Raw genomic sequence first — 144179 nt, forward strand, 5'->3', positions numbered from 1 at the left:
GATTTTGATTCAAAAATGTAAAATGATGTATATTTTTATTTTAGCTACCAAGCAATGTACAGTGTAATTGTGAAAACACTAGGCTAGTATGTGCGACTTTGATACCTATATGATTATTATGCATTGATGTAGGATGTCTTAGCATTTGGGATATTGATGCACACATTGAAACTAACATCATAGAATCTGGGATGCTTATCAATGTTATGAGAGGTCTAAAGTCTTACTCCTCTTATGATAGGGTATCCTTAGCCTAAAGCTTGGCTGACAAGTGTATTAGGTGCACTTTATGATTAACATTTGTAATGTCTCAAGCCTTTACTAGGTGTTCAAGATATCATTATATATTATTTGGTATTTGTCATTTAGGATAACATCGCAATTTGAGAATGGGCATTGGGTATGGAATTATTTTAGATGGGGATTTAGGATGCTTGAAAAATATCCAAATAGTACCATGAACATGTTAAGAATGGAATATATGAGTTATTTATATTGTTGTTGTGTGCATGGTGTCAGGAGGTCATCTAAAGTAGCAGGGCAGTGGGGAACTAATGGGTCTAGGGATGTTGCATGAGTGAGAGGCATTTTGGTCTTTTGTTATGTTGATCATCACTATGTTATTTTTTTTTTATTGAGATTGTTATTATGCACTATTTATCATTTATTTGGTTTTAGACACATTGGTACTCAGGTTTGACTTATGATGTTGGGATTTGAATTATTTATTATATTGATACATGTTTGATTTTATAAGTTGCACATTTTTGTGTGATATATGGGTTGATTATAATCATACTTAAATATTCATTGTCTATGACTGAAAATTTTTTTAAGTTAATATGTCTCTTTACATTCATATTCTGGGTAAGGGTATGTACATGGAGATAAGTGTTACAGAACAACTAGAGATAACATAGTCGCCCCCTTAATCAACGTCCTTGCTTTGTACATTTCTTAAAGAAAATAAAGGTTTTTCAGTTTTATAGTACCTTTAAAAGTATTAAATATGGTTGAAAATTATCAATTTTTTATTTTCTAGTAATTATTATCAAACTTAAGACATCTTATACTTTGATAAGAATATTTTTTTTCAATGTTATTATATAATTTACTTACAAGTCACACAAATTAGTATTGTAACTGATCAAGTAGAAAATCCAATGACTTAAAATGTCTTAGTGTTATGACAATAGCAATTAAATAAAGGTGTTTACATAGGGTAAAAGGAGAAAAAAGAAAAAAGAATATGTTTTAAGTCCTATATTGGTTTGAAAAAATAAGCAACAAAAAAATGATGCTTTTAAAATGCAGATCAAACAAATGAACAATTTAATACCTTTCTTAGCCTTTTGGCTAAGATCAAATGTAGTATTTGTTCCTATAAGTTTAACACCTTATATGTGGATCATTGATCTATGTGATATTAAATTAATTTTTCTAGGGGGAGGACAAATAAGAGTAGCCTGCTAATGAATTACTCAAATGTAACCTATGCGATGCACTGATTCAAGGTCCCATTTGAAACCTACCAAGCTGATGTGGACTAAACTAAAAAAGGGAAGAAGAGAAAGATAGAGCAAATCTAGATAAGAAAATTCTATAATAAAAAGAGAAAATAGAAGATATGAAAAAACAATAAGAAAGGAAAATGTGATTGTTATTTTTTGTTTTTTCCTAAGCAGCACCAAGCAAATGTATTATGTAGTTGGCAAGTTTAACCAACTCTAATTACTAAATGACATAATTTACTTTTATAGACATTTAAAACGCTGCGTCTTAGTTTCTTTATTTTGTTCCGTAATAATGCCTTTCCCTTAAGATTCCTTGTCCTCAAGGAAGAATCTTGGTATGTAAACTTCTGTAATTTCCTAAGTAGCTTCTGTTGCATCCTTAACTGGCAGTTGCTTCAACCATTTTTGATGAGATCTAGTGTGGTTTCCCATAATTGTCCAAGCATCATCTCTTCCAAGTCTTTGAACAACTGAATTTTGTATAAAACATTTGATGGAAAGAGACTCGAGTGCTTTTGTAGTTACACATCATCATAGTAATAATGTACTTTTTTCCCTTTCTCAATATTGTAAAAAGGTGGTACACCAACATTAATACATCATTTCTTAATCGTCTTCAAAGCCATCTCACAAACCCTCTCACAAATGTAGTGGCTTACTTCAACCATCTTAACAATGATAACAATGTCACTATAGGGCCTATAAGCTTCAATAACCAAACCAAAAGCTATAGTGTTGAATATTAAAACTATAGCTATTGATATATCATACCTGGTAGCAAAGCTAAAATGAACAAAAATGTTGAATGCAAGGGCAAATTTGGAATAACTATGGATTTGTATCCTAAAGCAAAGCCAACGAGAACATTGGTGGCAGTTTCTTTCCATACACACAAGAAGAGTTACCCATTTCCCATGACCTTCTAAACTCCAACACTGTTGCTAGTGAAGAAAAACAACAAATCAATCCAAGAGACAATTGCAAATATAGTAGCCATGACAAGTGGAGATGATAAGATATAACTTCAATTTTGTTTCAGTTTCCTTAATAGCCTTGATTCAAGACCACTCAATGGTAACATTAGTGGTGAACAAACATACAATAATACTTGCTGAACTAATAAGCAAAGGATAGAGTATAAAAGTGGAACCATGGTTGATCCCAAAAAATGATATATAAGTAATACAAAAGCAACACTGGCTAATTCATCATATCCGTCAAAAGAATAAAAAACTACACCAACAATGTTCAGAAGGTTGTCACCAACACTATTTGCTATGATAGTTAGGTTGTTGGGGTCAACTTTTGGAAAGTTTATGTTAGCATTTCTAACAATGTCAATACCAATATCGACATCCCTCATGTAGATAGCACCACCAACCTTCCTAAAGAGAGCCATGGAAGATCCACCAAGACCATAAATAGTAATAGCCTCAAAAAGGCCTTCCCACTCACCACTATAAAACAACTTGAGAAGATTGATAGTAATGAATAACACCAAAATACTATTGGTTGCTAGCATGAAACCTATTATTGTATAAGACCTAAATTCAGCAATAAAAGCCATTCCTACACTTTTTCTTGGTTCTAAGATTGTCCATGCATTGACATTAGTAGTCAATTTCATCTCAAGGAAACTAGAAAGCAAAGAGGTTCTAGCTCTAAGCAAAAATGACATAGTGCTGAAATGTGCAGTAAACACATACTTGTCCAAGCTCCTAAACTTTGCATATATATTAATCAATGCATTAGACACTCTCACCTAACATTTAAACCTATTCATCTTGATAGATGCATGAATATTTATTCCCAAATTGAGCAAACTAGACTTAACAACATTCCTCAAGATTTTTTGTTTAAACAATTCAAACACCAAATTTATTTCTCTAGCTTTCATATACTTAATTGACATTTCATCAAACAATTTTCGAGTTCCACCTAATTATTGTATTTGATAATTCTTAAGCAGTTGTTTCCCACAACTTTGATCTTATATAAATCTTATAACCTAATCACTGATAAAACACAAATGAGGCCTCACGCCCTTTCCTATGTTTCTTGCTCATTGAGATAGAGTTTCTAAGTCATGCACTAACACTAAACAAATTGTATCAGGAAAAAGTGTATTGCCAATTCCACCTTTAGAAAGAACCCGAAGAGCAAGACCATTTTGTTGCTCCAAGACTGCCTTTATCAACTTATCAATCTCCATTATGTGATGCTTATTCTCTTTCACCACATTAGCTGAGGACACACTGATTTGTCCAGCCATCTTTGTAAGTTCTTGCCAAGTAATTTTCACTTTCTTTTTCTATTTCTTTACCTTCACCTTCACTGAGCTACCTCGCATATTTCGCTGCTTTAATGAGTCACCACCATTATGCACCACATACTCATTCTCTTGGATTGATACATGTTTTGCATATGTCTCCAATTCATCATACACAACTAAATCTTCCACCAAAACTGACATTGAAATAGGAACAACAAAACCATGTATTGGTACCTGAAAATAACCATAATTAGTTGCCACGTGGCCCACAACCATTTCCATAAGCGTTTTCATCTCTAGCAGTTGAAACCTATCTTCCAAAATTTCTGTAATAGTTTCCTCTTCAATTAGCTCAATTTTACGTTAAAAAATTTCAACAACTTTTTCTGCTTCTAACTCTGCCTTTGTTAGGTTAAATTTCTGTTCAAAAATTTCAATACATGGAAAACTCAAACCTTTAATCAAGTTTTTGGTCTTGTCAAATGACTCAATTAGCAACCTATGAGGACGTGTCTCTACTTTTGCATTGCTTTTGATAGATACTATAACATTTCCTACTCAAACTCTGGTTTTTTTCTTCAGCCATGGTAGAAGATCATCACTCTGATACTGATTGATGTGGACTGAATTGAAAAGAAGAAAAAGACAAAGCAAATCCAGAGAAGAAAATTCCAAAATAAAGAGAGAAAATAGAAATTATGAGAAAGCAATAAGGAAAATGTGATTGTTACTTTTTGTTTTTTTCCTAAGCAGCACGAAGCAAATGTGTTATATAGTTGGCAAGTTTAACCAACTCTAATTACTAAAAAACGTTGTTTACTTATATAGGCATTCAAAACAGCAATTCAAAACACTGCATCTTAGTTTCTTTGTTTTGGTCCCCAACACAAACCAAAGAGTTGAACATTTTGAGCATCCTAATCTGCTCAATTTCAAGGCAACTAAGAAAAGTATGCAAATAGTTTTCTTTTGGTAATGAACAAATGCAGAGTAAAACAATAAAACGATAATACGTCATTTGGTATGGGTATTAGGTACCTAATTGAATACTCAAAATGTGTGGTCACTGCCACTATCCAACTCTTTAGTAAGAAAAAAATCTTGCATGAAATTTTAGAAGTAAACTATATTTTTGAATCATTTCTCATTGCTTGTCAATAGAGACTTGAGATTCCTAACTCATTCCATAATATCAGCAATGACATTGTAACATCAGAAACTGGTTCATCCCAAGCTATTACAATAATAGTTGTATTGCTCTAATTTAGGCCCTAATATATGCTCTAATTTAGTAATTATAATTACCTCTATTGTAGGCTCTAATTTTGGTGGTTGTAATTAACACTAATCGACGCTTTAATTTAATGATTGTAATTAGCTCTAACTTAGGCTTTAAATTAGTGATTGATTTTTTTTAAGTGTATAAATTTCTTTAGGCTATAAATCCTAGGTTGCATATTGACGCTAAAACACAATACAAAATATACAATTTCTTTCTTATTCAATTTCTGTTATCAAAATTATCACTAGCAATGATGTTATCAAAGAAAAGCACAAATGCAAGGATTTTCAAAACAGCTTTTCACATATAAAGAATTTCAATTAATTCCCGGTGAAGGATACAATAGCTTTAGTCAATTTTGCAACGACTTCTTCAACAGAGAAACCTCCAGTCCTTTAGGTACCAAAGGATTGTATCTTCATCATCTCGTATATTTTTAGCAACTGGAAGACCAACACAATCTTTTTCGAGGTTCTCTTTCACTTGGCAAAATGAGCCAAAAATTTCAGTAACATCAACCATACGGATTATTCAACCCAAGTGGATACTGCAGTAACAAGCAAGCAAGTCCATTATTGAGATAACATATTTGGGATAGCAAGTCATAACACAAAAATTATTATTATTTTTTTTTACAATTATTAGATTTAATGATTTTTTTTTACATTCCTCAATAAATTTTAAAATTCTAATTCTATTCGCTGATAAATTAAACTCACAAAACTGTATCTCATTCTTTCACTTTCACACTCAAATTCAATGGAGAAATTCACTATGAATCAGGCTCGACAAATGGATAGACGACTACCATCGCCTACCATGTCACGTTCTTTGCTGACCAACAAATGCGGCCAAAGGTCTGATGCTAGTCATAACTTGTTGGTTTTTAAAATTGTCTTAAATTTTTGACTTCCTAATAAAATTTTTAATTTGTATGCTTTTTATCACATTTTAGGTTTGAATTTCAACATTTAGATTAGTGGGTGTCGGTGTGGTCATTTGAATTTTAGGATGTGTTTATGTGATGGTTTTCTAATGATACATTGTTCTAAGTTAAAACATGATTTTCTTCTCTTTTATTTTATATTATACTTTCTAAGTTTTAAAAATAATAAAACTATATATACAATATATTATCATATTGTGATATGCTGTTATTTGTGTATGTAACACTACTTTTTTAAAAATCTGTTAGGTCATACCTGTATGATGAGGCACTATAGGATGGGTGATTGAGCATAGAGACACAAAGATGACATAAGGGCTTTCATTTTTAAAATGGTGTACTTGCAGGCATTACTCTTGATGTTATTTGTGTATCCTGTGCTATATTTGAATGTTCTTATTGATGTGATTCTAGCAACACGGAGTTTTTAGAATGTGTTGTTTCATTTCTAGGAACATGGAGATAACTGCACATTCACTTTAAACTCTTATCTATCATAGTTAATCCTTTGTTACATTTACTAATTTAGCTACGATTTTTATTCATAGATAACATCATGTGATTGATTTAATGAAATAGAAATTGAAACTATTGGGAATTGGAAGCAACTAAAAAATAATTACAAGTTTAAGACATTAGATTTGTGAAAAAATTTTGAGGGTATGGTGGACCAGTGATTGCGATGGCAAGATTGCTTATTACATTAGGAAGCAGAAAATTATCATTGTCTGTTGTTGATGAAAAATTTGGAGAGTGGTCCATTTTTTGATGGTAGAGTAATAACCTTTAACTACCCAACAAACCACGATTTTAAGAAAAACAAAAACATTTGGTTGTTTAGGAATTACTTTGAATGTGATGGGTCAAGCAACAACCCGAAAAACCAGATCATGCTAATCAAACCCAATTATCATACCGTGCTTGAGTTAATTGTATTTTCCAATAATTCCTCTCTTCTCTCTCTTTGTGTTTTTCTTATTTCTTTCTTTTTAATTTTATGTATTTAACACAAATTTTCTCTTCAAATAATATATTCTTTGATACTAAACGTTGTGAGGAGTTTAGTGAATGCACAGAATTAAAAAGAAAGAAAGAAAGAAAAAAAAAGAAAAGCCAATGTTGTGAGGAATGTACATATGGAGTTTTATTTTTGAGTAATATATATATTCATTTTGAGTACTCAAATATATACATATTTAGATGTGTTATCACATGATTGAGTATTATTTTATCTTTAATTTAAAATTATCTAATCACATAATAACATATATAAGTATATATATTTGTGTATCCAAAATTAATATATATGGTTTTATTGTTTATTCTTTTTATGTTTGGTTTTTTAATGGTTTTTAATTCTATGTATTTAACAAGTATAATAAGTTTGAATGTTTCTGGCCAAAATTTTTTATTAGTTGACAAACCAAATAAAGTAACTTATGTTTGATTTATCAGCTAATATTAAAAAAAAACATATGTTGTGAAGAATTAAAAACACAAATTTTCCTTTTGTATTTTTTATTCTATACATTTAATAAGTATAACAAGTTTGAATATTTTTATAATAATCTTTTATTAATTGAGAAACCAAATAAAGTAATATTAATTTTAAAAGATAAATTATCAAGATAATAAAATATTATTCTCAACCCAATGCGCTCTAGCCTAGAGTTGGATTCGAATCGAATCCGTCGAACTCTAGCTCGATTGAAACAAACTCGAAATGAGTCAGACTTAAACAAGCTCGAGCTCGAGCTTGCTCGTCAAAGTTTGAGTTAAAAATTTTGATACAAAACAACATCGTTTTGATTAATATGTATTAAAACGACGTCTTTTTAATAATGAATTAATTAAAAGTTTGAACTTGAAACGAGTCGAACCAAACTTAAGTTGAGTTCGAGCTCAAACGTAATGAGCTCGACGAACTTAAACTCGAGTTTAAGCTCTATTATATGTAAGTCGAGTCAAACTTTACCTCAAGTGAGCTCGAGTTTTACTCGGTTTGAATCTAACCCTAGCTTTAGGGGGCTTGTTTTTGTCCCAAATAAGAATTTTTTATTGTACCCTTTGGCACGTGTATTTGGTATCAATTTGTGGAAGAGATATGGAAGGGCCATATTTTAAAGGTAATTATGAAATATTTTTCATATATACTTATGTCATGATATGATTTTACTTCTATTTATATATATTTTTGGCTAATTGATTTGTGTGTTTCCGGGATTTTACTGGCGCGCATGTTCTCGCCTCTTTTCCATAAAGTGCACAAACTCGCTTTATGATTTGAAAAGGTTTTCTCTCTTAAAATGTCATAGTTGCATCAGATTTTTATATATGTTGGTTGTAATTTTATTTAATTTTATTATTTAATATATTTATTTTTTATCTAAAAAATAAAAAGAAGAGATTTTTTCATGAAAATGAAATGAAGAATCTTTATTATTCCTGTAACATCATAAATATTATATATTAACCACCTTAATTATTGTAGTAAACATGACAATTCACAATTTTATTCACAAAAAAGTCATTAAAGATGGTGATTTCGAAAATATGATGTTAATCACAGTGAGGTTTTTATTGGTACCTATGTAGAGTTAGTATTAAACATTTTAACACGTAAACATTAGTAGTATATAATCAAATTTGTCATATTGGTTATTATAATTCTCTCTAGTTTTCACAATTAATGTACTTTTAATTTATTTCACTTTTTTATAATTGATGTGCATCCAAAGTTACTAATTACAAAAAATAAAGTAAAATAATAAATAAAATTGAAAGAGAAAAATATTATAAAAGGACATATCGGTTGAAGTAGATTCGTCTTTTTGATCAATCAAAACCCTTTTCCAAATCGTACACTTTGAAATCATACGATTTTTTGGACGTAGAAGATGATATCTATACAGATGAATAATTTATTAAAATTTAGTTTGCAATGTTAAGAAAATAGAGTACACTTTGAAATTAGTTTAGAAATTTAAGTATAGTGGTATATTGGTTAATAGGATAAAAGTTTGAGACATCTTAGACATTTTAATATTTTTAGATTTTTGGCAAAATAACGATAATTGAATTATAATTATTCACAATATAATAAATTATTATTATAATCATAACTCATAATTATTACCTAAATATCATAAATTGTGCTAAACGAATACATAAAACTAAGAAACTAATTAAAATTGATACCATAACTTAAATCTACCTATTGGTGCCATCAAATTGTATTTGTATTATATTAACTCGAGTTTTATGCTAGAAATCTTCAACTTTAATCTAATCGTAATTAAAATTATATCGAAATTTTTTAACCTTAACTTAATATTATAATTTTCTAGTTCATCTGATTGTATTTTTGTTATTTTAATTTTTTCATTAAATTACTTCAACTTATTATTAATAAAATATATAATATAACATTTTGTTTTATGGACCAATACTCTAAAAATTTATATACTAAAATTTTTAAAACACGTTAATAATCTGATTAACCAAATAAATTATTACTACATAATAATACAATTACAAATCTAAATAAAAAAAATATATAAGTAATTACAATTAAAAAAAGATATAATTATATGTAATTTATAAAGATTTCAAATTATTACTATAAAGATACAATATATAATTATAATATAAGTAAAACCTTTAAACAACACATCTATAATCAGCTAATAAAATCAAATTTTTATTCTTTAATAATAAAATAAAATATTTAAATAAAAATAAACAATAATATGAGCAATTATAATTATATAAAAATACAATTATATTTAATATATTATTAAAGTAATATTTCTTTAAAACATTCGTATCGACTTAGATTGTGTTAAGTTACTTTAGTGTGAACTCTAATACTACCTAATTTAATTTTGAGTCATGTTGGATAGATCCAAAATAAATTTCATGTCAAAAAAGTTAACCCTAACCAGATATTTTTCGTGTTATATAGTGTCGGGTTAACAAGTAGTGTTGAAAATTGTCAACTCTACCCAAACTTACAAATATGCATTACAACAACCTATTTGGTTCTTGAGAAGATTGGAAAAAACATGGAACCTCCCCAAATGTAAATTTTGTAAATGTAATTTCTTTTATGAAAAATTACATGATAAAACAAAGCATAGATGTGATGAAAACAAAAAAGACAAGAAATCAAGGTTAAGCAAAAAGAAGTACCTTATATTATTCATTTCGGTTAGAAATAGAATTCTATATCGAGATTTTGTAGTTTTGATAAAGTTTGGTTGTGCAGATAGGTGCACCCCTCAGAAGGAGTCTCGTGAAGAGTTTGATCTAAGTCATTATATTGCAAGAATACAATTAAGTAGGATTTTAAGTTTGAAGAAATAACTATTTATGGCTTTTTTTTTTTGTATATATTGATCATGAATGAATTTACATCCAATATATATGTACAAAACACAATCATTTATAATCGGTAATTTTCTAATCCATCTTGTCACAATAGGAAGAGATTGTGTGATTATAGGAAGGAAGAAATATCTGAAATATTTATACAATCAATCTCAATCCTTAATATATCAGGAATATCCACACAGTCAATCTTGATCTTTAACACTCCCCCTCAAGTTGGTGTATAGATGTCCCACATGCCTAACTTGTCTAAAAATCTAAAAAATAATTTGTTGTACATTGTTTTAGAAGGAATAACAGTCACTTGATTTTTTTATCTAATCTTAGGTAGCTCTAACATTTCCTATCGAGTATCTCCTTTATAAAGAATTTGTCTACCTTTATATGCTTAGTATGATCATGTTATACTAGGTTATGTGCAATGTCACATACAACTTTACTGTCACAATACAATTGAATTGGATGCCCAAATGAATAACCCAAATCTTGGAAGAGGAGTCGTAGCCATAATGTTTCACAAAGTCCAAGTGTCATACCCTTAAACTTAGCTTCAGTACTAGATCGAGCAATATGTTTCTTACTTCTCCATGTAAACAAATTACTGTCCACAAAAGTAAAGTAACCTGAAGTGGATCGTCTATCATCAATTGAGCCAACCTAGTCAGCATTTGTATATACCTTAATGTTTTGAAAATTTGTATTCTTGGTGGACAAAATTTTCTTTTCAAAAGCAAACTTTAGATATCTCAAAATGCACATGACTTGATTCATAAGTTGCTTCTTAGGATTATGTATATGCTGATTATCAACATTCAATGAATGAGCTAGATCTGGTCTCGTGTGTGATAGTTACCTCGATCTTTCCATAAGTTTTTGATATCTTCCTTTATTAGTAAGAACTTAAGTAGGTTCAATTTTTAACTTCAAACCTTCTTTTACTAATGTTTTAATCGGTTGACGTCCTTACATCCATGTTTCTTCTAAGAGATCTAAGACATACTTTTTTAGGATAGATAAATTTCTTCATTTGATCGAGAAACTTTAATGTCAAGAAAATACTTTTTTTTTAGAGGGTCTAGATCTTTCATTTCGAATTCTTTAGATAAATGTCTCTATAAGATCTCTTTTTCTTCTGGATCACCCTCTGTGACCACCAAATCATCCACATATATAATGAGTGTAGTGATTTTACCATTTAATTTATTTAAGGATATAGTATAATCTGAGTTACTTTGATGGTAACCAAAGTCTATCATTGACCTTGTGAACCTTGTAAACTAAGCTTTAGGAGATTGTTTCAACCCATAAAATGATTTCTTTAATTTGCATGCCTTTTACTATGTTTTGATAGTACTATGCATCTTGGTGGGAGATCCATGAAGGCTTTCTTAAATAATTCTCCATATAGAAAAGCATTCTTCTTATCAAATTGTTGAAATGACCAATCCAAGTTTGCATCCAATGATAACAATACTCAAATAGTGTTGATGTTTACAACGGGTGCAAATATCTCTGTATAGTCGATCCCATAAGTTTAGGTGTACTTTTTTGCCACCAACCTTACTTTGAAGCATTCAATTGTAACATCTACTTTGTACTTTATGATATAAATCCATTGACACTTTACTGGCTATTTTCTTCTCGAGTGGGTAATCAACTAGTTTCTATGTGTTGTTTTTTGGTAAGGATCTCATCTCCTTGTTAATCGTCGTTTTCCATCTAGGATCAGGTAACGTTGAGTGCACACTGTTAGGAATAGCTAAAATATATTATTGATTTACAAATGGCTTATTTGATTCTGAAAAATGATGATATGACATAAAATTACTTATAGGATATTTAGCTTTACTAAAAGATCAATTCCATATGTGAGTTTAGAAATACCTTTATTATGACATTGTGGTAATAGTCTTCTAGATGGTTCAAGAAATGGATAAGAGACATCCTTTATTAACAATTGGCTTGGTGTATCTATGGATTCTAACTGCAAGAACTCAACATTTGTTAGAGGTGCATTTATGTCTTCTACTTCTAAATGATTATTACCCTTTTAGTTATCTAAAGTTATAACATTCTCATCCAAGACACTCACTTCTTGCCCAGTCAATGCATTTACATCTTGATTAATAGACTTTGAAAATCACTTATTAGAGGTGCATTTATATCTTCTGCTTCTGAATAATTATTACCCATTTGGCTATCTAAAGTTTACATCATTCTTATCCAAGACACTCTTCTATTGCCCTTTCAATGTACTTACATTTTGATGGATAAACTTTTAAAATCTCCTTTTACAAAGATGTGATGACTTTCATAATCTAGAGTATGAATTTCCCTAAGATACTTATACTAAAGTTTAAACTCAAACAAAAAACTCAAACAAAAAATACATTAAATCTTCATGAAATGTTACAACCATTGTGGTAAATATTCAGTGAGTTAGAGGATGATAACATTGATGACTTTTTATAGCACAACATACCCAAGAAAAACACATCGTGTTGCTCTAAGAGCTAACTTATTTTGTTGATGCTTGTAAAGGTGAACAAACACAACATAATAAAAAATACAAGGAGGTGGATTTGGAATAGATATAGCAACCATTGTATCACTAAGGTTTTGGAGTTGTGTGTGAAAGTCAAAGGAGTTGGTAGGTACATGATTAATTAAGAATGTTATAAAAGTAAGCGTTTCACTGCAGTATGATAAAGGAATATGAGCTTCAATTAATGATGGTCAAACAACTTTTAACAAATGTTGATTTTTTCTTTCAATCACTCCATTTTATTAAGGTGTATTAAAGCAAGTGGTTTGATGAACTATCTCATGTGTTACAAGGTATTATTGACAATCAAAACTTTGATATTCTTCACTATTAGCATTGCAAAGGGCCTGTATCTTTTTATTGTATTGATTCTTAACCATTTTATGAAATTTTTGAAAAAACAAATACATTTCTCCTTTAGTTTTCATTAAATATAATCATGTCATTCTAGTATAATCATCAACAAAAGTAACAAACCATTTGGATCCTTATAAGGTTGACATTTTTGAAAGACCCAAACATTAGGATAAATAATCATAAATAGGTAAGAACTTTTATTGAAACTTAAAGGAAAAAATTACAGTGACTTTCTGAAGTTCACATATATCATAACGAAAAAGAGAAACATCATATTTGAAAGACATACTCTTAAATAGCTTTTTTAAATAAACAAATGAGACGTGTCCTAGACAACGATGCCATAACCACATCTTAGACATTGTTTTCTCTCCCTCATGTTTACTGTGAGTTGACTAATTTCAGGCAATCATGGCTTTAAGTGTCAAAACTTTCAACTTACCCTTTAAGAGTAACTCTGCAAACCGCTTCATGACAAACCAATACATAACATTCTTCTAGATCTAGAGATGTTTCTTTGTGAAGAATCTCCCTATAATTTTTTTCAAATTCACCATCTAATCCAACCAGAAATACGTGCCTCAATTATTCAATGAATATCCGATATGCTACCATATCATCTAAGCCTTTCATGAGAACTTTATCGTGATGGTATAACTTATGAAAAACTTCAGTCAATTTTTCATAATATTTGGAGAGAGATTTTCCATTTTGTTTAGCAACAAAAGCCTTTTGATTTAATACAAAAACTTGTAACACATCATTCCCATTGTAGAAAGCTTTTAACAAAGCATCCAAATTTCACATGTTGTAGGTAATCATAAGTAACACTTCATGATTTCTGGACTCATTGACATTAATAGGCTTTTTTTTAACTTTTTGATTTATAACATACCATTTTTCATAGCCATCTTTATCATCAACAGGTGGTTTTACTTTGTCGTGGGTATAGTAAAGTTTTTGTCACTCAATAATATGCATCTTTATCAACTATGATCATATGCCAAAATTTGATTTAGTAAGAATAATTCCTACATTAAAAACATTGTCAAATTGAATAATAATCGGAATCGATTTTTTTCAAGACATCCCTATAATGGTTTTGGATTCGAGCTCTACGAAAACTCTTGGTAGATGCTCTTTGATGACTCCCAAGATATTGCCAGGCTCTGATACCAACTTAAAGTTTGAAGAAATATTTGTTTATGATTTTTTTATATATATTGATCATGAATGAATTTACATTCAATATATAGAATCATGTATTTAAATTACAATTGATGATTTCCTAATCCATCTCATCATAGTAGGAAGAAGTCGTGTGATAATAAGAAGGAAAAAAATATCAAAAATATTGACACAATCAATCTTAATCTTCAAAATATATTAGGAATATCTGTTGGGGTTAGTGCCTTAAAGCCAATCCCCATAATGAGACAAGTTCATTGATAAAGGTTATAGTTGTAATTTCCTATGACATTCTTTGTCTATAAAACATATTAATATATGCTCAGACAAATATCCTAAGAATGGTCAAACTATGACAAGGGATTAGTGCTCGACATCTGATCGTGAAAACTTTATGTGTACATTAAGTGGTTGTTCTTAAAAAGTTTGTAACTCTAATATTACCATGATCAAGGACACGAGTAATAGTAATAGAGTTATCATAGTGTTGAATGACCTTATTGAAAGATGATAATTTTCATGTGTCAAAGTTGATTGTTGAAAACTTGGTGCAACATATGAGTGTACGTTGTAAATATGTTTACTAGATTGACTCGTCAAAAGGATTCTATATGGATGGTTGCTCTGGTGTTTATATAATATACCCTCTTAGTAAACAATGGTACATGTGATTCTTAGATTTGAAGTCATTGGACCATCTTGTGCAAAAATCGGTATAGTTTGATGTTAGTCTAATATACTCTAGTTAGAGGATTGCCAAAAAGATGGTTATTGGCCATATTGAGATATGTACGAAAGCTATGGTAGATTAACAAAAGATTTATTACTCTTGAACACATGAGCTAATATCTAAGTTAGGCCCCTTAACAGATGATAACAACTAATTAAATTTATAATCATAGTAAGATTGAGTTGATGTCTGATATGATATTTCTATAATCATTAATGGAAATCAGTATATCTAACTCGAGGATCCCTGAGGGATACACTTTATCTATACCTCACCTTGAAGAGATATCGGATGATGAAATGATTGAATTGTACAAGTAACCGTATCACTAATAGGTTAAGAAGTCATAAATTGACACACCACTAATTGGGTGACTATGAAGTCTTGTTAGAGGTTGCTCTTGGTTTGTCTTTAGATAGATATCAGGTTGGAAGCCTTGATATGAATCTAACACTATTGAATTAATGGAGAGCTTATGGGTCACAAAAAAAAAAGAGTTGATTAAACATTGAAGACATAGGATTTTTCAAGTTGATTTTAAGTTGGATCTAATTTGGATTTTGGATTGAGGATTTTGAGTCTTAGAAAGGTCTTTAGACCTAAAAATATATTTTATGATACTTAGAGATTAAAACAAGATAATCTTGAATGGGTAAGGTCGTATTTAAGAAAGTGTAGGATTGGATTGGATTTATCCAATTTGATAAATCCAAGCCCAATACACAATTACATGTGGGCCTAATGTAACATCCGAATTCAGGTGTGTCAATAAACTCCACTTCCAAAATTACCCCTAGAGTTGATTTTATAACTTGTTGTGTAAAGAAATTGCAAAAGAATTAGAGAAAACTACTAAATGAGCAATATTTTTCAAAGGGGGTAAAATGGTCATTTTATAAAGATTCAAGGGATAAAGTGGGAATTAAAATTGAAGGGCACACTTGAAATTATATGGTGGTGCTAAGGGTTTTTGGTAATTGGCTAAGGATAAAATAGTAATTTATGGAAAAGGTTAAGGGCAAAATGGTCCAATAGGCTTATAAACTTATTTCTATTCATTTTCTCTCCCATTTTGCCGAGAACCTCCATTGTTTGAGCTAAAAACTTCCCTTAACCAAAATTCGTCCAAAAACCTAGCTAAACCACCTAATTTCCAGAGGCCCCAGTTACAAAAAGTGTAGATCTGTCAATTCTGGTCAGTTCTAAGGTAAGAAGTTTAATTTTTAAGATATGTGAAATTTGGGAGTTTGATGAATGATTATATTTTTGGTTGATTAAGGTTGCCAAGAAGAAGAAAAGAAAGTGAATAAGCTTAAATCACCTATTTGGCAAAGAAAAGGTAAGAATTTCATACTTTACATACTTGAAGTAAATTTGAGTTAGGTTATTTAAATAACCTTTACTTATATCAGTATGTGAGGTATTAGAATTAAGGTGATTTATGCTTAAAAGGATAAAGGAATTCATTAGGATTCATGATGTAATTTTTGGTCATAAGGGTAAAAAGGTAATTTTGGCCATAAGGATAAAAATGTCATTTTATGTGATATAGGTTAATTTTGCTTAATTATGTGCATAAAATGTGTGAAATAACCCTTATATTAAGCCTATATTGTATAATTGAAATTAATTTGAGGCATGATATATACATAAATGCATGAGAAAATAATATGATATTTGAGAAGGAATGAAAAGAATAAGGGAAAATAACAAATGCGCATATTTCATATTATGGTTATATATGCATACATGAGGAATCATAACATATGCATGATTTAGAAAAAATAAAGAAAGAGGAAAAATATTTTCTAAGTCATGCATGTTTTTACAATGACTCATATGATACAGAAAAACAGAAAACATACTAAAAATCCTTACACGCCAGCTGTACTGTGTGGACAGCAAATAAAATAATCGGTTGTACTGTGTGGACAACCAGCTGTACTGTGTGGACAGCAAAGAAAAAATATCAGCTGTACTGTGTGGACAGCAAAGAAAAAAAAAAACAAAATATGCGTGTAAGAGAGAATTATATTTTGTATGCTGACGGCAAGTACTATCATATGTAGTCTAAATCGATTAATGAGAATGAGAGAGAAACAAATTAGTAAATATTTTATGAAAGTCATTTGCATTAGAATTATGCATACAAGCCTGTGTGGCTGATAAAGAGTTGAGAAAGATGTACGATCAGAAAATAAAAATGTCATGGCACTCATACATGCATAAATCATAATGAGTGAATCATATCTGTATAGTAAGGAAATGAATAAATGTGTAAAAGAAAAGAATTATGATATGTGTTAAATGCGTGTTCTGTGTCAATTATTTTGTTGTAAATAGTTCAGACACGCTGAGTATGGAAAAGTTTATAAAAGATTAATACTGGTATGAAATACTTTAAGTGTTTAGTATGATTTTCTTACTGAGCCATAGTCGCTCACTCCGTTTAATTTAATATTTTACAGGGAAAGAAATGCAGTAAAGGTTCCCGGGGAGCACTAATGAGACATGAAGCTAAGGGAGGAAGGCACCATAATTTTGTGATTTAAATGTTATGATGTATATGTAATATATATATATACGACTAGATTTGAAAATTGATTATAAAGTTTTTGTGGGTGATAATTTTTATAATTGTTATTATTATTATGTATTTATTTTTACTAATTGTGATTAAGTTGATAAAAATCCAGTCGATTGGTAGGACTGGTTTGTGTGAATTATAAATTGGGAGTGTTACAGGGCATAATGAAAAAGAGAAAAATATTCCCCGGGCCCTCTAAAATAGGGGAACTCTTGCCATTTTTCTGTAACACACCCAATGGTTAGGAGATGTTACATTTTTGGTATCAGAGCGCGATTTTGGGCGCTTAAAGGAAGATATAATATAATGTGTGGTACTATAATACAATATATCTATGGTTTTGCATTCTAATATTGCACAGGTGCCCCTCATGTCTCATAGATCAGCTCCCGAGAATCGACTGCAGTAAGTTATTTTCTTTACCTGTATTCAAATAATAGAATATTATGTAATTACACTTATGCAGTTATTAGATGAGTACCACAAGATGAGGACGAGGACGGGGTCATGGAAAGAGTATTCAAAGAGAGACGGGAGAACCGTCTAACCCTGCCCCGTCAGTTGGTTCAGGATTTGGGCTAGCAGAAATAAGAGATATAGTCCGTCAGGTGTTGACTGAGAGTCAAGATGGACCCACACCTGAAAATATAGCCAGAGATGCCATCCGAGATGAGATTAGAAGTGAGATTCATGAGGAAGTCATAGAAGAAATCAGAAATGAAATGAGGAATGAAGGAAGAGGAGAAATTAGAGCTCAAAGGCGACTTGAGCCTATTTATTCCTTACCTAATCAACATACCCCTCCTGAATTTAAAGGTACTAAAGATCCTTTAGTGGCTGATGAATGGATCAAGCAAGTGGAAAGTACTATGGATTTATTTTCTATGACTGATAGAGAAAAAGTTCGGTATGCCAGTTTCTTGATGAGGGGAGAGGCCCGCGTATGGTGGGACCTAGTTAAAGAAACCAGAAATGTGGATCTAATGACCTGGAAAGACTTTAGAAGGGTATTTGAGGCCCAATACAGAACAGCTGATGTGGTAGCAGTCAAAGTTCAAGAGTTCATTTCTTTACAGCAAGGAGAGGGTTCAGTAAAGGATTACTCTACCCGTTTTGATGTCTTAGCCAGTTTTGCTCCAGGTATGGTAAGTACACCTAGTCTCCGGTTGGACAGATTTCTTCAAGGCCTTAGACCGGAGATAGCCTTGCATGTGTTAGCTAGACCACAACCTTCTCAAACTTATGAAGAGGCATTGGAGAGAGCATTGAGGTTGGAGGTATATGTTAATAAGCTACCCAGGAATGCACCTTCTATGTCAACACCTCTATCATTGACAGTACCCCAAACAGTGATGCCAAGTCAGTCAGCTTTACCTGCTTCATTGACTATTTCAGCACCTGCTACAGCATCAGGAGGTAGTTCAATTGGCTTCAGTTTCAGAAATAATAGGGGAAAAAGAAAATTCCAGTCAAAAGCAAGTAGAAAAGGCTGGAAGAGTGACAAGAAGCCTAGAAAAGAAAATATTCCCCAATGTCAGATTTGTGCGAGACGTCATAGTGGGGAATGTTGGTACCAGCAGAAACAGGTGGTTTGTTATAGATGCCGACAGCCAGGGCATATAGCAAAGGATTGCCAAAGTACCGAAGTGCCAGTTCAGATACAACCACAACAAAGCCTAATTCCGCCAGTGCAACCAGGGAGAGGTACTAATGTACGGGTTTATACAGCTACCCATAGTCAGGCGGAGGCTAGTCCATCTGCAGTTACTGGTCAGCTCTTTTTCCACTCTGTTTCTTTATATACATTGATTGATTCAGGAGCTACACACTCCTTTATTGCACCAGGGGTTATTGAAAGGGTAGGTCTAGTGCCTGTTAGATCTACCCATTCCATTAGAATTGAGATGTCAGATGGGGGGAGTGTGATTACAGATAAAATGCTAAAAGATCAGAAAGTAGTGATACATGGGAGAGAGTTAAAGGTGGACTTGATTGTCTTTGATATGCCCGATTTTGATGTTATTTTAGGCATGGATTTCTTAGAAAGATATGGAGTTGAGATTGACTGTAGAAAGAAAAAGGCTCGATTCCAACTTGATAATGGGGATTACTTTAATTTCGGAGAGGGCCATCAGCCTAGTATGATAATCAGTAATGTAAAAGCACAAAAATTATTAAAAAAGGGGTGTACGGGATATTTAGCTCATGTGGTGCATGAGCATGATGTTCAAAGATTGGGTGTTCAGGATGTCCCAATAGTACAAGATTTCCCAGATGTCTTTCTTGATGAGCTACCAGGTTTACCTCCAGAGAGAGAGTTGGAGTTTAGCATCGAGTTAGAACCTGGCTCAGCCCCAATTTCAAAAGCCCCTTACCGAATGGCTCCAGCTGAATTACAAGAATTAAAGAAACAGTTGCAAGAACTTTTAGATAAGGGTTTTATTAGACCTAGCCACTCTCCTTGGGGAGCACCCATACTATTTGTCAAAAAGAAAGATGGGTCGCTTCGTATGTGCATTGATTACAGGGAGTTGAATAAACTGACGGTGAAGAATAAATACCCGTTGCCTCGAATTGATGATTTATTTGATCAATTGAAAGGAGCTTCTGTGTTCTCCAAAATTGACTTGAGGTCGGGTTATCACCAGGTGAGGATTACAGAGCAAGATATTCCAAAGACAGCTTTTCGGACTCGCTACGGGCACTACGAGTTTGTGGTAATGCCCTTTGGATTGACTAATCCTCCAGCAATCTTTATGGATTTAATGAATCGAGTATTTCATGATTGCCTTGACAAATTCCTAGTGGTATTTATTGATGATATCTTGATATACTCCAGATCAGAAGAAGAACATGTCGAACACTTGAGATTTGTGCTACAAAGATTGAGAGAAAAGAAATTGTATGCCAAATTTTCTAAGTGTGAATTCTGGTTGGATCGAGTAGTATTTTTGGGACACGTGGTTACTAAGGAAGGTATAACTGCAGACCCTAGTAAAGTGGAAACAATACTTGAATGGGTGAGGCCAAAGACTGTGAAAGAGATTAGAAGCTTTTTAGGGCTAGCCGGCTATTACAGAAGATTTGTACAAGGTTTTGCTCGGTTGGCCAAACCACTTACAACTCTTACTAGACAAGGAACTCCTTTTATATGGACTGATGCTTGTGAAAAGAGTTTCCAAGAGCTAAAAACACGGTTGACTACAGCTCCTATTTTAGTATTGCCAGAGGAAGGTGTAGATTATGATATTTATTGTGATGCCTCGCATAATGGCTTGGGAGCCGTGCTGATGCAAAGGGGTAAGGTGATAGCGTATGCCTCTCGGCAGTTAAAAGATTATGAAACACGCTACCCTACCCATGATTTAGAGTTAGCAGCAGTGGTTTTTGCTTTAAAAATTTGGAGGCATTATTTATATGGAGTTAAATGTAATATCTACACCGACCATAAAAGTCTAAAATATTTCTTCACTCAGAAAGACTTGAATATGAGACAAAGAAGATGGTTGGAGCTAGTCAAAGATTATGAATGTGATATTAAATATCAACCGGGTAAAGCAAATGTGGTAGCCGATGCCTTGAGTAGAAAGATTGACATAGCTCACCTCACCATTCAGATAGAGTTACAGAAAGAGTTTCAGAGGGAACAGATTGAGGTGATAAGAAGTCAAGTGGCCAGATTGGAAATTCAACCTAATCTCTTCAATGAAATAAAAGAGAAGCAAGTAGAAGATTTGTGGTGCCAGAAAATAAGTCAACAGATATGTGAAGGAAAAGCAACTGAGTTTCAAATGATAGATGGAGTGCTCAAGTTCAGAAACAGGGTATACATTCCCCAAGATCTGGAATTGAGAAAGAAAATCCTAAGTGAAGCACATGATACACTTTACACTGCTCATCCTGGGGGAGTAAAGATGTATCAGGATTTAAAGAAAGCTTATTGGTGGATAGGTATGAAGAAAGATATTGGAGACTATGTAGCTAAGTGCTTGGTATGTCAACAGGTCAAGGCTGAGCATCAGAGACCTTCAGGTTTGCTTCACCCACTTAGTATTCCTGAATGGAAATGGGAAGATATTTCATTGGATTTCATCATTGGCCTACCTCGAGTACAAAAAGGTTATAATGCATTATGGGTGATTGTAGATAGATTGACTAAATCTGCCCATTTTATTCCAGTGAAAGATAGTTTTACTTCAGATCAATTGGCCCAAATTTATATACGGGAGATTGTGAGATTACATGGCGTACCCAAAACTATTGTGTCAGATAGAGACCCCAAATTTGTTTCAGCTTTTTGGGGTAGTTTACAAAGAGCATTGGGTACGAGGTTGGCATTTAGCACAACATATCATCCTCAAACAGATGGCCAAACAGAGAGGGTGAATCAAATACTAGAGGATATGTTGAGGGCCTGTTGTTTAGATTATAAAATGACCTGCCATGAAATGATTCCATTGATTGAATTTGCATATAATAATAGTTACCAGTCCACCATTAAAATGGCACCATATGAGGCTCTTTACGGAAGAAAGTGTAGATCTCCATTACATTGGGATGACATAGGAGAGCGAGATGATTTGAGTCAAGTTCTTGGGCCTGAGTTAACCCAAAGGATGGTGGAAGATATAAAGATTATCAAGACTAGATTGAAGCAAGCTCAGGACAGACAAAAGAACTATGCAGATTTGAAAAGGAAAGAAGTAGAGTTTCAACCGGGTGATAAAGTTTTTGTGAAAGTAGCCCCTTACAAGCATGTGATGAGATTTGGAAGAAAAGGGAAACTTGCTCCACGATTTATTGGCCCATTTGAAATTTTAGAAAGAGTGGGCAAGGTGGCTTATAGACTTGCACTTCCACCTAGTATGGATCGAGTTCATAATGTATTTCATATTTCTTTATTGAGAAAATACATTAGCAATCCTTCACATGTCTTAAAATCAGACGATGTGGAATTAAAAGAAGATTTAGCTTATGAGGAGCAACCGGTGCAGATACTAGACAGAAAAATAAAAGAGCTCCGAAATAAGACAATTCCATTAGTGAAAGTATTATGGAAGAATCATAAGGTGGAAGAAGCCACATGGGAGGTTGAGTAACAAATGAGAGAGAGATTTCCCAACTTATTTGTTTAAATTTCGAGGACGAAATTCTTTTAAGGGGGGAAGAAATGTAACATCCAAATTCAGGTGTGTCAATAAACTCCACTTCCAAAATTACCCCTAGAGTTGATTTTATAACTTGTTGTGTAAAGAAATTGCAAAAGAATTAGAGAAAACTACTAAATGAGCAATATTTTTCAAAAGGGGTAAAATGGTCATTTTATAAAGATTCAAGGGACAAAGTGGGAATTAAAATTGAAGGGCACACTTGAAATTATATGGTGGTGCTAAGGGTTTTTGGTAATTGGCTAAGGATAAAATAGTAATTTATGGAAAAGGTTAAGGGCAAAATGGTCCAATAGGCTTATAAACTTATTTCTATTCATTTTCTCTCCCATTTTGCCGAGAACCTCCATTGTTTGAGCTAAAAACTTCCCTTAACCAAAATTCGTCCAAAAACCTAGCTAAACCACCTAATTTCCAGAGGCCCCAGTTACAAAAAGTGTAGATCTATCAATTCTGGTCAGTTCTAAGGTAAGAAGTTTAATTTTTAAGATATGTGAAATTTGGGAGTTTGATGAATGATTATATTTTTGGTTGATTAAGGTTGCCAAGAAGAAGAAAAGAAGGTGAATAAGCTTAAATCACCTATTTGGCAAAGAAAAGGTAAGAATTTCATACTTTACATACTTGAAGTAAATTTGAGTTAGGTTATTTAAATAACCTTTACTTATATCAGTATGTGAGGTATTAGAATTAAGGTGATTTATGCTTAAAAGGATAAAGGAATTCATTAGGATTCATGATGTAATTTTTGGTCATAAGGGTAAAAAGGTAATTTTGGCCATAAGGATAAAAATGTCATTTTATGTGATATAGGTTAATTTTGCTTAATTATGTGCATAAAATGTGTGAAATAACCCTTATATTAAGCCTATATTGTATAATTGAAATTAATTTGAGGCATGATATATATATAAATGCATGAGAAAATAATATGATATTTGAGAAGGAATGAAAAGAATAAGGGAAAATAACAAATGCGCATATTTCATATTATTGTTATATATGCATACATGAGGAATCATAACATATGCATGATTTAGAAAAAATAAAGAAAGAGGAAAAATATTTTCTAAGTCATGCATGTTTTTACAATGACTCATATGATACAGGAAAGCAGAAAACATACTAAAAATCCTTACATGTCAGCTGTACTGTGTGGACAGCAAATAAAATAATCGGTTGTACTGTGTGGACAACCAGCTGTACTGTGTGGACAGCAAAGAAAAAATATCAGCTGTACTGTGTGGACAGCAAAGAAAAATATCAGTTGTACTGTGTGGACAGCAAAAGAAAAATATCAGCTGTACTGTGTGGACAACAAAGAAAAATATCAGCTGTACTGTGTGGACAGCAAAGAAAAAAAAAACAAAATATGCGTGTAAGAGAGAATTATATTTTGTATGGTGGCTGCAAGTACTATCATATGTAGTCTAAATCGATCAATGAGAATGAGAGAGAAACAAATTAGTAAATATTTTATGAAAGTCATTTACATTAGAATTATGCATACAAGCTTGTGTGGCTGATAAAGAGTTGAGAAAGATGTACGATCAGAAAATAAAAATGTCATGACACTCATACATGCATAAATCATAATGAGTGAATCATATCTGTATAGTAAGGAAATGAATAAATGTGTGAAAGAAAAGAATTATGATATGTGTTAAATGCGTGTTCTGTGTCAATTATTTTGTTGTAAATAGTTCAGACACGCTGAGTATGAAAAAGTTTATAAAAGATTAATACTGGTATGAAATACTTTAAGTGTTTAGTATGATTTTCTTACTGAGCCATAGTCGCTCACTCCGTTTAATTTAATATTTTACAGGTAAAGAAATGCAGTAAAGGTTCCCGGGGAGCACTAATGAGACATGAGGCTAAGGGAGGAAGGCACCATAATTTTGTGATTTAAATGTTATGATGTATATGTAATATATATATATATATACGACTAGATTTGAAAATTGATTATAAAGTTTCTGTGGGTGATAATTTTTATAATTGTTATTATTATTATGTATTTATTTTTACTAATTGTGATTAAGTTGATAAAAATCCAGTCGATTGGTAGGACTGGTTTGTGTGAATTATAAATTGGGAGTGTTACAGGGCATAATGAAAAAGAGAAAAATATTCCCCGGGCCCTCTAAAATAGGGGAACTCTTGTCATTTTTCTGTAACACACCCAATGGTTAGGAGATGTTACACCTAAGATCAAATAAAAATAAATTAAATTAAATAATAAATAAAATATTAATGTATATATATTAATATATGTTTACCCTTGAATTTCAAAGTCAAATTCATGGGTGGGTAGCAAGTCTGCATTCATGTATATATGCTTTATATGTTTTACTTTCTTAATGTATGCACATGTGAGTAGAAATACTTATAATTATATTCATAAAAAAGAAGCCTTAGTTGCTAAGGTAGAAAAAATGGTCAATGTACATTATTTGCAATTCCAGTTTCTCACATAAATAAAGTGAGACACACACCACATTTATATAAGTATTCTTTCTCATAGAAAGGTATGGTAGCACACATATTATTTATGTGTGAATAACCTAGCTGCATTAACAGGATTTTTTTTCCTAGCTATGACTATTCATCAACAAGTCACAAACTATCCTCATGATTCTAGTAGAATTTTTAGCATGGTTTCAGCATCCAATCTATTCGTGCTCTGTATAGATACCAAGATTCAGACTTAGACTTGGTTCTGGGAGCAACTTTATAATCTGTTTCAATCAATGAAAGTCAAAGAATTATCTCTATACAAGTATATTCTATAACATCTTATGAGTGTTAATAATATATTTGTGAATTAATTATCCTAAAAGGGCAATCCATATGGTTTTGTAGTATGTTTATTAATTAATTAACATTTTTAATCACTATTCTGCTACTCGAAGGCCTTAAATTCCCTACAGTGTTATCAGAGCCAACCTTGAGGAATTAATTTACAAAATTATATAAGTGAATTTATTCAATTCAATTGCATATTTTTAATTGTTGATATTAAATTTTTTTTATTATAAATTGTAATTGACTATAATAAAACTGTTGTTGCAATTTTATGGTTAATGCTATTATTTATTTAAAATTGTTGGCTGAATTTTTTGCTTGGTCAAAGAACGTAAATTTGTGTTAAATTTATTGAGTTTTAGTTTCTTGAATTTTTTGGTTGATATTGTTAAGATTTGTAGGTTATTAAAATTTTTGGTGGAATGTTGAATTGGTTTCATGTTGTTACGAGAAATCACCTTTGATATGCATTGTTGAGTTTTTCAAAGGTTGCTATTGGTGTGAGAATGGTTTATGTGCCATATTCCTTACCCTAGTGATGTGGCTTGTTGAAAATTAGGGAATTTTCTTGATTTCTTCTTCACAACAAAAATCTAGATAATTCATGCCTAGAAACCACCATGGATGATTGGCTCTAAATTGTGCATGGGGTGGCCAGGTGGCACCTTCCTGAGCACCACCTCGGTGCAGTGTTGTCGAGCATGATTGGACATCCCATGTCTAAGTCATGCTCTTGCACAAGTCCAGTCGTACCCTTTCTTGGCACCTCTTCGAAATTATGTAGTCGAGCACAACTGGACATCCCATATCCAAGTCGTGCCCTTGTATGATTTTCAAGCATGCTCGCAGCTTCTAGTTGTACATGTTTTTGGAATTTTGTTGAATTTTAGAATCATGATTGGAAACCTTACCTATATGCCTAACAATGTGAAAAAATCAATTTGGTCCTGTTTTGTTGAACTGAGGTTGAATTGAGACTTTCTTGACCTCTGGGGTTAAAATGAATTATGCAAAACTTGAGGGACTAAAATGTAAATTGACACTTGAGTAAAACAATTAAAATTAATTTATTTTAATTTTGATTATGATGTATGTATGTTTGCATATGCATAGTGTCTAGTATACAGTTTAAGAACTTTATGAATGCTTTTATTTTAATTTATTATTTTTAGGTTTGTAATAATTAAAATAGGATGTACATGTTATGCCTTTTCCAATTTTTTTTTTTTGTACTTCTCTTCCCACCTAACTCCACTTGAATGTAACTCAAGATTTCTGTTTTACCATTGTAAAATTAGAATAAGATTTAATTTTTTTCATTAATAGAAAAAATTGTAATTAGAAAACGAAGCCATGTACAATTGAAGATTGAAGATGAAGGAATTAGTGACAACCCAAAGAGCAAGACCTAGGTTGACTAGTCAACCCCTTATGGTTCAAGGGGATTAACATTAGTTAAAGCTGTATAATGACATGTTTAATTTACTTTATAGTATGCATGTTAGATTTTATTTTTCCAAGTAATCACTTCACATGCGAAATGACTAAAATTGGTGAGATAATAACAAATCTTTTAAATATATTTATTAAGTTGAAAATAACCAAATGCCTTCTAATGCGATGTCTCAAGGCAAGCCCCTGTTTGTTGGAACCTTGTTCGCCAAAGTAAAAGGTACACTTATACCAGATGGAAGATTCAGTGATTGTTCGTATTGGGTCTAATTTAACTAGTACACCTAGCTTGTTTGCTAAAGTGAAAGTGAAAGTGAAAGTATATTAGAGGTAGAGCTAAAGATGTGCAATTATTATTGCATAGTTGTTATGTAGTATTCACTCTACTGAAACCAATAATCACAATTGATATCTCATGATTGATTTATGTGTAATTGTTGATTTAAAGATTATGAATTTTTGTAATTGGTTTGATTGACCTATCTAATTAGTTAATTTGAACTTGTTCACCAAAGCGAATAAGAAGATTAATTCATTGCGATCTAGCCCCACTAGGAAGTCCACTAGGATATTCCAAGTTAAATGGAGAGGGTTATTAGCTTAAATAAAATAGTGGGAGTATTTATTTAACAAAAGACCATGTTAAATAAATATACAATTAAAACTTCTAAAGGATTTATTATTATGATTATTTCAAAAATTCTCAATCGTATAAATTAATTTGGACTAATAATTTGGCACAAAAGACTAAGTCATGATTGGAATTTTTATTCATTTGATTGTTGTTCAATGGTGATACTGGTTATGTCTTTTAGACAAAGATGACCATGTTAGCATTTTATTGTTTTTAATGGGAGTATTATTCAACTGTTGAATTTTGTCTAAATAATGAGAATTAATAGTTTGTGCCTAATAAAACAAATTTTGAATTTCATCTAATTCATTGGACATTCCAATGAATATGATTTGTACATCTTCGGAAATACAAATTTGAATATTTTGAAGAAATTCAAAGAATTCAAGAATGAAATAAAAAAAATTTGTTAACGTGTGTTTTCAATTACTTGGGTTAAACTAAGAAGGTGAATATATAAGATAGATGGTCTTACTTAATGTCTGAGGTATAGTAATAGTTTTAATACCCATTAAATATCTTAAGGTAAGACCTTAGAAATTGTAACCCACAGATGTATGGTTTGTCTATATGTATAACACACTTCATATGTGTTGTATGCATTGGATTGAAATCTAATGACTTATCTAACAATGGTAATGACACTAATGTTAACCAATTAACTTGAGTTAGTTGAACCATATGTTAAATAGATTATCTTGTGTGATATTTTATAGAAAACTTAACAATATTACCCTTCTAGTACTAGACATATTTTAAAATCTGTTTTGAAAGACTCTTTTAGACTTTATTCTCTAAAAGATCAAGTGGGAGGATAATAGAACTCAATCGAGTTTTAATTTACAAGAAAGATAGACATAAAGTAAATGATGTGCCAATAAAAATGGTTGAACACCACAATGAAGTATATACAATCGTGTAGGAAAAAAATAGGTGCGTTATAAGTTTATAAGAATTAAAATTCTTATAACTCTTGATAAATGCATTGGTCATTTATGATGTTAAAATTTGAAACCTATAAATGACACTAAAATTTAGATGCGCTCATAATTGTTATATACCATTAAAAGCTTGACAATTAGTTGTCAAAAACAACTCCAATGAATAAAACCTATAATGGTTGTGACTATAACACAACCACTGGTATTAACTTTGCAAAGGAATTGGTTAGGTGTGCAAGTTGATGAGCTCTATGTAAAAACTCACGTGAATGTTGAAATCTAGAAATATTCATATAAATAAAACCATAAAATCTTTTAGTTTTAATAAGATGAATATAAAATTTGTCTACAAAAGTAAGTGAAAATACAATGGCAATTCAGACATTGTATACCTATACGACGATAAACGTATCAGAATTAAATGTCATATTTACAGCTAACATAAGAATAAGATAATCGAGTAATCTTTCGTCACTTCTAAACATAGGAGAAGATATCTCATATGAAAATTCTGAATCATATCCATGACTACTTGAATCTATGGCACAATAGGATAAATTTGTAACCTAATTCATGTTAGTCATTGATATATATTAGTTCATTTCGAGGAACAACTGAGATAAAAACTTTTTCTATGTCTTAGCCTTGAGAGATATTAGTTAACGAAAGGATTGAATTGTATGTAACTATGATGTTGTAAAAGTTTAAGAGATGTCCACTGATATTTTATCATCTAGGTGGCCATGATGCTTTGTTAGAGACTAATCTTGGTCTGTGTCTAAATTCATCTTTAATTTAGACATTATCTGTTCAATAGAGAACTTATGAGTCACACGCATATAGGGGTTGGTTTAAACCTAGAGGCAAAGATTATGTGGTGATAATCTCGGTGTTTAGGGAATGTGAAAATTTAGTTGACCATATTTTGACTAAGTCAAACTTGGTGTGCATAGTGCTGGGTGGCACCATGCAAAATAATAAAAGCATGAAATGACTAGACAAACCTTATTTAGCTATGCAAGGCTTTAATTAAATAAAAATATGGCACAACTAGACAAAAATTTGCCTAGCCATGCAAGACTTTAATTAAATAAAAATATGGCACAACTAGACAAAAATTTGTCTAGCCATGCAAGGTTTGAGAACTTGTTAGGTGACCCACTTGTGTGCCACCTTGTGCAAGTTATGAAACATGTCGACTGTGGATGTTTACATGCTAACCATGCATACATGTTGAGAGTATCAGGTTTGGATGAAATCTTTGTTGTACTCGAACACTTGCACATATTTAAAGTATGTATTAGAATTAAAACAAAATAAGAAGAACACATGAACAACAAAAACCATAGCCATAGATTTTTTATTTTATCTTCTTTTTCCCATGAACATAGATAATCCAAAAAAGAAGCCCTAGTAGCCTTTTCCTTAGATTACCTCTTAAGTGTTCATCTCTGTATGGATACTAAGATAGTGCTCCTCGAGGTTTGGATAACATTTAGTCTTAAGCCACGTGAAAGTTTGGAGGAACCATCAATGCAGGTATAAACCTAAAACACCCTATAAGTGTTTTGCATGTTCATGAATATATATTTTAAAACAGGTATCTTGGTTAGGGTTTTGTGAGTTTTTTTTCAAATGTTTTTATTCTACTATGCTATCAGTTACTAACTACCTGAAAACCCAATTTAGGTGGTATACAAATAACAAGGATTGATACAAATGACAATTTGGGTAACTCATTGACAAAGCCTTTATTGCAGTAGAAACATGAGATAGGTAATTGAGCTCGAAATTAGATATATCACCGATTAACTATAGTGAAAGTGAGAGATTATTAGGATAGGTGTCTTAAAGCCAATTGAATTTGACATTTGTGGATGCAATTTTATATTTATTATTAATAAAATGATTTATTGTTATCCAATTCATATGTTTACTATTTATATAATTGTATGAATAACATGCCCTTAGAATGGTAGAACTATGACAAAGGGATTAGATGATTGATTATGAGAAACCTATGTACACATTAAATAGTCATTCTAAAAACGTTTATAATCTTGACATTGCAATGAATATGCGCATGTACAATGATGATAAAACTATCATAGTGTTGAGTGACCTTACCAAAAATGGTGATAGTTCTCATATGTCAAACTATTATAGATAGCTTGGTGTAACACATTAGTGCATTAGACTTACTCAAGCAAAAAATATCCATATGGATGATTACTCTAATGTCTATGGAATAAAACTTTTGAACACGGTAGGTGTATGTGATCTTTGACTTAAGGTTACCAAACTGTCTCGTGTAAGGGTCGGTATAGTTTGAAGTTATCTAACGTGTTATGATTATTGGGATAACTATAAAAATAGTAATTGACCATATTGTGAGATACATGAAGACTTTGGTTGATGGATAAAGGATTCATAAATCTTGAGCACAAGAGAAAATATCTCAGATGAGAATACCGAAAGACATTTATAACTACTTGAATCTATGACCACTGTGGGATGAAGTTGTAGCCTAATCCATATAAGTCATTGATGTATATCAGTTCATACTGAGAAATCATTAAGATAGACACATTTTTATGTCTAAGCCTTAAGAGATATTAGTTAATGAAAGGATTAAATTATGTGTAACTGCGATGGTGTAAAAGCTTAAGAGATGTCCGCTGACAGTCTGTCATCCGGATGACCATAAAACTTTGCTAGAGGCCAATCTTTTTCTATGCTTGAATTCACCTTGAATTTGAATACTACTAGCTTGATAGAGAGCTTATAGAGCACACACATAAAAAAGTTAAATCAAACTTAGAGGAGTAGATTGTTTGTTGACAATCATAGAGTTCAAGCTGAAAGCGAGACTGCGAATAGACTAGGTTTGCGCAATGGGTTAAAAATACCCAATTTGATCATGCCTTGACCAAGTGCTAATCGTGTACTTGGTGTGATGGCGTCGACCATGCAAATGCATGATTGCAACTAGTACAATGTAATAAATGGCCATGTCGGTGACTATATTTGTGTGCCAATTATTCAAGGAAAAACTATATCGATCAACACACATATGTATGCTAGCTATACAAATAAAGTCCTGTCAGCTAGCACACATTTGTGTGCCAGTTGTATAAGGTTTGGCCAAGTTGGCCAACACACATATGTGTGCTAACCTTGCAAGTGGCCTTAGGACATGTCAATTGTGCATTTTACATGCTAGTAGTGTATATGTGTTAAACGTGCAATGCATATTTGAATTTCTAGTTGTGCTCGGACATTTACACATATAAATAAGGCATAAATTTTTGCGTAAATAACATAACATACATAGATTGAAAATCTAGTTGCCATTCCCTCTATTTTCTCTCCTTCCCATGAACAATAAATCTAGGTGAGAGCCCTAGCAGCATATTTGTCTAGATTTCTTCTGTTACATTTGTGATCCATATGGATACCAAAGCGCCACATCATAAGGGTTGGATAACATACTTTTTCTAGCCACGTATAGGTTGAAGGAGCTATTAACGCAAGTATAATTCTAAAATACCCTATAGGTATTTTTGTATATTTATGAATATATGTTTTATTGCAGGTATCCTGATTAGGGTTTTTAAGGCTTGTTTGTTTATTTAAAAATTTAAATTCCATTGCGCTATTGGTTATTGGCGCCCTAAAAACCTTATACTTTGATTTAAGGTCTTTGCCCAACGTATCTAAATATGATCTTCGAAGGGTTATCTTCTGTTAGCACATTTTTTGTATTATTTGATCTTAACCTATTGATAAAGATCTCCATTTTACCTTTATCATTGTTGGCTACGCTAGGGACATGTCGGGTAAGTGCATTAAGTCTAGCGTGAAACTCCTTAACACAAGTATAATTCTAAAATACCCTATAAGTATTTTTGTATGTTCATGAATATATGTTTTAAAACGGGTATCCTGATTAAGGTTTTTAAGGCTTGTTTGTTTATTTAAAATTTTAAATTTCATTGCACTATCGGCTATTGGTACCCTAAAAACCTTACACTTTGATCTAAGGTTTCTATCTAACACATCTAAATATGATCTTAGAAGGGTTGTTTCCTATTAGCACATCTTTTGCATTGTTTGATCTCAACCTATTGATAAAGATCTTCATTTTACCCTTATCATTGTTGGCTATGCTAAGGACATGTCGGCTAAGTGTATTGAGTCTAGTGTAAAACTTCTTAACTATCATGTGCTCTTGTCTCAAGTTTAGGTACTCTTGTACCCGAACATATAGGATGTCAATTGCCATAAACCCTCTCTCAAAGGCATCTCTAAACTTATATCTATCCAGTGGGTGTCATATAGTGTTTGCCATCAAATCTTATTATTAGCTCTCAATAAATAACTAGCATATCATATCTTATCATAGTTTGTCATGTCAAAAAGTCTCGTAGCCTTCTTAACAGCCTCGACCAATCTTTGGTCGGAACTAATCTGGTTTTTCCACTATTATGATACTCTCAAGGTTTATATCTATTACTAAACTATACATAGGATGAAGTTGCCTTTTACTACCACCTACAATCATTATCCTTTGAACATCTTTGTCCTCTCTCTCATGTTAAGGTGATAAATTGACAACTAGTGGTTGTTGCATAACAATATAGAGAACTTGAACTAGATGATCTACACTTTCTGAAACCTCTTCGTTTGCCTAGAGAATCTTCTAAACAATTTGTTTGATCACAAAAATTGTCTATTTGAGGCACTACAACTGCACCAAAAATTTGTCCATATATTCTTACCCATTTACCTTTTAGATGTCTTTATCTTAAAACCACATATATAAACTTAAACAAATATACCAAAATTTAATTATAGCTCAAATAATATTTACAGCGGTTAGTGCGTGGAAGTAGTTAGTGTTGCATGAAGGGCTACTTAAACACTTATGCACATTTAAACATTTTTGGGTTTCCAAAATCATACTATATAATACAAAAAAATGTAACACCCTTTTTTAGATACATATTCATACCTAAAATATGCAGTTAAAGGAACTTGTTAAATTAAAATTTCACACATAGGATTTACAACGAAAAGATGCATTATAAATAATATCCAACAATCTCAAAAGTGCATTTATTAATTTGTAACATAAGGTACAAAAATCTAAAAAACCAAATTGTGATAATCATAGTGTATAAAGAAATATAAATAAATCCCAAAATACATAAACATTGTCTAATAGGTGAAATGACTTAAATACCCTACCCTCATACACTACCCCAAGCGAATTACCTAGCTCCTTTATTGTTGCCTCATTGCTCCACAATCTTGCTTGCAAAACCAAAAAAGGAGCACATAAGTGAAACACACTTAATAAGTAGGTGGCCTTATTACACCTAATAAATATACATATACATCACAATTAATCAAACCTCATGTGTCCTTTATTTAATCTCTTTGTGATATCACGAATATTTTTCTAATATCTCAGATGTCTATCCAGTTTATTTGGGTGCCCAGCACCCAATCTTTGATGATGGTATTATCTCAAATGACTAGTGCCAAATGATCTATATAGATGTCCTAGATGCTTGCTGAAAGAATAAGACATCCCAGATGTTAATAATAAGATGTACCCAATACATATATTGATCGGGCTTTAAACTATGGTTACCATATCACAAGAGGAATAAGACCTCGAGCCTTTCCTAAAATTGCAAAAGCATCCTAGATGTTGAGATGCCCAACATTGATACATAATCATCCAAAGGTATCAAGGTCACAAAGAATAGCTCTAATACTTTCATGACCATATTACACAACTCGGTGGCCTAAAATGGTATAATACATCAGTTACTGTTTCAACTCGAAACCAAATTTTGGTCGAGATCCTTGTCGTCATCCACATAATCGAGCATACCCAAATTACCTTTCATGCATAGTCTGATACATTTATCTGATATTCATCTCTTATTGCCCTTGTTAGGCTCTTATTATTTGTCTCCTCATAATTATTCCTATAGGGGAAAAATAGTCCTTTTTATAATCTCATACGAACATAACAACTCTGCACTAACATTTCTATCTTCATTCTTATTTTTCCCAATTATACACATGGGCATGTATTTATTCCTAAATTAACACTCCTATGGCTTCAACCTAACACAAGAACAATTATGCCCAAGTACACATGATTGTGTATCCCCTACATATGGGTGTGTAACGTAAATTTTCTAAAAATTTCCATCAAACTTCTCTACATTTTCTTATCTACCAAATGCCATGGATAACAGTTGAAACATACATATAACATTAATCATGCTTCTACTACCAAATATGCACAAGCAATAGTGCCAACATATCAAGTCTTATATAAAAAGATGTTTGGTTATGTCACAAATATACATAGCACATAAACCTTATTTCTAGTCCATTTTTCTTCCTCTAAAGTATAAAAAGTATAAATCATAGATATTCAATTTCTAACATATACCATTGCTAATGCAATCTATAAAATATTTTCAGCAAAACAATATCAATAATGATTCCATCTACACCAGAATACATATGAGCATAATTCAGTTAAGCAAAACATACTCCATAATCAAATGATTAAGTTACATCACCATTTCATCAATATCATACCAATAACATCTCAAATATAATCATCAACACTTATAACATTTCAATTTCATATCACAACAACAAAAATACAAGCCAATTATAGAGGAAATTGCCTACTTACCTTTTCTTAAGCGTCTAAATGCTTTTCACTTGGCTTTGATGGCTTCCCTTAATGATCCTTCATGCTTCTAGGCTCCAAAGGCATTCAAACTCTCTAAATTTGCTGGAAAAAAATGAAGAATTGTCTTAGCCAAATGTTTTTGCAATTCTTTTTATTTTCACTAAAAATCATGATACATGGTCGTGAATATCATTACCTATTAATGACAATTTTCAAAATCACTGTGAAATGAATCCTTATCTAATATTCAAATGTGTTGATCATACATAGGCATATACATAAATATACATGAGTGTGTATGTCTTTTATACTTAATTAATTTTCACGCATCGCATTAGAAAAAACTATTTTACTCTTGTCATCACATACATAGACATGTGGCTTGCTCACATGGTCGTGTAACTCCAAAATCACATACATAATATTGATCAGGCATAATTAATAACAAACAAGAGTCAAAACAAAAATGACCTTGGACATGCCTACAGGTAGTACGCTTACACCATTGTTAGACTATTGAACATCATTTTAATTGTGCTCTATTGTAAGCTAGTACCTTACTATGGTATAATATCCTTTTGAAAACATTCCCTACTATGGGCAATGTAAGAAGTTTTGTACTCATAGTGCCCCCCTATAATGACCCTAAGATGTCTAACATGCATGCATCTTAAGCCTTAGAACACTTTAGGCTCATCTTAGCTTTCATTTTAATCATATCTCATGCCCTATTAAAGTCTTATATCTTGAGCACATTAGGTATTATTGCATACTTGGGATCTCTATATTGTCTGTTGGGACAACCATTAAACCTCTACTTTAGTTCCCCTTTTCTTTCTTTATTTTGCCCTTTATAGATTGGCATACTATGTAAGATACATGGGTATGTATCTTCCTTGTACATAAGACATAACTAATCCTCTGAAGGGCATGTTGCTACTATACTAGACACACAGGGTTGTCAACTCTATAAATCATACATGACTTTCTTTCCTCATGTAAATAAAAGCAAACATGCACGGGCATGTGTGTCTCAAGTCACAGCCGTATGCCTTTTCATTATACTTAGACTTATTTTTCAAACTTAACTCATTTTGATTGCTTTACTTCTTAGGGGTATTTTAGTCATTTCACCCTATACATAGTTATGTAAAAGACATACATGGGTGAACTTTGTGTCTTAATTGATCGCTCAATGGTCAATGGCATTCAACGGTCATTGAAAAGTGAAAAAACTTAACCCAAATTCTAGGTTTCGTGTACACGATTGTGTGTCCTATACCACACAACTGTGTGTCAAATCCAAAACATAGAACATACACCTATTTCACATCCTAACTTATTCTCTACGAAAGTCTCACCTTTCCTAGCAATTTATCACATCACAATCATAATTTTATACATAAAAGATTGTCTAAAATTTGTGTATACTAGTCTATAACTCATACAACATATTTTGTTTAACCACAAAAATATATGACAGTAACATCAATTCATGATTTCTACCTCAAACATTCATCACCTTATTTTCATCATTCCTTCACACATCCATCATCATTATAGGGCTCTTAGAAGCTTATTAAAACTAATCACATTAGCAAGCCATGGTAACACACAATCATAACATATCAATAACGCAATATCAATTAAATTCATAGCAAAATCACATCCAATCATCAACATCATCATACTATAGATGATTTTTGGTAGAGGAGAACACCTCTCAGTCTACCATAACTCATAACTTAATCTACAGAGACAGATAAAGGAGTTCCTACTTATCTCTTTTCCAAATGCAATAAAAAATTGGAGATGATCACTACTTTCTTTCTTTTTACAATTGTCACCTCAACTCTCTTTAGAAAATGTCATTTGAAACTGCCATAAGGAAGTTTGATGATTAAACTTCAATTGTCTCTCCTTCTTTTTCCAAAATTTGATATTGGATAAAATCCCTAAAATATAGCCAATATGTTAAATATAACTTGTTTTTGTGTAATGCCATACACGGGTGTGTGCTTTACCATACAAGGTTGTGTCTCTCCATGTATAGTTTTATGTCACTTAAAAATCACACTTAAACGTTTGTTTCAAATAATATTAATTATCCATCAATTATAACAATGCAAAATAACTACTATGCCCTTAAGAATTACCTGTGAGTGTTACAGAATAATTGTCACTATAACAATCTTATGATTGTCATATTATAATGAAAATAATGTAAGAGTGTCATTTCCCATAATCTTGAGAATAAAAGTTTCATTGATATTGTTTATAGTTTGAATCTCTAGCGCCTTTGTCATTACAATAAAACTTCTCTTTCGTAACTTAAAAGGGGAAAAGTTTGACTTATGATGAAAGAGAAATATAACACAATGATCTTTTAGATAAGTTGGCTTTCAGTCTTAGATTTCTTGTTGTATCATTATGTAAAATCTTCTTAAGCCAACATAAAATACATCTTTGTATTCTTTCTAAAAGTCTTCTGATAATCTATTAGCATCACTTTATAATTGTTCCCAATGAATGTATTGTAAAATTGAACAAATAACATTACAATGGACTTAGGTTTTACTCAAACAACTAAACCACTTAAAAAAATGATTTTTCTTCCCTTTATTGTTTCTTTTTGCTAATTACACTAACATTTTCTAGTTGCATTCTACTAATATGCCTTATTATTATATTTTGGATAATTAGGTAATCGAATGCAAGTTCCCATATGATTCAGGCTCCTTAGTCAATTTGTGTTACGAATTTGAATCATTTTTAAGTTGAATAATGTTGTGGCATACCAACAATCATTTGGTTGAAGTGTGACCTTTGGAAGATATCAGAAGTGTCATCGTTTTGAAGGCAGGAAGACAAAAATCATAAGAAGCTGTTTGAATATTATTAGAATAAAGCAATTTCATCCATGTTGGCATGAAAAAGTTAGTGGTAATCTATATTTAATGTTTAAAAAGAAACTTTTGGGGAGAATGAAAAATTACGTGAATTTTGGTATTTTGAATCTTCTCATTTTCTGTGAAATTGTTTTGTTTTCTTTGTATTTCTTTTCTTCAAAGTTCTCTTTTCTTTTGTGAAATTCTTTCACCAAATTGCATCAATTGGTATCAGAGCATCAACCTTGCAATGGTGAAAGACACAAAAAATCAAGAGCTAAGGTAAGAGCTTTTGCAATTGATACAACAATTAGAGTTTTGACTATAAATGATATTCAAAGAGTTGATCAAAGATTCTATGAAGAAGATCAAGGGGTTGATCGGAGGGTTAAACATGCAGTAATGAGAGATTTATACCAAACAGAAAATAGTGGATCTAACAACTGAAGATGGCATTGCTGCTTCGTCAATAAAACTTTCCTGGGATGTATTAAAAAAATTAGAGTTTCCAAAGTTCAATAGAGAAGAATTTGACAGTTAGCTCCTTCAAGCCAAATATTTCTTTGAAGTAGATGGCATAACCAAAGAGAATTGGGTCAAGATAACAACCTTGAATTTGGAAGGCAAAGCTATACAATAGTATCAAGGCTTTATAAAGAAAAAAGAAACTTAACCTATATCAAGGGATGAGTACACGCAATTTATAAGGGCTAGATTTGGAGTCTATACCTTTAATGATCCTTTCTCAGACTTGAGAAATCTTAGGCAAGTAGGTTCTTTACAATCTTACCTAGATGCATTTCATGAGCTTTATCCGAGAGTTAAAATTTGAGAGGATCAAACTCTCAGCTTCTTCTTATCTGATTTAGATAATGTTCTCCAAATACTGGTAAAAATCTTTAAACCAAAACAATAGTGAAAGCCTACTCATTAGCCAAATTATAAGAAATTACCGTAGCTACCATGAAAGACCAACCTAGACCACCTGCCATAACTTTATACCTTGGACCTTTTTATAGAACTACCAATAACCCTCATTTAACTTCTACTCCCCCTACAAAAATCAACCTTCAAACATCCAACCACATAAGAATTTTACCAAAACCAAACTTACCTAGATTAACTAAACAATGTCCCTAGAAGCAGTAAAACCTTAACCAATAAGGAAATAGATAAAAAAAAGGCCAACGGCCTATGTTTTTGGTGCAACAAAAAGTATGCCTTTGAGCATAAATGTAAAATAAAAAAGTAGTTATATACACTGCAATTACAAGTAAATGCAAAAGATGATGATGTTAATTGACATTAAGACAAGGGATGAGGAAAAAACCCTAAGTCTTATGGAAATTTCTTTGAATACACTTAATGGATTGTTAGGACCTACGGTGATGAAGCTATAAAGAGTACATGATAGGATACCTATCTTTATATTGGTGGACTCTAGAAGTACCAATAATTTTTTGAGTGAGAAGACTGTATAAAGGATATAAGGGCAGAATTTCCAAGTGGATGCATATATATTACCATTAAAGAATTATGATTTGATACTAGGAACATAATGGCTGGTAACATTAGGGGATATTTTGTAGAATTTTGAGGATCTCCAAATTGTATTCACACAAGGAGAGAGACAAGTTGTTTTAGAGAGGGCTAAAGATAAAAGCTTGGCTATTATAAATAATACCAAACTAAGGAAATTATTGAGAAAGGATCATCAATTAGCATTAGTACAACTAGTGCTGCCTTTTGAAGGTATGAAATCATTGCAGGCTATTGAAGAGATACTAGGAAAAGAATAGAAGGAGGTAGAGATCCTCCTACAATAATTTACTGATGTATTTGCTGAATAGACTACATTACCACCATCAAGAATTCATGATCATAAAATTCTACTCAAGGAAGGTATTCAACCAGTTAACCTCAGACCTTACAGATATAACAACCTTCAAAAGGATATGTTAAGGGTATGGTAAATGAACTGTTAGAAACGAGCGTTATAAAGCCAAGTAGTAGTCCATACTCTAGTCTTATTGTACTTGTCAAGAAGAAATATAGCTCTTGTAGATTATGTATCAATTATAAGAGCCTAAACAAAATACTATAAAAAATAAGTACCCAATTCTGGTAACTAAGGAACTATTAGATGAGTTAGGAGAAACTACTGTCTTTTCTAAGATAGACTTCAAATCTAGATATTGGAAAATAAGAATGGACAAATCTACAATTGATAAGACAACTATCAAGACACACGAAGGTTATTATGAATTTGTGGTAATGCCCTTTAAGGTCACAAATGCTCCTTCCACCTTTCCAAACCTTATGAACTCCATTTTCAAGCATCAATTAAGGAAGTATGTGCTAGTTTTTTTTGATGATATCCTTATTTGTAGCAAGGTAGAGAAAAACATCTACAACATCTTTAATAAGTGTTACATCTAGTATAAGATAATCAACGTTTTGCTAAGAAAATTATATGTAACTTTGGGTGCACAAAAATAGCATACTTAAGCCATGTAATTTTAGCTGAAGAAATGATGACTAATCCTGAAAAGATTGAAGTTGTAAAGAGTTGGCCAGTCTTTAGAAGCATCAAATAGTTAAAAGGATTTTTAGGCTTGACTGGATATTATGAAAGATTTGTCAAAAATTATGGACAGATTGCAAGACACTTAATTGAACAGCCAAAGCAAAATTCCTTCCAATGGAATAGTGATGCTCATAAAGCTTTTGAAAAACTTAAAGTTTCCATGACATCTGCACAAGTCTTGGCCCTTCCAAATTTCTCCAAAGAATTCATAATAAAAACTTATGCAAGTAGGGAAGGCATAAAGGCTGTATTGATGTAATAAAGGCACCCAATTGCCAACATAAGCAAGTCCTTTTCTCCAAAGAATCAATTGTTATTAGTGTACGAAAAAGAGATGTTGGCTATATTATTTGCAATAAAAAAATGAGAGCCTTACCTAGTGAATCATCACTTCACTATAAAAACTGATCACCAAAGTCTAAAGCTTTTTTTAAAGTAAAGAATTATCACTCCCTCACAATAACCATGGGTTGCTAAACTCATGCAATATGACTATGATATAATCTATAAGAAGGGGAAAGAAAATGTAGCTACAAATGCTTTGTCTAAACAATAGAGAGCAAAGGTTAATTCCTTAGCTATCAGTATTTTGCCTTCTAAATTGTTACAAAAAGTGGAAGCATCTTAGGAACACAAGGAGTACTTGAAGACTATAATTGCAACAAAAAAATAAGACCCACATGCTTATGAAAGTTTTTCATGGCACTATGATAAATTAAGGAGAAGAAGCAAACCAGTGGTAGGTAAAGACATGAACTTATTGCTCTGTTTCATTGTTCGACTTTTGGAGGTCACTCAGGAGTAAGTGTGATAGCTAAGCGATTAACATTAATTATGTATTATGGAGGTTTTTAGAGGGACGTCAGAAATTTTATTAGAACTTGTTCGTCATAGGTTCAAGCCTAAAAACACAACTAATCCTAGATTACTACAACCTTTATTGGTGCCATTGGGAGTCTTTATCGATATTACCATGGATTTCATTAAAGGCTTGCCAAAATCTTAAGGAAAATCATGCATCTTTGTGATCATGGATTAGTTCACTAAATATGCTCATTTTATGGCTTTACAACACCTACTTACAGTGGTGAATGTTGCTCAAATTTTGCTAGACAATGTGTACAAACTACATGGCATGTCGAATACTATTACAAGCGATAGAGGAACAATTTTTATAAGTTAGTTTTGACAAGAGGTATTCAAACTACAAGGAGTCGGATTGCAGCTATCTACGACCTACCATTTACAGATGGATGACCAAACAGAGGTAGTTAATCGATGTCTGGAAAATTGTCTTAGATGCAGAGTAGGGGAATTACCACATACTTGGGCAAAATGACTGACTTTAGTAAAGTTTTGATATAACATTTCGTACCACTCCAACATATAAACAACTCCTTTCAAAGCATTATATGGCTACCCTCTACCGATTCATGTTCCATACTTCCTAAATGATACTAAAATTAAGTCAGTTGATGTGTTCCTACGCTCTAGAGATGAGACCAGCCAGTTGTTGAAATGACACCTTAGCAAAACACAAATGAGAATGAAAGTGTTAACATATAAACAAAGGTCAAAGAGGAAGTTTCAAGTTGGAGATTGGGTTTACCTTAAGCTGCACCCTTATAAACAGAGCACAATGGACTAAGGGAATGTGAAATTGCAAGCTTGATATTTTGGTTCCTTTTAGATCACAAACATCCACAATGTTTTTCATGTGTCACTATTGAAGCCTATGCATGCTCCAGTTCAAACATCGTTGTTCCTGCCTAAATTTAACTAGACTATTAGTAGAGTTCCATAAGTTGTCTTAGATCCTTGCATGGTCAAACAAAGGGATGTTGCTAAGCTCAAGTCTTGATATGCTAGAAGGACCTCCCAGAATCTGAAGCAACATGGGAGTTTGCAGATGACATAAGGACAAGGTTCCCAACCTTCTCCCTTGAGAACAAGGTAGTTGAAGAGGGGGTTCTTTTGTGAATTTGAATCATTTTTAAGTTGAACTTTGTCGTGGCACACTAACGGTCATTTGGTTGAAGCTCGGCCTTCAGACCAAATCAGGAGCATTTTCATTTTGGAGGCGGGAAATTATTCTGCTCTTTTCATATTTTCTTTCTTTAAAGTTTTCCTTTCTTTTGTGAAATTCTCCCACCAATTTGCATCAATATGATTGATTTAATGAAGAGAGAAGGAAAAGTGTTGCGGGTGTAGAGTGTCGTTTCTGTTGCTTGCTGCTCATAGGCTCATGAATCAAGACATGAAAATGATTTTGAAGTGATGACAACACTGACGATGATATATAAATTGGGAATAGGGTGAGATTTTAACAAAAGTACAATCTTCATTTCCTATCAGGCCCAAAAGATTCAAATGATTGACTTACATTAGCTAAGGAAACGATTTCAACGGTTCAGAATATTGTATCATAACCTTCAACATCTATCTTATCTCGATAGACTTATGACATCAATTTAAATTTCATTCACTTATATGACATTGGCCTGATTAGCTAGTTTTAATTTTAATTGTTTGGTGTTCTTGTATTATATGGTAAACACTTCAATTTTTAATTATTCATCCATCTAAATCTAACGGTTAAGTTGCATTGAGATTAATGGCAACTCAATTCTTATTTCACAATCAACACATGAAATTTGACTAGATTTTTGCTGATAACTTTTATGTTCCTTGTTGGCGCTGTTGCACCGTAAGTTAATATCTTACCTTAAGTAGGCTGATGTATGTAAGAAGTTTATATGATGGAACCATGTAAAATCTTTTCAATGAGTAACTGCATGTAACATACGTATATAACAACATTGATGAGATGCTAAACAATATTCTAGGAATTATTCTCACAGATGCAAGTGTTGAGCATGCTTTGTAAATGTTAATATAATCACTGAAGCTCTAGGAACAGGCTGGCTCGAGGATGGAGGCTGGCCTCTTTGAGAGTAATTCCCATTTGATCAACTCCATAAACTCTTCTGGGGAAGCTTGATACCAATTTGTAGTTCTCAACACCAGGTAGGCCTAGAGAATCAATGTATCTGTAGACTGACTGGATTTTATCAGTGGGCAAAAAGCTGTGTTCTCTTCGTTCACCACTTGGAAATCGTATCATTATCTGGACACATTCACATGTTAATGCATTTGAATGATTTAATCTGTATGCAGTTTCAGCTAAAAGAGATATGGTTGCAGATTATAAATTGTACCTGAGTAACCTGAGAATCCTTTCCCCCATTTGTAGTCTGCTTGTATTGAGTTTCTCTAATAGTACTTGGGCTTATTTTTGCTTTGCTGTTGTGTTTTTGCATAGGAGTGTCGCTTAACTTCACATAATTTGCTTTACTTGAAGCTACTTCAACTGGGTTCGGATCTTTTCCTCCAGAAGATAATTGCTTGAGTTTCTCTTTTTCCTGTGCAAAGGAAAAGTAAATTACAATAATGAATTGTAACTTGAAGCATTGATTATGATACAAGGCACAAACTTTGTCTATCTTTAGAGCTGCAAGATATGCCGCATCTTGTTCTTCTCTCAGTTGACGATCTGCTTTTATCTTTTCTTCTTCCTTGGCTCTCACTATTGCTCTTGCCTTTTCTTCCTCCGCTCTTGCGCCACCAAAAGCTGACCCTTGTTCCTCCATTGTTCTCTGCAGAATCTCCACTATCTCCGCTGGGGACATTGGTCCTTCCATCTGAAGATTGACAAATCCGAAATAAATCAACAAATTTATGGTTAACATATGATGAAAATATTGCTTCAATATATAGTCATCAATATGATTATTTAGACCAATTCACCTGTTGAAGCACTGCTATGTTATTGCCGGCAGCAGGAGCTACTACGGCACAGAAGGGGAAGCTGGCAACCCTCATTGTTGCAGCCATTTGTAAACCTTCTCCTCTATCAGCAAGGCGACCCCAGGAAATTAAGTTTGCATCAAGAAACTGAATTACAAACTCCGAACACAGTGTCTCCCTACAAAAGGAGGGGGTGAAAGGATGTTGTGGTGAGTGAAGATACATGAACATGAACTTATGTTCATCTTCAGCTATCTTCAAAGCCTCCATGAAATTACATGCATAAAAGAACGGATGTGTGGAGCCATATTGCTGTTCAAAACTGTTAAGAAAAGCGAATTCTTCCGGAACAATTGGTGGTTCTTGTGAAATTAGTTCCGGAAAATGAAAGTTCAATGGTTGGGGGTGATGCCTTCTTCCTCCTATTGATCCCATGACATTTATACCATGACCCATTACTCTTGAAAATCCTCCTAAAATGCTTCTGGGAAGGCCAACCATTCGTCGGACTATGCCATTGCAGGAAGCTTCCCCTGTGCCTCTTCCATTTTCTCTAATTGTTGAAGACATTTTTTTTTTTTTGTTCTTCTCTAGTTTAAGCACAAGATTAACAAAGAAAAGTCTTGACTACATATGCAGGATGCAGCTATTTGCATACAGGAGAATTAGTAAAGCCGAGAAAACAAAAAGTTATACTCTTGTCCACTAATCAATGAACTAATGAATCTGTTAAATTCTTTACTGACCTTTATTCAAAGTAAAGTCAAGAACTATTCGAGAATAGGAAGATGCTGGCTTTTTCTTTTTGGCTTTTACAAAGCTTAAAGAAGATGCTTCGCTTGTCAAAGAATCAACCGTCAAATAGAGATGCAGGAAATTGCAGATTATTCAGATTATTTGTGCAAACAAAAAGAAAATGTTAAAAGATAAACACTATGGCGAGTGGAGGATCGGATTCCTATTCCTATTCCTATTCCTACTACTTTTTTTCCTTTTTATCCTTCCAAGAATTTCGATCTATTATATTATGCTTATTCTATACCCTATATGTTACAGTAAATGTACCATATCTAGCATCTCAAAACATTTTTTTCTATCAAACTCACAAATTCAACATTTAAAAAGCAACTAATTATTAGTTAATGAGGAGTTATTTAATCAGTAAATAGTTACATCACCAATATATAGGTTGATTTAAGGTACCGATAAGAAACATTTCTATCCAAAGTGATGAGGAGAACAATAGCTGAAAGTTACCACAATTTTTATGATTTCTTTAGTATTAAATGATAGTTTCCCACCTTGAAACCACTTCTCATGACTTCAATAATTACAAATGAAGTACATTTATTTTCTTACCATATCTAAAGTGCACATTCATCATATAACAACACCTTTCAAGATTTGTGATATTGCACTTGTATAGAGGCTTGAAGCATTGAACAACCATTCATTGCTTTTAGTACTTGCATTATAATTTGGATATTATCCTCTAAAAATAGTCAATAGTATAACCGTGGATGTAGGTTTTTGATCATTGACCAAACAACGTTAAAAATATTGTTATGTCTCCAATTTTTTGCACAGAATCCAACCACTCTTTAGTGTACTTCTTGTTGGTGTTAATATCATCACCAACAATTTGACATTAAAAAGGAGACCCTAAAAAGGCCTTTCTATATTCCAGTAAGAAAACATTGGTCACTTTTGACTTTTTCAATCATAAAATTCTTTTTTTCAATAGCTTAATATGGAAGAAGGACTAGTTTAACTACCACTAATAGTCAGCCTGTTAAGAATAGTATCAGTCACAACTCTCCATCTTCAGGCCACTCAGTCCTATTATTGAAGAATAACTTGTTTTGGCAATTGGGGGACAACTTATGGTGCTTGATGTGGTTGCACAACTAGTCAACCTTATTGATGCCATCCAGACACAAATCTAACGAATAGATAATCCAACTCCAATAACACCTATTAGGGTGTTCATTCCCTTGCAACATTTAACCAACCAAAGGAGACTGTGACAAGATTCCTATAAGGAGAGGAGTTTGTAACAAGTCCAACATGTAGAGAGAAACTCATGCAACAAACATGTCACGCCTTGTCATGACGCAGACAAATCATCTGTAGATTTAAACTCACAAAATAATGACATTGACCCAATATGTCTAACCTCTAACTCACATCATGATAAGGTTAGCTATCAATGTGCAAAACATATCATTTGTTAAGGTGTTTCCAACCTTAATGTGTTCAAAATAAATTACTTCGAAACAATGTCAACAAGAAGCCTACAAACTTCAACTTACATCGTGACAAAACCAACTAGCAACATGCAAAGCATAACCCATACTTTCATAATGCACAACCGCCTGAATACCCATTAAGCCTTTTTGGAGAATGTAACACCCCCATCTAGAAATATTGCCCTCCAAAGCGAAATTTCACTAAATTGACTATTTCAAGCATGCATTTAATCTAAAACATGTAATAAATTCATGAAATATCTTAATAAAACCTCATTTATTAAAATTTGTAAAATTACTTAAATACCCTTATGAAACCAAACCAAAAGCATTCAAAAGATATTTAATCTCACAAATAAAAACTAAAAGCTATAATATGTATAGTCAAACACAATCATAAAGTCAAAATGAAATAAATACTAATAAAAATAGAAATGATTGGAATGTCCTCACAACTTTACGCCCGTTAACCACTACTTGTCCTACAATTGTCACAATTACCTGTACTTGTACGCATGAAAATAGGGGAGTAAATGATAAAGCACTCAATAAGTAGGATACTTTATCGATGACTATTACTTAAATCCCCAAAATGCCCTTGGTTTTGACCCTCACTATCTTTGTCATCTGGAGTTGACATTAAACTCTATTATGGATGATAACGAATCCTATATATCAATTATGTGCTCATACTATACTTTAAGGAATATCTAGGTTATATGTCATAACTCTCAAATCGAATTATGTCCTGCCTGATCACTGAGGAACAACTCCTCAGATTCCTATTTGTTGTGGCCATACTGAACTGGACAGAAGCATCTAAATCTAAAAGTTATAATAAAAATTGTATACTAGGTCGATCGATACGGATCGAATACAAAGATTTGACACATTGGTCATATGAGTTATCTCTTTGTACCATTATACCAAATTGTATCTCAACTTGGTTGTACTATGAGCAAGTATCCTACTACAAGTTTGAAGTCTTATTATAGACGTGCCCTATTACAGGTAGTGTAAGGAATGTATACTCATAGTGCCTGTTCATAATAATCCTATAATGTCTAGTATGGATGCCTCTCAAGCCTTAACTCACTTAGCTTGCTCTCACTTCTATCTAAAAGATATATCTTTTGCCATACTAGGGTTTCATTCTTAAACACGTAGGGTACTACTACACACTCGAGATCTTTGTACTGTTACTCAACATTCTTAACCTAATTCCCTTTCTTTTTTTCCTTAATCTGTTCTATACACATGAGTGTGTGTCTACGGACACATGAGAGTATGTCTTTTTATTTATATGCACACAACTAATTCCTTATGGCGTCTTCCCATGTGTTAATTTTTCTCTACACATAGGTGTGTGCCCTTGTTAACATGGGGGTGTGCCCTTTCAGATATTTACTTCACTTTTCATTTATATTTTTTTCTTGCCTACATTACTTCTTAAGGATATTCTATTCATTTCATCCCACACATGGTCGTGCTATTGCTACATATGAGAAGTCCACATATCCTGGTTGATTGCTCAACAATCAACAATGTCCAAACATTATCGTAACATTAGATTACTCAACTAGAAAAACTAGAGTGTGCATACATGGGTGTATGTCTTATACCACAAAACCATGTGACAAACCTAGAAACCAGAAGAATTAACCTAATTTCACAATTCAACCTAGTCCTATCTTATTCTTGTTGATGCATCTTTGTTCCAAATAAATCATATCCCAATACAACATTAGGAACATACTATTCATAAACCAAACATTCCTAATACTTTGCACAACATCGAAGGAAGGCAATAAAGATGGTGGTTTTATCCAAACAAACATGCATTCATACATCCATGAGTAAATCCACGAAATACTACCATTCAAATTACTTACTTAATAACAAGTAACACTCATATTGCATGATAATATCAACCACACATTTATCTTCAACTAAATTGACTGTAAAAAGATATCTATGAAACATAATTCATTAATAATAATAAATATAAGTTCTATTTCTTTAACTATGACCAACATTCTCAACAAACATAATACTTGGCAGAGAGGAAATCCTACCATATAAACCATTATAGAGAAAGAAGGGCGATTTCCTACTTACCATTCTATGTTATAGATTGATCATACAAAGGCCTCTTGCTCTCTTCTTTCCTCATTAACATGTAGTGAGAATTGAGCCGTCAAAGCTACTACATAGAAAATAGAATATTAGACTTGAAATCTCTCTCTTTCTCTTTGAAAGTTTCATGCATTTGATTAGGGATCTAAATCCCTAAAATGCAATGATCATGCCTTCTATAAAACTGGAATCATATAATGCCATACAAGTGCATCTATTCTACCACATACGACTATGTATTGCATAATTCAAATTTTATACAGAGTTTTTTTTATCTTGCTAATAAGGTAATAACACACAATAATAACCTTAATGTGCACAACCATGTGTCTTTGAAAACTTACACTTTGACTTTCAAAACACATTTAATCTTTCATACAACAATTAAACTCACATATAAAGACTATTTTGCTCTTGATATGTATCTATGGGTGTTACAATTCCTCTCCTCTTAATAGAATTCCATATTCAAAATTCATTGGGAATAGGTTAAGATATGTTTGTCTCTCACTGTCTGCTCCATCTCTCGGGTAGTCTTCTTCACCTTGTCATTTCTCTAAAGTACCTTAGGGGATTTATCGGTTTCTTAGCTACTTGATCCTCTTATCTAGGATCTGAACTGATCTTTCATCATAACTTTAGTCCTTTGATAACTGAATCTCTTTAATCCTTAACACATAGGAAGTATCACCAATATACTTACGTAATGATAAGACATGGAACACATCATGAATGCGATTCATGCTTGTGGGTAATGTAAGCCTATAAGTTACCTTATCGATCTAGTCCACTTTCTCATATGGGCTTATATACCGTGGACCAGCTTACCCTTTCTCTTGAACCTTATCATATGTTTAAATAGAGTTATTCTGATGAAGACTCTGTTATCTACACTGAACTCCAAATCTTGATGTCTCCTATTAGTATAATGTTTTCATCGATCTTAGGCTTGTTTCATTCTCTGCCTGATAAACTAGATATTTTCAATCATTTTTAAGTTAACTCTAGTCCAAAAGACTTAACCAATGCATCTCTTTCACCCAACTTATCCTAGTGTAGAGGAGAATGACACTTTGTACCATAAAGTGCCTCATATAGTGTCATCTGAATTGTTCCTTGATAATTGCTATTATAGACAAACTCTACTAAAAGCAATATCTTAACCTAACTCACCATATGGTCTAAATAGTAAGCTCTCAATATGTTTTCTAACACCTGATTAGTCTTCTTTATTTGACTATCTGTCTATAGGTGATAGATTGTACTAAATGCCAAATTAGTACTTGATAATCTATGTAGACTCTTCCAAAAAGCTAACACAAACTCATGTCTTTATCTAATACTATAGCCTTGGGCATACCATGCAATTTGATAATCTCTCGAACATATAACTTCCCTAGCTAATTTGTAATAGATTAGAAATATTTTGTCTTGGCCAATATGTTGACTATTACCCAAAGCACATTAAAACCATTTTGAACACTTGGGAGCCCAACAATGAAGTTCATGGAAATATGTTCTCATTTCCACTTAGGTACACTCAAAGCTAAGGTAATCCTGACAGTCCCTGGTGTTTGACCTTAATATGTTGACAAGTGAGACACTTAGAAATGAACTTACTTACCTCTCTCTTCATACCAAACCATTAGAAACTTCTTCTTAAATCTTAATACAGCTTTACACCCTCGAGATGGATACTATAAAGCAAATTATGAGCCTCTGCAATAATCTTCTACCTTAACTCTATTATAAGTGAGACATAAACTCTGCTTTTGAACTTAAGAATGCCATTTACTACATGAAAATCCAACTCAAGACCATTCTTAATCCTCTGTACTTTCTACTTACACCACCCATCCTATAGCTAAACTATCTTGATCTCCTCAATCATTATGGATTTGGTCTCTAATTACTAACTCAATTTACTCTTAGTCCAGATCTAGTTGAATTTCTTTTTAAACCTTTCACTGTGACAAGAACACTTTTTTGTTGAGTGTATTCGTGACTACATTTGCCTTGCTTGGATGGTATTTGATATCATAATTATAATCCTTCATTAACTCGAGCCATTCCTCTTGTCTTATGTTAAGCTCTTTCTGAATAAAGAAGTACTTAAGGCTTTCATAATTGGTGTAGATATTACATCTTAGCCTAAATAGGTAGTGCCTCTAAATCTTAAGGGCAAACACCATTACTATTAACTCTAAATCATGGGTGGAGTATCTTGTTTCAAAATCTTTCAATTGTTTTGAGGCATATGTTATTACCTTGCCTCGTTGTATTAATATTGCTCCCAAACCACCATAAGATACATTTTTGTAAAGATCATACTTGACCTCATTTTTCGGTAGGGCTGATACTAGAGCAGAAGTTAATCTCTTTTCAACTCATTTCAACTTTCCTCACAGGAGTACGACCACTAAACCTAAGTTTCCTTTTTAGTGAGAGTTGTAGGAGGTATTGCTAGCTAGCAAAACCCCTCAACATATTTTCTTTAGTACCTTGCCGAATCCAAAAAACTATAGACCTCCTTGATGGTTTTTAGCCTTTATTAGTCTAACGTTGCCTTAATCTTACTTGGGTGTATTCATATACCCTTTATTAAAACCACATGCCTTAAAAATGCTATTCTATCTAACTAGAATTCACACTTAGAGAACTTTGCATACAATTGTTTTTCTCTCAATCTTTATAAAGTAAACCTCAATTGTAACTCATGCTCCTCTTGACTCTTTGAGAACACCAAAATATTGTCAATGAAAACTACTATAAACTTGTCTTGGCAGTCGAGAAATACTCTGTTCATCAAATTCATAAACATTAAAAGGGCATTAGTTAGTCTGAACAACAACACTACAAACTCAAAATGGCTATACTTGGTATGAAAGGATATCTTAGGTATATCTTGCTAAACTATACTTACTTGATTATAGCTTGACCTTATATCGATCTTAGAGAGCATCACTGATCTTTTCAACTAGTCAAATTGATCATCTATTATGGGCAACAAATATATATTCTTAACAGTTATTATGTTCAACTATCAATAATCTATACACAATCTTATGGCCTTATTTTTCTTCTTGACAAACAGGGTGGACACTTTCTACGAAGAGTGAATCGATTTGATAAAACTATTCTTTAATAACTTTTAGAGCTACTTTTTTAATTCTTGTAGCTTGTTTAGGGTCACTATATAGGGTGTATTAAAGATAGTTATTGTGTCTAACATTAGTTCTATGTTAAACTCTATCTCTCACTCAAGAGCTAATCTTGGTGAAGTCTTTTAGGAATACACTAAAAACTCTTAAACGACTAGTATCTCATCAATGCTTAGGCTTAACTCCACCTTACTTACCACATAGGCTAAAAAACTTGGGCACCTTTTGCTTAACATTTTTTTTTTTTTTGCCTTAACTACATTGATCATCATGCTCTTAACTACCCTTCACTGAACTCAAACCAATCTCCATTCTCTAGGTTGAATTAGACTTTCTTATATCGATAATCATTCTTAGCTTCATTCTTCCTTAGAAAATCCATCCCCCGAATCATGGCAAAATTTGTCATCTTAAATATTATTAGATCCATGAGAAGCTATCTATCTTAAATTTCTATAGTCTGTCTCATTAACATCTCATCACTTATCCTTGACCTATTATCAAGTAACCTTTGCCACACTTGTGAAACCCTTTAATTAATTACTTACAAAAAAAAAAACTATATCGACTTTCTAGGCCACTCTTACTTGTTGAACTCCTAACCTTTTTACTAGGCTATTGACTACAAAATAATGCATAGCACCATAATCAATCAAAATGTAAATAGAAATACTAAGGTAAGAAATCTAACTAGTAATTGTTGTTAGGTTGGCCTTATTTGGCCCCTAGGTGATAGTGAATACTTGGTGGTGGCTCTTCAATTGGTTACTCAGCCTAGACTAGGGCCTCGAGATAAGATTTGTCTATATGTCCTGGCTGATAACACCTATAGTAAATTGCTTACCTTATTAGACATTCTTCCCTATGATGCTTGTCATACCTTTGACAAGCTGAAATTTGTGGCTTTCTTTGTTTCTTTTTGCTCTTCTAGCCTTTCTTATTTCCCTTAGGCTAGAAGCATCTTTTCCCTTTCCTTTTTTAGGGAGGGCCCCTTTAGATTGGGGTACTATTGTTGCTCGATTGTGGTACTATTGTTATCACTAATACTAGGGCTATTTGGATAAGAGTCTGACCATACATTCTTTTCACAAACACTTTTGCCCTCAAAGCTCTTTTAAAAACCTTATTGTAGGTCTAAGGTGGTTATGGTCTTGTTATCACATATTGGGTTATAGTTAGATTGAACACGTATACAAATTTCTCCATTTACCTAACTTCTATGTTAGCTATCTTAAAAGCATATTTCGATAGTTGATTGAACTTATTGAGGTATTCCTTCACTGTATTTGTACCCTATGTCAGTGTAAGAAACTCTTGAGCTTTGATACATGTCACAACAACCCTTCTATACTCAACCTTGAATTTTCTCTTGAACTTTGACCAAGACATCTTGAAGACCTTTGTTGTCTCTCTGACTAGGTTTTACCATATGCTTGCGCTTGACTTTAACAAATATATGGCATATCTAACTCTTTCCTAGTTTTTCATGTCAAATAGGGCTATAACACTCTCTAGTAACCTTAGCCACTCTTTAGCTTCAATTGGATCCTTAACATTATCAAATTTATGTGGTTGGTATATGTTGGGAAAATTGAAAATAGGATATAGTTGAGTCTTAGCTAGTGTTATTGTTGTTGGTGTTAAAGTCACCTTTACCTAGCCTTAAACTTGTGCCAACAGTAACTAAGCTGACTTACAAGCCTAAGCAAGAGAACCTTTATGCTCCCTAAACATCTCTCTAAATATATCTTTGACATCATAAGCATTCAAACCTATTTAGGAAACTAGGGGTACTACCTTTTCACTCTAGCTTCTTTGTGGATTTTTAGTCTGATTATTCCTAGTATTTGCTCTAGTTTGCCTAATTTTTTTTAAAAAACCCATAACTATAAGTTGTTATAAGAACTTAACTGGTATAATTAAAATTTTACTTATAGTGATTTGCAGCGAGTGTGATCAGCATGGTGTGAAGGACTTACATTCTTACTTAATTTGACTACACACATATTTAAATCTTTTTGGTATTAAAATCATGCTCTAATAACAATTTGTAACACCCCCCTCAAGAAGTACTACCCTTTAGAGGGAAATGTCACTAAAATGACTATTTTGAGCATGAATTTAACCTAAAGTATGTAATAAATTCATGAAATAGATGAAGAAAACCTTATTTTTTAAACTTTATAAAATTACTTAAATACCCTTATAAAACCAAATAGAAGCATTCAAAAGATGTCTAATCTCACAAATAAAAACTGAAAGCTAGAATATGTATAGTCAAATACAATTATAAAGTAAGAATGAAATAAAGACTAATAAAAGCTGAAATGATTGGAATGCCCTTGCAGCTCTACGTCTGCTGACCACTACTTGTCTCGTAGCCATCATAATCACCTATACCTACATATATAAAAGTAAAGGAATGAGTGACGAAACACTTAGTAAGTAGAAGACTTTATTGATGACTTATACTTAAATCTCTAAGATGCCCTTGGTCTCGACTTTTACTATCTTTGCCATTTAGACTTGACATTAAAATCCCCTGTGAATGATGACGAATCCTATATATCAACTTTGTGCTCACACTGTACTCTAGGGAATATTTAAGTTATACATCATAACTTTTAGATCAAACTATGTTCTGTTCGATCATTGAGGAATTATTCCCTAGATTCCTATCTGACATGACTATATTGAACTAGATAGAAGCATCTAAATTTGAAAGTTACAATTAAAGTTGTATACTAGGCTGATCGGTCCAGATCAAATATAAGGATTTAACATATTGGCCATGTGAGTTATCTCTCTATCTTATTACATCAAACTGTATCTCAACTAGGTTTTACTATAAGTAAGTAGCTTACTACAAGTTTGGTGTTAGTGCATTTCTATCAAGACAATGCAACAACACGCAAACTAAATTCTGAAAATTACTATTCATTTAACACAACATCAATTTGTCTTTCAATTTTAACTAATCAAATGACCTCTAAATTATGCAAATTATATATCATTGGAAAAAGCATTCAAAGAGCTTTTTAACGATATATAATGTCAACCACAACTCAATCAAAAAGACATTCAAAACTAGCTTTAAAATTTGTTGGAAAAAACTAGAAATTGCAAAATCACACACTGTAAACAGCAATTTGAGGCATAAAACACACATTTAAGTCTTCACACTTTGGATTTCAAGGGGAACAAGAAAAATAACCAAGGTATAAAGGAAATTCCACCAACCTTGGGGTCTTCCACTACCAATTCTTCTACCAAGAATGAATTGGATAAAGGAAAATGAAGAAATCCAACAAAGCTTTGCTTCAAACTTTCATTACACCCAATTGTCTAAACTCTTACAAATGCATGGACACCCTTTATATAGGGAAGAAGTGGTGGCAAAATGGACTTTCCAATACAAAATTTATTAAATTTTTTAATACAAAAATCCTTTGAATTAAGCTAAGCCATGCATTCTAAACCAAGCCTAACATAGTAATTAACTAAAAACAAAAGTTAGTTGCTTTTTTCTTAACTTTATGAATTATGTTTCCTAACTAAAAAAACCAAATTCTAACTTAGTTCTAATGTAACTAAAAATTAATTTTAGGCTCTTTGGGTTTCTCAAAATGATGCTTGGACATTTAGGCCATTGATGGACATTCAAAGTCATACTTTCGGATCAATTGAAGCAAGTTATTCACTTGAACCTTAGGTGCATGTAATGAGACTATACCCAAAAGTGGTTTTAGGCCAAAATTGAAGGTGCAATGCTTCATTTGGCTTGGGATTTGCTAAAACTTCATTTTTTTTGGCTTCAAAGGCTGTATGTAGACTTGAGGATGGTTTGGAACCCAAAATGATAATGGAGCCGTGTATACATCTGGTGTCTTATTATGGACATGCTTTATTGCGAGTGGTGTAGGGAATGTATACTTATAGTGTCCCTTTATAATGATCTTATAATGTTTAGCATGCATGCCTTTCGGGTTTTAACTCATTCAGCTTGCTCTTGCTTCCACCTAAAAAATATATCTCATGCCATATTAGAGCTTTACTTTTAAGGACGTAAGGCACTATTACGTACCCCAGATCTCTGTACTATCACTTGAGATGACCTACATATCCTTAGTGTAATTCCTTTTCTTTTTTTTCCTTTATGTACTCTAAACACATAGGTGTGTCCTTTTATTTGCATGTACACAACGAATTCCTTATGGCAATTTCCCATGTGTTAATTTTCCTATACACACGGGCTGTGCCCTTGCTAACACGGGTGTGTGCCTGATTAATATTTACTTCACTTTCTATTTCTATTCTTTCCTTGACTACACTACTTTTTAAAGGTATTTTAGTCATTTCACCCTACACACGGTCATGCTATTGCTACATATAGAAACTCCACATGCCTTAGTTAACTGCTCGTTGGTCAACGACGTCCAACAATCATCAAAATTTCAAATAACTTAACTAGAAAACTGGAGTTTGCTTACACAAGCGTGTGTCTTATACCACACAACTGCATGTCAAACCTAGAAACCATAAAATTAACTTAATTTTATAATTCAACCTAGTCCTATCTTAATCTTGCCAATGCATCTTTGTTCCAAATCAATCATACTCCCAATACAACATTAGGAATATACTTTTCATATACCAAATATTCCTAATACTTCACATATTATCAAAGGAAGGCAATAAAAATGGTGGTTTCATCCAAACAAACATGCACTCATACATCTATAAGTAAATTTATGAAATACTACTATTCAAATTACTTAGCATCAAATAACACTCATACTACATGATAATTCTAACCACATATTCATCTTCAATTAAATCGGCATTAAAAAATATCCATGAAGCATAATCCATCAATAATAATCAATATCAATAATCTATTTCATCAACTATGGAAAACATGCTCGACAAATATAATACTTGGCAAAGGGGAAATCCTTTAATCCACCATTTAAACCATCACAAAGAAAAAAGAGCAATTTCCTACTTACCTTTATATCATGTTTGAACTCCTCGTATAACCAATCCTCTATTTGTATCCTACAAAACTTTGAAAAAAAGAAAGGGTGAGTGTTTAGCACTTAGTAGGGTATTCTTCACTTTTAACTTAAGGTACTTTAGACCTACAATCAACTTAGTAGGTACATAAATTTCTTGTTTATCTTTCTTAGCCTTTTCTCAACTTAGTTAGTGCAACACTTTCCCTTACCATAAACTTGATTATGTAAAAATCATGCAACTAATCCAATAATGCAATCAAACTTGTGCTTCTAGAATGTTAAGAAACTTTAAACTTTCTTGAAGTTTTACTTTTGAATTTAACTTTAAACTTTCTTTTGTGTTAATCAAACTAAGTTGATACATGGATTTGATACCCTAGCCATGTAAAGTATAAGTACTCAACTAAGAATCCTTCCCTATATACAGACAACTATATAGGCTTGCCTTGCATGGAACCATATTTTAAAACCTCTTGCCCCTTGTGGGCATGTGCATATAGGAACTCAACAGATTTCCTACAATTTTGGCTTAAAAGTCATGTGAAATGCAAGTTGATTAAACTTTTGGGACCCTAGCTACATTGGCATGCTTATGCTCAACAAATTGAAAATGTGTATGAGTATTCACAACCTTGGACATGTTATCATGCATTTATAAAAATTTTAAAATATGTCATCTTACATTTCCCTTTAGTATGCCTTTAACTAAACTTATGCCATGAATGGACAAATCATACTTTAACTAATTTGATGACAAGTCCTAACATAAATGAAACTTAGCATGATGACCTTTGAGTTAATTTCTTAACTAAACTTAAGTCTGTGGTTCCAACATCATTTATCCACTCTAATATACGCTTTATTATCTCATTCTTGTCATCCTAAATGGAGGTAGCATTGGGGTCCTAAGACAAGAACATCAATTTCACTAAAGTTGATGCAAGGCGAGTCCACAACCCTCACAATTATGTTTTAGTTGCGATAACTAAGGTAGGAAACAATAAGGTCCGCTAGATCTTAATATAAAATAAAAATACAATGAACATTATATGTATGTCTACATTTAATAATATAGGATTCAAGAAGTGATTAGTCATCAGTTAGCAACAAGTTGTTTAATTAGCAAATAGGTGCACATTAGCATATGAGTTAATTCGAGGTATGGACAAGTAGACCTAGCAATTCATGTTATTGGTCATGTTCATGTTGTGTTAGTTCTAGTTGCAAGTTAAAGACCTTAAATCCTAAACCCACCTAAAATAGAATCGTATCAAAATTTTTTAACCCTAAATTGAATCTAAATATTTTTGGGTTGGCTTGATCCAATCTAAATTAACTCAAACTGTGTAATAGACAAAGTTATATCAAAACATAATATGTAATGATATGATTTGTTACAAAACAATATACTTTGTAATATGTCATGGAATAACACAATTCTTACAGAAAACACACGAAAAAACATTTTGATATATAATGACATTTTGTCAAAACAAGATTGTTCTATTTCAAGTTAATATCAATAGTTTGTTTATAGTCTCTTTATATGATCAATTGTAAAGATAAAAAAAAATCATAACAAATAATTCAAATAAGCCTACAACTTCAACTTCAACTTCAAAAGAATGATTATCGATAATTAATGAGATTAACAACTTGTCAAATATATAAGAAATTTAATTTCCAATCCATATGATAAATGTTACTATCATTAATATTTAATATTTGTAGGATACAAATAGAGGATTGTTCATTTGAGGAGTTCAAACATAAACGAAAAAAATAAATAAACTACAAATAATTTTTTACAAGTCTGTTAAAAATAATTATTATATTAAAACGAATGGCTCTAGTAGAAAATGATAAATTTCTGGTCAAAATCCTAAGACTATTTATTCCAAGTAGACATCTTGATCTGTATAATGTTTCAAGGAGTAAAACCATTTAAGGGCTAATTTAAAGTAACTATCATAATTGAACTAATGAAAAAATTAAAATTAAGTTTTAAGTAGAAAAATCTGAATACAAAGGAGTGTTTAAACATTGTCTTTATTGAATATCTTCTTTGTCTGTATTAGTATCAATAATATCCTCTATGAGCTTATTCAAATTAAAGTCATTATCTTCTAAATCAACATAAAGAGGAAATGGTGAAAAACAAACATGTTAATCATATTTGAAACTATAATTATGATAATAATAATAATTCTTTAGCAATAGAGTTACCAATTTAATTAAACAACCAATCTCTAGTCCAAAAAAGTGTTTAAACTAAAATAGGTTAGCTTTGAGTATCAATTTTTAATAGTGGTATCACCAAAATAATAATAATTCAGTAGTAGTGTTTCCAATTTTCATGTTAGTTCGGGTCATTAGAGTTGACTTCGTATCATTCTGAACACAACCTAATTTTTTTGGGGTCAACCTGAACTTGATCCAAACTATTTTCATGTTAAAAATCATAATTCTAACTTGATTTTTTTGGTGTCATGTCTTGTCAGATTAATAGGTCGTGTCAAATTTTGCCAAGTCTATGGACAAGAAGCATGCCCATCCAAAACGACAAGGAGAACAAGAGTTAGAAGTTACTACAATTTTTGTAATCTCTTTAACATTAAATAACAATTTTCTATTATCATGGAATCACTTCTCATGATTTCAGTAGTTACAGTTAAAGTATAATTACTTTCTTATCATATTGAAAGCACACGTTCATCTAATAATGACACCTATCAAGATTCATGATAGTGAACTTTTCATTTTCAGTTAAACATGTAACTCTAGCCTCTTTTTCAATAACTTCAAGATGGTACAGAGGCTTGTGGCATAGAACAAGCACTCATAGCTTATAACAATCTTATTGTAATTTTGATATTTGTAATATACCCTTTTTTATGGAAGAAAGAGATATTGTTAGATAACACACACACACACACATATACATATATGTTTTCAATTACTGATTTTTTCTTATGGTAATGAATATGAAAGTGTTTTATACTTCCTTTTTCATATGTTAATGCATATGAAAGTATTTTATACTTCCTTTTCCTTATGATTAATGAATATAAAAGTGTTTATATTTATTTTCCCTTGTGATTAATGAATATAAAAAAGTTTTATTCTTGCTTTTCTTTTATGACTAATGTTTTTGAAAGTAAAGAAGACTATTAAGAAGTTATATATTATGTTTGTTTTACTTACCGAATTGATGGCTCTCTCCTTTCTCCCTCATTTTGGAGAATAAATTTTAGATTAGTTAGGAGGCATGGAATAAAACAAAATAAAGGTGAGTTGAGAGATTAAAGAAGATTTTATTGTTTATGAATTATGTAATTATGGATTATTAGTAATAAGACTTTGATTATGTTCAATTTTCGCTTTTGGAATCATTATTTGAGAGGAATTAATTTAAAAAAAACTATTGTAATGTAGAATTACTTTTATTTTAGAATAAGGCTATAAAACCCCAATAAGTAATTTGAATAATAAAAGAAGAGACTCAATGTATAAGAGAACATAGATTCTAGTCTCATTTAATGACATATCAAGATTAAATTTTTAACTTATCTTATTCAATAGTAATGAGGTCAGTCACTGGACCAAGAGTTTGTTCTACTCGATGTAATTGATTCTAATCCAATATAACGATTCAGCTCGGATAAGATTCTTCATTAAAAAAATTTATAAAATAACATTCTAATTCGAGTGAGTTTAGAATTTTGGGGTATTACAATATTATTCTTTTAAAACAGTCTATAGCCTAACCATAGACATACACTTGTAATTTATCTATCGAACCACGTTAAATATATTATTTTATCTTTACTTTCTTGTTCTTAATCCTACTATTATTGAGGGTACCTTTTATTAGTGCTAGTCTCATCAGCAATACTTATCATTCTTTTAACTTTAAGCATATGTGTGGATTAATTGTTGTCGTTTAAGCAGATACACTTGCAGTATTCGTGCATTGGAAGTATTGGACTTTGGAATAATGCCCATAAGCCTGCACCAATAGAGGCACAATCAAATTCGCTCATCAGAGAAGTTATATCAAATAACTTTCCCATGGCTCATCTAAGCAGTAGACTTAAAAGAAGTTTTTGTGCCATGATTAGAGTGAATTCTAATCAATTTCCATTTATCTCAAGAAAAAGTAGAGGTGCAGGACTCGCGATTAAGCACTCCAAATATATCAATTTCTAACGAGGGATGTAAGGCATTTATAATTTTTGAACTTCAGGTCTGCATTTTTCCTACAGAAAATAGTCTTAAACAAGTTTTTGGGTTGAAGATTTATAAAATAATAATAATAAAATGCATCCTAGTGACAGCTGCAGGGACTACTTTGTGGAAGTTCTAAAGAATATATTACCATAATTGCACTCATTGAAGCACCAATAAGGTAGAAATCACTTCTGCAGGACTGCACGAATATTTGATCTCTTTGCTTCATAAATTGGCATTCATGTTATAATTCCAACAGAAGTGATAGGCCTTCAAAGTTTTTTTTTTTTTTTAATTACTTTTTAGCCCAGATTGGGGCTCCAATTCCGACCAGTAGGTAAGCAATGCTTTTGTATATTTTGTCTTTTATTATTTTAAAAGAGGGTTTATTTTATTTTTCTTCTGATTTATTTAGTATTAATTCATTTATTTGTTCATATAGTGTTTAATATTCATGGATTGGAATTTCAAAAATTTTGTAATAGGTTTTTTTAACACTCTAAAGGGAATTTTTTATATTTTCTAAACAAAGTGAATGAGTTAATATTTAACATCTTGCATGAGAGAAAAAGAAGACAAAAGAACAAGTCAATTTGTGAGCATTTCTGGGATGAAGATCTTTTAGTGCTACTTTTAAAAGTTACAATCAGCTTTCCTTCATAAAGATAAGTCATAAAAATAGAAAAGGTATAGAATTCTTTCACATGGTCTTCACATCAAAAATTATAAATGGCCCAAACCCATCACCATCTTCAACCTTCACAGGATATAGTGCTCTTATTTTTCTCTTTCCAGACAATGCCTATGGGAATTTCCTTCAAAAATTCCGGAAAAATCAGTCATCTTTCTGCCAACATCCACCGCATGCCTTACAACCATAATTAATAAAATTATACCTACATATTTTTTTACATAATTTAGATATATAGATAATTTAATATTATGTGATTGAATGAATTTAAATTAAAGTTAAAATAATATTAAATCACATAATAATATATTATTTATGTACTTAAATTATATAAAAAATATATACATATAATATTATTTTTCCTAAATATGATGCCTTTTAGGGGCTTGCCGTAAACACTAAAGCCAATATTAACAAAAAAGCAAGATTTACAACACAATGAAGCTCTTGTATTTCCACAAAATGAAATTCCCCTTTTCTTCTATTTCAAAAAAAAAAAAAATTCAATTAATGGATCCAAATGTTCACTTTCTTCCTGTTGTAGATGTCATTTTTTTAGATATTGTGTTTTCGGCAGTTTCCAATTCCTTTGCAGTGCAGCATGAAAGTTCTAACTTTTAAATATAATACTTATCTTCAGAATAGCACGAAAATAGCAGCCGTTTTCAACAATATCATAAAACAACAGTGAAAATGGGTGGTTGCGTGTGGTTTTCAAATTGTATAAGAATTTATATTCTTCTCAATTTCTAGACTGAGGTTGGAATTATGGTTATCAGTATTTTACAATACAAATATAATATAGATAAAAAATAATATATATCATAAGATGTATCGAATTAATACGATATAGTAGACATATTGTATGATACGATATGTATTAACGATATAGACCAATACACCTTTATAAAGAAAATAATCATACGATAAAGGTGTATATGAGAAATTTTAAATTGTCAAAGATATTTATGATATTTTCTAAAATGATGATATGTCAGTTTTGTTAACTTAAAGAGTCATTATACTCTTATTTTAATAACAACAAATTAATATGTCTCTAAATATATTGACTAATGACTTTACTTGAAATAAAATGCAACACTCAAATGAAGAATTCTTGAAGATTTGAAGAAAATCTCAAGTTTAGGTAAATATATTTATGATCTTGAAACATTTGCTTTGATTAGAATATTTATTTGCATGTAAAAGCTTTCAAAATTTTTTTTTCATATATTTCACACTTTGGGGTTAAAATATCATTTTTCAAACTTAACAAGTTAAACCAATTTTTATCAAATTCCAATGCCTCATTTGAAATTATGAAGTTTTGTGAATTAAAATATTATATCTCAAATTAGGGTTTGAATAAATTTTCCAAAAAAGAGGTTAAATTGACATTTTCCATATCTTTCAAAATTTTGGTGAAAATGTTGTTTTTCAAACTTATTGAGTTAAGCCAAATTTTTATCAAATTTCAATAATTCATTACAAATTATGAAGTTTTGTGGACTAAAATTTCGTATCTCAAAGTTGTTTTTGAAAAAGTTTTCCAAAATGGTTTAAATTGTCACTTTTCAAAGTTTCAAGGGGAAAATTACAAATTTTCAAAATTTAGAGGGTAAAAATAATAAAATTTGGTTGATTGAATTTGACTAGCTGAATTTTTCAATGGTAGCTTCTAGATTATCTAGAACCCATGTATTTTGGCTTTTAGAAATTTGGATTATCATATATTTTAAAACAAATCATTTATGAACTATTCACTTACAAATCCTCTTCTCTAATCAAAACCCTTGCTTACACACTTTCTTTATTTTTTTTGCCTTGGGTTGTACTAAACTAAAACTTTGATTTATACTCTTTAAGAGAGTTTTTAAGTTTTATCTTCTTATAAATTCATATTACAAAAGAATGAGATTCACTTTTAGTGAGGTAGAGATTTCTAGTGAGAGAAAGTAGACTCTAGCACTTGCAAAGGTTAATAGCATTTTGAAAACTATTTGTATTATGAAGAAAAGCTTGGTTAGGGTTTTGTCAACTCAGAATTAGTAGAATACTCTAAGGGACATAGCTTGGAGGAGTGGATGTAAGATGGGTTGCCCCAAACCATTATTTATCGCTTATTTTATTTTTTCATCCTTTAAACTCAAATTTTTTAATGTATATTATTTTGATTGTGTTGATTATTTGGAATATCTCTTGACATTTTTACAAATTGCATAAAATACAGTCATAATTTATTAAGTTATATAAATTGGTTTAATTCTTTAATTTAGTAAAATATTGTTTTAAATTACCTAATTCACCCCTCTCTTACACCATGCAATCTTTCAATTGGTATTAAAGCAAGGTTACTCATTTTTGTCAACTTATCCATTTAGAACAATGGTCATGAATCTAGGAAAATCCAATATTGTTAGTGAAAGGTTTGCCCCTAATAGATTGTCATTGTTTGATGACATCGGATATGCCCATTAGAAAAATGGTATGTCAATTTTCCTTCAAATTGATTATGAGTTGTGAGATGTAGTGCAAGATGAACCTTTTTTTCCTATGAAAGAAGTAAATGGAATACAAGTGACTAAAACTAGGGAAGAAATGACCCCTTAAGATAAGAAAAATATTGTCATTAATGTTATAACTATGAATGTTTTATATTGTGTATTAAATGAATATAACTTTAACAAGATACAAACTTGTACCTCAGCTAAGAATTTGAAGATTATTGATAGTGTCAAATGAGGGAACTTCACAAGTCAAAGAGACTAAAATTAGCATGCTCACACACTCATATAAGTTATTCAAAATGAAAAAAGATGAGATTATTAGTGACCAGTTTGATAGATTTATTACCATTGTAAATGAATTGAAAAATCTTGGTAAAGTTTACACTAACCAAGAAAATGTCAAGAAACTTCTTAGGTGTTTGTCTCATTCTTGGGATCCCAAAGTGACGACAATTGAAATAGACATACATAGCCTTATCCACAACAACGGTCGAGTATATAACCAATTTAATGATTCTACAAGAAACTGTTTGGTTAAGAAGATTATTTGTAAATATGAGAAAATAGGACAATATTATTAGAGTAATAATTGTCCGTTGACATAATCAAGATGGGATAGTTTTCATAAAAGATCTTGAGTTTTGTAGAATAACCAAATATATTAACATTAGAAACAATTTTTTAAGAGACATCATTTCCATGAAGGAAATGAATTTACAATATGATTTTACGTATCATATGGTCATTGATTTTTTGACCAAACTTGTTTCAAGAGATGTATATCTTGCATATGTTAAACCTCTTGACTGCGTAGACTATGATTGATAAGTTGTTAGGCTTGTATATTATATTGGTGACACAATATTGAAAACCATGAATTCAAATTCATTTTGTTTTGAACTTCTATCTCGAAATTTTTGGGTTTTCATTGTATACAAATTGTTAACTCAATAAGATAACAATGTCACACAAGTTAGAGATTGACTCATTTATACAACTAATCACCCTTGGCACTAAGAGTGATAGCAAAGATGAGATATTATTATTGAGCAAAGTGGCGCTAAGAGGGTGTGCCAATAAGAGACAAATTTTTAAAGAAAAGATTTATCGAAGTTAAAATATCACCTTGATAATCAATCAAGATGAGGTCTTGGATAAATACATTTAAAAATGACCAATTTGGATTACCCATGTCTAAGTAACTTGTGAATGCTAAATGTGAGTTTTTAATATGAATAAATATTTACAAGTATGAAGATGAATAAGAACTCAAGTTATGTGTTGGGTGTAATAACTGAACTAAGATCTATACAATATTGAAATAATGACATTTATGGAGAATACACACTTTAACATGAGATTCATACCATGTGTGCATAAGTAAGATGACTAGTTGAAGTAATAAGAGGATGAATCCCTACTTCCTCACTATGTGAGACTTTATGAGGTTTTCTTCATGTTAGTATCCTTTGACTTTTTATTGTTATTCGATGTTTACTTTTAGTGTTGTTATCTTAGCTTGACTTCTATGACCACACATGATCAAGTCTATAAAACATTACCAGAAAAGCAACTAAATATAAATTGAGAATCTTGAGTAGAAGAGAAAGATTTATATATTACATGCATCTATTAGTTGAATGATCATACTCATATAGGAGAATGAACTTGATCATAGATATATAGAAAAATTACACAATGATAAATGAGGAATTAAAAATAGCTAGTGTTATCATATGAGTCTGGGGTATTGCGAGCCTAAGGCTTTATTACATTTTTATTCGAGTTAAAATAGTTATGTTATTCCTAAAGATGTATAGTATTTAGTTCCTAAGTGCAGATTACTCATGAGGTTACATAACATATTTATAAGTATGAAATGTATTGTCATGTGAGATTTCTATGCCTAAGTATTTGGTAAGAGTCTTTTATCTTGTATGAGTAGGAGATATTGGGTTCGGACCCACCCATAACAGGTTGACCCGACTCAAATACTTAAAATTGTCAAGGTAATTGTCTAAAAGTTAAAGGGCAATTAGACACTTATAAATATGTCCAGAACTGCCTCCCCAAGGTGTGAAGTATGTATATTTTGTAGAAGAGAAAATTTTTATTCTCTTTTACCTAGACAAACTACTGAATCATAGAAAACCAAAAGTTCCCAAAATCATGCTTTGATACCAACTTGTAACATCCTTCCCCAGAATTACTACCTTCCGAAGGAGAAATTTTACAAATAAATATTTTAAGCGTTTTTTTTTTTAAACACTATTTTAAACTAAACTCATTACTTGAAGTGTTTAGAAATTATTCTAAGAAAACTAAAAATCTGGAAGCAAACAAAAGATGTTTATATCTCATATGAAAACTCATCTAAAAGCATCTGAAAACATTGAGTAATCATATATAACTGTACAACCATCTCAAGAAGGTCAAAAGTTAACAAGACATGCAATTGCATGCATGTAACATAAACTAAAGATAACCTACTCCTATCGGATCTATCTTTTCTAACTTGGCCCTGCCTCATAGCTACCATAATTACCTGTACCTACAATCATGAAAGAAAAAGAAGTCAGAGATAAGAACACTTAGTAAAGGGAAAAAATTAAGTAAACTATCTCTTTCCCTGTTCTAACTCACTCTCGAGACTCAATCCATATCATAACCTCTATAAGGAATCGAGAGGATAATTTAGTTCATTCTTTACTATTTAGGTAATACATTGTCCCATATGGTGTCCATTTGATACTTTATGGAAGTTGACTATAAGGATTTGACACTTTTCTAAGCTCAAGCTCTCATTCTTTCTCTTACTACACTATTTTTGAATCTGAATTGAACTCTACTATGAGCAAACCCTACTGTGAGTCTATGTTCTACTATAGATGTATCCTACTACGGACGTTCCCTACTTCAGGTAGTGTAGTATAAAGTACCCCTTCATAGTTCATAACATGCATGCGTGCGTTATATCTTTCTAATCTTGCTGCCATCTAAAACTATCCACAACCCACCGGACCATACTCTTGGGAAAACCCTTGAATCTTAAGCCCTAGATTCTTTTTCTTGTTTTTCTTTCTTTTCTTCTTATTTTCTCTTTTCTCTCATTTCTTTCCCTTCATTTCTTTCTTTTCTCCCTTTTCTTTTTCTCCTTCTTTTCTTTCTTTCAAAAATTGTAAATCATTGTTCATGAGACTGTTCACTTAATAGAACAGTATTTTCTTCATACAATCTAATAATACAAACGGTCTCTAATTTATACAAACTATATATTATTGAAAAAAGGATTCACAGAGCTTTCCAAAAAGCTATAAGAGCACTCATAATTCATCAGATAAGGCAGCCAAAACATGGGATGAATTCAGTGACAAAAAACTGCATTCATTATTTATTTAATAAGACAATTTTTTTGTTCATGCAATTTAATAGTCAAAACGGTCTCTAATTCATGCAAGCTATATATAATTGAAAAGAGGATTCAAAGTGCTTTTCAAAAGCTATAATAGCACTTATAATTCATTAGATAAGATAGCTAAAACATGGGACGAAGTCAGTGGCAAAACAGTAAATATTATCCAATTCTCTGTCATAAACAAACTAACACAAATAGATACCCCAAATGGGAAAACGACATCTCGCAACTTCAAAATCATCATTTATAATATAGAGCCAAGGAACCAAAAGCATAAAATATGAAACATACCAAGAATAATACCCTTTACCTTGTTTCAAGTCAATCTTTGCAAGTTGGCTTCCTTCTCATTGTCTTGCTTCCTTTGTCACCAAAACCACCTTAAATCAACACCAAAACATACTAACATGTTCATATAACATGCATCCAATATATATATAAACATAGGTAAAGGGAAAGGAAGGAGATCTTTTGGTTACCAAGACTTCCAAAGTGCTTCTTTGTTTTCTTTTCTTAGTTTGTCTTCCAAAACCCTTTTAATTCCTTCCTTTATCTCCACAAAACAAAAGAAAATAGCATGAAGAAGGCTGGCTGCTAGAATGGATGGAAGAAGATGATGGAAATAGCTTGAAGTTTCCTTTTTTTGTTTTTTCTCTCTTTATATATATCCATACCTTTTTAATATATATATATGTTCTTTATCTTTTTATCATTATATATATATATATATATATATATATATATATATATATATATATATAAACACACACATACATGTGAACATATATATTTAAAACTAAAAATATCTCGAAATAGGGTCAAAAGACATAAATACCCTAGAAATGTACCTGAGGGTATTACACAAGTTAGCCACAAAATCCAAGAAAGCAAAAGGCAATCAGTACAAGCAATGAGAAAAGGCACAGAGAATCCACAAAAGAGAAGGAATCTAATACATTTGTATTATACTCTAAAAAGTGGACTGCATTACATGAGCAGAAAAAGAAAAAAATAGTAGATAGTTCAAAAGACACCAAGATAGAGAGAGAAGGCTAAGAAAAGGTAGAAAAATCAGTCTCATATAATATGTATCATACTCCATTTCCTATTTCACAACGGTTTCAAAAAGCTAAGTTAGACTAGTAGCATGGAAAAGTTTTGGAAGTCTTTAAACAAATTCACCTAAACATGCCCTTGATGAAAGTAATTGTGCAAATGCCAACCTACGCCTAAATTTCTTAAAGACATCTTATCCAACAAAAAGAAGCTAGAAGAATTTGAAACAGTGGTCCTCTCTAAAGAATATAATGCAATCCTGCTAAATAAATTACCATTGAAACTAAAAGATCTAGGGAGTTTTTCTATCACTTGTACAGTTAATAATTAAAGAGTCATTTGACAAAGCTTTGTGTAATTTAGGTGTTAATATAAGTCTAGTTCCTCAATCTATTTGCAAGAGATTAGACATAAAGGAGTTTAAATCGACCACGATGATATTATAACTAGCATATAAATCTATCAAATACCCTATGAGAGTGCTAGAGATAATGCCTATCTACAATGTCAAATTTTATGTCCCTATAGACTTTGTAGTGCTAGAGATGAAAGCGAACGTTGAAGTTATACTAATTGTTAGGAGACCTTTCTTAGCCATTACCAAAGCAACCATTAACATTAAAAATAAGAAACTAACATTTGAAATAGGCGATGAAAAGGTAGAATTTAACATGTTTTTGTTAACTAAACAACCTTCCATTTTGAATGTTTGTTGAAAAGTCGACACATTAAATGACTGCATGAAAGAAGTATTCAAAAACAATATCCAGAGGACCCTCTCACAATATGCATTGCACAAAAAGTTACAATAAAGGATGATAGGAACCTTCTTTAACTAGATGAATTGGATGAATTCAAACTTAATGCCTATGAAAATGTTATGCTCTACAAGGAAAGAACTAAAAGATGGCATGATAAGCATATCTTGAAGAAGGAATTCAATGAAAGAGACTTGGTGCTCTTATTTAATTCAAGGCTAAAGCTATTTCTAGAAAAACTCAAATCAAAATGGTCTAAACCTTTGAAGGTTATGCAAGTATTTTCACATGGAGTTGTTGAAACATGTAGTGAAAAATCTTAAGCTTTCAAGGTCAACGAACAAAGATTGAAGCCCTATCTAATTAGTGAACTCATTGTAATGGGCATGTTTCACCCACCATTTGATCCTCTACCTTGATTTTCATAAACTGGGGTCAAGCTGATGGCCTTACCTTTTTCCTTTAAACACTAAAGACAATATTTTTTTTAAAGTGCTAGAAGGGAACATGGGGAATTTAGTTGTGAATTTAAGTTTTTGTTTAGTTTTGATTTTAATTTATAATTTAGTTATGATTTTAGTCTAGCTTAGTTTGATTTCATTTCTAGTTGTGTATAGCTTTAGTTTTGTTGCAAATTAGTTGTGCATGTCAACTTAGTAAGTAGTGTTAACGAGTAAAAATCAACATAATTCCAATAGGCTAATACATTCTACAAATACACCTATATTACTGACCATATTAGCTTATTGTTTGCATAACCAACATTTTTCAATCATAAATCGATTTTCGCACAACACTTTATAATAAATCTAGGACAAATTAAGATAAGCAAAGCAACCATGAAAAAAATTTCAAATTATTTTTACCTTTAAGAGCTAAAAGTGCAAGAATATTTGAAATTGATAATGGAGTTACAATCTTGTGGTTGCCATTTAAGACATACTTTGCATGTGATTGACATTTCAAGTTAGTGTATGATTACTCAGAATGGGCTTATCCATGTTTAGGTAAACTGCCTAGTATCTCATGAGTCCTAGCTAGAATTTGTCACTCAATCTTTCAAGGTGAAATCTTAGATTGTATGCATTGATAAGGATATCATATAGACATCATTTATTTTTTCATTAAACCTAAAAGCCCTACTTCATTATCCTTCGCTATTATATACATACATGATCCATTGCTTTCCTTTTAAGCTTTATTTGCGATTACATATTGGCCAATGCAAATTTGAACCCACACTTACCCTTTGAGCTCTAAAAGAAAATATTAGTATTACCTTTGCATGAGTATATAAGTGAAAGATGGGTGATAGACACAATTTACTTTATTTGCGAGAAAATATGTGCTCAAACTTAAGAGAGCTTAGCTACAAGTAAAATCAAGTACCCCAAGTATTCAAAGAAATAAGTTTGAGGGAGAAAAAAAAGATGACAAACTGATTTTTTTAAAGAAAAAACAGAAAAAGAGAAAAAAATGGAAGAAAACAAATAAAAAAAGGAAAAAAACACAAATAAAAGCATCCTTGCCTTGGTCAAGAAAGTGAAGGAGCTAAGCTTAAGAAGACTTAGCCCTATTACAGCGATCATGCTACAATATTGTTGTCCTGATCTCGGTTTTAATTTATGTTCTCATATTTATGTGTTTAATCCCTTATCCCATTTATTTTTTAGCCAAAACTTAGCCCTATTACAACCAAAATAAAGACCTTTTTATCCGTTGAGGTGTTGCATCTATATTAGTGGAGATAGGTTGTTAGTCTTGCCTACAGGATTCAATTGCATAGCATTTAGAGATCATGGAAGTTACTAAGTACGTATATGACTATTTGAAGTACAACATTCTTAGTTGTGTCTAGTTATGGCTTGTATTTTCTTCTTTGTTTGAGTAGTCTTTGTTTTCTCTAAAGTCGAGAGTAAATGTTCAAGTGTTCTAAGCTTTTGAGGAAATTCTCTCTTGCTTTTGACTACATGGTTGTTCTGAATATTTTGGATGTTCGTTTTAATTGAACCTGAAATTTTCTTGGCAGTGTTTGTGACCTTTGAAAGAAACCATTTTATATATAGCTTTCTAAATCATTTTCAATTTTTTTATATATAAATTAATGTTTAGTGAAATTTTCATAATTTTACAAATTAGATTAAATTTATTAAAATTACTATAATGTTGAATGTTAAACATGAAATTTCTTTGACAGAGTTTGTGACCTGTAACAAAATTTAGTTTTTAGAGCTTTTAAAATCATTTTTAACTTGATTTTTTTTTATAAATAAATTAGTATGTCTAGTTAATTTTGGAAATTTTTGCAATTTTACAAATTATATAGGATTTATTGAAGTTGTACAAGATTGAGTGTTAAATTTGGAAGATTTTTGACAGTGTTAGTGATCTGTGAAAAAAAAATCATTTTACAAGACCTTTTTAAAATTATTTTCAAGTTGAGTTTTTTAATTTAAACCATTAATATACTTAGTTTAATTTTGCAAAATTTCGTAATTTATAAGTTATATAGAATTTTTTTAAAATTACTAAAAGCTTAAGCTATCAAAGTTGAAAACTATTAGCAGTGTTCATGAGCTATAGAAGAAATTAATTTTTGAGAAGTTTTTATATCTATTTTAATTTGAACATTTTTTTGTGAACCATTTATATTTCTTCTTTGACCCTGCTAAGTTTTCTAAGATTTCAATTGGTATAAAAATTTCTAAAATTTATGAAGCTAAGGTTGTACAGTGTAAACATGTGTTAGCTAGGTTTAGGGTTGTCTATTTGGGTGTTGCCTTTAGCTCGCAAGTATACGAGTCAATCAAGTAATATAGAAAGATGTCGGTCCCACAGAGATTGGTTGTTGAATACTAGTTTGTTTTGTAATTTAAATTAGCTAAAGAAATAAAAATGCTATGGATTGGGATTGAATTAAAAACAATAAAATAAAGCGACTAACTAAATAGAAATTATCAAAGGAAAATAATTACCTAACAAATTATAAGTGAAATACCAATTATAAAGAAGCCTAGGGTTTATGATTTCACTATCAATTACTCAAAAATCAGTAACGAATCCAATTAAAATCAATGATAAGATGAATTGTTGATGGTTAATTATCCTATTTTACCCAATTCCTCTCTCAAGGTTAATTAGGCGTGTTAAGATTAAAAGCTTACCTACTTTCGTGTTATGTTGTTAATCAAAACCCATTAATTTCTATGACAATCAATTTACCCACAAAAAGTTTATATTTATCTCTAAATAAAACCCTAGGTTTAGCAAAGGCATGAACTAAATGGGTATGTATTTCTCAATATCACACTCCAATCTACAAACAAGCATGGTATTGGGCCCTAACACCAAGCAAGAAGTTAAAATCACAATTGCTAAATCGAACATTCATCATCATTAATTAAAATCAAAACCCATTACATAATCCTTGAGAATTTATAGATTCATCATAAACCCTAGCAAAGGAAATTAGCTATTCATGGTTATAAAGTTCAAACTACAAGATAAAGTTGGAGAGATAGACATTTTGAATCAATGAAAGAAGATAATAAGAGAGATAAGAAAAACTTTAAGGTCTTCAAATCTTGATTCTCTTGGGTCTTCTATCCTTAAGCTTGGATCTTCCCTCTTCTACTTGTTTCTTGAAGCTTTTTCCCTTTAAAAATCCTTTGAGCTGCTGTATATTTGGTTCCCCTGGTGAAGAAGACGTAACTTTCTTTTTATACCTATCACTAAACCCTATTTTCTGTTTTTCTTTCTTTTTTTTTTTTAATTTACGCCCAGTAATTATGGGCACCAATTATGACCATAAGACTACCCATAATTACTCTCTGCCTCTTGATGTAAACCCTTCTCATTTGCTTCTTTAAGCTTCCATTTTCACTCTAAAAGGGGCTTGAATGACTCCAAATCATCTACAAATATAATTCAAAGAACAAAATAAGATCAAACCATCAAGATTAAATAAAACTTAAAGAATTCGACAAAATGGACCAAAATTCACTTTAAAACTATACTATTATAACCCTATTTGTGTGTATGAAATACACACATCAAACTCCCCCAAACTTAAGAACTTGCTTGTCCTCAAGCAAAAAGGAACAAAAGTGAAACAAAAGGGAAAATTGAAAGGATCAATAGGGTTTAGGTAATTGAATTCTTAAAGTGACCTTAATGCAATCGAAAGCCAAAACTTGCTCTTCAAAAGCCCTAAGTGCAAGAGACACTCTATCTCGGATCCAAAGAAAACAAGAGTCACAAAAATCAAACTGAAAATGTATGCAATGATCAGTCTCACCAAAACTGTTGCACTTCAGATAGGCATATACGTACTTAGCAATCTTCATGATCTCTAAATAAAGTCAACCAAGTCCCATAGGCAAAATCAAACAACCTATCTCCACTAATGAAGGTGCAATGCAATTCAAAAGGATCAATAGGTCTTTATTTAGGTTGTAACGTGGCTAAGGGTATGGGTTCAAGAATAAAAGGATAAATGAGTTGACAAGTGAACATGAGTATACTATTAATGAGGAAGTAAAGATTTACATGATTACAAAATAAAGAAAAGGGAAGAAATGTGAATATAAATTGCACTAATAATATGTGAAGAGATTTTTTTTTTTGATTTTTTTTTTTGTTTTTTTTTTGCCACATGTATGAATATATATAATTCTCTCAAAATCCCCCAAACTTATTTCTTTGTACATGGGGCATATAGAATGATAATGCCATGAGTTTCTCATTTTTCTTTATTCTTCCTTTTCAATTGATCTTAAAAAAAAAAACACATGCAAATCCACTCATCTCATCAATAATATAACTTATGTAAAGGGTAGGTTTACTATATTTATTAGCTAGGTGGGTGATTAAGGGTTAAAACAAAGAAAATGAAAAAGGTTGTAAATAAAACACAAATAAAAAAATGGCTCAATGGGCTAACAAGAGATTAAATATTTATAAAGGGTAGGTAAGGGAATAAGGCAATTTGGGGTATACAAAGAATCAAAAAAATGCCTATATCATATCCTTATCAATGCATGCAACTTTTATTTCGCCTCGAAAGATTGAGTGACAAGTTCTAGAACTCGTGAGACACTAGAAAATATGTCTAAGCACGGATAAACCCCCTCTAAGTAAGCAAAACAATTTTGAAAAAGATGACCACATGCACAACAAACTCTGAAGGACAAATGCAACAATCGAAACTCTATCACCAATCATGAAGTCTCAACACTCTTTGCCTTTTGCGAACAAAAAGTGGGTTCGATTACCAAAGGTGCTCTAATCATTCAAATCACCTAAAAATATTTTCACAAATGTGTCTTTTAAGGTACTAAAAGTGAATTTGCAAAATTTAGTCCAAAATCAAAAGAAGGGATAAACAAATGGGGGCTTGATTTAAAACTGAAAATAAAAACTGCATAAAAACTAAACCTAATCTAAGAATTGAAAATAAAATTGCAAAATTAACAATAAAGACTCCCCCCACACTTAAGACAAACATTGTCCTCAATGTTTATTCAACATGTAATAAAGAAAACATAACTAAGCATGGATAAGAGAAGAAGAAAAAGATGAAAACTCCCTGGCTCAGTATAAGCTCATGTGATGAAATTGGATGAAAATGCAAACATTGTCCCTGAAATTAGAATGAGTAAATTATGAACAAAATGACACTATCTAGCAAAAGAGGTCTCAAAGAATCACATCCAACTAATGAAAAGAGAAAGATAACAATATTATCAACAATTATGGATCCATATATACAACAATCTCCATCAGCAAAAATACAAAAAATCAAATAATGAATAAATCAGCAACACTTTTCCAATAAGCTTATCATTTCAATTATAGGAACTTGAACATTAAAAGCGTCATCAAATATCCACATTAATAAACCACATGCAACCCAACAAATTGAGCACCAAATCATCATTAAACAAGGGAAACATCACATTAAATCAACAGAAAGTGCTCAAATGCATCCAACCACATCAAGAGAATATCATATGGTCTAAGTTTCCAGTCTATCAACATCAATACAGTCATCAAAATATCAAATGAATCAGTTCGTCAAAATGTGACTGCATAAAACAAAGCATAATGAAAGTCAGTCCAAAATAAAAAGTAAACATTAGAACGTGTGAAAACATCATCATGATTAGTGGTCAGATTCTGAATTGGATGTGGAGGAGCTCTGATCAAGTAGAGAAGGGGAAGGAGTGAATCCTTGGTGATGAAAGTAGGCTTTCAACATACCGCTGATTTTTTTCAGTTTCCTTTGAAGCTTGAGTTGTCACTTTTCTATTGTTTGCAATCTTGCCATTTCGTTGGAGCTTCCAGGTGCTGCCTCTTGGTCTGGGACCTCTGCCTCTTTTTGTTAGAAATGCATTTAATTCGACCCATTTTGGAACGAAAAATTCGTTCCATGTAGACTGAAGAAAAATTTGGAACTGTTTTGGAAAGAAATGTGAAGAAAAATTAGACTTGGATGCGTGGCATTAGTGTGAGGAAGAAGTAAAATTGGAAGAAGCTGGAAAGCTGCCGAATTGAAGATAGAAAAGAAAATTGGGCTGCCACGTTGACAATTTTCAAAAGAAATTGTGAGGCTGACGAATTGGAGAAGTGAAATTGGAAATAGGGCTGACGCGTTTTGGAGCTGACGCGTTGAGAAGAAATGTGTGAGAGGAGGGGCTGGCAAGGAAGAAAGAATTGCGTTTTTCTGGGCTGGAGTGAATTCCGCTTCTTCACTGCAGTGTTGTGGGGCCGACGCGTTTGATGTGCTTTGCTTCCAGTTGACGCGTTGATTTTTGCTTGAGATGGATGAAGCGGTGGGGCTGAAATTTGGAAGAGGAAATGAGAGCAGAAAAAGGGTTATGGTCGGGAGAACGGGGAAGAAATGTGCGGCGCTGAACTGGGAGAAGTGAAATAAAATTAGGGTTTCAAATATATATATACAGAAAAAAAAAAAAAAAAAAAATAAAATAAAATAATATATATATATATATAATAAGCATAAAAGAAAATAATAATAATAATAAAAAAATAAAATAAAATAAAATAAAGTAAAAGGCAAAATAAAATAAAAGTAAAAAAAAAAAAAATGAAAGATGAGCAACCAAAGACACTTTTTCTCATTTTTTTTTTCCGGAGGCCAATTATGGGCACTCTTATGCCCATATTTGCTGCCCATAAACACTGCTCCTCATTTCTTCCTCATTTTTTTCCAGAGGCCAATTATGGGCACTCTTATGCCCATATTTGCTGCCTATAAACACTGCTCTCTTCAGCTCAAAATAGGATTTATGAGGAAATTCAAATTTCACACTCTTCATCAACCAATTCAACACCACAAAGAAATCACAAAATCCAATTAATACAATCAATGGTAAGAACACAATTAATCAAACAAATCACAATCAATGAAAACATCAAATTGAGCAAAATTTAATTGTACCCCTCTTTTAACTTGAAAATACTCTTCATGTCCATACTTGTACTCCAATTGCTAGACATTCCAAAATCAACCTAAAATAAACAAAAAGAACAATTTTAAACTAAATGTGGGGAAAATTATTTATCAATAAACTAAAAGAAAATTCTTTAAGAGAAGAAAAACTTGGGTTGCCTCCCAAGAACGCTAATTTATGGTCCTTAGCTTGACCAATTGTGAGACTTAAGTTGGGGGATTGGACAAGGGTTGAGACGCCTCCACTTTCACTTGGTCACCAACAAAATATGGCTTCAGCCTCTGCCCATTGACCTTAAATGTTCCAGAATTTTCACTCCACACCTCAACGGCTCCATGAGGAAATACCTTTAAGATTTTAAAAGGACCGGACCACCTTGACTTAAGTTTTCCTGGGAAAAGCTTCAGTCTTGAGTTGAAAAGCAACACTTGATCACCTTCTTTGAAGTCTTTCTTTAGAATATGCTTATCATGCCACCTTTTGGTTCTTTCCTTGTATATTTTGGCATTCTCATAGGTATCCAATCTAAACTCTTCTAACTCATCTAGTTGGAGGAGACGTTTTTCACCGGCTTTCTTTAAATCAAAGTTCAGAAACTTAATAGCCCAATAAGCTCGATGTTCTAGCTCCACTGGAAGATGACAAGACTTACCATAGATAAGGCGAAAAGGGGATGTACCAATGGGAGTTTTAAAAGCTGTGCGGTATGCCCAAAGTGCATCATCCAATCTCAAACTCCAATCTTTCCTTGAAGCACTTACGGTTTTCTCAAGTATGCTCTTGATTGCCTTATTAGAAATCTCAACTTGCCCGCTAGTTTGAGGGTGGTATGGAGTTGCAACCTTATGGGTAACTCCGTATTTCTTTAATAATTTCCCAAATAGGTGATTACAAAAGTGAGAACCACCATCACTAATAATAGCTCTTGGAGTCCCAAATCTTGCGAAGATATATTTCTTTAAGAACCTCACCACAAGCCTAGCATCATTGGATGGACTTGCTAATGCCTCAACCCATTTAGAAACATAATCTACAGCAACTAAGATATATTTATTCCCATAAGACGTAGGAAATGGCCCCATGAAGTCAATGCCCCACACATCAAAAATTTCAATCTCAAGTATACTGTTCAAAGGCATTTCATTCCTCCTTGAAATGTTTCCAGTTCTTTGGCACCTATCACATGTTAAAACAAATTTCCTCGCATCTTGAAAAAGAGTTGGCCAATAGAACCCACTTTGGAGCACCTTAGCTACTGTCTTGGTGGCACTAAAATGACCTCCACATTCAAGAGAATGACAATGGGTTAGAACACTTTCCATCTCATCTTGTGGTAAGCATCGTCGCACAATCCCATCAAAACATCTTTTGTAAAGCAGTGGCTCTTCCTAATAGTAGTTTTTCACCTCCCACAAGAACTTTTTCTTTTGTTGATGATTCATCTCTGGAGGTAATACACCACACACAAGATAATTCACATAATTTGCATACCATGGTACTACCCAATGAGATATCTCTAAAAGTTGTTCATTTGGAAAAAAATCATCAATAGGTAGACTTTTGTCAAAACCTCCACACTTATCTTGCTCCAAACGGGATAAATGATCAGCAACAACATTTTCTGTCCCTTTTTTATCTTTTATCTCTAAGTCAAACTCTTGAAGAAGCAATACCCACCTAATCAACCTCGGTTTTGCATCTTTCTTATTTAGGAGATATTTAATGGCTGAATGATCTGTGTAGACTATGACCTTAGACCCCACTAAATAAGACCTGAACTTATCAAAAGCAAACACAACTGCAAGAAGTTCTTTCTCAGTGGTGGCATAATTGACTTGTGCTTCATTCAAAGTGTGACTGGCATAGTAAATTGCATAAACCTTTTTTTCTTTCTTTTGCCCCAAAACTGCCCCTACAGCGAAATCACTAGCATCACACATTACTTCAAAAGGTAAACTCCAGTCTGGTGGTTGCATAATGGGAGCTGAAATCAATGCTTCCTTTAACCTGCAAAAAGAATCAAGACAATGTTGGTCAAAGTTAAAAGGAATATCTTTAGCAAGTAAATTTGACAAAGGTTTAGCAATTTTAGAAAAATCTTGAATGAAACGCCTATAAAACCCAGCATGGCCAAGAAAACTTCGAACTCCTTTTACTGATGTTGGTGGGGGCATCTTCTCAATTACTTCAACTTTTGCTTTATCTACCTCAATCCCCCTTTGTGAGACTCTATGCCCAAGAACTATCCCTTCTTTCACCATAAAATGGCATTTCTCCCAATTAAGCACTAAATTGACTTCTTCGCACCTCTGCAAAACCTTAGATAAGTTAAGCAAACAATCATCAAAGGATGTTCCATACACAGAAAAATCATCCATAAACACTTCCATAATTCGCTCAACAAAATCAGAAAATATAGACATCATACATCTTTGAAAGGTAGCTGGTGCATTGCAAAGACCAAAAGGCATATGCCTATAGGCAAATGTGCCATAAGGGCATGTGAAGGTGGTCTTTTCCTGGTCTTCTGGGTGAATGGGGATTTGAAAGAATCCCGAATACCCATCTAGGTAGCAAAAATAAGAATAGTTTGCTAGTCTCTCCAAAACTTGATCAATAAAAGGAAGGGGAAAGTGATCCTTACGGGTGGCACTATTAAGCTTTCTATAATCAATACACATCCTCCACCCTGTGACTGTCCTAGTTGGTATTAAATCACTATTCTCATTCTTGACAACAGTCATACCCCCTTTCTTTGGTACCACATGTACTGGACTTACCCATGAGCTATCAGAAATGGGATAGATAATCCCTGCATCCAACAATTTAATGACTTCATTTCTCACTACCTCTTTCATGATAGGATTCAATTTTCTTTGATGTTCAATGGTAGGTTTGAAATCATCAAGCATATGGATACGATGCATGCAAATGGTAGGGCTTATTCCCTTGATATCATGAATGTTATAGCCAATGATTCTTCTATATGCTCTAAGTTCCCTAAGCAACTTATCTTCTTGTTCATCATTTAATTCAGCATTTATAATCACAGGATAAGTATAATTAGGGCCAAGAAAAGCATACCTCAAATTAGCAGGAAGTGGTTTAAGATCTACCTTAGGTGCATCTTCTGCTTTAAGAGAAAGAAGAGAATGGTTACCTGTCTCGAGTTCTTCATACTTGAAATTCAGAATGGGAGCAACCTTAGGATTTGCTTCCATAAGCTGAGCATAAGCTGCAATTTCCATATTTTCATCTTTGACTGAAGCTCCGTGAATAATGCATGACTCGAGTGGATCCTCAGGGTATTTCTTGATAAAGACTTCTTTCACGCAATCATCAATAATGTCAACCCTATTACAAGAATTCACAATATTAGGTTGCTTTGACATTTGAAAAACATTAAACTCTACTTTTTCATCTCCAATCTCAAAAGTGAGTTTTCCATTTTTAACGTCAATGATTGCTCCTGCTGTGGCTAAGAATGGTCTTCCATTTCCAAAACCACAAAGTCTACGGGGATATAAAATTTTCCCACTTTAATTGGCACGTTTTCCATTATCCCTGTAGGATACTTTATGGATCTATCCGCCAATTGCAGGGTCACTGTTGTAGGTTTTAATTCTCCAAGCTCCAATCTCCTACAAATAGATAAAGGCATTAGACTTATACTTACACCAAGATCACATAAAGCTTTTTCGAAAGATTCTTTACCAACTACACAGGGGATAGAAAAACTCCCTGGATCCTTAAGCTTTGGTGGCAGCTTATTTTGTAAAATAGCACTGCATTCCTCTGAGAGAGCCACCGTTTCAAATTCTTCAAGTTTCCTTTTATTTGAGAGGATATCTTTGAGAAACTTGGCATACGCTGGCATTTGAGTTATAGCCTCCATAAAAGGAACATTGAGATGTATTTGCTTGAAAACATCCAAAAACTTTCCAAACTGTTGATCAAGCTTTGCCTTTTGGAACCTTTGAGGGAAAGGCAAAGGTGTTGAATATGTTTTGGGTGGAACTTGCTTTTCAGGGGCTTCTTGGATATTTACCTCAACCTTTTTCTTCAATGTATCTTCTTCACTAGACTTTTCAACATCCTTTTGCTCATCAAGCTCATTTTCAACCTTGCCTATAGGTTCAGCTAATTCTTTACCACTCCTGGTGACAATTGCCTTACAATGCTCCCTTGGATTTTGAGGTTGGCTAGGTAGCTTTCCCATTTCCCTAGAATTGGAAGTACTTGCTTGTTGGCCCAATTGTACTTCAAGCATCTTATTATGTGTGGCCAATTGATCCACCTTAGCAGTAAGTTGTCTAATCGCTTCATCTTGAGCATCGCCTTTTTGTTTTTGGGCAAGAATGAAATTCTCCATCATCAATTCCAGATTTGATTTTTGCTCTTGAGGAGGCTGAGGATGGTGTAAAGGTTGGGGGTTAGTGTTTCTAGCTTGGAATCCTAGAGGTGGCTGCTTAAAATTCTGGTTTGGGTTAGAAGTATTGGCTTGGTTTGACCATGCACAGTTTGGGTGGTTCCTCCAACCTGGGTTATATGTATTTGAGTAAGGATTACCCTGTCCCCTTTGGTTGTAATTGAGAAAATTCACTTGCTCATTTGTAGGCTCATGTGCATAGTGGGTACCCATTTGGCATTCAAAGCTCGCATGATCTCCTCCACAATTCTCACAACTAGAAGTTCTTACAACCTTCATATCTAATCTCTCCAATTTCTTTGTTAATGCATCCAACTTAGCATTCACCATAGTAATTCCATCCACTTCATGTACTCCCAAATGTCTTCTTTGACTAGCTCTATCATTAGGCCATCGACAACTGTTGGAAGCCATTTCTTCAATCAAGTGCAAAGCCATGTCAGATGTTTTACCCATTAATGACCCATTAGCAGCTGCATCCAAAATACTTTTCAACGAGTGAGAAAGACCATTATAGAAAGTTTGAACAACTAGCCAGTCAGGCAAACCATGATGGGGACATTGTCTCTGTAGATCTTTGAACCTTTCCCAAGCTTCATATAAAGACTCATCATCCCTTTGGCAAAAAGTGGCAATCTCATTTCTCAATTTAACCGTTTTACCAGGAGGAAAATATTTTGCAAGGAAAGCTTCAGAAAGTGCTTGCCAAGTAGTGAATGCACCAGGTGCCCTAGAATCCAACCAAGATGTTGCCCTATCCTTCAAAGAAAATGGAAATAGCCTCAATTTGATTGCATCTTCAGAAACCCCATTCATTTTGAAGGTGTCACATATCTGAGAGAAACGTGACAAGTGGACATGTGGATCTTCATTTTCTAACCCTCCAAATTGGTTTTGTTGCACCATCTGAACAATAGAAGGTTTAATCTCAAAATTGTTAGCACCCACAGCGGGCCTCACTACACTAGAATAACCATCATGTGCAGTAGGTATAGCATAATCACGAAGAGCTCACTGATTGTCGATGTTCTCTTCCATGGCAACTTTTTGTCTTACTCGTCTCTCTCTTTTACGTCTTCTAAAGGTTCTCTCAATTTCTGGGTCAAAATCCAATAATTCTGGGTTTTGAGATCTGGTCATAAACCAATAAAGTACCTACAAAGAAAGAACAAAGACAACTAGAAATCAAATAGAACAAAAATAAAATAAAACAAAATAAAACTCTAGTCTAGCCAAACTACAAATTATACTAATATCAACAAAGCACCAATCCCCGGCAACGACGCCAAAAACTTGTTGCCTTTGGCTCGCAAGTATACGAGTCAATCAAGTAATATAGAAAGATGTCGGTCCCACAGAGATTGGTTGTTGAATACTAGTTTGTTTTGTAATTTAAATTAGCTAAAGAAATAAAAATGCTATGGATTGGGATTGAATTAAAAACAATAAAATAAAGCGACTAACTAAATAGAAATTATCAAAGGAAAATAATTACCTAACAAATTATAAGTGAAATACCAATTATAAAGAAGCCTAGGGTTTATGATTTCACTATCAATTACTCAAAAATCAGTAACGAATCCAATTAAAATCAATGATAAGATGAATTGTTGATGGTTGATTATCCTATTTTACCCAATTCCTCTCTCAAGGTTAATTAGGCGTGTTAAGATTAAAAGCTTACCTACTTTCGTGTTATGTTGTTAATCAAAACCCATTAATTTCTATGACAATCAATTTACCCACAAAAAGTTTATATTTATCTCTAAATAAAACCCTAGGTTTAGCAAAGGCATGAACTAAATGGGTATGTATTTCTCAATATCACACTCCAATCTACAAACAAGCATGGTATTGGGCCCTAACACCAAGCAAGAAGTTAAAATCACAATTGCTAAATCGAACATTCATCATCATTAATTAAAATCAAAACCCATTACATAATCCTTGAGAATTTATAGATTCATCATAAACCCTAGCAAAGGAAATTAGCTATTCATGGTTATAAAGTTCAAACTACAAGATAAAGTTGGAGAGATAGACATTTTGAATCAATGAAAGAAGATAATAAGAGAGATAAGAAAAACTTTAAGGTCTTCAAATCTTGATTCTCTTGGGTCTTCTATCCTTAAGCTTGGATCTTCCCTCTTCTACTTGTTTCTTGAAGCTTTTTCCCTCTAAAAATCCTTTGAGCTGCTGTATATTTGGTACCCCTGGTGAAGAAGACGTAACTTTCTTTTTATACCTATCACTAAACCCTATTTTCTGTTTTTCTTTCTTTTTTTTTTTAATTTACGCCCAGTAATTATGGGCACCAATTATGACCATAAGACTGCCCATAATTACTCTCTGCCTCTTGATGTAAACCCTTCTCATTTGCTTCTTTAAGCTTCCATTTTCACTCTAAAAGGGGCTTGAATGACTCCAAATCATCTGCAAATATAATTCAAAGAACAAAATAAGATCAAGCCATCAAGATTAAATAAAACTTAAAGAATTCGACAAAATGGACCAAAATTCACTTTAAAACTATACTATTATAACCCTATTTGTGTGTATGAAATACACACATCATTGGGTACCTCTAGAATTTGTAAAATTAGTTTTGAACTGAGGCTTTTCAATAAAAATTAGGAATATTTTTAAGAGCTTCTTTATACAAATTGAATTAATTGGTTGTGGTTAGGATTCTAGTAGGTTCTTGCATGGTAATTTGAAACATGTAAAAGTTTCTGTTGACCCTTGCTCATAATCAAGGTAAGTAGAAATTGTTCGTTTTGTATGTATATAAATATTTTATTTTGAGCCTATATGTTTGAAAATGATAGTCAAATCTGAAAAATTTGGTTTTCATAAGCTATATAATATTTTTATAAACGTTTTCTATTAAACCCAAAAATTTATACAAATGTGTCTGCAATTATATAGATATTTTGTTTTGTTTATATATAAATGTTTATGTAAGCTATAGAATATTTACTTAGACATTGATTTATAATTTTATTTTTGTAATAATCGAAATAGAATTGCTTATGATACTTTTCCGAAGAGAAAAGAAAAACTTATTTTGCATATACTATTTGAAATTTTGTATATATTTATGTTTTTACTCATTGTTCGTAGTCTCTAAATAGTTGTTCTAAACTCTAAAATTATAAGTTTGATCCAACTGAATTATATGTTTTATTGTGCACACTTTTGAATTTTGACTGGATCATTATGATTAAAAGTGACATATGATTCTGAAATTCTAACCAAGTCAATCAGATTATAGGTGACATAGGATTCTAAAATTCTAGCTGGTTTACTGGGATTACAGGTGACATATGATTATGACATCTTTGATGAGTTATCAGGGGTATAGGTGATATTATGTGACATGATTCTTAAATTATTTTTTTAACTTAAGATTGATATATGAAGAGTTCAAAAATAATTTGGAATTATATATTGTTTCATTTGCTTAAAAATCCTATTTCGTTTGATTTTCCTTATTAGTATTTTAATTAAATGTTTTTGCATGCATATATCACATTTTGCTTACCAAATTGATGACTCATCTCCTTATAATTAACTTTTTGCATATTAAAGTTTGGTATAGAATGTGAGTGATTGTTTAGTAATTGGAGAATAAATAATAAAAGGGTCACCTAAGGAGACCGAATAAAAGAGAAATTAGTATCTATTTGATTGTATGTTTTATGTTAAGGACAATTATTTTGGTTATAATGTTTTGAGGTTAAAAAAAAAACAAAATTACTTATTCAAAACTTTATTTATTTAAGAAATTTCTAAATTATATTGTATGTTTATATTAGTTTTGAGGTGTTACAAGTAAATCCCTCTTAATCCCTGGAAAAATATATCTAGCCACTCATTATGATTAAAAAGAACACAGATTAATAATTGAGAACATATCATACCATATAAAGAACTAGAAGATGGATTTTAGAAATCTTGGAAATTTGTTTAGTCTTGATCTTCTTTGTTCTTGGCATGAATACGTTGCTCTTTATTTTAATCTTGTATTTTTGTGCTACATTCTTGATCTAATGAATCCTGGGTGGCTGGAAATTTGATGAGGTGGAAAAAGATGTCTTGGGAGGCATAAAACGCTGCTTAAATACCTACGGTTGCTAGCTATGCGCAAATTAGTTTTCTTGGATTTTCTAGATCTACTCTTAACACAACTGAATTAGGCTTGCATTATTAGCTACTTGGAATTTTTCTACAGGGACGAGAATTCCTCATCCTCAAATTCCCAGTTTTGCTCCAAACTGATTCTGATTGACTTCAAACATCACCAAAACACCAACAAACATAATTTAAAGGATGAAATGAGAAAATATCATGAAATAAACACTAAATTAAGTGAAACTTAACAAAACTAAATAAAAATTTTCCTAAAAACCAAATATCTAGACCATAAACGTATGTAATTTATGCACACATCACAATTTCGCTAAAACCATTCAGTGTCGTATCCTCGACTTTAGTGCCTTTGGGTTATGTTGTAAAACCATGATGAGGATACACTACCGACTTAGCTAGGAAATGGAAAAAGAAAAACTTGAAATACACATTATGGAAAATGAGTTTAGGGGCTACTTTTTACCTAATACGGAAGGAAACATACAATTAAATTTTCACAAATGATTACAAGTATACTCTAACCCTTCAATCTATGATTAATATTGTGAACAGAGATTGAGCCATGGAATTATCCAAGATCAATAACTCTCCCATAAATAAAAGAGTAACAGAAAATTAGGGGCTGCCTAATTCTATTTTCAAGGCATACTTTGCATGCATTTCCTACTTATGGTGGTACAATTAGGGATTAGAGGAAAGCGATTGTTATGTTGAAGGACTATGGGTGGGGGTGGAGGTGTATCATCATTGGGAAAGGTTTCTTCTAATGTATGTTTGTTTTGAAGGTTCTTCTCCCAATTTGAGCTTTTAGGTGGATATCTTATGTTTTTGGCTTTGATTCAAAAATGGGTTGCAAGCTTTTGCTTAGAAAATGGTGGTCGAGAAAGGTTCCTCCCCAATTTGCGCTTTTTGGTATGCCTTTCCTTCATTAAGGAAGCGTATGTTAGGATAGTATGGACTTGTCTTACCAAGGTTTTGCGTAAATTTGGGACACTTATACCTCCAGAATATTGCATCAATGGCATGGTGGAAGGGTATACATTGACTTGTTCTTTACATGGTTTGTATCAATTTGGGACCGCTTTCGGCTAGAGAGAGTGGAGAACTAACGGAGTAAGATGATTAAGTTTTGCACTTGCTATGGCTTGTGAAACTTCATATCTCAAGTACAATTCCCCACATTGCATGGCTAGAGTTCTAAATGTGGAATAATCGACCAATTTCATTATGGAGATCATTGCTTCTTTGGAATGGAGTCAAGGTTCGTCTGTCATTTTGAGCTTCACGGTGTGCATTTCTCATGTGATGGATTTTTTGTATATTAAACTGGAAGCTTTTGGTGGAAGGTGATACTATTGTCCTATGGTGGTTCGGTGGAGTATCTATTGGTATTTTCATCTTTGTGTCAATGTTTTATTGAGCCTCTTGTTGAATGGTGTAAGGGCTCTTTTCTTGCATTTTTTGTGTTATTTTGTTCTTTAATGAGCCCCTTATCTATGTAATGTTATGCATATTTGCAATGTTTTAACGTAACAACTCCTTTTGTTTCCTATCATAGCTGTTTTCGTAGATGGTCAAACTAGAGGAGGTAGGAATGTCATAGTTTAGTTTGTCAGTAGATATTCTCTTGTAGATAGGGTGCCACCATATTAAGCCCTTGTACATTTTTTTTCTTTCTTCTCATTTTAAAAGAATGATGAGCCAAAAAAGTAATTTGAAAGTTACATTTACGGGGGTTATATTGTCAAGTTAAAAATTTTGGTAGCAAGAATGAATATCAACTAATTGATAGGGAGTACAATGATCATTTGTATACAAAATTTAAAAAATTTTGTGAAGCCTATGGTGGTGTAGCCATGCCTGCCCCAAGCTAATAAGTAACTTTGCACCTTTGTTCAACAAACATTGCCCCAATACGAGAAGGCAATAAAATTACTTTCATGCAATACCGAAAAACTGAATTAAAACATGCATCGTTATGTTAAATTTAGTCCCTATTGTTTTGTTGGTGTAGAATTCCCCTAAGGGTATGGCACTGTTAAGATACATATACATGTATTTGTATGTTAATCATCTATGAATGGATTCGGTGAGGGCTCATAGGGTTTTTATTGTGCTAGAAAAATTTTAAATTAACTTTTGTTGCCCTTCGAGCACACCTTATAACCTAACAATGGTATTAGAGCCACATTGGAGCAATTTTTCATATGAATTCTTATATATATGTCATGAATTCAATTGAATTATGTAATTTCATTTCTTTTCATATTTTAGATTCATGTAAATTTGTAACGATTTGTGAGTATATTATTGTTTGTTGTATGCTCATTTGATATCGAACAACCGAAAATTCGTTGTTAGGTTGTAGAGTTATATGTTTTTAATTTTTCGTTGATGAATTGTTGATTTTGAATGTATATGAAATTAATCTTATCGTGAACCATGACTTCTTGTTGTTGCAGGAATTCTTCTTCATCATACGTTGTTGAGTGTAGTCAGAGTTATCGTTAGATGTGACAGGCCTTCATGCCGTATCATCTCATTTAGGCAACTGGTTGCCTAAATTTAGAGGGTTTTCTAGCAATTTCGCTTCTCAACGAAATACTGGAAAGTACGCCATGTCTCATAAGTATATGGTGGAGTTTGTTGTATGTACTATGTTGAGATATGTGATATAGCAGATGCTATGCATATTGGTTGGGGTATTTTTCAAAAAGAAATAAAGCACTCAAAGAAATTCTTCTGTTGTTGTATTTGTTATTATTATTTTGTATATGTACGTGTGCGTGTATATATATACATGATTTTAATAATCAGACGGGATTAATTGATCGAACTGAACAGACCATAAATTGTTGGTTTAAGTGATTTTGTTTTATAAAACAGCCATTTTTACTTAAAATTCGGATTGAATTGCAACCAAACCAGTAGTTGGTCTCCGGTTCGAGGCTTCAAGACCAATTCATCTTTGGTTTGGTTTAGTGGAAACATGAAATGGAATCTGGATAATTTATGGAAAAATTTTCCAATGCACGAAACCCAGGTTATCCAGCAACCTTTAACAATTAAACCCATTCACATTCTTCGCAAAATTCAGCCCTAAATTAAACTCATCCAGCCGACACAAAATTCTTGCATTCGATTCGACTGTAACCTATGAACTACCGACAAAAAATCTTGCATCCATCCGATGAAAATTGTTTGCTTCTTCCTACTGATGTGTCGATAACTTCACTGTCGCGTACATGTACAACTTTTGGTGATAATGATGGTGATTTCTGGCTACAACAACGATGACTTTCATTAATACCAGTAACAACTTATGGGGAAGATTTTTAATATTGATTCGTTGAATATAAATATGTATTTTGATTTTTGACTATTTTATTTTCAATATGTTATCCTGTAAAGTGCGTTAAGAGTTAAGAGTGTTGATTTTTTATTGATAATGTATTCATTGAATATATATGTGTGAAGTGTGTTACGACTCGGGTGGTCAATTTTGTTGGGGATTAGTTTGGTAAAAAAAACCCTTCATTTAGGGACCCTTTAAAGGCATCCAATGCAATTCTCTGTAGCTTTAAAATCTATCCCTAATATTTTAGTGTCATTCTAACATAAACTTATCAAATGGGAAAACATCATGCAACACAATATGTAGAATGTTTCGACCCAGCAAATTTATTAGTGATAAAGAAAGAAAAAAATGAACAAATTAGCAGTTGAACTACTAATTTATCAGAATTCAAAAATTTCTTTTCTTTTTTAAATTGTAAAGGTTGTAAAACAAAAATTTTGGTTAGATCAATCAATCAAAACAGTTTGATCAATTCGATTAGAATAAGACCTTAAAATGGTTTATCATCCAATACAATTTTTAAAACCTTAAAAAACAATTGTAAAATGACATAAAAGACTATTATTGTAAACATGAAAAAAATCTTTTACAACCATTTAAATGTCATAATAATTTATTGGTTAATTTCATAATTGTCATCATAAAACTATAATTGATAGTTAGCGAGAACATATATAGTATTTATAAGTTTTTAATGGTATTTGAAATTGTTGTATCAATTTTGTTTTTGTCTTTGATGGAATACTGCTAAATTGCATTTTAACTAATTATTTGGAAAGTAATAATTAACTTTATAACAATTCTAACTATTGAAAATAATTGTCACCATATTGTTTAATTTTTATTGACAATAATCTTGTGTTTATACTAACATCATAAATGATTGTCCCTAAAACTCATAGAAATACAAGATATAATGACACTTGTTTATTTGTCATTAAAAGTAATAGTGATATTTTTTAAATGTTATTGAAATTGATAATAATTTTAGAAAATGGTTATTATGTTGTCGTGGATAATGGTTTCGATTTGGTTAAAGTGGCAGTACTAGGTTTAAAATTATTTTTTAATAGTTAGATAAGAAAAGAAGCAAGGTAATATCATTAACGGGTGTTCAATTTTAGGTTTATAAAAATTATTCTGATAATCTATTTTTTATTATTTATATTTTTTTATTTGATTTATAAGTAATAAAATATTTCAATAATCTATTATTATTAATAGCAATGTGACATATAATATAAGAGGTACTCTAATTATCGTATTCATCTTAGATATTAAAAGATTACCAAGATAATATTAATTTTATTATAATTATAATTTTATTTATTAATTTTTTAAAGGTTAAAATAATCTCATTTTTAATTAATATAACAAATAACATAAAAAAATATTTTAGAATAATTAAAGCTAAAGACATTTAAGTAAAATAATATACTAGCGTTTTTTTGTTATCTCTAACTAAACATAATAATTATTTTTATTTATTTATTTTTATCAAATTTTATCAAATATCGTAATAATTTATTTTTAGTAATTTTTAAAAATAATTTATTTTCTTAATAATTTTCTTATTTTTGTAGTAAAATATTCTTTAAACCAAACACTCTTTAAGGATGACTATCTACAACAGTGGTAAAATTAGATAAAATCTGAGGCTAAATAGAATAACTTTATGGCAGTTGTAAATAATGTTATAGTTACTATGCAACAGACAAACCTCACAAATACTCTTTTATTCTTTAATTCTAATGACTTATGAATTAATTTAAAACTTATTTAAAGAGAGGAAGTCCATAGATCTTAATGGGAAAGAGCCAACATTGTTCATAAACTATCATTATCCGAGGAAGATCATATATCACGAGAGTCCAATGGTCAAATATGGACATAAGTAGGGCATATATAATCTCTTTTCTAGTTAAAAATGTGTGACTTACTTTTAAATGTAAATATCTTTTATATAGCCCTAACATGCACTATTAAACTGTTAAATAGTCTCATCTTATGTTTCAGGTAATGGTTCTTAGTTAATTTGTTTGTCTTCATATGAAAAAAAAAAAAGACAAAATAAATCACATATGCATAGAAGCACAAGCACAACATGGCAATATGTTATCTAGCATTGCATTATCAAAACAACATTGCATGATTCAAAACATGTGTCTAGAAACATTGTTACATGTTTACATACACCAGAATGAGGTCCCACACGCTTTCACACACCATAAGACCCATTAAACTTGCATCCACACATTGATCTAAGTGTTAATGTGCTATCATGCATCTGTAAAAGGGTTCCATATGCTCTCACATGTTGAAACAAAAACCTACATGTTGTCACGTACTAGAATAGTATCTCCATGCATCAAAATGATAGCTCACTTGTTGTTAGGCATGGGTTTGGTTTTGTTTCGAGGCTGGATGACCTATTTACCAAGTCAAGTTGAACCATTGACCGATCAACCAACTCCATGGGTGTTGACCAGCTCGGGCCACCCAATTGACCAAAGTTGGCCTATTGACCTTCGGGTAGAGACTACTTGTTGACTAATTGGGTTGGGCAATCAAGTTTTCCCAAACCAATTTCAACCCATGAATGTTGAAGAACCCTAATTTCGTTGTTGTTTAATTCGCCGATTCTGACTATTAATCAGGTTAAAGACCATAAAGCTTTTGATCAACACACGCCGATGGTTCTCGTCGGTGCATTTTTTTATATTAATGTCACATGGAACTGGTGAAATTGCGATGAAAATTGTCACAACTTTAGTCCTTTTTTTTTTGTCAATTTTAACTACAATATTGTTCGATTTGACATTTAATTCATGCATCAAACTAAGATGTTTCTAAGTCCTAATTTCATGTAAATTTACTTAAAACAATTCAAACCCTAAACTTTGAATTTCAACAATATATAAACGCAGAAAACATAATTCTAGGTTATGATTCCTAGTCTTTGGATTACAAAATTGCAGGCATAATATATACATACACACACATCAACCTACTCTTTGATACTAATGTTTACTAATTTTGTAAACAAATAAAGATTACAATACACATACCCGAGTATTTCTTTTTTGTTTGAATTAATGTTAAGCATTCTTTATTTTCACAACACACTTTGCGTGATTGTACTATGCTAATTTAGATTTTGTGAAAAACCTAGTTTGGTTTTTTTTTTTTTTCGCTTTTGTAGTATTTTGGTTTCAACATTTTATGAGGCCTCTGTAATTTTTTTCATTCCAAAAAAAACTTGCGATGTTAGGAAATTATTTATGTGTCCAACTACCTCCTCAACAGCTATAAAAAGTTTATTGTGTTATCGGTCAGATCGATTCATCATAGGTGAATCCAAACCTAATAAATTTAATGTTAGCAAAAACTTGTCTTTTTTATTAAATGACAAAAGTTAACCCGAATATGGATTTTATTTTAGTACAATACATCAATGTGAAACTTGAAAATTGAGAACATAAAAATTATAAAATACACTTTCCAATATAATACAATAGACCAACCTCACAAGTAATCTTTTATTCTTTAATTCTAATGACTTATGAATTAATTTAAAACTTATTTAAAGACAGACAGTCGATAGATCTTAACAGGAAAGAGCCAACGTTGTTCATAAACTATCATTATCGTGTCTCTTAGAAAGGTAATATATATCTAGGGGAGTAGCAAGGAATGATACAATATTAATTATTGCTTCTAAAATTTCTACTTCCAGAGGACAAAAGGAATTTGATGTCTTAGCATGACCTCAACTCTACAAATATTAAAAATCATTCAAAGGATCCATACGAATCTACTTAATAAATAATTAAAATCTTATCTCACATTTTCATTATTAAACTACCATTAATTTAATTAAAATAATCTACTTAATTATTAAATGTGCAAGTCAAATGTGCTAGCTGGTATATCTGAAGGATGTTGCGCTTGTAAGAAATATAACAGGACAAAGCTAGCCGAGATGCTCTAGACTAATAAGTCTAGCACCATCTAGCATGGTTTAATTAGGATTTCAAATCTGCATAATAAATAAGCCATCAAGTTTTACGGCTAAATTAATCTTTAAAACAAAATTTGCACATTTTGAGAAACTAAAATTACTGAGTTGGATATATTCATAGAAATCACACCTCATACATATTGTGCAACATAATTTCTTAAGTTGTGATACAAAAGAATAGTTCTCGGGGGCCATTACTTCTTTTGAATAGTTTAAAAAAGATTTTGAAAAAAGTGATATTTAATTTAACCGATCTCATTTTTAATTCATTTAAGTACAAAGTTTCCTTTTATACTCTCACATTTCGTCTTCATATTAATACATATAATTCAAATAAATATTAATTAATTGTTAGAAGAATAAAATGGTTTTTATTGTGCCATGGAATTGTTGCTGATATTTCTCATCAATGCACGCAATTTCAAACTTTGTTCAAAATAGACAACAATAGTGATGATTAGATTGGTTAAAGAAAAATAGCGCATAGTGTTATTACAAATTACAGGTTTGAAAATCCTCTCGTGACACATGATTCAATGTATCACCCCATTCATGCTCATGGAATTCGGTAGATTTCCTACTATGGTGAGATGTATGGTCATGCATTTTGCATGTAAACCTATACATAGATAAATTTTTACTTATAAACGTTATGAACCCTAACCATGCACAGATGGAAAAATTCAACATCATGTGCACCTGTACAAGATTGATTATATGCACCTATGTACGATCGTGAATCCCCTCCCATGCACAAGGTTGAGACATCGACACATGTATAACTGTACATGATTGAGTGTTCGAACAAAGTGTAACAAAAGAGGGGTTTTAAAAAGGCCCAATTTGGAGAATTGTCTATATAAAGAGGATAGCCAGATTTTTTTGAAAGTCCCTTGTTTATCTTAGGAAGAAGCTTATATGCATCCAAATGTTAGGAGCTAGCTATATGAAGTTAAACATTAGGTTTGCTATTTGTGTTACAAAAATCTTCTTTTTCTCTCGCTTTCTATTTCCTTCGAGGAAGTGTTATAATTTTGTTGGTTACAGTATAAATTTGAATTGAAAACAATAATTTCCTATTACGTTACAATCTTATTGAAATCTAGTAAAGTTAGATTCCAACGACAATTTTATAGGGGAAAGAAGCTTCAGAACTATGATTTGGTTGAAGTTGCGGCAATAGGTCTTGAATTGAATAAGATTACACTTTCCTAATTGTATATAGGTTGTGAACTGATTTACGTTAATCCAAATAGGGGTTTTATTACAGTATAATATATCTCAATGTGAAAATTACAAATTACAATAGATCAATATAAAAATCGCAAATTGCAAATCGTATAGTGCCATACAATATATTAACACTACAAATATTCTTAATTTATTACCTGTAATGAATTATAAAATAATTCATCATTTTTATTTTAATACCATAATTAATAATACCATAACAACAACAAATTCTTGGTGCAACTTCTATGAAGGAGGAGGTGCCAGCTTCCCAGTCAAGTATTTCCCAACGGTTTCTGCAAGTGTTTCCACCACATTGGTGTTTACTAGAGAGGTCAGATTTGCTAACTTATCATCAATCTTATACTTTATTGTTGATCTTATAATACTTGATGTAGAATTTTTTTTAATAATTTTGTATTGAGTTACATAACGCTTGAAGCCCAATGCTATAAATCCTCCTTTAATGGTTTTCGTTTCTTTCACGCGTGTTTTATTATTAACCTCTATAATTTCTTCATGCATATAACCAACTCCAGGAGTTCCTGAAACAAAGGCCAAATAGAAATATTTAACATTTAGTAGCTCAAGTATAATGTTTGATAAATAATATTAATTAATTTAATTACCTGGTGGATATGTAATGTTCAGAATTGTGCCAACATGTCCATCACCTTTAAGGACTTTTGCTCTTCCAACCACATCTGGCAAATATGTATTTATAATCGTGAGAACCTGAAGGCTGCCATAGATTTCCCACACCGAAACAGCCGAGGCATACACCAAAGTATGAGCTGCAACAAGGCCGTGCATTTTGATGTTAGGAATTTGATTTCTTGATGATGGGTTGGTTCATTTGTTGTGCTACTGCTTGGTATTTATAATGCTTTGTTTGAAGACAGAGTCAATAGATCTAATTCGAAACAGCCGACGTTGCGTTATAAACAATCAATATAAATAGTATCAACTAGAAGGGTAGAGTCATCAACTAGCAAAGAAGTTGCCTTCACCCGGGCTGACTTTTTGTTTCTTATTTAAGGATAAAAACACTTGCCTCATTACCTATTCAAGTAAATATTCATTAATTGTTCAAAAAATAAAATATATATTTGTTAACCCGTCACAATCTCCCCCGGTTTAGAGTACCCCATGCAATCTCATAATCTCTGTGACATATAATTGACCTATCTGATTTGTACTCGTTGTGTCCCTTGAGGAATAAAATGAGCCAACTTAGTCAACTAGTCAACCACAACCCATAGAGCAGTAGTCCTCCTTTGATCCTCGACAATCTAACCTCGAAGTTAAAACACCCTTTTTTAGAAGTATTGTCCTTTGGAGGAAGACGTCACTATGTAGGCTATTTGTGCATGCATTTATTTTAAAAATATATAATAAAGTTCATAATAACTTTAATTAAAACATCATTTATTGATCATTCATTAAAAATGACTATATCACTCCCTCCAAAAGTACAACCCCCCAGAGGATACTATATTACTAACTTTTATTGAAATCTCCAAAATGCCCTTGATCTCGACCCATAATATTTTTGTCATCTAAAGTTGACATTAAACCCCATTAGGATGATGGTAGGTCCTATTTATCTTCTCTATGCTCATACTATATTCTAAGAAATGTCTAGGCTACATATCTTAACTCTTAGATCGAATTATGTTTCGTTTAGTCACTAAAGAGCAACTCTCCAAATTCTTATTTGCCATGACCATAACTTGCTTGGTGAAAGTATCATCTAAAAGTTGTAATTGAACTATATACTAAGCCAATCAAACCAGATCAGATACAAGGATTTTAACACCTTGGCCATATGAATTCTCTCTCTTTTCCATTACATTTAAACTTATTCACAAAAGGGCTCTACTGCTAGCAATTACCCTACTGTGGGTATGATGTCTTACTGTAGATGGCGTAAGGAATGTGTACTCATGGTACCCCCTCATAACAATCTTATGATGTCTAGTATGCATGCATCTTAAGCCTTAACTTAACTCAAGCTCATTCTCGCTTTCATCTTAAGCATACCTTGTGCCTTCCTAAAATTTCATCTCTTAGTCACATAGGTGTTACTACATACAAAGAATCTCTTTGGATAACCCATAAATTCTTATCCTGGTTCTCTTTACTCTTTACTCTTTTCTCTATTATACTCTAAACTCATAGGTGTGTGCTTCTTGACACACGAGGGTATGTCCTTGTATTTATTCGCACATGGCCAACTTCCTCATGGCCTCTCCCTGTATGGCATTTTTTTTATACATACAGAAGTGTATGTCTTTTCAGCTAATTAATACATTTTCCTATTTAAAACTCAACTCAATTGCACTACTTCACAAGGGTATTTTGGTCAATTCACCCTATATACAGTTGTGCTAAGACTACACATGGGTAGTCCATTTGTCCTAGTTGATCAGTTATTAGTCAATGACACCCATTGATCAACGAAACATTGGAAAACATAGCTTAAATTATAAAGCTCGTGTACATAGGTGTGTGTCTTATACCACATAACACACCCCTTTCTCAATACATACCTTTATTTGGAATATGAACTGAAGAGACAAGCATGACTAGACTTCTTTATTTAGACAATGAAAAATAACATGATAATAATTATTTGAAACTTAAATGCGAGCAAAAAGGTGTAATTGAATAAATACTTTAAATGTAATTAAATCTATCATTGTTATAACCCAAATGTCTGAAAGTAGCTAAAAATCTTTACAGTGCAAAATTGGAAATCAATATCTGAATAATATACAAATTTTAAAATGACAATCATGCCTTTCGCCCTCATTCAACTACTTAACTATACCGCTGACTCTCCTACATGTCTTGCTACTTACCATAACCTCCAAAACCATAAAAAGGAATGTGTAAATGGAAACACTCAATAAGCTGGTGACATCTCGATATCATGCACAAAGTATAAAATTGAAATCCTTGCATTCCATCATTGAATATCCATGTGGCTGAAACGAATGTTTCTATCTTTCTTCTTTGCTCATTCGTCAATTATCGGTACTTTGTGCCCTAAACATATAAACCATCTCATATAAACTGGTAAGGCCTAAGTTGATCTTGACATAACTGATGCCCTGATGAAAGCATATGACATCTTGTGTGTCTACTAATTGTTGTGCCTTGTGTAATGCCATGTGGTATATTGGGCTAGCTAACTATAATGCCTCGAATAACATATTTGACTTGTTAATTTGGGTGTGGTCATAACTCAGCACTCTTATGCCCTAACATAGGCAATCCATAAGGATCTTGAGGGCCTAAGTTAAACTCGACATATCTGATGCCCTAGTGAAAACATAAGACACCTTGCATGCCACTAATTGTCATGTTTTGTGCACATGACATATGACTTGTTAGGCTAACCAACTAGGACATTCTAATGATATGAGAAAAATCTAGTAGTAGCTCATTCCCTTACCACGTAAGTTAATCAAATTTGTTATCTAAACTATCCAAAGATGAGTTTTATCTTAGGTACATATAGTGCATCCCGTTGATTATGTGAGAAATAACTAAAAACCACATCTTTACCCCTATACACATGAACTAAATTAAATGGCTATATGTCTTAGCATCGAGTGCATGATGCATCTCATAGGTATTTAGCCCTAATGTTTTCACTGTTATTGCCACTAAAGCACATAATTAATGGTTATCTAGTTGTGTACCATTATCCTTAGATTCTTCTTACTTTTGATCTGAATTTGACTCAGTCTAAATTTGTACCATCATTCATGAAATTGGACACCTATCTTAAGCTTTTCCGTATTTCCTTACTCTTTCATTGTTCTTTATTCTCCCTTACTAGTTTTCCCCTTCTATGCACGTAAAATATAGGTATTATTGTCTTTTTACCTTTGCCTAAAGGTATATAAACATGTGCTAGCCATCCACGCATGTGTGCCTTCTAGTACATATATAAGTGTGTGGCACTAAACACATGGTCGTGCAGGAAACTGATACACATGGGGAACTTTTCCATTAACATGCCCAGGCATTCTGAATCACATATGTAAGCCATGTGTCTTCTGATGCATGTTGTCCACTTTTGGAAAACCATACATAGGCATGCATCCTTTACCACATGACCGTGCATGTCTCGCCTCAAAATGAGTGTAGGAAATATGAAGATTCCTTATTTTTGAATGACATATAGATGTGTATGAGACCATACATGACCGTGTGTTTTGATTTGAAAATCGCATCCTAGAGTTTCTACGTAATTTAAACTACAATGTCATGGTAACAACATATATGAAGACTAACATATCAGTCTCTGAATGCCCTACAACACATTATTAAGACACCAAACAAGCAATATATGATTATAATCAGTTTTGCCATATTGCTACATATCATTAACACTATCTTTATGTCCATTATTTAGATTAGCAACTATTCATAGCATTAGTCAAATTTAACAACATGTAATCATCATAATAACCATGATTTCATGCATTCAATAAACTGGAATAATTTAAGGAAGGATGTATAGCCCTGCATGCAAAGACTATTACTCCTTCACCTATTAATTCTCTCTCTAAAAAGCATTATAACAATTCCCTATACGCACTAATTAAAAGTATGATTTTTAACCTTTTTCTTATCATCTTTATTCAATAAATTGGTAAACACAACCCCAATATCCATGAATCTTACATAACCATGCCAAGGGGTCACTATTCTTGCCTTTCATCCTAAGCTTGCAAGTTTTTGGTGTTGCTAAAGGGATTCCAATGATCGTGGGCTCTTTTGCAGCGACCATGGTCCTTCTCTTTTTTTTTTTCCCTTTTTCTCCTTAGGTTGGGTAGCTGCTAGGGTAAAAATTCTCTTAAAATGATAAAACTTACATTTAAATAAAAACCTACCTAGCCATGACACATGATTGTATGTTATAAGGCATACAGGTGTATGCCATCTTTATTTAACAAACTTTCATACACTCACACGAAATGTCTTTCTTGCTCTTCCAAGGCATGAACGGATGTTAGCCTTGTGATGCATGACTGTTCTCACTAGAATTCTATTTAAATGACATAGTATAAATTTGAATATAGGGAAAAACTAAAATGTCCTTGGGCTTATTTATAGGTGTTACATTTCTCCTTCTTTAAATGAATTTCACCCTCAAAATTATATGAAAAAGTTATGTGAACCTTTTTTTCATATCTTTCTCAACCTCCAATGAGGCTATCTAGAACCAATGTTTCCTACACTATTTCAAATGGTCCTACTAATCATAACTTTATCAATATGTTTTTTTCTATCAAAAATCATAACATGCTTATAGAGGTCACTATTACAAAACTTTATCAACCACTCTATGTAAGGTTTTAAGGCACTGTTAACCGACAACGTAATGGAATTAAAAATTTTAAATTATTAAAGATCTTAAAACTCATCTAGTATACTCGTTTTAATGCATAGATTCATGAACATGTTAAACACACATAGGGTGTTTAGAAATTATACTTGCATTGTTGGCTCCTCCAATGGTGCAGGTTGATGTTTCTAGTCTCAGTTTTTAGACTTTCCAACGATGGCGCGTAAACCACACTCACGTGACAAACCAACTATCAACCTTGAATTTAATCTTTTATCAACAATTAATCTCAAGAAAATTTCACTTTATAAATTTTCTTGAAGTCAATATTCAGTGATTAGGAATAATCACTCAATAAATTTAACATATCTTTATGTTGTGCTTGAACTTAACAAATCATATGGCAACACGATTGCAAATCAATTTTACCAATTTTAAGGTATTGATTATTTATCAATTACATACAACAACATATAAATATAACCAAAACTTGCATGTATATTTTTATGAAAGTATGCCTAAATGGTGGCTCTGATACCACTGTAAGGTGTTAGGGCTCACTAACCAACAATGTAGCAGAGTTTAAAATTTTAAAAATATAAAAGATCCTAAAACCTATCCAGGATACCTATTTTAATGTATAGATTCATGAGCATGTTAATCACACATAGGGTGTTTAGAAATTATACTTGTGTTGTTGGCTTCTCCAAAACTTCACGTGGCTATGTAAAGATCGTTATCCAACCCTCTTGAGGTGGCACATTGGTATCCATATGGAGTATAAATGAGAGGCAATCCAGAAAAAAGGTTGCTAGGGCTTCTGTCGATTGGATCTTGAAAATTAGATGACAATAATATAAGCTTGCATCAATAAGATTTTAGGCATGCAAATATGTGTTTAGGATTATTATGTTGTGGAAAAAGAATTTGACTCAAACTAAACACCTTTATTTATAAGGTGTGCAAAAATCCTAAGTTAGGACTCTAATTATTTAGTGATAAGATGTCCAAGAGTTTTTATTAAATTAAAACTTTTAATTTATTGAAAGTTTTAATGCATAGGAATCCTAATTAAATTAGGATTCTAACTAAACCTAAACTTTCTATCAAATAAGGACTTTGAAGAATCTTTGTTTAACTAAAACACTTACCTACGAGTTAACTCAGCTAGTTGACTTATATCATCATTTGGCCTTACTCGATTAGACTTCTAAGTGGCTCCAACCGAAACCATGCAGTGCATTTACACGATACCATGTGGCATCATGCACAACAAATGATTCAATCAAAACATATCCATATGTTTCTCTTTTTCCATGATCTCAGAATTGTTGTTAAACGATTCTGACCTCTTGGTTCATATAAGCCTTTTAATAGATGTAACCTATAAGCTCTCTATCAAACTAGTAGCTTCTAAATTTAGGTCTAATTTAGACATAGACTAAGATTGGCCTTTAGCAAAGTGTCATGGCCACCCGAATGATAGTAGTAGTGAACATCTTTGTAAACTTCTACAACATGACATTTACATGCAATTCAATCCTTTTGTCAACCAATATCTCTTAAGGCTAGGATATAAAAGTGTATCTATCTCAGTAATTCCTTAATATGAGCTAATGGACATTAATGATTTATATAGATTAGACTATAACCTCATCCCACTATGCCCACAGATTCAAGTAGCTATTAATATTTGTTAGCATTCATATATAAGATATCTTCTCCTATGCACAAGAGTGACGAATGCTTTATTGATCAACCATAGCCTTCATGTATTTCATGATATAGACATTCATTACCTTTATGATACCTTTATTATAACGATATGTTAGATAGTGTCAAATCATATTGATCCTTACACAAGATAGTCTCGCAATCTTAAGTCAAAAGATTACATACAACTATAAAGTTTAGAGGATTTGTTCTATAGACATTGGAGCAACTATCTATATAGATATCCTTTGGTGGGGTCAATCTAAAGAACAGGTCTACATGGTGCATTCATTTATTACACTAAGCCATTAGCAAACAACTTTGACATGAGAGAATTATTGCCACATTTTAGTACGTTTGTTCAACATTATGATAATTTCATCATCATTACATATGCCCTTGGTCATTGTAATGTCAGGATTATAGGCATTTCTAAAATAGCCATCTAATATAACTATAAGATTGCCACAATCAGTCATCTGAAAATTCTACCATTCTATGAGTATGTTATTCACACAATCATATAACAGACAAGCATATGAAATGAATAACAATAAATCCCTTTTATTAATTAATAAGATATATTACAATTACAAATGTCAAATCAATTGACGTTAAGGTATATATCCTAACACTTCAAACTCAAGATGTTAGCTCATCTTGTCAACCTACTTTTTAAACAGTTTTGAGCTTGTCTCATCATTTCTCTAATTTTTCTAATGTCTTTCTTCAACCTTTAGTTAAGTCAAACCTTAACACTTGTATTAGAGCATCTATCTCTCATATCTCATCCAAATACAAAAGTGATTGACATTTTTAGTATAGTTTTTTAATGGCTATTATTGTATGCAATTTCCATTGATGGTAATACTTTCATCCAGTTTGCTCTCTTACCTAAGCAACATATCTTTAACATGTTATCAATCACCTAATTGACCTTCACTTGGTTTGCCTATCGGTTTAGGAGTGATGGGCTGGCTTGTGCTAAAAATGAATTTTGTACCCAAGGACGTTTATATACTATGCAAAAAACTAAAATAGATCCCATGTCTTAGTATGATACTATTGTGTTGGTAACCTATAAAGTCTGACTATCTTTTTAACATAGATTTGACCCAACTGATCTATACTTGTAGTGTCCTTAACTTGGTCTACTAGTAAACTATTTCTTAAAAAGTGTTGTATCCTCCTTTGACCTTGATAATTTGACCATAAAGTCTATCAAGATATGTTACCATCTATACCTTAAAATACTACAAGGTTACAAAAGTCTTTATGGTCTCTGATGTTTAACCTTAACTTATTGGCACAATAGACACCTAGCCACAAAATTTTTTATCTTTCTTCATACCTAACCATTAGAAAGATCTCCTCAGATATTGATACATCTTTATAGTCCCTAGGCAATGTAAAAGGAACAGTATGCCTTGGAAAGGATTTTATCTCTTAACTTTAATATCAGAAAACATACACTCGACTTTTGCATCTCAAAATACCTCCTACCATGCTGAAATTCACCTCAACACTTTTGATGACCCTTTGCCTGATTTAAGAACACCAAACACTTAAAAATTGGCAACACAAATCTCTTCTAGGAAGATTGACTAGATATAAAGGCTTGTTAACTCAAGGTCGAGTGTTGGGTATCTGATCTCATAGTCTTTCAACTGTTAGGAGACATATGTTATAAATTTACCTCTCTATATTAAAACTTCTTCCAATCCCTCATATGAAACATCTACAAAGAGATTCGACTCTTTGCCCTTTGCTAGCAAAGTCAAAATAAGAACCTTGCTTATATGCATCAGACTATCTAAAAGATATGTCTTTATGAGTCAACTCTATAAGCAATTGGCTAACTTAACAAAGCCTTCTACAAATAGCCAGTAACACTCTATTAGCTTAAGGAAACTTTGTACTTTCTTGGTTGTCTTACGCCTTTGCTATTTCAACACAAATTCTATCTTACTAGGGTCCACTAAGATAGTATCTATTAAGACCACGTGTCTAAGGAATACCACTCTGTCTAGCCAAAACTTGCATTGGGAACATTTAGCATGTATTGCACTTTTCTTAGTTGTTGCAACACAAACCTCAGATGTTGCGTATGTTTCTCTTGAGTTCTAGGTTACACTAGGTTATCGTACATGTACATCACTATAAACCTACCTAGACAATCCAGGTTATAAAGGTGGTCTTAGGTATATCTTGCTCAGTAGCTTGGACTTGGTAATATTTTAAGTGGGTACTTATCTTTCATTATTACTTTCTTCAACTCCTAAAAGTTTATGCACATCTTTCTTGATCTATTTCTTTGCCTTTTTTCACAACTAGGATCAATGCACTCTATAATAATATATTCAGTCTAAAAAAGCCATTATCTAATAACTCTTGTATTGTTTCTTTAGCCTTTATAGTTTGGTTAGCCATCTTGAATGATGCATTTGAAATTGAGGTTATGTTTGAGGCTAACACAATGCTAACTCTAACTCTCTCTTAGGTGTTAACCATAAATATATGCATATAATGGATTTATCAAATACCCCCACACTTAGCTTTTGCTTGTTTGCGAGCAAAACTCAAATTTACTTTTCCAAAAATTTGTAATGCGATCAACAAAAAACAATCAAATTCTTAAAACATCATAACACATCATGAACAACATTCTAAACAATCTCAAAATTACTTATCAAGCATTTTCACTTGAAAATTAAAATAACCAAATACGTATATGGTAATTCATGTATATATGTGTTTTGACCTTCTCCTGAGATATTTTTAGTTTTAAATATATATGTTCACATATATGTATATATATATATATATATATATATATATATATATATATATATATATATATATATATATATATATATATATATATATATATATATATATATATATATATATATATATCATATTAAAAAGGTATGATATATTTAAAGAGAGAAAAGACAAAAAAAAAAAAATTCAAGCCTTTTTCCATCATCTTAACTCATCCATTCTAGTAGCCAACCTTCTTCATGTTGTTTTCTTTTGTTTTGTGAAAGAAAAGGAAGGAATTGGAGGGGTTTTGGAAGACAAAATAAGAAAAGAAAACAATGAAGCACTTTGGAAGCCTTGGTAGTCAAAAAATCTCCTTCCTTTTCTTTTACCTATGTTTTTATATAAATGATGCACATTATATGGATATGTTAGTGTGTTTTGGTGTTGATTTAAGGTTGTTTTGATGATAAAGGAAGCAAGACAAAGAGGAGGAAGCCAACTTGCAATGATTGGCTTGAAACAAGGTAAACGGTATTAGCTTTGGTATGTTTCATGTTTTATTCTTTTGGTTCCTTGGCTTTATGTTACAAATGATGATTTTGAAGTTTAGAAATGTTGTTTTGCCATTTGGGGTATCTATGTGTGTTAGTTTGTTCATGGTAGATAATTGGATGATATTTACCATTTTACCACTGAATTATTCCCATATTTTGCTTGACTTATCTAATGAATCATGAAAGCTATAATAGCTTGTTGGAAAGAGATTTGAATCCTCTTTTCAATGATATATAGCTTGTATAAATTAGAGATTGGTTAAACTATTAAATTGCATGAACAAAAAGACTATTTTACCAAATAAATAGTGAATATAATTTTTTGCCACTGATTTTATCACATGTTTTGACTAACTTATCTAATGAATCATGAGTGCTATTATAGTTTTTTAGAAAGCACGTTGAATCCTCTTTTCAATGATATATAGCTTGTATGAATTAAAGACCAGTTGGACTATTAAATTGCATGAATAAAGGTTGTCTTACCAAATAAATAGTGAATACATTTTTTTGCCATTGATTTCATCCCACGTTTTGACTACCTTATCTGATGAATCATGAGTGCTATTATAGCTTGTTGGAAATCTGTTTGAAATTGTTTGGACTATTAGATTACATGAAGAGAAAACTGCTTTATCAAGTGAATAGTATCATAAATAGTAATTTACAGTTTTAGAAAGAAAGAAAGAAAGAAAGAAAGAAAGAAAGACAAGGAAGAAAACAAAGAAAAAGAGAGAACAAGAAAATAAGAAGAAAAGGAATTTGGGGCTTAAGATTCTAGGGTCATCCCAAGAGTATGGTCTGGTGGGTTATGGATAATTTTAGATGAGTTCTCATATAGGAAATATAAATTTTTTGTTCGCTTCTAGACTTTTAGTTTTCTTAGAATAATTTTTAAACACTTTTCGTAATGAGTTTAGTTTAAAGTATTTTAAAAAAAAAATAGATGCTTTGGATATTAATTTGTAATATTTCTTCTTCGGAAGGTAGTAATTTTGGGGAGGGATGTTACACCCAAACACCAAAAGCACTGAATAATTTAATGTCTTTTGAAACAGAACCTGGAAAGGTGATGTAAAATGTAATGTAGCAAAAGACAACCTATTACTAAGATAGACAAAGGTCTACAAAGCAAGCCACCAGAACTGTAATGGCATGCTACTATGTGCTAGAAGAGTTAGCCCATTTTTCACAATCTGTCTATGTTTGCATTCAACTCTACCATTCTATTGATATGTATGCGAGCAAGGGTGTCTAAGTGAAATACTATGACTAGCTAGGTATTAAGCAAAAGACCTATATTCCTTTCCCTAATCAGACTACACACGTTTGACTTTTGTGTTGAACTACCTTTCAACAAGTTTATGAAAATTTTTAAAAATGAGAGTTGTTTCGAATTTAAGTTTCATCAGAAATATCCATGTGAACCTACTATAATCATCAATAAAATGGATGTAAAATTTGTATCCTTTTAATGACATAGTAGGTAAGGGTCCCCATAGATCAATATGTATAAGTTCCAAAAGTTAGGTTGCCTTATAGTTAGAGGCAAGAAAGTTGGTTTGTGTGAATTTACCATACTAACAAGCAGTATAGAAAGAATTGTTAATAGAGAAGGTGTATGATAGGTGAATGATTTTAAGAATTGATGACATTATCTTAGAATGTAGGTGTCCTAGTCTATTATGCCAGAGATCATACATAGAAAGAGTTTTGTAATGAAAGTTAACAAATATTCTTTTATTGTTACCATCGATAATAGCACATGGCTTATTGTTAACAGAATTAAAAACCATAGTTTTAGAAAACATCCAATAGTACAATCAGGTAAATCATGTTTAACAGTAGTACAATTATTATTATCTAATAAGATTTTGTTCTAGGTAGATCTAGATGAACTAATCAGTTCCACCTTGAAGTATTCCCTGTAATAAGACAACTTTACTTAACTTATCATTTATAACATATTGGTCAGTAGTGAACTCAACTAAAACATTATTGTTTTTGGTGATCTTAGATATGCTAAGTAAGTTTTTAGTGATATAGGGAACACAAAGAACATTTTTAATATGAATAAAGCTGGGTATAGACAAGTATGAGAGATTGTAAGGTTCTCACTATTTCCTACTTGCAACTGACATTGCCTTGATAGGTTGATATAGTTACAAGTTGTGTTACGTCAAATGTAACCTGACCAGTGGCTCTTGAGTCCATGAACCATGAACCATGTTGTACTGTTGAAAGAGTAACAATAGATGTATCAGATACAATAATCAAACGTGTGGTTCTAATAGGATTAGTGTTAGGAGTATGCAACTCGTAAGAATTATGTGTAAGGTATGCTTGGTGGGTACCTATGGTAGTTTGAGAATGAGGAGGTTATGTACTAGAAATAAGATTCGTATAATAGGCATAAGGAGGCAACACATTAAACTATGAGTTTGAGACAAATATTAGATTATTCTGGACAGTCTAATCAAATAAGGAATAATGTGAAAGATAAACAAGCATATTGTTAGGATAAACTATAGTAGATGAGACACTGTTAAAAATAGTACCTATAGGCCTAGTATAGAATTGAGGTGTAATATTTTATGGGCTATAGTTGGAGTTATATCTATGGTAGCACTATAGGGCCATATGTCCAAGTCTATTGCATACTTGACAAATAACCTTACCTTTATGAGACCTTTTACCTCTACCTCTAGTGGAACCATTAGGAGTTTGATAAGAGAAAGGATAACTTAGTTTAGTGTTGGTTATCTATGTTTGACTATAATAAGATGGTGAGGGATTTCTATAGTTGCTTACTTGGGGAGGATAAATCATAGACCGAGGTATAGAAGAAGACTCATTAGACAAAGAAAACTGTGAGGACTTAGCTAATAACTTATCAAGTGTCATAATAGACATATTAAATCCCATGGACTTATCTAAAGGTTTCCCTAAACTAGCTAAGTGTGCCCCATGAAATTCCAGAGAAATTCCAATATTAAAATTCTATTGTGTTCTAGCAAGTCTTAGCTCATCTTTTGAAATAAGTATTGAACATCTTGAATAGAGGATTTATCATATTTTGACTCAATTTTAGAATTTAAAGTGATAATTGTAGAGTTATATTCTGAGTCAAAACCATCTAAAATATGACTTAAAAGTTCATTATCAAAAATGTTATACCTTCTAGACAAAAGTATCTCAACATACTCTTTCATGTTTTTTTTTGTGGTTTGTAAAAGACTCTTGCCATGTAACAGTTAAGACTTTGATTCAGACATAAACTTATTTTCAAGAGTAACCCATAGTTCATGTCCATGTTGACATTTTGAGATAATCCTAAACATATTTGCAGAGATTGAAGACAACAGCTAGCTAACCAATTATTTGTTAGTTTTCTACCACAAAGTATAGTCAAGAATAGGTTTTTGTGTGACTACAAGATCCTTAAGTGTTTGAACATGGATGAAGGGAGTAGGGCAATTAGAAAAACCTAACAAATGATTATCTAAACCATAGGCTCCTATAAAGAAGAGGACTATGGATCTCAAAAAATTGAAGTTAATCCTATCAAGTTTAGAAGTGATTAATTGAAGGCTAGGAGAAAAGGTTTGAGAACCTAAGATAGTAAAGTTTGATTGATTACTTTCAACAGTAGAGTTCACTATTGGTTTGGAGAGTTTTCCATGGTTGTTAAATAAAGGATTAACATAGAAGCAATTTTTTGTAGAAACAGAGTTGACTTTAAATCTTCCTAAGATATAGAATACAATGAATCCAATAACAAATAGAACATAGCAATAGCTAATATTTAAAAAAAATGATCGCTCACAAAATGTTGATAGCTCAAAGAAAACAACAACAATTATAGTATATTGATAGCTCAACTTGATAATTTTAGGCTCATTATTCATAGTACTCCACATCTTTTAAGATAGACATTGACCACTCCTTAATAACAATGGTATGCATGTAACCATTTGAGGCAAGGTTTAGGATATATACATATATATGTTTAGGATATATATATATTGACAAATTACATAGAATTACCACCAACAGTAAGTAATCAATATTGAAACAGAAAAGAAATAGCAACACAACTTCAAAAAGTCACTACATTTATTTGTATAAGATCAATTAGTAAAAAGAATTATTCAAGCAAGTACAACTTCAATAACTATTGTAATCATTTGTTGTAGTAACAAGACCATAAAGATTTAACAGAGATATATAACAAAAGTAACAAAAATAGTTCACAATCTATTTGATCTATGCAAAGAATAGACTATACATGTATTATCTTTAGCGATATACATAAACAGTAACAAAGAATCCAATTTTGACCAGATAGTAATAGATCTGTGATCAAGATATCAAGAAATAATGGTAACATATCACAAGATCTACCAATCTACTCATGTTAAGGTCGATTTATAATAAACAGTAAAATGATTATCAGATTAAACAATAAAACATAGTAACTTGCATAGGATTGAATAAGAAAGCATGCCATTTACACAAGAAATCGACAAATAACAGTTGAGAGATACTAAACACAAACATTCACAAGATTAGCCTTCGAATCAATGTTACCTTTTATTGCTAGGACAAGTAACGTATGTCTAATGCTCTGATATCATGTCGAGGTGTATTTGATTAGCAAGAAAATGAAAGAGAAATGAAAGAAAGCAAAAGAATATGAAAGAAAATAAAGCCCTAGTTAACCTAACTCAAAGAGAAAACGAAAGAAACAGAAAGGAAAAGGATTATTCTAGAATGTGTATTTTTATTAAAATGAAAAAGTGCATCATTACAAACATTTGCCAAACTTATATAGTAAGTTGACATAATTACAATTTAGTCCCTGACACAATCACATTCAACTCTTACTTTTATATTCAAATAGTAATTGAGGCCCAGCAAGTTTTATGATTATCATTCTCACCTTCGTATACTAACAAGTCAGACCTAATATAAACATCTCCTAATTTTTCACCTAGTAGAAATGTACCTTTTGCTTTGGCGAACAAGATTCTAACGAACGGGGGCTTAATTAGTACATCATATTAGAAGACACCAATTTAATCTTAGATATAATATTTAAATTGAGAGTTTTAATTAATTGGTCTCGTCAAATTTTATGCTGCATGTTAGGCAATATCTGGAAAAATATAATCATTCACATCTATCCAACAAAAAAAACTAAAATGTGTTAATATATAACTATAACTAATATCAAACCTCTTGAGCCAAGAGAAGTTTGACTAGTCAACCTTGGAGAATATTTTGTCTTTGGGTCTTCGTCTTTGTGCTTGTCTTTTTTGCCTCTAGTCTTCAATAATTACATGACTTTGTTTCCTAGTTACATGATTTTAAGAAAATAAAATAATAACCTAGTCTAAAAGATGGGGGAACAAGGTAGAGTGGACATACCCTATTTAAAAATTATAACTCAAATAAAATAAAATAATCATTCATATTAGTTCATTGGCTATATACGAGGCACCATGCATACATACATCCATACATACACATCTAATTAAAATTAAATTTTAATTGTTAATTAGCCAAGTGTTAAATTACATTTTTATCCCTAAAACTTTACAAAATAATTTTTCAATCCCAAGACTCAAGGAAATTTCAGTTTTAGTTCCAATTCAATGAAACTCAAACCAAAAAGTAATTCCCAATCTCAAAGGGCATGTAGGCATCTCAAGGCACGTCGAGGGCATGATGGAAGACCATAATGTAAGGTTTTAGAGTGTCGTTAACTAGCAATACAACAGAATTAAAAAAATTATAGAAATATATCAAAGATCCTAAAACCCATCCAAGATGCCAGTTTTAATGCATAGATTCATGAACACGTTAACCGCACATACGGTGTTTAGAAATTATGCATGTGTTGTTGGCTCCTCGAAAACATCATGTGGCTATGTAAAAGTCACTATCCAACCCTTTTGAGGTGGGGTCTTGGTATCCATACAGACCACAAATGGAAAGTGATCTAAAAAGAAGGCTATTAGGCTTCTATCAACTAGATCTTTGAAATTAGATCACGACAATGAAAGCTTACATCAATAAGATTCTAGGTGATGAGATATGCGTTTAGGATGTATGTGATTTGCATTGATATGTTAAAAATTTGACTCAAACTATACACCTTTTTATAAAGTGTGCATAAATCCTATATTAGTTAGGACTCTAACTACTTAGGTGATAAAGTGTCTAAGAGTTTTTATTAAATTAAGACTTTTAATTTATTGAAAGTTTTAATGCATAGGTTTGCTAATTATATTAGGATTCCAACTCAACCTAAATTTTCTATCAAACATGGACTTTGAAAATTCCTTATTTAACTAAAACACTTTACCCACAAGTTAACTCAATCAATTTTGCTTTTATCATTTGACCTTGCTTGGTTAGACTCCTAATTAGGTCCAACTAAAACCATGTAGTGCATTTGCACGATGCCACATGACACCGTGCATACCAAATGATTTCAGTCAAAACACATCTATACGTTTTTCTTTTTCTATGATCTTAATATTGTCATCAAATAATCCTTACCTTTTGGTTCATATCAACCTTTTCATGCATGTGACCCATAAGCTTTCTATTGAATCAATAGTGTCTAAATTTGGATTGAATTTAGACACAAACCAAGATTGGCCTTTAGCAAAGCATCCTAGCCACCTGGATGATATAGTGTCAACAAACATCTCTATAAGCTTTTACAACATTACAATTTATGTAATTCAATCATTTTGTCAACCAATATCTCTTGAGGTTAAGACATAGATGTATGTTTTTCTCAACAATTCCTTGATATGAGCTGATACATATTAATAACTTACATGAACTAGGTTATAACCTCATCCCTTTGTGGCCACATATTCAAACAGTCTTGAATGTCTTTTAGTGTTTGCATATGAGATATCTTCTCTTGTGTTCAAGAGTGTTGAATCCTTAATTGATCAATTATATCCTTCATGTATTTTACGACTTGGTCTTTCATTACCATTATGATGTCTTTATTACAACGATACATTGGATAGTAACAAACTTTACCAATCCTTACACGAGACGATCTAACAACCTCAAGTCAAAGGATTACATGCACCTATGGTGTTTAGAGGATTTGTTCTATATATATTGGAGAAACCATCCATATGGATATTCTTTGGTAGGTTTAGTCCAATAAACAAGTCTACAATGTGTACCCATGTATTGTACCAAGCCATTAGCAAACAACTTTGACATGTGAAAACTATCACCACTTTTCGATGGGGTTGTTCGATACTATGATAATCCTATCACCATTACATATGCCTTTGGTCATTCTAATGTTAGGATTATTGACATTTTTAGAATAGCCATCAAATGGGTGTATAGGGTTCCCATGATCAGTTGTTTGATCTTCTCATCACAATTCTACCATTCTAAGGGTATGCTATTCGCATAATCATATAGTAAACAAACATATGAACTAAATAACTATAAATCATTTTATTAATTAATGAGATAAATTACAATTACAAATGTCAAATCATTTGGCTCTACGGTATCTACCCTAACAATCTCCTACTTCCATTGAAGCCAATTGATCATGCATCTAATGCCCAAACCTACCACATGTCTATCATGTTTCTACTACAGTAGAGGTTTTGTTAATGGGTTAGCTAAATTATCATTTGTATCAATCTTTTCTATCTATGTGTTATCTTACTAAATAATCTCTTAGATCAAATAATATCATTTGAGTATGTGTTTGGACCTTTGATAAGACCGTGGCTTATTTGCTTGAGCAATCACTCTATTGTTATCACAATAGTGAGTTTAGAATCCCCTCTATAAACCAACAATGTATCCTTAGTCTTTCTCAGGTATTTTAGTATGTTTTTTACAGTCATCCAGTGTTTTTCTCCTAGATCAAATTGTTATTTACTGTAATCACTCAAGGTAAATGAGACCTCAAGTCTCGTACATAACGTGACATAAATGATTGATCCTATAGCTGAGGCATATGAGATCTTACTCATCTTATCTCTCTTAGATTGTGAAGATGGACATATTTTTTTCAAAAGATATACACCATAGGACATAGGTAGCAATCTTTGATTAGATTCCTTCATAAAGAATCTTGTCAACATCTTATCTATGTACGTGTTTTAACTTAGGCCCAATAGTCTATGCTCTCGATCTTAATAAATTTTAATCACAAGAATGTAGACTATTTCTCCTAAATCTTTCTTGGAGAAACATTTGGATAACTAAACCTTTATCAATTGCAAGTTTAGTATGTCATTTCCAATAATCAAGATGTCTTTGACATGCAATACAAGAAATGCAATCATGCTCTCACTGACTTACTTATACACACATGATTCATATTGTTTTTGATAAAATGAACTCTCGTACAACTTTATCAAAACGAATATTCTAGCTTCTAGAAGCTTACTTAAGCCCATTAACGGACTTTTGCAGCTTGCATAATTTATTAGCTTGTCTAGTAAGAATGAAACCATTGAGTTGTATCATATAGACATCTTTTAGAAAGTTACCATTTAGGAAGATAGTTTTCACATCCATCTGAAAGATTCCATAGTCATGTTATGTAGCAATAGCAAATATAATCTTAATAGACTTAAGCATAATGACTAGCAAAAAGGTTTCATAGTGAATGCAATATTTTTTGTGAAACCTTTGGTAGCTAGTTGTGCTTTATAGGTATACATATTACCTTCTATGTCAGTTTTCTTTCTAAAAAGCCATTGCACCCTATGGGTTTTACTCTTTCAGGTGCATCCACTGAACTCCATACTTGGTTTTGGTACATAGAATTTATTTCAAATTTCATAACATCCATCCATTTATCAAAATCTAAACTCGAGTCAGTGTCATTGTAAGTCTTAGGTTCATCATCGAAGATGACCAATATGTCTCTATGTTAAGTCATAAGAAAACCAAATTTTTCTAGCTTGTGATATACTCTTGTAGATCTACATAGTTCTTATGTGCTCTAAGTTTGTTCCTTTCAAGGTTAAGAAACTTTTCTCATAATTAACCATTTGTGATGGTACATTGTCCTATCTAACATATGTGTTATCTTATGATACAAGAACTTCATTAAGTTCCACCCTTCTCCTACAGGTCATCTTGAGAATAAATTCTTTCTCAAGGAATATGCTAGTATGAGTAATAAAAACATTTTGCTCCTTCGAGTGGTAGAAGTAGTATCCTTTAGTTTCTTCCAGGGACCGCATAAAGATACACTTTTAGGACAATGTTTAGCTTGTTTAAAGTCGATTTCTTGACATAAACTTCACAAACCCCAAATCTTCAAATATTCTAAATTAGGTTTTGGCCCAATCGACAACTGATATGGAGTTTTATCCATAGATTTAGATAGGACACGGTCTAGTGTATAAATAGCAGTCTCTAAGGCATGTCCTCAGAAAGACATCGGTAGATTGGTAAAACTCATTGTGGACTTGATCATTTCCATCAAGGTCTTATTCCTCCACTTAGATACACTATTATGTTATGGTGTATCAAGAGGAGTGAGTTAAGAAAATATCCCATGTTCCTTTAGATATCCTCTGAATTCATCACTTAGGTCTTCACTTCTATAGTCACTGCGAAGGATTTTAGTTTGTTTCCTAAGCTGCTTTTCTACCTTACTCTTGAATTCTTTGAATTTATCAAAGCATTTAGACTTATGTTTCAACAAAGACACACAACCATATCTACTAAGGTTATCAGTAAATGTGACAAAGTAAGTTTCCCCATATCTAGTATGCACTATCATAAGCCCATACACATTATTGTAAATGATCACTAACAGTCTAGTCGTCTTTTCACTATATCCAGTAAAGGGTGTTTTGGCCTTCTTACCCAATAGCCATGATTTGCATATGTCATAAGATTGGAAGACGAATGATAGCAAAACTCATTGTTCAAAAAGTCTTAATATATGTTTCAGTTCTATGTGCCCTAACTGTAATACCATAAATATGTGGTATTCAGTTCGTTTGTTTTCAAATGTTTATTATTTTACATATTGAAAATTTCATTATCCAGTTTTAAAAATTACAAATCAACCATTCCATAAAGAATATTATTAAAGCTAATGGTTATAGTACCACCAACAATAAAAAATGAAATCCTTCCTTGTCTAAAATAGACACAAAAATTAAATTTTTAAAAACAAATGAAACATAATAACATTTATTTAATTTTAAAACAAGGCGAGTGGGCAACCTAAAATAATAAATTCCTATGGCTAATGTAGCAACCATGCTCTATTTCTAACTTATAAGTCAACCCCTCATTTAGCAAGCAATTTACTATGCCACAATTCCTACATATCAGAAGAAATATGAGTACCACATCATGTGTCTACAACTTAGGATAAATAAGGAGAATTGTTTATCTTAATGACAAACATACTTAAAGTAGAGGCTTTAGCTACCTTCTTCTTCTTGTTTTCTAAAAAGGCTTTATAATGTCTTCTCTAGTGACTAGCTTTGCCAGAATAGAAGTAAACAACATTTCTCTTTCATACACCACCTGTTGGCTGAGTAATAGTATCTGGTTGCTTTTTTGCTTTGGGTTTAGTCTTGGCTTTGTCTTTGCCTTTAGCCTTGGATCTAGGTACATGGGCTTTAACCATAAGCATATTAGTAAAAGTTATCTTCCATACCTCCTGTTTAGCCTGTCTAAGCATATAAATCAAATCCTCAAGGGTTTTCTCCATTTCGTTTAGGTTAAAATTCATGATGAAATTAGCCAATGATTTGAGGAGGGATTTCTGCACCAGATCGATGACACAAGCTTAGATCGAGTCGAAAGTTAGCAACTTTAAGGCTAGTGTCACATATTTAAATAGTCACCAGCTATGTGTGTGAGTGACGATAATTGTGAAAGTGCTAAGGCTGGATACCTATAAGATGCATCATGCACTCGGCGTCAAGGTGCATAGACACCTAATTTGGTTTAGTTATGCATGGTAAAGAAGTGGCTTTTAGATTTTTCTCATATGAATAATTGGATACACCACATATGTACCTGAGGTAAAGGCTATCTCTGGATAATTAGTTAGTAGTTTCAATTAGCTTATATGGTAAGGGAAGAAGTTATCGTCAAAGATTTTCCTATGTGAACAAGGTATCACAGTTAGTTTTCCCACTAGATTGTTTGACATGTATGCAAGGTACAATAATAGTTTTCATTGGGGTATTAAATGTATCGATTTTAATTTGGGTCTTTTTAGTTTTCGTGGATATTTATGTCAAAGCAATAAAGTGTTGTAGTGTGACCACATTCTACTTACAGATGGAATGCAAACTTTAGCATCAGTTTATTCATATTAGTAGGGTGTCGAAAGGTCACCATTTTCTGAGTTTTACTCATATGTTTCCTTTTGTATATTTTATAGGTGGAGGTGAGTAATAAGACAGGTAGGGGATCTAGCAGTCTAATGAGTAGCTACACGAGAAAGTAGGGCACTTTTGACATTTCAGTTTTATCAGACATACAGTTATTATTATTGTTGTTATTATTATTATTTTTAGGCACAATGATTATTCATGACTTATGCAGTTATTTTATGTCAAATAATTTAGTTGTGCACTATTTTTTGGTATATTTCTATCAAAGGTATGTATCTAAAAATAGGTGTTACATTTATATTAATAATTAATAAAAGGATTCACTATTATTCAATTCATATGTGTTTATTTATATGATCATATGAATAACATGCCTTTAGAATTGTAAAACTATGGTGAGAGGATTAGACGATTGATCATAGGAACCTTATGTATATTTTAAGTGGTCATTCTAAAAAGGTTCGTAATCTTGACATTAAAATGAATAAGGGCACATGCAATGATGTTGGGACTATCATAATGTTGGGCAATCCTACCAAAAATGATGATTGTTCTCACATGTCAAAATTGTTATAGATAACTTGGTACAACATATAAGTGTATATTGTAAACGTGTTCATCATATTAGCCCCACCAAAGTATATCCATATAGATAGTTATTTTAGCGTTTATGAAATAAATCTTTTAAACACCATAGGTGCATGTGATCTTTTGACTTGAGGTCGCCAGACCATCTCATATAAAGATCGATATGGTTTGACACTATCTAATATGTCATTATAATTGAGGTAACTATAAAGGCAGTAATTGGTCATATTATATGATACATGAAGTCTATAGTTGATTAATAATGGATTCATCACTTATGAGCACAAGAGAAGATATTTTACATAAGAATGTTGAATGGTATCCATGATTGCTTGACTCTATGAACCTAAGCTGGGTCAACCATTAATATGCATTAGTTCATAGTATGGAACTACTAAGATTGACACATTTTAATGTTTTAGCCTTGATAGATATTAGTTAACGAACGGATCAAATTGCATTTAGTTATGATGTCGTAACAACTTAAGAAATGTCATCTAACATTTTATCATCCAAGTGGCAATGATACTTTGCTAGAGGCCAATCTTGTTTATATCTAGATTCAATTCGAATCTGAACAATTCAATTCGATAGATAACTTATGGGTCACATACATATAAGAGTTGAATTGAACTCAAAGGTGGTGATTTTTTTGCTGATAATCTATGTGTTTAGGGTCGATAGAGAGATCGCGAATAAAGAGGGTTTATCTAATAGGGTTTGAGAGCACTCGATTTGACCATGCCTTGACCAAGTGCATAACCATGCATTTAATACCCCAACTATGCACTTGGTAGGAGAGGCGTTGGCTATACAAATGCATGATGCCAGTCGATACCATAAATAAAAAAGGCATGTTGACTAACTCACACATGTGGTACCTATTGTACAAGCTTTTTGGCTATGTCAGTCAACACACACATGTAATGTTGACCTAGCAAATCATTTGATGAATGTCGACTGTGCATGTTTGTATGCGAGTCGTGCACGTGTGTGTTGAGGCTATCATGCATGCTTGAAATTCCAATTGTGCTTGTACACCTGCACATATATATAAGGCATGCTTTTTTGCGTAAAAGATTGAACATATAGCAGAATGAAAACCTAACTGTTACATTCTCTATTTCTTTCCTTCCTATGAATGTTGTGAGTCTAGTCAAGAGCCTTAGCAGTCTTTTGCTTGGATTTCCTTTTTTGTATTCGTGCTTCGCATGGATACCAAGACATTACCTCGTAAGAATTGGATAACACACTAACTTAAGCCACGTGAAGTTTTGAAGGAGTCATCAACGTAGATATAAATCTAAAACACCCTATTAGTGTTTTGCATGTTCATAAATTTTATGTTTAAAACAAGTATCTTGACTAGGATTTTTCAGGATTGGTTGGTTTTAAAATTTTAATTTCCATTGTGTTACTAGTTATCAATGCCTTAAAAATTTTTAATTTATATAGAGTATGATAAGTCTTATATTTATACAACATATGAACCACACGCATTTGTATCAGATCTAACCATAATATATAAACTCAAAGGATTACATCATACACTACTACAATTATATGATAAGTCATTAACTACAATATAATAACTATGTGACTTATCGTTATTAGTCATATTTGAAAAATGGTTCACTAACTATTAATACACACTAATGCCCTAATGACATGACCATCATCTCATGACATTCAACAGAGATATTCAGCATGCCTAATATATGATATTATTGCCCAAGTTATATCATTTTTACTTTGCATCATAAAACATAGTAGGATTATCATGGGGTTTTTGAAAATACATCCTAATGACTAACTGTTCACGTAGGTCTATATCTTTGATCGGATCTCCATTCGAATTGCCTTCGGGTCCTCGTTTAGCTGTTTCGATTAAATTCGAAACTAAGGCATGTAGTCCTTATAAAGTAAAATAAATAAAAGAGTTATTTACTACAAACCTCTTAATAAAAAATATTACATTCCACATATTTATAGTTTGAAAAATCACAAATTACACCCATGATTATCTCTAATGCATCAATCCATCAACTAAATTGATATTAATTGAATTTTATTAACTCATTCATAAAGCAAATAAATATTAATCAATTAAATTTGATCAAATCAAATGTAAATATAGTAAATACATTGATTCAAGCACCAATGGCATAACGTATAGAATATACAAATTTCTAATATTTATTTTTGGTAACTTTTACTTAATTTTATTTGGTAATTGAAAAAGGGCACATGCAATATTTTACGTCCTTAATTCATGTTATATAAATATATTTCTTATCATGTCAATTTTAAATTAAACATTTAAATTGCACTATGATCACATAAGGGTTCATGCAACATTTTACTTGTCTTACTTATATTATATAAGTATATTCATCTCATGTCAACTTATAAACATATCTCACACTTAATCACAATTAAATGCTAGTTAACATATATGCATAATTTATTATTTAATCAAATTATATTAAATCATTCATTAGACATTTATTGCACATATGCATACCACAACATTCAACACTTTTTTAATTTATATGCAGTTACATTAATTTCATATAATTTAATCTTCACCCAAAATTGTTTTAATCACCATTAAAATTACATTTAGCATATTTGAACTAAAATTTAAAAATCCAAAATTTTTATATGAATATTTCAACACATGTATTAACATATAACCATAAATTAAACATTTCTATGCATGTACCTTACATGCATGCCCTTAAGTCTTATATTTCATGTACAATACATAAAATGTACATAAAAAATTACTAAGTGTATCACAATATACATCTAGCGAAGACAAGCATCCAAAATTCCAAGATTCAAACTTCAATTCACAAGCTAAAAAGCACATGCATGTCATAATCAAGCATATATACATGCATCCTATAACCTCTTCATCATATACATGTACTAAATCATACACTCTTCATCTTAAATCATTAGAACATACAAAAGGAAAAGAGAAACCTAGACAAATAGCTATGGTCGAGAGCTTCACTGTCAAGATATGCTTGAAAAACTTGATTTCATAGCAAACCAACAACAAACATGTACACATATGTAATATATATGTAAGAATATGAAGAAAAGCATGATGCAAAATGGCATGCATGAAAAAAATAAGAAGAATCAAAACATGGATGAAAGCAAGCAAGGAAATGTTTAGCATTTTACCTACTCTTAGCTTCTTTCTCTGATGGAGATTATGGAGACAAGTCTCTTAAGTGAAAGAACCTACAAAGAGATGCACCAACCAAGCCAAAAAGCACCCTTTTAGGGAAAGAGAAGGGAGTGCAATTTCGTATTTAGTGAGAGAATTAGTTTAGTTAAAATGAACTAATTGTTGATTTATATAGTGATGACTAATAAACAATTATGTATTTGTTATTTCATCCCTTTAAATTCTTAATTTAAACTATCATTATGCATGTATATCAATTATATACCTTAGCCACCGTAATTTCATCTCACTAATATCTTAATTTTTAAAATGTTACTTTTGCACTTATATAATACTTTACATGATTTTATTTTTAGTATCCTATGGAAGGTCCTTGTCAAACCCAGATAATTAATCCTCTCTCTCAAAAATGCTTGGTTTATTGGCATGATCCTTTAGGTTCGCCATGACGTAGTTATGAGCCCTTTTCAAATAATCTAAAAACACATCCAAAAGCTCAACGACTATGGTGAATATCTAGCAATGTGTTATAGGCCCTAAACCACGATGAAGAACCACTCAATTGAACTAATTTTCCAATTGTACATTTTGTATAGGTATGATCATTTCATTATCCAATCTTGATTGATTTTAGGCTTATGGTTTGTCAAAACCCTAATTTTAGTTCTCTACAAATCATTGATCGATATATTTGGAACATGTCATCATGAGCACCCTTCATATGACTTACACATTATACTTTGGCTAGATATTTTAGTTGCCAATATTTATCAACATTCATTCAAGAACTTAGATCTAGGTTGAATAAGCAAATATCTTGAATCCAATATTTTGAAGTCAATAAATTTCATCTTGATCATCATCTATCTTTACATACAAACAATGTGTGACTAGCATGTACTTTTGTATAGAATATGATTAGCCTCATATTTATTCACCATATGAACCACACACATCTGTATTAGACTTGACCATGATATATTTGATAAAAGGATTACTTCATACACTAGTACAATCATATGGTAAGTCATTAATTATGATTTAATAGAGCATTATTGTTATCTGCACTAATATCATCTCATGATATTCAATAGAGCATTCAACATATCTATTATGTGATATTATTGTCTAATTTATACCAAATTTGTAGGGAACAATTCGATAACTCAGTTTTATAGATTAAGTGAATTATCTAAACAATTCACATACATACTTTATATTAAAGCAAATAAAGGAAATAGTTTATGTATATAAGCAAAAACACTCTTTGTTTTTATTAATAAATTATTACATACATATACAAGATAAAATATCCTAGAACCAACAATACTAATAATATACATACTCTTATGCACAAACAACATACATTTAGTTAAAAAATTAACATGCAATGAGCAAAAATGTCTTAAATACCTTTTGTAAGAAAATAAGGAAGAAAATGATACAAAAATGGCATGCATGCATGTATTAGGCAAGAATCAATGATAAGGAAAAGCAAGCATGAGAAGGTTAAGTATATTACTTACTCCTAGCGTTTTTCTTTGATGGAGATGACAAAGATAAGATTCTTAAGTGTAAAGCTTCCAAAGAGATGCACCAACCAAGTCAAAATCCACCTTTGTCATGAGGTAGAGAGAAGGAAGACGATATTTGATTTTAGTTAGAGAATTTTTAGCTAAAAATGAGCTTAATATATTTAAAATGAACTAGTGACTCATTTATATAGTGATGACTAATTAACAATTATGTATGTGTCATTTGGTCCTTTAAAATTTTTAATTTAAACTCTGACCACGCATGTATGTCAGTTATATACTTTAACTACTCTAATTTAATCTCACTAACATTTTAATTTTTAGAAAGTTACTTTTACACCTATATAGCACTTTATATGATTTTACTTTCATTATCCTTCAAAAGGTGTTAGCCAACCCTAAATAATTAATCCTCACTTTCAAAATGCTTGATTTATTAGTATGACCTTTTAGGTTTATCATGGTATAGTTATGAGCCCTTTTTCGAATAAGCTGAAAATGGTTCTAAAAACTCGATGACTATGGTAAATATCTTGCAATGTGTCATAACCCCTAAACTATGATAAAGAAACACTTCATTGAACCTTATTTCCTAATCATACATTTTATGTAGGTAAGATCCTTCTGTTCTCTAATTTTGATCGATTTAGGTTTATGGTTTATCAAAACCTTAATTTTGATTCTTAACGAATCGTTAATTAATGTATTTGAAACACGTTATCACGAATACCCTTCATATGACTTACATTATACTATGGCCATAGATTTTGATTTTTAATATTTATAAATATTCATTTAAGGACTTAGAATCAGATCGAATCAATAGATATCCTATATCTAATATTTCCAAGTCAATAGATCTCGTCTTAATCATCATTCGTCTCCACATACAAATAATGTTTGAACAATATGGTATTTCGTATGAAATATGATTAATCACATATTTATACACCATATGAAACACACACTTTTGTATCGAATCTGACCATGATATCTCAAGTCAAATGATTACTTCATACACTAGTAAAAACATATGATAAGTCATTGACTATGATATAATAACCATGTGACTTATCGTTATTAGTCACATTCCAAAAAGGGTTCATTAATGTTTAATTCACACTAACACCCTAATGACATGACCATCGTTATCACTCGCACTAATATCATCTTAAGACATTCAACAGAGGCATTCAGTTGCCTACTATGTGATGTTATTGCCTAAGTTATATGACGTCCATGAAGAACAATTTGATAATTCAACTTTATTTGCTAAGTGAATTATCCAAACAATTCACATACATGAATGGTTCCTAAGGCATACATTGACAACCATTTATTGAAACCACATGTCCAAGAAATGTTACCTTGTCCTACCATATTTCACATTTTGAAAATATGGCATACAACTGTCTATCCTTCAATCTCTATAATATGATTGTTAAGTACTGGTCATGCTACTTTCGAGTCTTGGAATATATTAGTATATCATCAATAAAGACCACTATAAAGTTATCAAGACAATCTTAGAACACCCTATTCATCAAATCCATGAAGATTACTAGAACATTTATCAAACAAAGGGCATCATAACAAACTTATAGTGTTCGTACTTTATCTTGAAAGTAGTCTTCAAAATATCCCTCATGGCTACCCAAACCTAATGATAACTTCATCTTAAGTCAACTTTAGAAAACACCAAATCACTCTTTAGTTGATCAAATAAGTCATCAATCATTGGGAGCGCGTACTTATTCTTTATCGTCACCTTATTCAACTCATTGTAATCAATACACATATGCATTGATCCATCTTCTTTTTCACAAAGAGGATCGATGCATCCCAAATTTGCAATGAAAATTGTGTAGATAATATTGGTGACATTTGATAACATAGAGTGTTTTTATTAATCTCATTTCATGTAATGACTTATCAAACAAATTAATTTTTGCTTAAGTTATACTTCAAAATTCTTTCTTGATTTAACTCATAAAAACAACTCCTAACTATGGTTATAGACTAACGATTGAACATTAATCTAGCCAATAGCTTCTAAGACGAGCTTTAAGCAGGACATATTTTCTTCTAAGAGACAATAAATAGAAAATAAAAACTAATTCCACTATAATTATCATAATTATAAGACATGAAATAATTGTTTCCTATTTTTAGGAAATTATCCCTAATTTCGACAGAAATAATCAAAATGCAACTACTCTTCCATCATTGTTGGACCATTACTATACAATATAACACTAACTTCCACTACCATAAATTCTAAACATTAACACTACATCCAGTTACACTAGACTAAACACAAAGTCGTATCTCTGTATTATTTCAATCTACTTATTTTTTGTGAATGGCTTTACTTCCAAAAGCTTCTACCTAAAATAAAGTACGGTAATTAGGTAATATTAAAGTTTGGCATATAAATTTTTGGGCAAAGTTTGGATAGTTTAGGGTTTGTGCCTTCAAAGTTGAAGATTTATTATGTATTTTAAAATTTTGTTTGCCATACTTATTCATTTTTGAATGTATCTCGTTAAGGTTTAATGATTTTGACAAATAAATTAAGATTTTAGGATTTTGAAGGTTGATTTTGATGAATTTAATTGTTTTTTGGGTAATTAAAATTGTGAATGTTGATATGTAACACCTCTTCTAGAAGTACTACCCTACAGAGTAAGATGTCACAACATTGACTAATTGAGCATGCATATATTTTAAAACTCATACAAATCCCAAAAGTTATTGAATAAAAGCATCATTTGTAAACTTTTATAAAATTACAAAAAAATCCTTATGCCAAATTTTGAGAAAACAAACAAAAGATGTCCATATGAAAGCATGAACATAAAACATAACCACTGCTTAATACATTTGTAATGAAAATGGATACATAGACTGAATAATAAGTAAAATGATAGAAATGTCCTCACTTCCTCTATACCCGCTGACCATTGCTTGTCTTGTAGTTATCACAATCACCTGTTGTAACACCTCAGATTCTAAACTTGCTTGAAAATGCAAAACTAATTTAATCCATAACTGTATTCTAAATAAAAATAATTCTATAGCATAACATATTCTTATTCTTCCTAAAATAGACCCAAAGGTAATTAAACATAATCATGTCTTATAAATAATAATCTACAATTACAATATTCATAAACAATAAAATCTAGACATCAAGACTTTTCAATCTCTCAACTCATCTTGAGTTCCTTTTATTCAACTCCTAGCTAATCAAGAAAATTTATTCTATAAAATAAGAGAGACAAGGAGTGAGCCGTCAACTCGGTAAATAAAAACAAGCATAATATATAACTTTTTAATAAATAAACATTGTTTTATAAAAAAAATTTTATTTTCAAAATAATTAGTCATTAAAAAAACAAAAAATAAAGCTCTTGATATTCCTTACCCATAACGAAAACAAAACATTTCCATAAATTATAAGAAAAACAATGTAAACAAGTTCATATTCATTATCAAAAGAAAAAAACAAATATAAATATTTTATATTCATCAATCATAAGGATAAACAAGATTCATCATTTGTCATAAAATAATCTTAAAATAATTCATAACCATTACTCACAAATAAAAAACATAAAATTTGTGTTTAGCCTTTGTCACATAGTATCACCTATATCCGTGGTGACTTGTTCTGATTCTTATTTATATTCATCATAAATCCGTGGACTTTTCATAATTCATATTCTTATTCGTATTGGTCTGCAAACCCTTCATCGTATTCATATTCGTAACAGGTCCACAAACCCTTCATCATATTCATGTTCATATTTATAATTGGTCTGTAGACCCTTCATTATGTTCATATTTATAATTGGTCCGTAGACCTTTCATCATTCAACATATGTCCCTGGATTTTTTATGATCTGGTTATATTTATCAATTCATAAATCCGTTAATTCCTTATCTTACTATAGACATTCGGTAAAAACAAACTTATAAAATTTGTTTTTCTAGCAAATCTTTATTTTTGAAAAATATTCGAAAATATTTATTCAAGAAATTCATTCAAATTCTTTCGCCATAGAAACCATATAATATAGCATAAGTTTTCCTTCTATAGAAAAATATCAAAACACTTTTCAAAAGTATTTTATATTAAAAAAAGATTATATACTTCTAACATATAGCCATAAAATAAAATCATAATATAATTTATCAAACTTAATAAAAAGAATTTTATAACATAAAATAATCATATAAACATTTTCCATATAGAACAATAATCATTACATATTATGTAAGCTTTTACTCACCTCAACAATTTCTAACTACGCCTTTAATCACCCAACGAGATACCAATATCTTCACATTGTCCTAGCAATCATAATCCAAACTTAATACTATCAAATCTTAGTTTTAGAAGTATCCACTAATAGCCTCTAAACATTACAAATCAACATCCTAATATTAAATCATACTAAACTCCATTAAGATCAACTGTGCATATACAAACTTTTCACTAGACAGTTATGGTTACAAAAGTTTTTTAATAAATTAATCACTCACCATAAATTCACAAAATTTGGATAAACTAAAGTAGACATGTAATAAAATATTCATAAAAATTTCAAATGAAACAAAGTTAAATTTCATTTTCAAAACATTCAATAAAGAGAGGGCATAAACACTATCAAGGAAACCAAATCTTTACTAGACAACCCTTATTACTTGATTTTTAAAAATTTCTGTAGGCATTGAAACTTTATGAAATTTGGGCATACATGACGAGGCATATAATAAAATTTGTAGAAAAATCTTTAGATAAAACTGAGTTCAAATACTTTATCAAAACATTCAAGAAATTCAGATCAAATTGCCTAGAATACAAAATTTGTTTATTGAACAGTCATTGCTTTAAGATTTTTAATAAATTCTATAATCATAAAAAATTTATGAAAATTTGATATAACTGAAATTACATGTTATAAAATTTCCAAAAAAATTTTTGATTGCAAATAAAACAAATTTCGTTATCAAAAAATTTAATAAAGATAGAATAACAAACTATCCAGAAGTTTCAGTTTCTAATATGCACAAACACAATTATTGACCTAAATATAATGCTAGCACAATTTAAATCTAAATAGTGAATTATCTGATAGAGGAAATTAAAAACACAAAATTTAACTTAACTAAATAAAATGAAATTGAAAAATTAAACTTACTCAAATTTCTAACCCTTTTATTAATTGACATAACTCTTGGAAAAACAATTTTATAGCCTATAAGGATCTATTCAAAGGGATAAAGATTCTTTTAATTACAATCAATTAATATCTTCTTATCTCCAATTCAAATCCAATCATATCCTTTGTTCCATTTAAAAATCCATCAAATCATAAAATCTTCTTTTCTTTTTTTTGTCAAAGATAATAATTCCTCTAATATATAATTTCCTGAATCTTGCTTTGCAACCATATTCATTTAATCTTAGTATCTACTCATATTTTCTTTATCAAATAGCATATTTGTTTCCTTTTCCTCTTTATACAAAAATTGTATATTATACTTGTACCTACACACATGAAAGTAGATGAATGAGTAACAAAACACGCAGTAAGTAGGAGACTTTGCTGCTAACTTTTACTTATTCCCCAAAATACCTTTGGCTCAACCCATGTTAACTTTATCATCTAGAGTTTGCTTCTAAACTCCAGTTAGGATGATTTTGGGTCCATAACCATTATCTATTTTTATATAGAACTTAGGAACCTTTAGGTTACATATTGTAATTCTTGGGTTGAACTATAACCCACTTAATCAGTAAGGTACTACTTTCTAGATTCAAAACTGATATGACCATGTCATTTTTAGAGTCAACTATGCCCTGCTCAACCACTAAGGAGCCACTTCCCCAAATTTCTCTATGATGTGATCATATCATCAATCAATGAAAGTGTCATCATCTGGAAGCTATGTCCCACAACTATATATTAAGTCAATTAAATTGGATCGAATACAGAGATTTGACATCTTAGCCATGTGAGCACTTGCCAGTACACTACACCTTATTATAATCTTAATAAGGCTATACTGCGAGCAAGTACCCTATTATAAGTATGATGTTCTACTATGAAATGCCCTATTATAGGAGGTGTAGGGAAAATGTACTCATGGTGCCTCTTCGTAACAATCCTAAGACATTTATAATGCATGAAACTCGAGCCACATGTCATCTCTAGCTTAACTTTGCTTTCACCTCAAGCCTAACTATTTAGTCATCTCTTAGCACGTAAGACACTATCTTGTACCTAAAATTTTTGTAATATCTCTCGAGACTGAGCCTTAAGCCTCTTACTTAGTTTCCCTTTTTCTTTTCTTATTTTTCCTTTTATACACAGGTATGTTATCTAGGATACATAGGTATGTATCTTTCTTTTGCACAAGACACGACTATACCCTTATGTAACACTTCTTTCCAAATACATACCTCTACATGGAATACGACCTGATAAGATACGCATAACTTTCTTTCTTAATTTAGATAGCAGAAACAAAGCATGATATTAACTGCTTAACTTAAAGTGAATAGAAATTAACTGAAATACCTAGAATTTTTTATTAAATCCATGAATCAAGTGTTTGATAGCTTAATCCTTATAAAAATAGTGCATATAACATTCATACATTGCCAAAAAAAAAAAAAACATAATACATAAATATCAAATAAAAAGAAAATGATTGTTTTGCCTTCGCCCTTATGCAACTCTTCAGTTAGACTGTTGGTTCCCTTGCATGCTTTGTTACTCACCTATATTTGTAAAACCATATAAAGGGAATGCATGAGTGAAAAACACTCAGTAAGTGACCTCTTGGTACCTTGCACAAAACAATAAACCAAAGTTAACACTCTACTACTAGATCTCAATGTGGTCATAAGTTGGCATGTTTGTGCCATATATACATAGGCCACTTAGAAAAAAAATGTTAAGGCCTAAGTTGGTCTTGACATATTTGATGTACTAGTGAAAACAAATGACACCATGTGTGTATACAAACTATTATGCCTTGCACACATTTTATAGGCCTATTATGTTAGTTAATTATGATACTCTTGTTAAACAAAGAAATTAGTTGTAGTCCCTCTTTTATTAGATATGTATAGTTATGGATGCATGTATGCATGGTGCCTAGTACATGACTAATGAACCAATGTGAATGATTTTATTTTATTTATTTTCTTTGGGCTATAATTCTTAAATAAGGTTTGCACGTCTTGCTTTAATTCCTTTCTTCTTTAGTTGAGGTTGTAATTTTATTTTCTTAAAATAATGTAACTAGGTAATAGAGCCACATAATTATTGAAAAGGACAAACGTGAAGACGAAGACCTGAAGAGAAAATATTCATCTAGGTTTACCAATCAAACTTTTCTTAGCTCGAAAAGTTTGACATTAGTTATGGTTATGTACTAACACATTTCAATTTTACGTTGTTGGATAGATGTGAATGGTTATGTTTTTACAAATATCACCTAACATACAACATAACATCTGATGAGACCAATTATTTAAAAACCCCCAATTTAAATATTAAACCTAAGATTGAATTGGTGCCTTCCAATATGATGCCCTAATTAAGCACCTGTTCGTTGGAACCTTGTTCACTAAAGTGACAGGTACACTTCTACCAGGTAAAAAATTAGCAGATGTTTACTTTGGATCTGACTTAACTAGTGTACCTTGTTTGTTTGCCAAAATGAAGGTGAAGTATATTGAAGCATGAGTAGGGAATGCATTTGTTAATGCAAGGTGATATGTAGTATCCACCGTACTGATACCAAGAGTAACATTTGAGGCTACATGATTTGTTGGGCCAAAACCTAACTTGAGATCATGGTCTTATGGTGATTAATTTGAAATTTACCTATCCAATATTCGAACTTGTTTGTCAAAGCAAAAAGGAGAATTAATGCGATGGGCTCTTAGTCCACTAAAAAGTTCATCAAACTTTCCTAGCATAATAGTGAGGGCTATTGGCTTGAGGAAAATAGTGGGAGTATTTTAATTAATTAAATCCATAATTAAAATGAATATTAATTATGAATAAAATTATTAATTATCTTTACTTGTAAATTATAGATCAAATTATCACCATGTCAAACATTACATATCAATCAATTCTCAAAAAAGAAAATAAGCTCATTGGAAGCAACTTCGCTGATTAATACATAAATCTTCAGATTATTTTGTGTCAGGAAACGAAGTTGTACATTCTTAAAGGTTCGTTGCCCATGAGCCTAGTTCTCATTCCATCGAAGAGGAAAAAGATACTTTTAGTAAGTATTTTGATGACTCCGTAAAATATCAGTGTCTTATGCTAACTTCCATGTCACATGAACTTCAAAAATAACATAAGGAAATGGATGCTCTATCCATACTTGTGCACCTTTGAGAGTTATATACCACTCGTGCGAGGGCTGAATGATATGAGGTTTCAAGTGCATTGTTTGATTGTAAACTTTCTGAGGGAGGACAAGTTGGCCCTTATGTTATCAAGAAGATTGTGAGTCAGTTAGAAGGCAAGCATGAGCAACTTAGTCATTGCTATATGTTTTTTTCATTTACGAAATTGATGAGGTAGATATTTATGATTATGATGTATTTAGACTACAAACTTTATGTTATTTTATTTGAGGTAATGTTTTGATGTTTCTGCTGTTGAATATGTTATGTAATGGGTATTTTAGTAATTTTTATGAAGTGATTTGATTTCCACATCTTTAATAAATGTATCATGGTAAATTATTCAAGTATAGTAACACTTATCTTTGGAGAATAGTATTTCTAGAAGGGGTGTTAAGAAACTGTAGTTGTCAATATTGCTCTATCATCACTACCAATATCTCATCGTTGTTAGCCCTTATCACATTTGTAGCTTTCATCGTGATATAGGTTGTCATTGATGAAAATCGTTAATTGATTGAATTATCTACAAAAATTGATCAATTAAACTAAAATATTTGAACTAAGAAAGAATATGAAAGAAAAGAAAAGGGACAAAAGAACAAAGAAGAAAAAGAAAAAAGGTGAGTTGATGACGACTTGAAATAGAGAAGAGAGAAAAAATGGGATGAAGGGGAAAGGAAAAGAAAATAAGTGGGATTTTAATAATTTAGATATATAATAATTTAAAAAAATGAAATAGTTGGGTTAAAATAGTAATTTCAATTCCCAACATCATGTAAAATTGTTATTAGAGGTGGAAAAATATTTTCAAGTCAAACCTTTGGTTAGGTAATTTACTCAAATCGATTTTGATAGTGTTAAATTGTAATAACTTGGCTGATTGTATCTGTTGTGTTGTTAACATGGGCATTCTGGGGGTTGATGTGGAATTTTTATATGATGACATGAATAGTATGTGTGTTGATATGGATAGATTATCCACGTCATAACAAAAAAGATTTGTGGAGTGGGTTATCTTGCTATTTTTGCTAATTGAAATGGTTCATATTAACTATAAATTTGCCTACAACAACTCTAAAATTTTTCACACAAGGATTTCAATATCCACGTCAGCCAATAATTATCTAAGTAATCATTTAAAAAAAAAAAGAAAAATCTACATCATTAACAACATTAGATGTTAATCTCATTTTTAAGTGACATATTATTAAAAAAATAAAGAAGTTTGACCTCTTTAAAAATAAGAAGTAAAAGTTTAATCCTTCCATTAGAAAAAATAATGATAGTTTAACTCTTATGGGTGTTGTTATCCCATACAAGACCTCAGAGCAATAAAGTTCTAAGCGAGAGCTGCAAATCAAATCACATTCAAACAACGACTCTAAAAGACCTATAGTGGCTTGACCATAGTTGGCCTTTACTTAATCACTATATCGGCATGGACGGATGGTCACCACATGCATCAAATACTGACTCAGTTTTGAATTTTGTGAATGATTATAATAAATAAATGCCTCAGTTTGGTGATGTGAATTTGTGACATAAAAACTAATGGCAGTCTTGTAATTAGGAGCAAAAGTTTGAGCAAAGTTTAGGCTCTAGTTATTGTCCAGGGATAGTTTTGTCTTTGCTTGATTAAGTCTTTTAACTAATGGATATAAACCATTAGTTGGTTTATTGAGAAAGAAAGCAAAAGAGGCATTTTTCGCTGGCTGTTTCTTAGAAGAAAAATAGGGTGCCTTTGGGTGTGAATATATTTTCTCTTTGGTTCCTCATATCTTCTTTGCTAGGGTTAATAAAAAAGCATAAATCCACTATTTTTCTTAGATCTAGTTGTCTAAACTCTTGAGTCAATGCACAAGGTTGCTGTGGTGCTCGGGTTTAGGAAGTATTTGAGTTGGCAAGGCTAGATTCGTTTCTGTTTGTATCTATAATGCTAGATTGGCTTTTGAATCTGTAAGTTGTACTATTTTTCTAACTAATTAGTGGATTTGCTAGAGGATTCCTCTGCCTTGGATGTAGGGTTCTAATCTTTTGAACCCAAACCAAGTAAATTTGGTATGTTGATTTGTGTATGGTTTATTATATGGTTCTTATGCAATTCTTGACTAAAAATCGATTCAAATCTCTAATTAATATTCAAACTCGGTAAAGTAAAACATTAACAAGTGGTATCAGAGCACTCTTGAGTTGGATATTGCTATTTTTATTTAAGGAAAATTGTTTGGAGAGTTTCTTGGTTCAAGATTTGTTTATCTCGTTGTTCTTTCCATTTTGTTATTGTCATTTTGAAAGAGTTGAAATTATTTGGCTTGCTATTTGTTCTCTGTTTGTCGATTGTGACTATACTGTTCATGTGTTTGATATTTTGTCACTGTGGCTTAAAGAAATTAAAAAAAAAAATAACTTGCTTTCTTCTCTTTTTGTTATTATGGCTTGTAAAGAACTGGATTAGTAAACACTTGAATAACAATGGCTTAAACAAAAATTGATGTTAAGAGATTTGATGGGAAGGGTGATTTTAATATGTGGAGAAAGAAAATGTATATTGTTCTTGTTCATCAAAAATATGCTAAGGCATTGGGTGGTGAATCTGCTCTCCTTAAAAATATGGACCCTGATATGAAATCTGAAATTTTAGAAACTACATATAGTCTTCTTATCTTGCATTTATCTGATAATGTCTTCAGACAGGTTGATAATGAAAGCACTACCGCAAAGATTTGGTTGAAATTAGAGTCACTGTATATGACTAAGTCCCTAACTAATAAAATCTATCTGAAAGAACAATTGTTTAGTTTTAAAATAGATTATACTAAATCTCTTGATGATAATCTAGATGAATTTAATAAAATTGTCATTAGTTTGGCTAATGTAGAAGAGAAGATATTTGATGAAAACCAAGCAATAATCATCTTGAACTCTTTATTTGATTCTTTTAAAGATGTTAAAGCTGCAATAAAATATAGTAGGGAGTCTTTATCTTTAGATGATGTATTGGGTGCCTTAAAATAAAAAGATTTAGAAATTAAATTTGAAAGGAAGGCAATCAATGAAGGGCTTCAGGTTAAACGTAGGACTAAAAAGAGAAATAATCAAAAAAAAAGGAAAACCTCTAGATCCAAATCTAAGAGTAAATAAACTTGTTGGAAGTGTCGTAAAAATGGTCATTTTAAGAAGAATTGCCCAGAGAAAAAGAATTTGTATAATAATAATAACAATTATGAAAACCATGACACAGTATATTTCCTAGAAGGGTATGAGAGTGTTGAGGTTCTTACATTAACAGAGAGAATGTTTAGTGAGGAATAGGTTATGGATTCAGACTACACTTTTCACATGACACCTAGGAAAGATTGGCTAATTGACATTAAATACTTGAATAGAGGTAAAGTATTAATGGGAAATGATGAGTCATGTGATGTTATTGTTGTTGGTAGTGTTAAATTTAAAATGCATGATGATTCTATTAAAATTCTTGAAAATGTGAGGTTGGTGCCTAAACTAAGGAGGAATTTAATCTCTTTAGGTACGTTAGACTCAAATGGATACATTTTTAAATATGAAAATGGTGTTCTTAAGGTAATGAGAGGGTTCTTAGTGGTTATGAAAGGGAAATTAAATCAGGGGTTGTATATCTTGGAAGGTTCTGTTGTGTCAGATTTTATAAATTTTAATCCTAAATCTGATGAAACTGTTTTGTGGCATAAAAGACTTGGACATATAAGTGTTGATGGATTGCATGAACTTTATAAACAGAAATTGATTAATCTTGATATGGTTGGCAATTTAGATTTATGTGAAAATTGTGTTCTAGGTACGTCATATAAACTTAGATTTGCCTTTGCTACTCAAAGAACTAAGGATGTTTTAGAGTATATACACTCTGATTTATGGGGATCTCCACAGATCCCCAATTCTTTGGCTAATTCTCTTTACTTTATAACCTTTATTAATGATTACTCTAGAAGGGTATGGATGTATTTTTAAAACATAAGGATCAAGCCTTTGATTGTTTTAAAGAATGAAAAACACTTGTTGAGAATTAAACTAACAAAAAAATAAAAGTTTTAAGAACAGATAATGGATTGGAATTTTGTAATAAACTTTTTTTAGATTTTTGTAAGAAAGCAGGAATACTTAGGCACAAAACATGTACTGAAACACCTCAACAAAATGGGTTAGCTGAAAGAATGAATAGAACCATTATAGATAAAGTTAGGTGTATAATGGAAGATTCAGGTTTAAGCAAAAGATTTTGGGCAGAGGTAGTTGCCACTGCTTTCATAGGTAGTCTCAAGAGTCTAGTGGTGGACCTGAATTAGGTTTGGATTCAATTTGTGCTTCAAAGTACGAAATCTTAGACTTGAATTAGCAACCGCCACTACCGAGTCAAGAAAAAAGTCTTCAATCTAATAATAGTCCTAATTTGTCCAATTGTCAGCTTGCTAGAGGTAGGGTTAGAAGGGAAATTAGATTACCTTATAGGTATGCACATGCAGATTTCATTTTATATGCATTACAGATAGGTGACATGATAGAAATGGATAAACCTATTAATTTCAAGCAAGTGTGTAAAAGTAAATACATGGATGATTGGATGAAAGCTATGGAGACTGAGATGGCTTCTCTACAGAAAAATCACACATGGTCACTTGTAGATAGACCTAAGGGTAAAAAGGTAATTGAATCTAAATGGGTTTGCAAAAGAAAACCTGGTATACCTGGTGTTGAACAAGTAAGAGTTATTGCTAAAAGCTTCTCACAAAAAGAAGACATTGATTATAATGAGATATTCTCTCCTATGGTAAAGCATACATCGTTTAGACTAATGTTATCTGTTGTTGCTTTGTTTGATTTAGAATTAGAACAAATGAATGTTACTACTGTTTTTCTGCATGGAAAATTAGAAGAACAAATATACATGGAACAACTTGAAGGGTTTGTGAAACCTGGTAATGAAAATAAGGTTTGTTTACTTCATAAATCTTTGTATGGTCTTAAATAGTCACCTAGACAATGGTATAAAAGATTTGATGATTTTGTTCTTTCAATTGGATTTTCTAGATGTAGTTATGATCATTGTGTTTATTTTAAGAAAATTAAAAATGATAGTTTTGCATATTCGCTGATTTATGTGGATGGCATGCTTATAGCTTCTAAGGATATGAATGTTTTACTTGATTTAAAATGTATGTTGAATTCTGAATTTGAAATGAAGGACTTAGGTCCTGCAAAGAGAATACTAGGTATGGATATAAGTAGGAATAGATTGAAACAATGTTTGACTTTGTCTTAATCTGCTTATATTAGAAAAGTACTTGAACTATATCATATGATCAATGCAAAGTATGTGAATGTTTCTATGGGTGCTCATTTTAAATTAAAATATACTGGATTGTTGTCTTCTGATGAATCTGATTTCATGAAGAATATACCATATTCTAATATGGTAGGAAGTCTAATGTATGCAATGATAGGTACTTGACCTGATATAGCATATGCAATTAGTCTTGTTAGCAGATTTATGAGTAATCAAGGTAAAAAACATTAGAATGTAACAAAATGGTTATTGAGGTATTTAAAGGGTACATATGATTATGGCTTGTCTTATATTACTGATGCTGCTAACCTATTTTCTGTGAAATGATTTTGTGATTCAGATTTTACAGTTGATCTTGATAAAAGGAGATCCCTCACTGGCTCTATTTTCACCTTTGGTAGAAATGTTGTAAGCTGGAAGTGTAATTTGCAACATATTGTGGCACTTTCAACAACTAAGGCTGAATATATAGCATTAACTAAAGTAGTTAAGAAGCACTGTGGCTGAAGGGAATTATTTATGAGTTAGGGCTGAATATTGACGTTCTAGAAGTCTTTAGTGATTCACAAAGTGCTATTCACTTGTCTAAACATTCTGTATTTCATGAGAGGACTAAACATATTGATGTAAGGCTGCATTTCATCAGAGATGTGTTGACTATTGGTAAAGTTAATGTGAAGAAAATATTAATAGATGTCAATCCAGTTGACATCTTAACAAAACCTTTGCCATTGAGTAAGTTTAAGGATGCCCTAAATTTGCTCAAAATTTGTTTAGTGTAAGTGTGTTGTGGTCTACAGAGGAGTCCTTAGATATGTTAGTTTTTTTGTCAAGGTGGAGTTTTGTGAATCTGTGACATAAAAACTAATGGTAGTTTTGTAATTAGGAGCAAAAGTTTGAGCAAATTTTGGGCTATAGTTATTGTCCAGGGGTAGTTTTGTCTTTGCTTAATTAAGTCTTTTAACTAATGGATATAAACCATTAGTTGGTTTATTGAGAAAGAGAGAAAAAAAGGCATTTTTCGTTGGCAATTTTTTAAAAGAAAAATCGGGTGCCTTTGGGTGTGAATATATTTTCTCTTTAGTTCCTGATATCTTCTCTGCTAGGGTTTATAAAAAATGTATAAATCCACTATTTTTCTTAGATCTAGTTGTCTAAACTCTTGAGTTAGTGTACAAGGTCGCTGTGGTGCTCAGGTTTAGAAAGGATTTGAGTCGGCAAGGCTGGATTCATTTCCGTTTGTGTCTGTAATACTAGATTGGCTTCTGAATCTGTAAGTTATACTATTTTTCTTACTAATTAGTGGATTTGCTAGAGGATTCCTCTGCCTTGGATGTAAGGTTCTAATCTTTTCAATCCAAACCAAGTAAATTTGGTGTAGTGATTTGTGTATGATTTATTATATGGTTCTTGTACAATTCTTGATTGAAAATCGATCCAAATCTTTGATTAATATTCGAACTCAGTAAAATAAAACATTTACATGTGACTTTCTGATAAAGAAGTCTCAGCCTTCCGTGTTCAAGTTTTAGAGTGACGCCAATCATTTTGGAGGAGAATGATTTATCAATTGAGTTTGTGAAGTCTTCAATATTGAAGGAGGTATTTTTGTTCGGTCGATGACTCTAATTTTTATAATTATTAGTTAAGGGTTGATAAAAATGTCATATGTTTTTTGAATCAACTATATACAAAATTTAAAAGATTTTATTAACAAATTTACTGGATGGGTGAAAAAAATATTTCTAAAATCTTCGGTTCATCAATGTTTGGGTGAGAAATAATAGTAATTCGGCTATTCTTATTACAGAAAGGCCAATAGAATAGTTATTTTATTGACATATACTTTTGACAGACGTTTAACATTTTTACTTCATATATATACAACAAGTACGCCTATTGATATCGAACGCCTTGCCTCCTAATTTTAACACTTTTACGTGATAAGATGAGACCGAGTGAGACACTTGATATATTTATGGTGGTGGTTGTGGTGGTCAATGCAATCGTCGGTGGATGAGTGCACGGGTCTGCTTCCATAGCCTTTGGGCCTCAGATTCATCATTGGCCAATGCCGAGGTGTTGGTTTCATTACAGTCTGTAAAGTATTTCCCACTGACACCTTCTGTTTGTGGGCTCAAAGCGGCATAGCATGTGGTTGATGCACCCTGCAACAAATTTTACGTACCACATCAACTCATCAAATGAATCTGTTGGGCAAGAGAAGCTGACACTCATGACTTGACAACCCTACCTGACTTGTGGATTTTAGTAACTTGGAAGCAATGAAAAACAGGGAATCTGCACAGACAATTTGTTGCATACTTACAGATTTGTATAAACTTACAACAGTAATGTAAATGTGAATGGGACTCCAACCCAATTATAAGCTAATTCTTGCCTGTAATGAAGCCCTTATGAGCTCTAATTATTCCAGTCTTTACAATGCCTGGATGTACTGCATTTATCGATACTCTTGCTTTCCTTGCCTGCATGCAGACGCCCAAATCGTTGTCTATCTGAGAACTCTGTGATTTAAAGGCAAGACAAAAAGAAGGTTTTTACCTGGAGCTGCCTGCTCATTTCCTTTGCATGCAATATATTAGCCAATTTGGACTGCGCATATGCGCGTGTGCCATTATAACTGTAAACAATTATCATATCTGTTAGTCAAAATGGACTCGAGTATTATTGTATATCAGTATTTAATTTAATTTATCTGGTGTGTATAACAGAAAAGTTTGACATATGATTTGAAAAAGATTTACTTCTTTGGATATAGCATTCGAGCGAAGCAAAAGTCATCTCTCTTCACCCAACTATGAATTACTGAAGAGAGATTAATAATTCTTCCTTGGATGCCTGTTTCATCAGCCGTTTCTATCATTTTCTCTATTAGCATTTCTGTCAACAAGTAATGTCCTGCCAAATTAAAATTAATATGTTACTGTCAACTAGATGGTCTCCACGTCTGTGCAGCCTGGACCAATTTTATGCTAAAGATTCTTTTACAAAGGCAGGCCTGTAAAATTCTTTATATGTAAATCAGATAAAGAGATTAGAAATTACCCAAGTAATTGGTAGCAAATGTCATTTCAATTTTGTCCTCTGAGAACTCCAGATTCTTTGAATAAATCCCAGCGTTGTTTCTGAAAAATAATTAACATATGAATGAATATTTCTCTCTTTAAATACAACTCCAAAGCTCATAACTATATACTCACATAAGGATGTTAAGGGGAAGTCCTACAGCTAGAAACGCATGACAAAATCTCTGAACAGAAGCCAATGAACTTAGATCTATCTCAAACAATATGATCTCAGACTCTGGACTCTCTTTCTGAATCTCCTCCTTCACTTCAACTGCCTTTTTTAGGTCCCTCGCCGGAATCACAACTCTAACCCCTCTCTTTGCTAACACTCTTGCTGTTTCAGCTCCAATGCCGGAAGTCGCCCCTACAAGATGGTAATTATAAGAATAATTAGTACATGGTTGCATACTTTATGATAAATAATTATTAAATAAACTAGAGGTTTAGTTTTCAGTATCTGCAGAAAGCTAGCGGTGATCTAGTCAGAGCCAAAGAGGAAGAAGACTATTCAAAAGAGACAAAAACCATATCCTCGCCAAAAAGAGCCCCTAATAAAATATACATACTTAGTATGCCCAAATAACTGTTGTAGGGAAGAATAATACAGATTTTCTCTGTCCTTGGCAGATTATATATCTTGAAAACAATTATTTTATAGATAAAGGAAGTAAATAAATAATGCTAAATGTTTTACATGCACCCCTAGATTTTGGATAAAATATGACAAGGAAATTAAAGGCAGATCCATCAAGATCATCTACCAGAATCAACTCTGAAGAAAAAAGCTGGTACAAAGGTTTGGCGAACATTTTAATCAAAAATAAAAGAAAGATGTACAAGAACGTGTTAAAACGTCTCAATTTGTGAGTGGAAGGCTACTCACCAGAACAGTCTCTTTATCGAAGCAAAAACAGTCAGAAAAAGAAAATTGTAAAAGCAAACTTGTACAAGCTTTTGGTTAGACATATAAAATTCTTTTGAATTCCTATACTCGCTCATGCAGCGAGATATACAAGTTTATATATATATATATATATATATATATATATATATATATATATATATATATATATATACTAACCAGTGATTATAGCAGTGAGAGGAGATGAAACGTTGGAAGAACAATCTTCAGTAACTTGCTCAGCAGTTGATCTTGAGCCATAACCACTTGGCCCTGCAATGCCTGTCAAGTATCTGAGTGTTTGCTTCATGAGGGCGTAGCAGCTTTACAATCTCAAAGGGCAAGATAGCTAGAAGCCATTATATATATGGTACACAAATTAATGCACTATAAAAAAATTAGGATTTTCTGCTAGTTCATGGACCATCCTACTTTTTTAGTCTTTACCAATCAAAACTGTTTTGGAATTCCTAAGAAAAAACAATCCAATGAAATCAAGACTGGTTGAGACTTGCACTATAGCTGATCTTTATGCATATGTTAGGTTGTGTAATTGTAAAAATGGCGCCGTTATTCAAGGAGTCTTTTTATTTTTCTCATAATAACTGTCTGCCTTTTTCTTGCATTTGTTTCTTCTGGGCATTTCGCCATTTTAACAGGAGCTTCATATACAAGAATTATGACGTGAAAAAAAGACAATTTTGACGGAATTATTAGAATATATCTATAGATAAATTAATAAAATTGTTGGAACTGTTGCTTTCTTCTTTAATTTCTTCATGGTTTGCATATAAATGGCGTAATTGATTGGTTAAATCCGACATGACGACGTAGACAAAATATTTTTCTCATTATAACTGACTTCATCGTTAGCAGACAATGATCTCATAGAAATTGGGGTGGTGTTCAAAGTTGGACTACAAGGATTAACTGTGGATTGATGATATTGTCTCAACTCTAAAACAAGGAGAAAAATGAAATAAGGGTTAAGTAAAGTTAAATAATTAGGTTAAAAAGTGTTCAACAAGTGATATAACTAAAACTTGAAGGGGGCCTTTTTACTGTGCAAGAAAACCAAAATTAAAACATCACTTTCCTTCAAAATTAAGACATATATATATCTATGTTGAAACTTGATCTTCAAACTCTCTTTCACACGTGCACATCGAGAACAAGTATAATTATATGCAATCTATTGAGAATTCAAATCTTTTTTTTCTGGGAAAATAAAAAAAGAAAAATTGCCGACAAATTTAAAGTGTGAGTGTGTGACCTTGTCACTCACGTCTTCTTTATTAGGTATCAATGGTGTTTCACTGTGGAAAAAATGATGTTCGATGTTGGAGATTTGAGGACTAAAAGATGGCAATGAGGTTGAGACTTCAACAATGCAGTTGTGCACAAGGGACCCTTTTGTTTCCCAACTTGAAAACATTTATCATTAATTTGCTATCATTTTTTGAAGCAATTCTCTTCCACTTTCACATGTGATTTTCTTCCCTTCAGTCTACCTATACTCGTTCACTCATTGTATGTTCAGATAAAGCGTAATATAAAAGTTAAAGTTGATGGTGCAGCAGTGAATTCTCAGCTATATTCCCATACATGCATGCGTCTTTCAACCCAAAACCAATAATATCAATCCCATTATTCTAAAGCTAAAGCAAAAAGGGTCTGAATTTAGTATAATAAAGTTTCTGAATTTCAACTTGCTATTTTGTTCTTTCTTCCTTTTTTCTGTTTCTTATGTGGGTTTTATATATTTTAATCATTGTGCTATTGTCTTAATCGACCTTGTTGATGGTTGGAAAACGAGATGGTGGAAAACTTTCACATTGAAACATGTATCAGTTTTTCAAATGTGTTCAAATCCACCATTTTGTGACATCATCATTTGGATTAAGGAATAATTAATCCTGATTATCTTATCAGATCATCAAAAACTCCACCAAATTGAATGTGAGATGAGATTGAGAGCATAAGAAAACCATTATTTATCTACCTTACGGCTCAACTACCCATTGCATTGCATGAAACGTGAAATTGACATTTAAGCAAACAAGTAAAAAATACATAAACTAAAATCACGTTGTACAAGACTCTAGGGCCCAACGATTACTATTGATGTCTCCAATTACAAAAATTTCCTACCCTGAATTGATACTTTCAGCAAAGCTATCATCAACAGTGCCGGCAAACCCTAACATATCCTCAAATCATCTAGTTTTTTGTCATCCATCAGCATTAAGAAGAATACTTTACACTTTCTTTTCCTTTTTTTTTTTTAAATTTTTAAAATAACTAAATAAAATAATTAAACAACAATTTAACGAGTGCTAGTCTCACGTGCCATATTCACTCATGGGATGACAGAAAGCCCCATCAGTTGTGGGGTCATCCCAATCAAGCCAATCCCAGTGTTCTCATTTCATTATTGTACTAGAATTTGGATCATTAATTAGCTCCAAATAGTTAGCATCATTAATTATTTTTTTAATTAGTGATAATTATATTAAAGTTGATTAATTACATATCTTGTTGTTTGTTTGGAGTATTTTGTGGTAAGATTTGGTAAAAAGGTTGTTTGTCCTTATCTTCATCCACCATATATATATATATATAGAGAGAGAGAGAGAGAGAGAGAGAATTTCAAGAAAATAAAAGAAAATCATTAATCTCCAAGCCGTAAAAGGATTTGAACACAGAATTTCACCGTTGAATCATGTTCATGCATGAAACAGGAAGCTTAACCAACAACAGGCTGACAAGACACAGAATGAGATTTATCTAGCTATATTTACAATTTTTATAAGAATATAGTTTAAATTTTCAAATGGGAAAAAAGACAAATCTTTGTATGTTGAGATTGGTTGAATTATTTATTAGAAAACTATGATGGTATAAGGGAGAGAGGGAGAGATTTTAGGTCGAGCAGTATAATGTGCTCGCCATTCTTCAGTTCCGGGTCAGTGGACTATTACCAAATTGCAATTCCATTAAAATATGTATATTTCACCGGCAGTCGTCTTTGTATCCCTTAAATAGGAGGGGTATTGAATTTTTTACTCTAAGTTGAGTCTATTTATATATTATATCAAGCTTTTTATACCCTAAATATTTTTACTATTTTATACATTAAAATACTTAAATTATCTTTATCTTCAACTTTAAAAAATCAGACAAGACAACATTATTCTTTGTTATGTATTTCAGAGAGAATATATATATATTTAATATCAATATTTGAAATAAAATTTATATATATTAGATAAAATCGAGTGAATTTAAAAATTTTTGAGTTTAAATTTTTTAGATTAAATCTAAACAAATTTAAACTCATTTGATTTTATCTTCCTAAATTTTGGTTGGTGTTAATCTAATATTGAAGCAATACATGAAAAAATAATCCAATAAACCACCTGTGAAGAGCATGTAATATGAAAGAAGACATTAACGTGAGGCATATAAAAAATATAAAATATGCAAAGAAGCAAAGAAGCAAGGAATATATTCTTTGCATAGAATATTATAGAGAATATATTCTTAAAAATATGCAAAATACTTTTCTACATGCTTGTTTGCTTCCATGTGTTCATTCATGTGAATGTACATATATGCGTGCTTTGCAAATATTTTCTACAAAAGCATACATATTTGCTTGCTTACCTCGTAAAGATCATATAATATAGCATTAGAGTATTAGACATATATAGCATAAGAGATCATTGAATTGTTTTCCTATGCACAAAGAAACTTTTTGGATTGATAGCAGTGACGCAATGGCAAGATGACCGGTGAAGTTTCTCTTTACAAAATGGAAGCATAATTATATTGTACAAATCGAAAGTCTTTCCATTGAGTTCCTGTCTCTAATACATATATCCAAAATAATGTTTTCAATTCTACTTTTGAATTATAAAAACTCATCACTTGCAAATGATTGTCCCTTCGTGCCACCCAATTACTAATACTTGCATTCTCAACATTAATAGCAGGCTTAGGAACCCATTGAAATAGATTTGGATTATGGATATGATTTGGATATGCTTTAACATTTATAGAGCCATGATGTCTTATACTACATTCGGCCCCCTCATTACAAGTATGGCTTTGATTTCTACCAATGTCTTGGCTTGGAAAATCATGCATGGCCTTATCAAACCCTGAGAATTCATCTTTGTCATCATCATCCTCATTACCCTCTGCTTCATAATCTTCATCCACGTCCTCGTCATTATCATTATCACTATAATTCCCACCAAACTCTTAAAAACTTTGTGGCTATATACACTCGTCTATTAGATGATTCTTCCTTTCTTCTTCATGAACATTTTTGGCTTATTGATTGTCCTTCCATCAATTTGACTCTCGGTAACATATAGTTTGGTCAATCCTTGTAAACTTTTTATTTTAACCATCAAATATTCTAAATCATCATCGTTTACAATCTCCATTGGACTCACATCACCTAAGGTAAATATGTGGACATTTGACTGACTTTGATCGAGTCTTAGACGATAGCTTATTCTTATTATGAATCCTTCAAAATCAACATTTGTGTCAATGTATATCTCTCTCTCATTCCCACCA

General features: G+C 31.7%; 3 protein-coding genes and 2 non-coding genes across 5 annotated transcripts; 2 read left to right on the top strand and 3 right to left on the bottom strand.

The window, feature by feature from the left end:
• The first annotated feature begins 1335 nt into the window (after positions 1 to 1335).
• Positions 1336 to 1530, top strand: LOC123204977. Its single transcript, XR_006499663.1, has one exon. It is a non-coding gene; the product is annotated as a U2 spliceosomal RNA (small nuclear RNA).
• A 42248-nt stretch (positions 1531 to 43778) lies between these two features.
• Positions 43779 to 45545, bottom strand: LOC123204149 (plant UBX domain-containing protein 10-like). The gene is made up of 4 exons (XM_044620726.1): positions 44826 to 45545; positions 44513 to 44719; positions 44237 to 44440; positions 43779 to 44145 (listed from the first exon to the last, which is right to left on the bottom strand). The coding sequence occupies exons 1-4, from the start codon at positions 45393 to 45395 to the stop codon at positions 43918 to 43920; spliced, it is 1209 nt and encodes a 402-aa protein (XP_044476661.1). The 5' UTR covers positions 45396 to 45545; the 3' UTR covers positions 43779 to 43917.
• Positions 45546 to 77724: 32179 nt separating this feature from the next.
• Positions 77725 to 95521, bottom strand: LOC123204790. Its single transcript, XM_044621587.1, is given in 7 exon segments — positions 77725 to 78703; positions 78839 to 79725; positions 79816 to 81007; positions 81094 to 82911; positions 82963 to 83102; positions 95138 to 95253; positions 95338 to 95521. Coding segments are annotated over 7 exon segments (5316 nt in total).
• On the top strand, positions 82492 to 82598 carry LOC123204983. The gene has a single exon (XR_006499669.1). It is a non-coding gene; the product is annotated as a small nucleolar RNA R71 (small nucleolar RNA).
• Positions 95522 to 137377: 41856 nt separating the features above from the next.
• On the bottom strand, positions 137378 to 140064 carry LOC123204709 (short-chain dehydrogenase TIC 32 B, chloroplastic-like). The gene is made up of 8 exons (XM_044621501.1): positions 139770 to 140064; positions 138821 to 139052; positions 138666 to 138745; positions 138365 to 138518; positions 138162 to 138240; positions 137998 to 138085; positions 137851 to 137897; positions 137378 to 137764 (listed from the first exon to the last, which is right to left on the bottom strand). Exons 1-8 carry the CDS (start codon positions 139897 to 139899, stop codon positions 137594 to 137596), a joined length of 981 nt encoding a protein of 326 aa, XP_044477436.1. The 5' UTR covers positions 139900 to 140064; the 3' UTR covers positions 137378 to 137593.
• Positions 140065 to 144179: the final 4115 nt, after the last annotated feature.

The sequence above is a fragment of the Mangifera indica genome, chromosome 20, assembly GCF_011075055.1.
Source record: "Mangifera indica cultivar Alphonso chromosome 20, CATAS_Mindica_2.1, whole genome shotgun sequence".
NCBI lineage: Eukaryota > Viridiplantae > Streptophyta > Magnoliopsida > Sapindales > Anacardiaceae > Mangifera > Mangifera indica.

Excerpts from the sequence above, each read along its gene's own strand:
- LOC123204149 (XM_044620726.1), bottom strand. The coding sequence starts at position 45,395 with ATGTCTTCAACAATTAGAGAAAATGGAAGAGGCACAGGGGAAGCTTCC. Across the intron at positions 44,720-44,825 it reads ACATAGCAGTGCTTCAACAG|ATGGAAGGACCAATGTCCCC; the intron begins GTGAATTGGTCT and ends GTCAATCTTCAG. Across the intron at positions 44,441-44,512 it reads CAGCTCTAAAGATAGACAAA|GAAAAAGAGAAACTCAAGCA; the intron begins GTTTGTGCCTTG and ends TCCTTTGCACAG.
- LOC123204709 (XM_044621501.1), bottom strand. The coding sequence starts at position 139,899 with ATGAAGCAAACACTCAGATACTTGACAGGCATTGCAGGGCCAAGTGGT. Across the intron at positions 138,746-138,820 it reads CTTCCCCTTAACATCCTTAT|AAACAACGCTGGGATTTATT; the intron begins GTGAGTATATAG and ends ATTATTTTTCAG. Across the intron at positions 137,898-137,997 it reads TCATAAGGGCTTCATTACAG|ATTCCCTGTTTTTCATTGCT; the intron begins GCAAGAATTAGC and ends TTGTCTGTGCAG.